The sequence below is a fragment of the Dipteris shenzhenensis genome, chromosome 13 (genome assembly GCF_047967505.1).
Source record: "Dipteris shenzhenensis isolate YYH24624 ecotype China chromosome 13, Dip_SZ_1.0, whole genome shotgun sequence".
Taxonomy (NCBI): domain Eukaryota; kingdom Viridiplantae; phylum Streptophyta; class Polypodiopsida; order Gleicheniales; family Dipteridaceae; genus Dipteris; species Dipteris shenzhenensis.
Window position 1 is genome coordinate 54960862 of NC_141608.1, and position 144179 is coordinate 55105040.

At 45.0% G+C, this 144179-nt stretch overlaps 1 protein-coding gene and 1 pseudogene across 5 annotated transcripts; both read left to right on the forward strand.

The window, feature by feature from the left end:
- Positions 1-575: 575 nt before the first annotated feature.
- LOC147895606 (uncharacterized) lies at positions 576-105013 on the forward strand. 5 transcript variants are annotated; one of them, XM_087383543.1, is made up of 4 exons: positions 576-817; positions 1381-1591; positions 24447-24526; positions 104672-105013. In XM_087383543.1, exons 2-4 carry the CDS (start codon positions 1451-1453, stop codon positions 104778-104780), a joined length of 330 nt encoding a protein of 109 aa, XP_087239669.1. In that variant the 5' UTR covers positions 576-817; positions 1381-1450; the 3' UTR covers positions 104781-105013. The 5 variants fall into 5 exon arrangements, with proteins under 5 accessions (XP_087239669.1, XP_087239668.1, XP_087239672.1 ...); XM_087383542.1 differs by lacking the exon at positions 104672-105013 and adding an exon at positions 63017-63358; XM_087383546.1 differs by lacking the exon at positions 1381-1591.
- A 23069-nt stretch (positions 105014-128082) lies between these two features.
- LOC147895607 (uncharacterized) lies at positions 128083-130206 on the forward strand (annotated as a pseudogene).
- Positions 130207-144179: the final 13973 nt, after the last annotated feature.

The window sequence follows — 144179 nt, forward strand, 5'->3', positions numbered from 1 at the left end:
TACATCAACTTTGAGCTTCGTATCAAGTAGGTTGTCGAGCTCCTAAACATGGGATCGAAGAAAGGAGCATGGTCCATCACCCAAAAATTCATGTCCATTACTGCCTCTTTTCCTTAACGAATCAAGCTAGAATCGGAATCCAACACAATTTGGCAATGATATCAACGTGCGGGTGTCTAGCAAAAATTAGTGATGAGAGCCCTGAAAAATCACAAAAATTATTTTTGTTTCTTAAAACCACTATGGCCATGCATAATGCCATGTGTGGCATCTAGAATGACAACAATCAGAGAAGTTATTTTCATTTCTTTAACACTAAGGTGGCTAAAGCACTATGGCCATGCTTTTAACAAACGTCCATAAATATTATATAAATTTCAAGGGAAGGAAAAGAGCAAGTGAAAGTGAATAAAGATGGGCCAAAGCTTAAATATGTATGGGGACTTAAATCTCACATAAAAAGAAAATACTTCACTACACCTTAAATGTAAGGCATGTTTCACAAATGTTCAGACTTCACACCCATCCGACGACCAAGGCTAAAAAAACGAGGTGGATGTTAACTCACGCCATTTTTGCAGGCGAGTAGGAAGCGCGCGCGCGAGAGAGAGAGAGATGGTTGTCTTGAGATCACTGAGGATGACCGGCACTGATAACGCATTCCTTCCTTACAAGACCCGGCCACCCACTCAGCATGGGAGCCTCTGGTCCTTCTACTTCATGTGCGTGATGAGCTTGGAGCAGCAGCACGAGGAAGAAAAGAAAGAAGACCAGTGGCCTCCGTTTATGGCCCTTATCGATACCTTTAACTTTTCTGGTAAGTTTTCGTAACATGGATTGTGCTTGAAAAAGAACAGACGAGCGACGAGAATCATCCAGGCCACCGTCCATAAACATCATACGCATGCCAAAATTAGATCATATTGAACATCGCTTCATGAATCCTGGTCCGGAAACGTGTGGAATAAGCATAGGAGTGAATCCTGCCTATGCAAGTCAAAGCCAAAGGTCACGCATGATTACTCTTAATTCTCGGAGGCATAGATCACAGAGTAGTTTTTTCACACACAACATGCACATAACTGACGTTACATACGGCAGATCTCATAAGACCCTGTATATGCGAATTAGTTTGGATTATAAAAAAAACGAGCTGCACCTATTGCCACTTACAGGGCATGCCAACCATGAACTTTGATCTGTAGATCTTGGCCTGCAGGAGGCAAGAACCAGGACAACCGAGGACCAGGAGCAAGGAGCTGAAATCAGGACCAACTGGGCCTGGAACAGGTCGCCTGGGCAGCACGGGAGGCTGAACCTGGAAGCAGGAAGATTGGAGCGTTGAGAACTTAGGGCCTTCGCCTTTTAGTCCAGTGACAGTGCCAGGGAAGCGATTGAAACAGCTTGCAAGCAGTTGTGGTCTTGTATCATCTTGGAGTTCCAGAGGGGCATGAGGTGTATCGGGCCGAGATGTGGAGCTAGTGAGATTGAGATGGTCAGGATGCTGGACAAGATACGGGCTGAATATTCATCCTTCAAGCCAATGGACATTCATTTGTATCATGTCTTTGCAGAGTTTGACCCTGCACATGTAAATTTTCTCTGCACATGTAAATTTTCTTTTATATATATATATATATATATAGAGAGAGAGAGAGAGAGAGAGAGAAAATGATTTAGTAACATCTACAAAAGGCCAAAATGACCTATGAGACCTAGAAACATAAGAAAGTCTAGTTACAATCCACTTTGTATGAATGTATGCTCTTGTGCGCTTGTGTGTCTGAGAGTATATATTGATACAAAGTTCTCCCTCTACGCCTTTTCAGTTCTCTCTCTACCTCTATCTCCTACCCCTTTCTCTATACCTTTCCTCTTCTCCCTCTTCTTTCTTCTCTATGTTCCCCTCTCCCTCAGCCATCCTTGGCTTTCCTCCCCTTTCCCTTGCACTCTTCATTGCACCTTGTGGAGGCATTCAACCACCCATTTGCTTGAATATTGGCCTTGATAAGATCTCAGTTCAGTTGCAGCTTTGCTTGCATTTAGAGTTATTTCTTTCTCTTTTGCTTGCTCTGGGGATCTTCTTTTCAGGTTGCCTGTGTCGATCAGGGAAGAGTAAGAAAGATCCTTATGCATGTATTCCCTATGAGAAGGAACTATTGTGATGCGTAAGAACACAAAAGTGCAAACGATCCCGATTCTGCAAGAGAGAAAAGGATCCTGATATGCCCGCAGTTGCACGACATAGTTTTGGGTACGGCTGTTCCAATCTGCCGATTAGCCAAAAAGAAATAAATTCAGTGGTGTATGGGGTCTGCGATGTGATTTCCGGCCAGATATGTTGACTGAAGACGGAATGTTTACGGAGCTATTGAATTCCACCCTCTAAAGAGAATCATTGATAATCCTCACAGACGACATATGAAATTGGTACAAAGCAAAGATGGATTCGACTTGGGGCAAATAACCTCGTCATTGTTGGTTTTAACGGATTTTCCCATTAGATAAGGCAAGTTCACAAATTTGTGACGTTTGGGATAATTGTCAGCATATGCGATTGTGTACGCAGCTGAAGATGATGTCGTCTGTAATTGGCATGTGGAATCATCTGTTTGATAATCACGTTACTCTTGCTGCATAGAAATCAATAGAGTGGCACCCATGATGTCAAGATTGAGATATTCATAAAAGAACAAAACTAAATTGAGAACTTTTTGGAAAAGAGCTACAGGCTTCAGATCCATAGGCATATCAAGTTCACATTTTTTTTTCTTGACTTCTGCCTACAACAGTTTGTTGAATACGCTGGGGAATTTAAGCCAATGTAAGCGAGAACGGAATAGTCCATGTCGACAAGCAGTTTGTGCAAGTATGCCTTATATAGTACAGTTGGATCTCAGACTGAAAGAGGAGACAAAATGAGTTCCATAAGAGACAAGAGGTAATTGCAAGCCACAAATTTTAGAGAGCAACCAAGAATTAGCATTTTGGAGATCAAAAGACGCGATTTGGGTATCGCCCCTATAAATCAGCTAAAGCCGTAAATACTACATGAAATTGCTGAAGGGAGCATTACTATATGAATTAACGAATACAGAAGGGTAGCTGCACCAAAAAGAAAGAAAAAAGAAAATTTTGCTTGAGAGTAGCATAGGTGGTTCCTTGATCTATCATGTTAGAACATAAACAAAGACAATTTCTGGACAGATCAAATTGTGCATACGTTCCTACAATATTGAGAAAGGTGTAGACAATTACCAAGTTGTAAAGCACAGTTTATGCCTCTAATGGTGGACAGAGAAGTCTACACTAATGCATGCTAATGCAAACAACAACAGGGGTAGTTGAAGAAATAAAAATCTAAAATAGAATGCATATGTTGATGGGATAGATGCAACTAGTATCCCTATATAGTATATTGTTGAAAATTTGCAGACACAGTTTATGCGTAACTTGGGCGAAAATTTCACAAATGGAAATTTGAATGTCCGCTAATACGGCAAAAATATATCCCTAGATGAATTCAAGAACATGCCCAAACTCATCACATGAAAATTAAAAATTTTAAACAAGAAGTGCAATTTATAACTTCATGGTAGTCATCAAATCAATTATAAACCATCAACTCCATCATGCATAGTAGGGACTAGTTACCATGACATCCCCACTAACGTCATTAGCGCCCAGTAGTGGGTGTAGAACTCTGTATCAATATATGCTCTAACACACACACACGAGCATACATTCATACAAAAGTCTACATACTGAGTTTTTGACAAAGCTACGGAGGTTCTGGTCAGACTCAGCCATAATGAAGGCTAGCACTGAAGGGAGAAGGCTAATCAAACCATAGTCCAAACTTATTATTTCATTTTAGTCTCAACACGCCAATGTAAGCTCAATAAGTAAGGCATGGAAAAAGGCGCAATTAAATCATCATTGCATGATTTATGTTGCATCCTTGGACAAGCATCACTTGTGTCTACTATCTCCCAAAGGCTTGGTCTTACTTCCAATTTGTAGTGCTTATCTGAATTGAGAAGCTCTTAGTAATGGACCACACCACCTTTATGTTGGTTAGACCTCAACCAAAAGTAACAATTTCATTCTATGAAAGAGACTAAATTCATCTATTGTCGAACATTTAACCCTCTTCTATGGCTCAACCATTGCTTGTTCATACAAAGAAGAGGGACTGCACATTTCATAAAACATACTTTAATGTAGTAGTAGCACATGCAAATCTTTTGTTTACACCAATAATTATCTTAGATACCTCGAGCAAATTTGTCCACTGATCTTCGTCCCCATTGCACTCCTCATTCCTTTTCCAAATCATCAAGCCATCAATAACATTTTTCTAGTATATTTGGTATTTGGAAGTTTTATGTTAAGGAGAGTGGTTGTGTGTAGTTGGCTTGTAGACAATGAAAATCTGGCTATTGTTTGCTTGTGGCTATTCTGGAGTTGCTCTAGCCTCCAGCCCGTGACATTGCTTAGGAAGATGATGATGTTGCCTTGCCCACGCCAAAGCTCTCACATCAATGTGACATACACGGAGGTCAAACAAGAGCGGTGAACAAGAGCAGTTTGAGAATGGAGATGTGAAAGATGATCTAGTTCCACCTTTGAAAATAAGTATACTTTCAAAACAAGATGTGTTCATTTCTCCGACATCTATTGATGCTTCACAATACAATCCTACAAATCAGCAATCCCATAGGCATTGATAATGGGAAATGAGAAACAAGCTGGCTTTAAAAAAAACCAGCATGTTTCAAGAGAACTCAGCTCACATCCCAGGGAACTCCCCATTGCCCACATGCGTGCACACAACATAAACATATACTGGTGGGTCATTCCAATTCCATTGAACAAGGTCAAATCCCTTTGACCAAGATCAATGTCTCTTGACCGAAGTCAATACTGGGTTCTCAGGTGACCGAAGCCAATCACACAACTATCTTGAGGGCACTTTTGAGACTACAACGTTACGTGTTGGTGGGTGAGATTTTGAACTTAAGATGGGTGTGCACTCGTGTCGGATTTTTTTTGGGCGTAATGATTGCCACACTTGTGCAATAATGGCATACAATTTGTTAAAATTCTTAGTTCTAAACACGACCGAGCTCGACACATGTCATTAGATGCATTTACTCGATGAGCATCCATGTCACAACCACTATGTATTTTGTCAAAAGCCTCCTTGTTCTGAACTCCACAGAGCTCTTCACCTATTAATACATGAACACCAGAGAGGTTGACACACGTCGCTACATGCATTTTGTTATTCTCATGCCAACTCTTTAAGCACCATCACCTAGTCTAACCCTTGGGCCGGTTCCCGTATTCTCCCGAGTTTTTGGAATTGCTACTGCCAATCCACTGGGCCGGTAGTCTCGTTTAATATAATCTGGTTCCTTGGACTTAATCCACTGGGGTCCGATTCCCCTTCACTTGGATTCCTCCAAGTTCCTTTAGGACAAAGTCAGTGCTTTGACTAAGTCCTTTCACAAAATCTTTGGTTGATTAATTAAATTCTTAATTAACAACTACCTGGGTCTCTAATCCTGAGTCAAGTCCCTGACTGGAATCTGCCCATCTTTGACCATTAAATAATGCATTGATTCAAATCAAACTTTGATCAACTTTATTAATCCAATGATTAATTATAAGTGGTGACATCCCCTCGGCTTCTAATCTGTTGTCCTCAACAAGCTTCCTTATAGATGTCCAAGATCTCTAGATGGTCAGACAACATGTCTGCATCCATCCACTTGGCATGTAATGCCGAATAGTTCTAAAATTTTACAAGGTATCTGTAAAATTTCGTGCCTTGGGGGCCCTTATGTACAGTATGGTACACAATTTGTTTTGGTTGGACGATCTCCTCCAAATCTTCCACCACTGGTGGGTCTTCCAAAACTGGTTCCATTGGTTTTGGTCCTGGTACTTCTTGAGAAGACTCACATGAAAGGCATTGTGAATCCTCCAGCGATCTAGCAACTCCAATCAGAAGGATACTGGATTTATCTCATGTATGACTTTGAATGGCCCATAGTACCCGGGGAATAGTTTAGCATACGCCTTTTCTTTACCCTTCCATCTTGCGGAGCCTTGTCTTCTCAAACCTTAGAAGTACCCACTCTCCAACTTTGAGGTCAAGCTGCCTTCTATGTTTATCTGCAGCTTCCTTTTGCTTTAACTGAGACCTCTCTATGGCTGTCCGTACCTAGCTGAAAGCTGTCTCGAGATCTCTGACATACTCATCAGCTGCAAAAATCTCATCCTTTGTCCGAAGGATTGGGGGTAAAATTACTTTTCCTTAGATGACCTCAAATGGAGCTTTTCTTGTGGAGCTAGGCATTGTATTATTATAGGCAAACTCCACCAATGGGAGATACTTTTCCCACTTAGTTTTTGCTCAGCCACGTAACATTTAAGCAAATCCAATATAGTGGAATTTGCTATCTCACTTTGACCATCTGTTTGAGGATGAAATGAAGAAGAAGAATTCAACTTCGTCCCCAAGTTGTCAAACAAAACTCTCTAGAATAGGCTGGTCATTTTGGGATCACGGTCACTTACAATGGACTTAGGCATCCCATGGTGCTGAAATATCTGTGCAATAAACACCCTTACCATATGATCTACCTTAATTGTCTTTTTATCTAGAATGAAATGAGCTTGCTTACTAAAGCGCTCAATAACAGTCCATATCCCATCATTCCCGTTTTTCAATCTTGGCAGATCAAACACGAAGTCCATTGCTATACTTTCCCACAGTGCCTTCTAGTACTGGGAGTGGCATCAAAAGACTAGGTGTCTTATGCCTATATACTTGACCTTTTGACAAGTTAGGCATTCTGTGACAAACTAATACAAATCTTTTCGCATTCTTGGCCAAAAGAAGTATCTTTCCAAAGCTTGGGTGGTTGAGGCAATCCCTCTGTGTCTTGCATAGGGTGGTGCATGACATTCTTCCATGATTTTCTGCCTTAACCCTCGGGTGATGCATAGGCAATCAGCTTTCATGAGATATCCATCTTTCATGGAGTACTGACTAGAGGACTGTCCCTCAAGCATTTGCTGGAAAATTTCCCCAAAGTTTGGATCCTTTGCATATTGGGACTGCATATCTTGTAAGTCTTGATGATAGGCAATAGTGACATTATGCACTTGAGGTCTCCTAGACAGAGCATCTGTTGGAGCCAAGTAAGAGGTCCAAACCCGTCGCGGAAGAGGCAGTGGTATTGACCTCGGATGGCATAGTAGATGAGGCATATGGTAGTGAAATGCTCCTTGGACTCAATCTCGTGTAGATCACAAAAGGTACAAATGCGACTCTCTCGTGGAATGCCCTCTGCTCGTCTGCTCTCGATGCGTAGTCGATGTGAGGAGACCCTGAACTGACCAAGAGAAATCCAAAGTGCATGAGGGAAATGTAGTTGTATGTATCCTGGCGGAATGATGAATCCCTCTGGTAAGATCTGGAGACAAGGTGTGCGGTAAAACTCGAGCTTCACTGGAAGCTTAGGGGGGGCCAACCATGTCCTAAACCAATTGGAACCAATGCGGACACGTCTTGTCACCCTCTCATATAAAGCCACCACAGCCCTTATAACCTCCTGTCCATAACCCAAATCCTGGAGTTCTCTGATGAGTCGGGCGCGTGGTATTGTGTCAAATGCCTTGTGGAAGTCCACAAAACAGCAATAGACTCTCTGTCTCGTGTGTCTAGCCTCCTCCATGATGTATTAACGTCGTCAAAAGCCCTCGCGGGGCTATGCGACAAAGAGCGCGACAAGAGATCTCATACAAGCTACATGGGGCTGAAACTGAAAATTTTTTAAAAAAGGGGTAACAATAAGAGAGCAGTACCATAAGCATCTACTGTTTGCGTGGGTACAGAGAGCAATATACAAGATATCATTAGGATGTATCGTGTCGATCGGGTGCCAAAGTAGCTTGATGAGTAGAGAGGATTTCCTGTATCAATAGCTATCGAGTAGAGCTATGACGTGGGGGTGGACGAGGTCTATGTGTATGGCGGATTTGGAGAGACATATCAGCAGTGACACCATGGCTAGAGCGATGCTCTCCAAAAAGGGAGGGGATCAGGCGAGCTCGGATAGTGTAGGCAGCAGGCTTGTGATGTCGTCTCCAATCGGCATGGAGCTCAGAGATCACCTCATCAGCTGAGTCAGAGTGACCCAGTACAATCTCAAGTGTGAAGAAGTCAGTAACATGTCGCTGTCTCCTATCTATCTAATCTGCTATGGTCTCTCGCTGCTGCTGTCTCGTTTGTCGTATGAGCATGTCTCTGTGTCTCCTCATCTCTAGGAGATAAAGACCAACGCAAACTTGGTCATAGAAATGGATCAGTCATGTGAGTGGACCAAAACCAGAGTCCTCTAGGAAGAGTCAATGGTATCGTCCACGTATCTCGTAGTAGATTGGGCAAAAAACATAAGAAGTGCTCCTTTGTCTCGATCATCCCTGTGGTGCATAGTCTACAGAGTCGTCTCTCTCTAGGGATCCCTGTTGCTCGCCCTGCCTCAATCTCAAGTTGATGTGACGAGACCCGCATCTGTCCGATGGCAATCCTCAAGGCGTGTGATACACGACGGAAGCAATACATGACTGAAGAGTGCCAAACCTCAACCTCGACTCACCATGGTCAAAGTCAATCAGAGGGAAGTATTGGCGCAATGGTACGCGGGATACACCTGTTGGTGCACATGGGAAGGAGTCCAACAGTTAAGAGGCATAGGTGGTGCACCAACCCTCTCAACCAACTAGTGTCAGGAGCGCAGGAGAACACATGGAGCACGGGATTCACTGACCCAGGACAGGCTGGAGTGTTGCGGAAGCCATCAAGGACAGAGCGGGCCACAAACGGTGGAATGGCTAAGGATGGCTAAGGGTGCAAGAAGACATCCAATAGGAAGAAGGAGAGGAGATTGGCAGCGGGGGGTGGAGCAGAGGAGGAGAAGGTGAAGAGGGGGAAAGGGAAAGGGGAGAGGACATTCTGGCAGGGGCGAGAGGCGGGAGTGAAGGAGTGAGAGGCTAGAGTCAAGAGCTCGCCTCGTGTGTATCTTCGGGGAGTGTATCAGTCATCTTGCTTTCTAATGAGTTATGCTACTTCCCATCTCTGCTCGCTACTCTAAAATCTCTTTTCGTTGTGTTCTCCTCCCCTCCTCTCCCTTCACCTGGTACAACGGACCTGTGTCATGTGGTTGAAGTTCCTTGCTGTTCATGTCGAGGGATGGCTTTCATGATGTTGTTCCGCTTTGGTCTTCTTCTTGCTCACATCACTTCAGCACTTGTACCGCTTGCACATAGTTGACACCATCTACCGCTTGCACATAGTTGACACCATCGACAAGCACTCACCTACGTACCACCAGTGACACTTATGGCACGTCTTACTCGCTTCTCGCACCAGTGGCCCTAGGCCTCCGGTAATACTTCCGGAAGTGTTAGGAAACCCCCCCCCCTCAGACAGTTTATGGCGATCACGGTGGGACACTGCTGGTGTTGAGTAGCACGAGTGAAGTGGTGATCTAGGGTCCTAGAGAGAGGTCTTATGCCGAGTAGTTCTGAAACATTTGAAGGAGCTAGTGAGAGAACTCGGAGGTACTTGAGGAGAGTGGAGAAAAGACTTCCGGCAGACCAAACTAGGTACAAGAAGCATTACGTGCGACGTAAGTTTGCGAAGTCCTCAACTCGAGCACAAAGTGAGCCCATTGGAGCAGTAGCCAGAGCAAGTACATCGACACTCTCATTGACTTGGACCAACAGGAACCCTGGTGGTCAGATCCGGACTCCGGAGAAGAAGAAGTGCAAAGCGGAGAACAGGTGAAAGAAGAGGGTACTAAGGACGAGGACTCCTCAGGGACTCATCAAGGTCAAGGCAGCCCCTCTCCTCCTCCTGCAACGATGTCTTCATCAACCACCTCTTCTACCGGAGTGGTGACTCCATCTGCTCCCGCCTCAACCTCTTGTGGACAAGCTGCTACCTCATCTGTTATGCATAGCTCCGGGCTCCTAGCTAATCCTTCTTCTACATCTATTCCATTGGGGGGTACTTTTGCTCCGGCCATGCCTTTACCTGCCATGATGGTTTCATCTCCCTTTCCATCCACACCGGTGTTGCCTTTTCCACCACCTTCTTCCTTCCCTTCTGCTTACTCATCCATGACTTCAACTCCGTCCCTCTCTTTCCCAAATGCTCTCCCATCCTCTTTCACCCCCACATCTTCCATGTTCTCACCCTTTCCCTCTGCAACACCGAGACCCCCCACTTACGCCCTACCATCTGGGTACACTTCCTCTATGACTACATCAGTAGTGACTTCTCCATTGTGGTCCTCCACAGGAGGAGTTGTCGGGGTGGTCTCCTCCTCGGGAGCGCCAACACTCATTACAGCCCAAACGGGACTCCCTCCAACTCTTGCATCCTCTCCAACCTCTCGGGTGGGGATGGCCGTTCTCAGTCCTCCAGACAGAGCTAGACTTCTCGAGCTACTGAACAAGGTCCACGTGAAGACTCAAAAGTTCAAAGGCCACCTCCATGAGGATGCGGAAGCTCATGTGAGGAAGTTCCTCACAGCATGTAGAGCTAAAGGTGTGGAGAATGAGCATGCGTTCCTTCACATCTTTCCCTCGTCATTGGAGGATGCCGCGGATGTATGGTACAGTCAATTTCCTCCGGACCACTTCCAGACGTGGACAGACCTAAGGGAGGAATTCTTACGCACTTTCAAGTTGGAAAAATCGAACACATGATTGTCCAAGAGTTATCCACTGACACCATGAAGCCTGGAGAGAGCATCTCTGAGATGTACACAAGGATGAGGGTCTTGGCGGCAAAGATGTCGGTGCCACCCAATGACGCCGTCATGAAGGGGTGGTTTTTGACGGCTTTACCCTCCACCATTGCTATAAGGCTGGTTGACAAACTTCCTGAGCATGCCTCACTACAAGATATTCTGAGGGAAGCGGTGAAGATGGAACGGTCCCAGTTAAGTTTCGCCTCAACACCCGCTCAGACCGCCCAACTTCCGAGAGAAGAGGGCTCACAGGCATGGCAGCAACTCAAGAAGGAATTAGAAGAAATCAAAGAAGGTCTGAAAGACAGAACAAAAGTGGATGGACCGTCATCCTTTGAAGCTCAGATAAGAAGTGGTCTCTGGTGCACCGACTGCAAGGGTTCTGGCCATGGCTACTGGGAATGTCCATCGAAGCGTAAGGTACCCACCCCAACCTCCTTTTGCACATTTTGTGAAATTCATGGACATGATGCCTCCGAGTGTAGGTATCTTAAGGGGTTGAGGAAGCTTCTGCCGGAGTATCCAATTGGGGAACCACTGGTGGCTACAATCAACAGAGCTGCACCGACCACTTCAGGGCCAGTACCCCTAGCTTCAGCCCCTGTGAAGGCACCTGAACCACCCACCCACCCAATCATTCCACCTCCACTACTTCCTAATCCTCCTAATTCTCCTTTGCTCCAAGCTCCTACTCCTAGTGAATTTGGGGCTCCATACTTCTACCCTCCGCCCTACTATGCACAGTATCAACCACCTATGTCAGGGGATGGTTATGGACCCCCTTATATTCGCGGTCGACGGGGTGGGTTCCGAGGTGGACGTGGAGGCAGAGGTACCAACTTTCGCAGGCCCATCATGTGCTATAGATGTGGCGAGTACGGCCATTACCAAGATGATTGTACACAACCATTCGGGGGACCCTCTTGTACACAGTGCAACACAAATGACCACTATACCAGAGATTGTCCCAATGGCAGAAGGGAATTAACATCGCAAGTCAACATGGTTGACCTAGTAGTGGCGGGGGAGGGTGACAAACCCCATTTGATTGGTGCAGTGTTGGGAGCTGTGACTAGGTCACAAATGAAGGGTGACAGTAGTAAGGATGATTCAACATCAATATCGGAGGCCTCATCACCAACTAATACCAGCTCAGTCACTAGAAGAGCATCCCCACCTCCTTCCTCCAAGGTGGACAGTGGGCACAAGACTACATCACCCTTGTCCTCTCCTGTAACTGGATTAGAAAGGACCCGAAGGGCCCCACAGCCATCAAGACCTATCAATAGCTCTAAAACTACCTCAGCTCCAAGTGAGCAATCTATGCCTTCAAGGTATCAGGAGGTGATCAGGAGTGTCACCAAAGATCTTCAATCTAGTTCTGAAGATGAAGGCGTCACACCTCAGTTTCCTTCCCGCAAGTCCAAAATAGTGAGGTTTGCAACAGAAGTGATAACTTCAGGGCAAAAACGTGAAGAGTCGCAGGCAGGCCCATCCACCTTCCACTCAGGAAGCACAATGAAGCAAGAGAAGGAAAAAGGGGTGAAGCCTAGTAGTGCCAAAGAAAAGGGGAAATGGGTGATGGGAGAGTCACCACAGGAAATATTGACTGAGAATCCAGAGGCACCTCCTCTCCCTCGCGTAAGCTTCGACCCTCGGCCAGAAGCTCGGCGGATGAAGGCACAAAAGGTTGCTGCTACTGTCCAGCCCTATTCTTTGATGGATGACTTGATGGATTTTAGGCCCAATATCACCTTACGACAACTCTGTCAATTGTCTCCACATATCAAGCATCAGACTATTGCATTTTTGAATCGCATGCCAGGAGGGCGCCAAAGGGGATTTGTTCAGGGCGGACCCACACCAGAGACAGTAACAGTTCAAGATGGAGTAACACTAGACAATTGCTCAGCCTATGCTGCCCTCACATGTGAACAAAGTCCCAAGCTCGCAGTGGAGATCAATGGGGTGGAGCTGAAAGATGTTTTCTTGGATGGTGGGGCAGCAGTAAACATCATGCCGAGAGGTACTCTTCAACAACTGGGTTTGAAATTGACAACTGACGTACATTTCCAAGTACGCATGGCGGATCAACGCAAGGTGAAGCCTATGGGGGCTGTAAAAGGTGTTCACATGAAGATTGGGGGAGTTACATTCCTGTCCAATTTTGTTGTACTTAATATGACAGAGGGTGAGCAGACTTATCCTCTACTTCTTGGTAGACCATGGTTACGCTCAGCAAAGGCCATTCAAGATTGGTCAAGTGATGAAGTTCGACTACCTTTGGGATCCACATCCTTAGAAATAGACATGGTTACTGGAAGGGCCCGCCACCGACCTGTGGAACTTGGGGAAGAGGATTTTGAAGAAGAAGAAGGGGTGGAAGAGGAGCGATGGGCACTTGGGGATGGGCACTTGGGGATTGGCCCCTACAGGAAGAAGAGTTGGCCTATGTGGAGGACTCACCCTTCCAAGGTGAAACCGATGTAACAGCGGCACGAGATGTTGGTGAGAGCTTGACGTACTTGTTGGAACATGCTAGACCAGATGAGGAAGAAGCTGTCATCTTGGATTGGATGGGGGCCCTGGGATCCTTAGCCATCAACATGGTGGAGTTGTGTCCAGAAGAGGATCCTGAAGCCCATTTTGGTACTTCACAGAATGCGCAAGAGGTGAGCCAGGAAGCCTCTTCCCCACCTGGTTTGGCTGATCTCATGTATGAACGGATGCCTTTTGGCCTTCTTAATAATCCCCACATGTATCAGCGAATGATGTCCGCAAGTACCAGACCAAGTGGTGGGGAGGCCACCAGGGTGACTCAAAGACAAGACCATGAAGCAGCAATGGAAGCAATGGATGCACACGACATGGATGCCTCACACCAAGAAAATGACCATGGGGTCACAACAGAGGAGGAAGAGGATCCTATGCAAGAAGATGATGAGCGAGCGGAGCATAATGATGGACCTGAAGAGAACACTTATGAATCTATGGAAGAAGAAGATGACCACATAGATCATAGGCTGGCTGAGCACAATGATGGTATTGGAGAATACACTCATGGATCTGCAGAAGAAGAGGATGATCACCTACTTACTGATGTCACTCAAAGGCAGGAGGTACCGGAAATGACTCTTGGAAGGGTTATTGAATCCATTATGCAATCTGACCAACCTAGGAGGGGTCAAGAGGCCGGACAATTTGAAGGAGCCGTCCACATTCACACTGGAGTCTGGAACTTCAGACCTTCGAGGCAAGCCCACAGCATACAGGGAGAAGAAGATGTCACGGACCTTGTTCTACTCGACTTATATATGTCAGAAGCTGACTCCCCAGTGACACAGGAGGTTCATGACACTACATACGAGGTGGTTGGACTACCATATAGAGGAATGCTCAAGCAAGCACAAAAAGGAAAGAAGAGAATGGGCCCAACTGTTGCCTCTACATTTCAACCATTTCCAGAACACACCCAACCGTCCTATCCGAGCTCTTGGATGGAAGTAGTGGGGAATTTTTCTCTAGATGATTCTCCTGCGCACCCAGCAGTGGGAGTAGAAGAACCGAACAACTCCGCATCAGGAAGCATACCTCAGGTTGACCATGCCAGGGATTGGAGGTATCTGAACATAGGGACAGAAGACCAACCGCGACATCTTAAGGTAGCCAGTTGGGTCTGGGAACATGACTATCTCTTGCTGCATTGTCTGATTTTTTTCAAGAGTATGTTGATGTCTTTGCCTGGTCATATAAGGATTTAAAGGGAGTACCCACTGAGTTCATGGAACATCGCGTCGATCTATATCCGGAAGCAGAGCCGGTGATCAGGGGACCATATCGCATGAATCCTAACTATGGCAAGGCTGTCCATGCTGATATTCAAAAGATGGAGCAAGCAGGGTTGATCTACCCTGTTGACTACTCCGAATGGCTTAGTGGCATCGTAGTGGTACCCAAAAGAGAGACTGGAAAACTCCGAGTTTGTGTCGACTATAGGAGTTTGAATACCGCCACACGTCGGGATAGGTTTCCTCTCCCCTTCACTAACAGGGTGCTAGAAACCGTAGCTGGTCATGCTCTCTACTCCTTCATGGATGGATACAGTGGGTATAACCAGGCTCGGGTGCGAGAGCAAGATCAGTTAAAGACTACCTTCGTGACCCAATGGGGAACTTATGCTTACCGGATGATGCCTTTTGGTCTATGCAATGCACCGGCCACGTTTCAACGTCTTGTCACCAAACTCTTCCAAGAGAACATCGGAAAGTTCCTTGAGGTATTCTTGGATGACTTCTCTGTGTTCAATGGTAAGAATGCTTCTCACCTCGAACCTGCTATTCAGACTGATCACATGAGTAAGTTGAGGTGGGTTTTTGATAAGTGCAGAGAAGCTAGGTTGTGCTTGAATCCGGACAAATGCTTCTTCCTCGCCTTGCGAGGGGTCCTCCTTGGCCACATCGTCTCAGCTAAGGGAATGACCACGGACCCAGCAAAGGTGGAAGTGATATTGACCTTGCCTATTCCTCGCACACCTAGAGAAGTCAAGTCTTTTTTGGGACATGTGGGTTATTATAGAAGATTCATCAGGTCCTATGCCGACATAGCGGTGGCGTTGACGGAACTCCTTCGGCAGGAGCAGTCCTTCAACTGGTCGGCACCTCAACAACTGGCGTTTGACAACCTCAAGGATCGTCTAGTAAAGGCACCCATCTTGCGGCAACCTCAATGGGATGTCATTTTTCATGTGCATGTAGATGCAAGTGGGCTGGCCATTGGGGCGATATTGGCCCAACCAGATGAAGAGCACAAACTCGACCTACCTGTGTACTTTGCAAGCAGACAACTCAATGGAGCAGAAAGAAACTATAGCACCACTGAACGCGAAGGCTTGGGCATGGTCTATGCCATGACAAAGTATCGGCACTATCTCTTGGGTAGTAAGTTTATCATCATTACTGATCATCAAGCTCTCAAGTACTTACTGAACAAACCAACGCTTGGGGGGAGAGTGAGTAGGTGGATTCTTCTATTTCAAGAGTTTGACTTTGACATCCTAGTGAGAGCAGGCCGATTACATCAACCAGCAGACCACTTGTCAAGGATCTCTTCAGGTGAAGCAGCCATAGGAGTTGATGATGACCTTCCAGATGCGGGCCTCTTCCGTGTCGACGCCACAGTACCAAAAGATGACTGCCTGTTTGCTGTGGATAGCTTTCCCCCATGGTATGCAAACATTGTACAATTGTTGTCTACAGGGGAGTTCTCCAAAGGGTTAACTCCAGCACAAAAGCGGAGGCAGATTCTTCAGGCTGCTCCTTTCAAACTGATCGCGGGTCAGCTGTACAAGTTGGGGAAGGACCACATTTTGAGGAGGTGTGTGCTCCCTCATGAAACACAAGACATCCTTCAGGAGGCTCACTCAGGAATGGGGGGAGGTCATATGGCACCAGAGGCCACTGCTAGAAAGATAATGCGCTCTGGGTTGTGGTGGCCAAAGCTATTCCAAGACTGCTATGCTTATGTGCGCCACTGTGACTCATGTCAAAGAGGGGGGCCGAAGCCTACCCGACGGGAGTACCTTCCCCTTCAGCCATCCAGCCCTGTACCCCCCTTCTATAGATGGGGATTGGATTTTGTTGGACCCATCTCTCCTGCAACTCGAAGAGGGAACAAGTATGCTCTGATTGCTACTGATTATGGCACTAAATGGGTGGAGGCTAAGGCCGCGAAGACCTGCACTGCTCAAGTTGTGGCCTCATTCTTGTATGATCAAATCATTTCTAGGTTTGGATGTCCTGTGGAATTGATGAGTGACAGAGGTACCCACTTTCTCAATGATGTCATCGCTGACCTCATCACCCAACTGCAAATTGTTCACAAGACCTCTAGTTCATACTACCCTCGAGCCAATGGTTTGGCCGAGAGCTCCAATCAGACCATGTCTCATATTGTGGCTCGGTTATGCCTTCATTCCTTGGCAGATTGGGATATTCTACTACCAGCTGCTCTTTTTGCTTACAGAACCGCATACAAGGCTAGCACTGGATATTCACCCTTCCAGCTAGTTTACGGCTTGGAGGCGGTTATGCCCTATGAGTTCCACATGAAGACCACTAGGGTCATGGCAGAGATGGATGATGACTTGGAGGCATGCACACTTGAGAGATTATGGGATCTTGAAGCCTTGGATGAACATCGTCGTGAAGCGATCCTGGCTCAGGAAGTCTGGCAAAGAAGGCAGAAGGCATGGCATGACAGAAATCTCAGGAAGAGGGAATTCCAAGTTGGCAGCTTAGTCTTGTTATATTCCAGTAAGTTCCTGAAGCATAAACCCAAATTTGTCAGTGGTTGGACAGGGCCCTTCTTTATCACAAGGATTATTCCCAGTGGAGGGGTTTATTTGGCCACCTTGGCGGGCAAGAAGTTACCAGCACGTGTAAATGGCTCACGGGTAAAGAAGTATCATCCACATTGACTCTCTCTTTGGATAAGGATTTCCATTCCTATTAGTTGAATTTCTATTTATTCAAACCACAACAATGTATTCCCTTTCCTAACCCTGTCAAGCTTCTACTCTCTACCCCGTTGCACTCTTTGGTGAGAGACCAATAAAAAACTGAGTTTTCCTTCTCTGGCAAGACGGAGATAGCCCTTGCCTTCTCTGACACACCCTCCTCCTTAATCCTTCTTCACCTCTCTGTCACTCAGGTTCACCTCTCTGTCACCCATGTTCACCTCCAGGTCACCCCTGTTCACCTCCAGGTCACCCCTGTTCACTCCTATGTCAACTCCCCATGTTCACCTCTCTGTCACCCATGTTCACTCCTAGGTCACCCATGTTCACCTCCAGGTCACCCTTGTTCACTCCTAGGTCACCCCTGTTCACCTCCAGGTCACCCCTGTTCACTCCTATGTCAACTCCCCATGTTCACCTCTCTGTCACCCATGTTCACTCCTAGGTCACCCATGTTCACCTCCAGGTCACCCTTGTTCACCTCTAGGTCACCCCTGTTCACCTCTAGGTCACCCCTGTTCACTCCTCTGTCAACTCCCCATGTTCACCTCTCTGTCACCCATGTTCACCTCCAGGTCACCCCTGTTCACTCCTATGTCAACTCCCCATGTTCACCTCTCTGTCACCCATGTTCACTCCTAGGTCACCCATGTTCACTCCCAGGTCACCCCTGTTCACTCCTATGTCAACTCCCCATGTTCACCTCTCTGTCACCCATGTTCACTCCCAGGTCACCCCTGTTCACTCCTATGTCAACTCCTGTTCACTCCTATGTCAACTCCCCATGTTGACCTCTCTGTCACCCCTGTTCACTCCTAGGTCACCCCTGTTTACCTCCAGGTCACCCCTGTTCACTCCTATGTCAATTCCCCATGTTCACTTCTCTGTCACCCATGTTCACTCCCAGGTCACCCCTGTTCACTCCTATGTCAACTCCTGTTCACTCCTATGTCAACTCCCCATGTTGACCTCTCTGTCACCCATGTTCACTCCTAGGTCACCCCTGTTCACCTCCAGGTCACCCCTATTCACTCCTATGTGAACTCCCCATGTTAATGTTTACGGAGCTATTGAATTCCACCCTCTAAAGAGAATCGTTGATAATCCTCACAGACGACATATGAAATTGGTACAGAGCAAAGATGGATTCGACTTGGGGCAAATAACCTCGTCATTGTTGGTTTTAACGGATTTTCCCATTAGATAAGGCAAGTTCACAAATTTGTGACGTTTGGGATAATTGTCAGCATATGCGATTGTGTACGCAGCTGAAGATGATGTCGTCTGTAATTGGCATGTGGAATCATCTCTTTGATAATCACGTTACTCTTGCTGCATAGAAACTAATAGAGTGGCACCCATGATGTCAAGATTGAGATATTCATAAAAGAACAAAACTAAATTGAGAACTTTTTGGAAAAGAGCTACAGGCTTCGAATCCATAGGCATATCAAGTTCACATTTTTTTTTCTTGACTTCTGCCTACAACAGTTTGTTGAATACGCTGGGGAATTTAAGCCAATGTAAGCGAGAACGGAATAGTCCATGTCGACAAGCAGTTTGTGCAAGTATGCCTTATATAGTAAAGTTGGATCTCAGACTGAAAGAGGAGACAAAATGAGTTCCATAAGAGACAAGAGGTAATTGCAAGCCACAAATTTTAGAGAGCAACCAAGAATTAGCATTTTGGAGATCAAAAGACGCGATTTGGGTATCGCCCCTATAAATCAGCTAAAGCCGTAAATACTACATGAAATTGCTGAAGGGAGCATTACTATATGAATTAACGAATACAGAAGGGTAGCTGCACCAAAAAGAAAGAAAAAAGAAAATTTTGCTTGAGAGTAGCATAGGTGGTTCCTTGATCTATCATGTTAGAACATAAACAAAGACAATTTCTGGACAGATCAAATTGTGCATACGTTCCTACAATATTGAGAAAGGTGTAGACAATTACCAAGTTGTAAAGCACAGTTTATGCCTCTAATGGTGGACAGAGAAGTCTACACTAATGCATGCTAATGCAAACAACAACAGGGGTAGTTGAAGAAATAAAAATCTAAAATAGAATGCATATGTTGATGGGATAGATGCAACTAGTATCCCTATATAGTATATTGTTGAAAATTTGCAGACACAGTTTATGCGTAACTTGGGCGAAAATTTCACAAATGGAAATTTGAATGTCCGCTAATACGGCAAAAATATATCCCTAGATGAATTCAGGAACATGCCCAAACTCATCACATGAAAATTAAAAATTTTAAACAAGAAGTGCAATTTATAACTTCATGGTAGTCATCAAATCAATTATAAACCATCAACTCCATCATGCATAGTAGGGACTAGTTACCATGACATCCCCACTAACGTCATTAGCGCCCAGTAGTGGGTGTAGAACTCTGTATCAATATATGCTCTAACACACACACACGAGCATACATTCATACAAAAGTCTACATACTGAGTTTTTGACAAAGCTACGGAGGTTCTGGTCAGACTCAGCCATAATGAAGGCTAGCACTGAAGGGAGAAGGCTAATCAAACCATAGTCCAAACTTATTATTTCATTTTAGTCTCAACACGCCAATGTAAGCTCAATAAGTAAGGCATGGAAAAAGGCGCAATTAAATCATCATTGCATGATTTATGTTGCATCCTTGGACAAGCATCACTTGTGTCTACTATCTCCCAAAGGCTTGGTCTTACTTCCAATTTGCAGTGCTTATCTGAATTGAGAAGCTCTTAGTAATGGACCACGCCACCTTTATGTTGGTTAGACCTCAACCAAAAGTAACAATTTCATTCTATGAAAGAGACTAAATTCATCTATTGTCGAACATTTAACCCTCTTCTATGGCTCAACCATTGCTTGTTCATACAAAGAAGAGGGACTCCACATTTCATAAAACATACTTTAATGTAGTAGTAGCACATGCAAATCTTTTGTTTACACCAATAATTATCTTAGATACCTCGAGCAAATTTGTCCACTGATCTTCGTCCCCATTGCACTCCTCATTCCTTTTCCAAATCATCAAGCCATCAATAACATTTTTCTAGTATATTTGGTATTTGGAAGTTTTATGTTAAGGAGAGTGGTTGTGTGTAGTTGGCTTGTAGACAATGAAAATCTGGCTATTGTTTGCTTGTGGCTATTCTGGAGTTGCTCTAGCCTCCAGCCCGTGACATTGCTTAGGAAGATGATGACGTTGCCTTGCCCACGCCAAAGCTCTCACATCAATGTGACATACACGGAGGTCAAACAAGAGAGGTGAACAAGAGCAGTTTGAGAATGGAGATGTGAAAGATGATCTAGTTCCACCTTTGAAAATAAGTATACTTTCAAAACAAGATGTGTTCATTTCTCCGACATCTATTGATGCCTCACAATACAATCCTACAAATCAGCAATCCCATAGGCACTGATAATGGGAAAAGAGAAACAAGCTGGCTTTAAAAAAAACCAGCATGTTCCAAGAGAACTCAGCTCACATCCCAGGGAACTCCCCATTGCCCACATGCGTGCACACAACATAAACATATACTGGTGGGTCATTCCAATTCCATTGAACAAGGTCAAATCCCTTTGACCAAGATCAATGTCTCTTGACCGAAGTCAATACTGGGTTCTCAGGTGACCGAAGCCAATCACACAACTATCTTGAGGGCACTTTTGAGACTACAACGTTACGTGTTGGTGGGTGAGATTTTGAACTTAAGACGGGTGTGCACTCGTGTCGGATTTTTTTTGGGCATAATGATTGCCACACTTGTGCAATAATGGCATACAATTTGTTAAAATTCTTAGTTCTAAACACGACCGAGCTCGACACATGTCATTAGATGCATTTACTCCATGAGCATCCATGTCACAACCACTATGTATTTTGTCAAAAGCCTCCTTGTTCTGAACTCCACAGAGCTCTTCACCTATTAATACATGAACACCAGAGAGGTTGACACACGTCGCTACATGCATTTTGTTATTCTCATGCCAACTCTTTAAGCACCATCACCTAGTCTAACCCTTGGGCCGGTTCCCGTATTCTCCCGAGTTTTTGGAATTGCTACTGCCAATCCACTGGGCCGGTAGTCTCGTTTAATATAATCTGGTTCCTTGGACTTAATCCACTGGGGTCCGATTCCCCTTCACTTGGATTCCTCCAAGTTCCTTTAGGACAAAGTCAGTGCTTTGACTAAGTCCTTTCACAAAATCTTTGGTTGATTAATTAAATTCTTAATTAACAACTACCTGGGTCTCTAATCCTGAGTCAAGTCCCTGACTGGAATCTGCCCATCTTTGACCATTAAATAATGCATTGATTCAAATCAAACTTTGATCAACTTTATTAATCCAATGATTAATTATAAGTGGTGACATCCCCTCGGCTTCTAATCTGTTGTCCTCAACAAGCTTCCTTATAGATGTCCAAGATCTCTAGATGGTCAGACAACATGTCTGCATCCATCCACTTGGCATGTAATGCCGAATAGTTCTAAAATTTTACAAGGTATCTGTAAAATTTCGTGCCTTGGGGGCCCTTATGTACAGTATGGTACACAATTTGTTTTGGTTGGAGGATCTCCTCTAAATCTTCCACCACTGGTGGGTCTTCCAGAACTGGTTCCATTGGTTTTGGTCCTGGTACTTCTTGAGAAGACTCACATGAAAGGCATTGTGAATCCTCCAGCAATCTAGCAACTCCAATCGGAAGGATACTGGATTTATCTCATGTATGACTTTGAATGGCCCATAGTACCCGGGGAATAGTTTAGCATACGCCTTTTCTTTACCCTTCATCTTGCGGAGCCTTGTCTTCTCAAACCTTAGAAGTACCCACTCTCCAACTTTGAGGTCAAGCTGCCTTCTATGTTTATCTGCAGCTTCCTTTTGCTTTAACTGAGACCTCTCTATGGCTGTCCGTACCTGGCTGAAAGCTGTCTCGAGATCTCTGACATACTCATCAGCTGCAAAAATCTCATCCTTTGTCCGAAGGATTGGGGGTGAAATTACTTTTCCTTAGATGACCTCAAATGGAGCTTTTCTTGTTGAGCTAGGCATTGTATTATTATAGGCAGACTCCACCAATGGGAGATACTTTTCCCACTTAGTTTTTGCTCAGCCATGTAACATTTAAGCAAATCCAATATAGTGGAATTTGCTATCTCACTTTGACCATCTGTTTGAGGATGAAATGAAGAAGAAGAATTCAACTTCGTCCCCAAGTTGTCAAACAAAACTCTCTAGAATAGGCTGGTCATTTTGGGATCACGGTCACTTACAATGGACTTAGGCATCCCATGGTGCTTAAATATCTGTGCAATAAACACCCTTACCATATGATCTACCTTAATTGTCTTTTTATCTAGAATGAAATGAGCTTGCTTACTAAAGCGCTCAATAACAGTCCATATCCCATCATTCCCGTTTTTCAATCTTGGCAGATCAAACACGAAGTCTATTGCTATACTTTCCCACAGTGCCTTCTAGTACTGGGAGTGGCATCAAAAGACTAGGTGTCTTATGCCTATATACTTGACCTTTTGACAAGTTAGGCATTCTGTGACAAACTAATACAAATCTTTTCGCATTCTTGGCCAAAAGAAGTATCTTTCCAAAGCTTGGGTGGTTGAGGCAATCCCTCTGTGTCTTGCATAGGGTGGTGCATGACATTCTTCCATGATTTTCTGCCTTAACCCTCGAGTGATGCATAGGCAATCAGCTTTCATGAGATATCCATCTTTCATGGAGTACTGACTAGAGGACTGTCCCTCAAGCATTTGCTGGAAAATTTCCCCAAAGTTTGGATCCTTTGCATATTGGGACTGCATATCTTGTAAGTCTTGATGATAGGCAATAGTGACATTATGCACTTGAGGTCTCCTAGACAGAGCATCTGTTGCCTTGTTCTCTACTCTTGGTACATACACAATCTGAAATGAAACATGGATAACAAATTTTCCCATTTAAAGTGCTTTTCAGATAGCTTTGTTTGTGTCAGAAAGTACGAGAGACTTTGGTGATCCGTCTTAACAACAAAATCAGCTCCCAAAAGGTCACGTTTCCAATTGGTGAGACCATGCACTGCTCCAATGCTGTCTCCGCATGCATCACATTCAACAACAAAGGCCTTGTATAGATCAGGAACCACTAAAATGGACATCCTGAGCTATAATTGGGGCCTCCTCTTGGGCAAATAGATGCTGCAACCGAGGATCTTTCCTGAAGGCCTCCATTTGTTGCATCATTTCCCTGATAGTTTATGTCTAAAGCACCAATCCAAGATTGGCCTTCGAGTGCCAGTTCCAAGAAGGGGGCTTTACACTCGGAGAGAGAGAGACCACTTCAAGAGGGAGGAAAGGGGGATTGGGAAATGGGGCAATGCTGCATGAGAGGACTCCAATGGGGAAGAAGGGAGGTGGGGATATGGGTGATGTATGCACAAGGGAGGAGAGACAAAGCGGGAGAGTATAACCACACTAATAGGTCCCCTGCATTAAGTTTATGGTGTGGTATAGATAGAGCATATGTCGCTTAAGTGTTGAATGGGACGTAGCAAGTTGGTTTAATTGAGGCATGGAATTAATTTCAAGCCTGTCATTATAGTGTTGTTTTCTTAGAGATCTCCAATGACTGCTCTAGGTTTGATATAGGTCGTGCAATTCAAAAACTTAGCGATGTTGTAAAGAGCCAACTTTACTTTTTTTTTTTATTCATGCTTAGCTGTATCTGTTACGATTAGTACATGTTCTTGTCAATGTCATATTCGATTGGCTTCTTTGAAGTAAGTAGAAAGTCTTCTATTTCCAACGATTCCAGCTATCATGCTTTCACATTGCAAAACTGATTGATCAGTCGTAAACTAAGCATTCTCTATTGTTGATTAATGCAATATATGGTGCATTGAATTTGTGAATCTCAAACATCCTATGTGTAATTTGGTTTCTCCAAGTAAAGGTGATTGGTAGTAGTAAAGAGAAAGTTCTTTGTGCACTTTTTGTTTTATTAGCATTAATACTTAGTAAGTCGATCATAAACTTTAGTGAAAATTATTAAGAGTATGTGATTAAAAGTTGATTATTTTGCTTAACAGGCACAGATAATTCAAGTTGGCTGGTTCGACAAAGAGAAGGGGTTTTGGTACCTGCTAAGAGAACCCAAGTTCTTGTCTTTGTGTGTACCTTCTATCCCAACGCCTCAGGATGACACACACACACACACGCAAAGAAGTAGACGTATATTATTGTCCATAGGGGGCAACAGACCCATGGGACTAGAGAGAGAGAGAGAGAGAGAGAGAGAGAGAGAGAGAGAGAGATTACTAAAATTTTAGGAGACCGTGAAGGTCTATAAGATTAAAGGTGACTGATACAATGGACATGACGGTGGTGGTCTCAAAATGGACTATCGAGACCGTGTCTACCCAATATATATATATATATATATATATATATATATATATATATATATATATATATATATATATATATATATATATATTTTTTTTGTATATATGTATGTATGTATGTATGTATGATGGACGCTGGGTCTAGTCCTGATACTGATACTGATCTTGATGCAAAATACAAAATACAAAAAGTGTCTAGCAATCTCCAGATTGATCCGCAGATGATGTGGAAAAAAATGGTGCACCAGATTGATGGTACAAAAAAGGGGGGAGGGTAGGGCGCAAAGGCCAATCACAGTGGGGCCGTCGGGTGGGTCGAAAAGAATCTTGCGATGGCTGGTTGGTCTCTGACATCGTGCTGCCTGGTGGCGGTAGCACATCTGGGGCGATGGGGGGCCCTATGACGAATGTATGCAACGGTGACCCCAGTTGGGCGATCTGATATGAGAGAGAGAGAGAGAGAGAGAGAGAGAGAGAGAGAGAGAGAGAGAGAGAGAGTTTATCAAAGTCTACGGGAGACAAAGCCTATGAGACAATCTTGTACAATGCACTAGGCGGGTGTGGTCTCAAGATGGACCCACAATCCCGTAGCAAAAAAAAACAAGTAATATCACGAAGGATAGAACTATCCATGTACATCCATATGTCTATAAATCTATAAAAATATATCAATAGATAGCTAGATATCAATGATTCTCTGGTGTTGAACAGGGGTGCATAAAAGCCATGATGGAGGGCTGTCCTCTAGAAGTCTGTCGTCGCTAAAGTAGGCGGGAGATGACTCAGCGTCGAACTAGTGCCACAAAGACATTGGTCGGTCAGGTGTCGGAACTAGAGAAGAAAGCGTATGTTAGTGTGCAGAAAAGTAAATCAGTCCGCTGTCTCATCTAGTGAGGCTTTGGCTCTTGATCCCGTGTATGACGTCGAGTCAGTTGGGGTGTTGGATTTGGTAGTCGGAAGAAGTTGGTGATGGGCCTCTAAGCAGGATCTGGCTGCCCCGACTGGTCACGCAATTGAGCACGCATGAGTGTGGCTCGATATTGAGTCATCTCATGTAGGAAGGCGGCGAGACATCGCTGGTCTGGGTAAAGTAGGAGCCAAGTAAGAGGTCCAAACCCGTCGCGGAAGAGGCAGTGGTATTGACCTCGGATGGCATAGTAGATGAGGCATATGGTAGTGAAATGCTCCTTGGAATCAATCTCGTGTAGATCACAAAAGGTACAAATGCGACTCTCTTGTGGAATGCCCTCTGCTCGTCTGCTCTCGATGCGTAGTCGATGTGAGGAGACCCTGAACTGACCAAGAGAAATCCAAAGTGCATGAGGGAAATGTAGTTGTATGTATCCTGGCGGAATGATGAATCCCTCTGGTGAGATCTGGAGACAAGGTGTGCGGTAAAACTCGAGCTTCACTGGAAGCTTAGGGGGGGCTAACCATGTCCTAAACCAATTGGAACCAATGCGGACACGTCTTGTCACCCTCTCATATAAAGCCACCACAGCCCTTATAACCTCCTGTCCATAACCCAAATCCTGGAGTTCTCTGATGAGTCGGGCACGTGGTATTGTGTCAAATGCCTTGTGGAAGTCCACAAAACAGCAATAGACTCTCTGTCTCGTGTGTCTAGCCTCCTCAATGATGTATTAACGTCGTCAAAATCCCTCGCGGGGCTATGCAACAAAGAGCGCGACAAGAGATCTCATACAAGCTACATGGGGCTGAAACTGAATTTTTTTTTAAAAAAGAGGTAACAATAAGAGAGCAGTACCATAAGCATCTACTGTTTGCGTGGGTACACAGAGCAAAGAGCAATATACAAGATATCATTAGGATGTATCGTGTCGATCGGGTGCCAAAGTAGCTTGATGAGTAGAGAGGATTTCCTGTATCAATAGCTATCGAGTAGAGCTATGATGTGGGGGTGGATGAGGTCTATGTGTATGGCGGATTTTGAGAGACATATCAGCAGTGACACCATGGCTAGAGTGATGCTCTCCAAAAAGGGAGGGGATCAGGCGAGCTCGGATAGTGTAGGTAGCAGGCTTGTGATGTCGTCTCCAATCGGCATGGAGCTCAGAGATCACCTCATCAGCTGAGTCAGAGTGACCCAGTACAATCTCAAGTGTGAAGAAGTCAGTAACAAGTGGTTGAAGTTCCTTGCTGTTCATGTCGAGGGATGGCTTTCATGATGTTGTTCCGCTTTGGTCTTCTTCTTGCTAAAATCACTTCAGCACTTGTACCGCTTGCACATAGTTGACACCATCTACCGCTTGCACATAGTTGACACCATCGACAAGCACTCACCTACGTACCACCAGTGACACTTATGGCACGTCTTACTCGCTTCTCGCACCAGTGGCCCTAGGCCTCCGGTAATACTTCCGGAAGTGTTAGGAAACCCCCCCCCCTCAGACAGAGACCGTGTCTACCCAATATATATATATATATTTGTATATATGTATGTATGTAGATCTCATACAAGCTACATGGGGCTGAAACTGAAAATTTTTTAAAAAAGGGGTAACAATAAGAGAGCAGTACCATAAGCATCTACTGTTTGCGTGGGTACAGAGAGCAATATACAAGATATCATCAGGATGTATCGTGTCGATCGGGTGCCAAAGTAGCTTGATGAGTAGAGAGGATTTCCTGTATCAATAGCTATCGAGTAGAGCTATGACGTGGGGGTGGACAAGGTCTATGTGTATGGCGGATTTGGAGAGACATATCAGCAGTGACACCATGGCTAGAGCGATGCTCTCCAAAAAGGGAGGGGATCAGGCGAGCTCGGATAGTGTAGGCAGCAAGCTTGTGATGTCGTCTCCAATCGGCATGGAGCTCAGAGATCACCTCATCAGCTGAGTCAGAGTGACCCAGTACAATCTCAAGTGTGAAGAAGTCAGTAACATGTCGCTATCTCCTATCTATCTAATCTGCTATGGTCTCTCGCTGCTGCTGTCTCGTTTGTCGTATGAGCATGTCTCTGTGTCTCCTCATCTCTAGGAGATAAAGACCAACACAAACTTGGTCATAGAAATGGATCAGTCATGTGAGTGGACCAAAACCAGAGTCCTCTAGGAAGAGTCAATGGTATCGTCCACGTATCTCGTAGTAGATTGGGCAAAAAACATAAGAAGTGCTCCTTTGTCTCGATCATCCCTGTGGTGCATAGTCTACAGAGTCGTCTCTCTCTAGGGATCCCTGTTGCTCGCCCTGCCTCAATCTCAAGCTAATGTGACGAGACCCGCATCTGTCCGATGGCAATCCTCAAGGCGTGTGATACCCGCCGGTCCTCAAGGTACTGTGGTCTAGTGATGAAGCCCTCCTCACATATCTTCGAGAATTGATCACGATAGAAGCGAGTTTTGGTAGGAAGCTCATGGGCTTCGATCTAAACTCTGGATGTATGTAGCTGGAGGAGATCTAACCGAATGATAAGGTTAATCTCATCTCGTGAGGGGAGTAGTGGGGGAGGGGCATCCACAATGTACTGAAAAGGAGGCAGCCGATCAATATGTATACCATGTCTAGTAAGCCAAAGGGAGACACGTGCATACCACCCTGTGGTGTCGCCACTCTCTGCTAGCCGCATGGAGGAGACTAGTGCTGTCACCAACTTGTAATCAAATCGGACTGACAATGGTCATGCCTGAAACGCGGAAGAACATGGGACTACCGGCCCACAGGATTGACATTGGTCATGCCTCAAATGGGGAAGAACATGTAACTACCGTCCCACAGGATTGACATTGCTCATGCCTGAAACGCGGAAGAATATGGGAACCGGCCCAAGGGTTGTACTTCGGTCAACCAGGAATCCGGCTTTGACTTCGGTCAAAGGACATTGATCATGAGGATTCAGATCAATGAGGGTTGGATTGACCCAGCAGTATATGTTTTATGTTGTGTGTACACACATGTGGTCAGTGGGGATGCCCACACGTGACTAGGATTAGTCAAAGAAAAGAACTGTTTTATTTGCATGCAAATGAATGGCTAACATTCAACGAGTGCCATGATTGGTGCTAGCTTAAATGTGCAGGTACCAGGTAGGGTTGGATTACCCTCTTGTACATGGAAGTTGCTGGCGATATTTAGGTGCTAGCGATGGCACCTAGCTAGGGGCCGCGCACCCCTAGGATCGAGACTAGTTAGAGACGGCTTTAATTTTTAAAGCCTAGCTAGCCTTTGAGGATAGACTTTGACTAAAGTTGAGCAATAGAGAATTGCCATGTAATATCATTCTAATTGTAATGTCTATTGTGACTTATTCTCACATAGAGAACTCTACCTGTGCATTATGGATGATCTAACTCTCCCACAGGCTACTTTGTAACTGAACTGAGTTTTCAAGTGGAATAAAAACCTTCGGGGGGCCCCAGCCAGCGTGTTGCTCTGGGCCTCAGTCGGGTGTTGAGAGAGGGAGAGAAAAATCTACATTTCAACGGTACTTTCAATTCAGCAGACTGTTTCTCTAGCATGCAACTATGGATGCTTGTGCTCACAATGATGTTGCAGAGATTTCACAGGTGCAGGTATAATGGGGGCAATGATGGTGGTAGATTAGAAAGCAGGTAATACAAGGGAAAGCCCCGTCCCTCGTCTTACAGTGGTATCAGAGCAAGGTCTGCACCTTCTCTGAAAGGTGCATAGATCAAGTGTAAAATACCTGCACAAGAGATGCCTGCAAATGCTGTGGGAAAAGGGGTAAGCAATAGATGCTATCTGTGAAGCAGTAATTGCTGGGAACAAATTTCAGTAAGGCAGAAAGACTGTGAACAGTCAGCTGCACTTGAGAAAATACCCAGAGTCAAAAGGCATGAAGTACTAATTGCATAAGAGCTGCCCAGAAATCAATTGCATCAGCCTGTAAATACAGAGACTGTGGAAGATGCTTGGAAAGCAGTCGATGTGATTTCCTGTGAGGGGCAGATCAGTATGCCTGGAAGGGTTTGAGCTAAGATCAGTAAATGATTACTGTTGGAAGTGTTCTGACAGATGCTTGAGCAAGTCTGAATTCAGGTGAGGCAGACTGGGAGAGAACCTGCCGTGAGCTTGTGTCCTGAATTGATAATGTAAATTGGATCTGGGATAATTCGCGAGTTGATAAAATTGGGTACCCCTAGAAGAAGACTGAATACCCACGCCAGATGGAATGAAGGGAATATTGAAAAGCTTGTCGCGATGCAATAATAAATTTATGCTCGCGATTTGTAGACAGTTGGAAGGAGTTTCTAAAGAAGTGCCCACAAAGTGAAAAACTCGTCGCGACTGTCAAACAGAGATAGTGGTATCCAAGAATTGATCATCGCGATGGAGACGACAAGCGGAAATTGCTTAAATGAATAGTGCGAGCTGAAAACTCAGGCAGAAATTTGATTTGGAGTAGAATCTATCGTTCGCGACACCGATTATGTGTTGAGAATTCAGAACCCTTAACCTTTCACAAAGGGGAAAAGTGACTGTCACGATACACATACGATATTGAAACAGCTTTGCGCTGTTGTCTTGCTTATAAAAATGCTCTTGTGATTGATTAGTTTGCGCCGGAATTCCCAACGTGGAACAGGCTGACTACTTGACGACCGAGTTTCCCCCTGTTAGAAGTTATGAAATGAAGAACTCTACTAATAGATGCTCGCGTCAGGCATGAATATCCACCGGAACGATTTGTGAAGTGGCCCGTGTTAAACTGTGACAGTCGCGAAGAAAGAAATTTGATCACGGCTTTTGGGCAGAGCAAGACTGATTCTAATTAATGATTCATTAGTAGAGAGTCGATCACACTCTTTCACTCTGTTGGAAGAAATCTAAATTGGCCGCGTGCTGGAATTCGGTCACGAAGGAACGTCAGCTTCTATTTTAGATTTGTACCATCTTCTCCAAAGAAATCAAAATCAAAATCGTGGAACTGTCACGATCCAACCAAGTCCAAGACTGATAGAAAATTCTTGGAGGAGAAAAGATGAGGCGAAAAGCCCCTGGTGATCGAATTACCTATCTACGCAACTACCCGCCTAAGCTATACAGTATATTCTGATTACAAAAAAAAAAAGAAGCAGAGAAAAGCTCCTCTTTGAAAGGGTGATCATAATAATCACAATCAGAAATTACTGTTAAAAAGATACCTTTGGCCAACTTAGTCCTTACCTGAATGTACCTGCTGGTACTGTGTACAGCCTGCATAGAGACACAGGGAAGACAAATAATTGTGAAATCCATAAAAGAAAACCAGTAACTGCACTACTACTGTCAGGGGTATTATCCTTGTGTTACAGCCTGCATATGCCTGTACTCAGTGGATAAACAAAGAAAGTATAGTTTATCAAAAAGAGGGAAAAAGAATCATCGTTGAGAATGGTTAGCCTACATCTTACAGGGATAGCCAGTGCGTGGTGGGAAGCCCAGACGCAGGATGGTACTGCACCCAAGCACTGGAAGGGGTTTAAAAAGGCCTTCTGCAAGCAGTTCCTGCCCAAGGAATTCAAAAGCCATGTAATGAATGCTTGGGACAGTCTGCACATGGAAGCAGGGGAGTCCGTGGATGACTACAACCAGAGGTTTTGGGACTATTACCTGCAGGTCTTGCCATTTAGGAAAATATCCCACAAGACTCAGATGGAGAAGTACAAGGCCGGTCTGACCCCGAAAATTCAGACCCAAGTGAATACCCAACGCATAAAGGGTATTCAAAATCTGATGCATGTTGCTACAGTGGCTAGTCTAATGTACATGCAAGACCCCTCCACTTTGATGTCACGGCAAGCAGGTATGCCGACAAGAAGGAAGCCTAAATCCTACAGGCAAGAAAGAAGGGAATTTCCTGAACGGAGAGAATTCCCTAGAGGGGCAAAGAAAGGGTTTCAACCTCAGAAGCCGAGGGAAAACCGTCACAGCCCAGGGGATTAAAGTTTCAATCCAAATTCAGTCTTGAACAAATTGATATCTTCAGGAAAGAGGGCAAGTGTTTCCGGTGCGGGGAACTAGGACATGTGGCTGCCAGATGCCCAGACAGGCCTCCGACATCGAAGGGGAAAGAGGCAAAGAAGCCACAACAGCCACCTAGGCCACGAGCTGCAGGGATCCCTGATGTTTTGGGATGCAGCCAGGATCCAGAGGAACGGGAGATGTGTCTGGCTTGGGGAAAGATTCGTGACCAGCCAGCACTGATGGGTGTTTCTTGTACAGTAGGTTGCAGAAAATCATTGCTAAAAGTAGAGGGGAAACTATCCCCGTTGTATCAGATAAATCTTTCAGCAAAGAAATAAAATCAGCAATTTCTGCGTACATGGTTTTTGTCAGGGACACAATCCTAGATATGTCTGCTGATTTTAATGTACACAATGAAAGCAATTTTCAATTTTTAAATAAATTCAAAGATTGTTTTTCGGAGGCACTACCAGAACAGCTACCCCCAGAGAGGCCAGAGGATCACATGATAGATCTAGTGCCAGGGAGTGAGCCGCCTAATAGGCCACCATACAGGGTCAGTGCCACGCAGAGGAAGGAGATAATGAACCAGGTTCAGGACTTGCTGTCCGAAGGGTTAATACAGCCCAGCTCCTCACCTTTTTGCTCACCTGTATTGCTAGTACAGAAGAAAGATGGTTCGTTCAGGATGTGCGTGGATTATCACGCCCTGAACAAGATGACCATCAAGAACAGGTTCCCCATTCCACGCATTGATGATGTCTTGGACAAATTGGGTGGAGCCACTATTTTTAGCAGGATAGATTTGAAAAAAGTGGTTATCATCAGATAAGGATAGAGCCACAGGATGTGTATAAGACAGCCTTCAGGACTACCTTTGGACTGTATGAATATCTAGTGATGCCATTTGGGTTGACAAATGCCCTTGCCACTTTCAATAGGATGATGGATCGAATATTCAGGCCGTATAGACATTTTACTGGTACCTTCTTTGATGACATCATTATCTTCTCTACATCACTGGAGGAACATAAACAACATCTGGCCTTGGTATTCGAAGAGCTGCGTAAAAATCAGCTCTTCATCAATGGAAAGAAGAGTGAATTCTTCTTGGACGAGTTTCATTATCTGGGACACATTATTTCTAGGGAGGGAGTCAGAATGGACCCTGCTAAAATACAGGCCATCAGAGATTGGACAGAGCTGCGTTCATTGCACGAGGTACGGAGCTTCTTGGACTTATGCTCCTACTATCACAGATTCATACGGCATTTCGCAGCCTTAGCTGCTCCTCTTCATGATCTGACAAAGAAGAATGCCACTTTTGTTTGGGGAGACAGCCAGAAAGCTACTTTCAAGCAACTGAAAGAGAAGCCTATGACAGGACCAGTACTTGTGGTTCCTGATTTATATAAGCCCTTCGTGGTCGAGTGTGATGCATGTGGGGACAGCATTGGAGCAGTGCTCCAACAGGATGGGCATGTGGTTGCATATGAGAGCAGAAGGCTCCGTGATGCAGAGCTTCATTTGGTGGTCTATGAGAAAGAACTATTAGCTGTGATCCATGCTCTCACCAACTGGAAACATTATTTGTTGGTAGCTGATTTTATTGTGAAGACGGATCACCAGAGCTTACGTTACTTCTTGACGCAGACAAAGTTATCTGAGAAGCACTTCAAGTGGGCAAATTTGATGTCCATGTTTCACTTCCAGATTGTCTATGTGCCAGGAGTACAGAATAGGTCAGCAGATGCTCTATCTAGGAGACCCCAAGTGCATAATGTCACTATTGCCTATCACCAGGATTTATAGGACATGTAGTCCCAGTATGCACAAGATCCAGACTTTGGAGTAGTTTATCAGCAAATGCTTGATGGGCAGTCTAGCAGTCAGTATTTAATGAAAGATGGGTATTTGATGAAGGACGATTGCCTACGCATAACTAGAGGCATGAGATAGAAAATAATGAATGAATGTCATGCACCACCGTATGTAGGACATAGGGGTATTGCCTCAACTACCCAAGCTCTGGAAAGATATTTTTATTGGCCAGGAATGCAGAAAGACTTACATTTGTTTGTCACAGAATGCCTTACTTGCCAGAAAGTCAAATATGACAGGCATCAAACACCTGGTCTTTTAATGCCTCTACCCGTGCCAAAAGCACCATGGGAGAGTATAGCAATGGAGTTCATATTTGAGTTGCCAAGGTCAAGAACTTGAAATGATGGGATATGGACTACCATTGACCGCTTCAGTAAGCAGGCTCATTTCATTCCAGTCAGGAAGACGATAAAGGTAGACCACATGGTAAAGGTGTTTATTGCTCAGATATTCAAGCACCATGGTATGCCGAAGTCCATTGTGAGTGACCGTGACCCCAGAATGACCAGTCTATTTTGGAGGGCCTGATGTCACCAACTTGTAATCAAATCATTGATTAATAAAGTTTGACCAAGTTTGACTTTAGTCAATGCATGAAATATATGGTCAAAGTGGGTTGATTCCAGTCAAGGATTTGACTTGGGAATCTGAGAGTCCAGTCGGTTGTTTAATTATGGATTTAATTATCAACTGGAAGAGAAACATATGGACAGGGTCAAAGTACTGGCCTAGTCAAGCAGGACTTGGAGGATTCCGAGTCAAGGGGAACCGGAACCCCTGTGGATTAAGTCCAAAGAACCGGAAGAATGGGACTACCGGCCCAAGGGACTGACAATGGTCATGCCTGAAACGCGGAAGAACATGGGACTACCAGCCCACAGGATTGACATTCGGTCATGCCTGAAACGCGGGAGAACATGGGACCACCGGCCCACAGGATTGACATCGGTCATGCTTGAAACGCGGAAGAATATGGGAACCGGCCCAAGGGTTGTACTTCGGTCAACCAGGAATCCGGCGTTGACTTCGGTCAAAGGACATTGATCATGAGGATTCAGATCAATGAGGGTTGGATTTGTGCCTCCTATGTCAACATGTGGCCCAATGCTCATTGGTGTATCAAGTGAGACCTGAGTTCTCTGCATTCATCCTCAAACCAGGGGTGCTGCGGCGTAGTCCCAGTAGGAGCGTGTGTAGAAGACTTGGTGGTGGGAAAGGAGCTAGTGGCAGCCTCGTGTATCACTGTGACAAGGGCATCTGATGCACGGCCAAGGTCTGTCTTTGTGCTGAGCATATCAATCTCTTGGGTGAGGTGGCTGTCATAGACATGGTCAAGTGCATGATCAAAGTGGACATGTGTACGGGGCTGCATGCGGAGGGCTGCCTGTGGGGTTGGTGTAGTAAAAGATAGATAGGAATGATCAGCTCCAATACGGGGAGGGGGCACATAAAAATCTTGAAGTCGTGACATAAATGAGAGGGGACCCATCAAGTAATCCACTGTACTACTCCCTCCACCATGTGGAAAGCATGTAAGTCCACCAGATTGTGGCCAACGGGTGATCCCATTATAAATGATGTGATCATGTATAGCCTCCATTCCCAACAGGCGATGACCATATCCTGTGACATGTGCATGTGTATCATCTGATAGTCTCAGGGGACCAAGTTCAGCCATGTCAAGTTCAGGTACAATGACACTGTCATTGTCAAAGTCCAACAGTCCCACTTGTCTGTCACTGGTGCGGGCATTGAAATCCCCCAAGAGTAGGATATCACCCTGTGTGGAAAACTCCACGATATCGACATATAGTGTCTCGTATGGGCTATGGCCCTCTATAGTAACCTGACGTGCATATAACGATGTATCTGGTGGGAAATAGCATACCACAATTTAAAGCTGGCAGGTGTCTTGAAGGCTGATTTTGATCCACATATGATGGGCATATTTCTTGGTTCTAACAATGGAAACGTTAGGTCTGAGGTGTGTCCGGAAAAGGACAGCCACTCCTTCTGAGCCTCGAATACCAGTATCTCTTCCGGTTTCTTTTTTGTGGGCTGATTCCCATGTGTACCCATTTATGATGGGCAGTCGTATCTCTGGGCTCTCATGTGTCTCTGTGTAAAAGATCAAATCTGTCACCATTTATTGATATCCCAAGATTAATAAAGCATTGACCAAGGTTGACTTCGGTCAAAGGATGTTTTTAATGGTCAAAGTTATGTTGACTTTTAATTAATGATTTAATTAAAGTCAAAGAGTTCGGAGGATACGGAAAGACTTAGAGGATTCTAAGTATAAAAGGGGAGGATTCCCAAGAAGCACTCTTTAATGTGCTAGTGACCTGGTCAAAGTCAAAAATAACTTGGAGGATTCCAAGATGTGGGGCACTAGACCCAAGTGGTTTAAATTCCAGGAAATCCAGAGAATAAGGAATGCGACCTGGACCCAAGTGGTTTGATTCCAGAAATCCGGAGAGAAAATGTTAAAAAGGGGCACTGGACCCAAGTGGTTTAAATTCCAAGAAATCCAGAGAAAAATTAGTGGGACCCGGCCCAAGTGGTTTAATCCAAAAATTCGGAGAGTTTTAATGGGGAACCGGCCCAAGGGATTGATATTTAATCATCCAGAAACTCGGTGTGACTTTGGTCAAAGTGGGTTGACTTTGGATCAACCTAGTATTATATATTATTATGTGCACATATATGTGTGTAGGGACGCCCACTGTGACTAGGATTAGTCAAGTTTATTATTTTTAAAGATGCATGCAAGGCTAACAATTAATGTGTGCTTGTTATGGTGCCATTAGTATTGTTACAGGTACACGGGTGAACAAAAGGGATTTTAATGAGTGGGACCCACGCACGAGCTTGCTAAGGCTCATGTGACTGAGCGCGTGCAAGAGGATTCTAGAGTGTGTGAGTCAAGCTAGCTAGGTACCTAGCCTTAGAGGCCTATGCTTAGGCATATGGCCAGTTACTATTTTTGGAGGTCTTTAGATAAGCCTCAACTTTTGTAAAGAAAGGAGTCTAGTTTTTGTGGATTGCTACAGATTGGTACAGCAGGAAGGGGGGATCCAGAGATGCAGTTGCCCTGGATCCTAGTCGGGGTGTGGTGTACCTTTCACATGTATGCTTGAGCAGGAAACAGAGGAAATGAAACAGTAAAGAAAAAAAAATGGTCGTGCTGCAGATTGTGATGATTCCTGTCTGTAATTGATGAAATGAAGCTGACTGTGTTGTTATAATATCCCTGTTAGTAAAAGTCTCATTGAAACCACCTGGATCAGACCATAGAGTGCCATTACAATTCCACACAGCAATTCTGAATTTGTTACATGCATTTATCCCCGTGTTCTGACACCGTCATAATTCAACATTCTCTTTCTCCTCAATTATTCACTCTTGTCAATTTTTTCTCGAATGATAACTCTACCATCTCGATAAATGGCCCATTTTCCAGCTTCTCTAGCTGCCATCACTTTCTTTAGGCCTTTCCGCTTATGTTCCTGTTGTAGTAGGGTGAGGTCATCATTGAGATAGATCTTTGTGCCCTTCAGTACAGCCCGCATTCTGAGGAGAGTAGATCTATCTGTGGCTGTCCGTAATTTCAGTACTAGTGGACGGTTGGGAAGCTCTACTTTGCCCACTCTCCATGCGGATTCACACGTGAGGTTGACGCCCATTTTAGTGAAAAGGGTTTCAGTATCTGACATTGGTGTGTCTTCCATTTCCAAACCTCGTACGAGGAAATTTAGTGCCTTACTATTCCGTCTTTTATCTTCTTCCAATGATTTATGGAATAATCAAATTTGTGCTTCACACCCTCGTGTGTATGAACTTTCTGTGTGTAGCAGTTGTAGAGTTGGTTTGTAGAAGGTTGCTATGTTGAAACCGGTGTTTGTGTTTGCACAGTGAAATCTGGGAATGTCAACTCTTGAAGTCGGTGCAGTGTGGAGTTCTTGCAGGCATAATATTGTTGCGCCAAGCATACTATTGCATTGAATAATGTCTTCTGGTGGCATGGAAAAGACCTTGTGTTAAGGCTTTGTATCGTTGTAGTGCTTGGGTAGGTTTTTGCCAAGTTGGGCTGGTCGAGCAGCCATTTGCGAGAGAGAGGGGAGGTAGATGGAAGGGGGAGCGGGAGCGAGCTCACAATAGCAGCTCATGTTAACATTATGAAGTATTGAAACTAGGTATGATAATCAAAATTTGCACTGGAAATCTCGTCACCTCTGAGGGAATAGTCAATGGTGCGGATGGAATTTTTAAAGGATCTAACATGATTGCAAAGCCTCCCTTCACCTGGATTGAGTTCAAAGACATTCAAGTGAGTGCTCAATCTCGAGCAGCAATTCGCCCTTATACAATGCCAGCATACCGAACACATGGACACCAATTTCCCAATTTGTGTGAGCTTTTAGTTTGTCCCTTCGATATGGTGGCTTCAAGCTAAGAGCCCGTGGCCCGATAGGATCCCCTCCTCTTCCAAAGCCTATCAAGTTACTTTGACAAAGCAACAGGTTATCATGTTGAGGAGAGGCGCCACAGACTCCGTAGGTACTTCGGTGTATGGGCGTGTCATTGGATACAGGGGATTCAGTGCCGATGACTTCGATTCTTGTTTCCACAAATCACCCTCCATTTTCCTGGCTTGGCGGCCGAGCTTCGCCCCATTGTTAGGGATTGGGGGGCACACTTTGGGTGGGTCATGTAGGATACTTTCGCAGATGTAGTGGCTGCCGCAAGTGTCCGTTGAGTTCGCTGCTTGATCCCTCTAGTTTGCCTTCAGAGCTAGAGATAGTGAATGCTGCGAGGGCTATTTCTCAGAGTCTTCTCGTCATAGGACTTCTCGATCAGTGCTTGAGGTGCCATGGATTTGGGCGCTAGGCGCGATCATACCCTCGCTTCATTAGAACAGAGCCCCCTCTTCCTAGCCATTCGAAGTCGACAGCGCAGGGCGTAACCCGCCAAAAGAGTGCCCCACCAGATGGCGAGGGATGGATGAAGGTTGTAGGAAAAAAGTAAAAGAAGAACAAATAGAAAAGCAAGCCTTTAGAGGTTGATGAGGAGGTGGAGTGCAGTAGACGTAGTAGGAGCTTCTCTCCCCGCTCCCCTTAGCCCCCTCCCCAACCACCCCCACCCCCACCCCCTCCCAACCCAACCCCCCTGTAGAGGAGCCAGTGATTGCAACCCTACAAGATGTGCAAAGTACCCCCTCCACCCTACGAGTTGTCAGCACCCAAGCAGGAGAGGAGGTACCTGTCACCATTTATTGATATCCCAAGATTAATAAAGTGTTTTGACCAAGTTTGACTTTCGTCAAAGAATATTTTTAATGATCAAAGTTATGTTGACTTTTAATTAATGATTTAATTAAAGTCAGAGAACTCGGAGGATTCCGAAAGACTTAAAGGATTCTAAGTATAAAAGGGGAGGATTTCCAAGAAGCACATTTAATGTGCTAGTGACCCGATCAAAGTTAAAAATGACTTGGAGGATCCCAAGAAGTGGGGCACTGGACCCAAGTGGTTTAAATTCCAGGAAATCCAGAAGAAAAAGGAATGGAACCCGGACCCAAGTGGTTTGATTCCAGAAATCCGGAGAGGAAAATAAAAAGGGGCACTGGACCCTAGTGGTTGAAATTTCAGGAAATCTAGAAGAATAAAGAATGGGACCCAGCCCAAGTGGTTTAATCCAAAAATTCGGAAAAGTTAATGGGAACCGGCCCAAGGGATTGGTATTACATCATCCAGAAACTCGGTGTGACTTTGGTCAAAGGGATTGACCTCGGTCAAAGAGGTTTGACCTCGATCAAAGTGGGTTGACTTTGGGTCAACCAAGTAATTAATAATAATATGTGCACATATATGTGTGTGGGGACGCCCACTATGACTAGGATTAGTCAAGTTTATTATTTTTAATGATGCATGCAAGGCTAACGATTAATGTGCACTCGTTGTGGTGCCATTAGAATTATTACAGGTACCCGGATGTATTAAAAAGGATTTTAAAGAGCGGGACACACGCATCGGCTTGCCAAGGCTCATGTGATCGAGCGCGCACAAGTAGCTTCGAGTGTGTGTGCGGTAGCTAGCTAGGTGGCTTGTACCTAGCAGTTAGCGGCTAATGTGAAGGCACATGACCAGTTACTATTTTTAGAGGTTTGAGATAAGTCTCACCTCTTGTAATGATTCTAGACTAGTTCTTAGTTCTGGGATTTTTGAAGACAGGCTGCTTCTGCAGTTACTTGTAATAAAACTTTCTTGCAATAAGACCAAACCCGCAAGGGGGGATCCAGGAAAGCAGTTGCCCTCGATCCTAGTGGGGGTGTGGACTAGCTTTCAAATGTATGTTGTGTATGAAGAAAAAGAGCAGAGAAAAGAAACAAAATTTTAGACGTGCTGCAGTTTTGTGAATCTCTATGTGTGTAATCTTGAAAAGGAATAGCCTGTTTATGTTATAGTATCTCAGGTGGTTCGTCCCTAGCCTACACCTTAGATCCGCGCATCCCCTAGTTAGGCCACTCCGCGCATCCCCTAGTTAGGCCGCTCCACTTCCTTTTCTTCCTCACTCGGTTCTCAAGAGTTGCCATTGGAGTTGTACCGCTCTGGCCCTTGGGACTATCTAGATGTGCTTGTTTGGGCATCAATATTTTCTTTCTCTGCAAGGGGGTAAATGGGAAGATCACTGCTCTTGCCCCATCAGATGGACCGAGTTACTCTTTCACGCTTCTCAATGATGGGACCAAGGAGTGGTCAGATGACCTTGCTTGGGAGGCCGTTTGTGCGCAGACTCAGGAGCAAGTACAGGGATGGATTGGCACCATGGCTGGAGAGTTACTTAGGCAACAGTTTCAGGCAGGTGATGTTCGCTTGAGGTGGCACCGCAACGCCAAGTGGTTATGCCTTGCAGTGATCGTTAGGCCTTCGCTTCATTGAATATATCTACAGTATTTTTGGCCTTGTACAGGAGCGAAGCTCAGGGGCTTCAATGGCATATCCTTGGGTGAGATCTCGAGTTGGCTTGAGAAGGCGTACACTCATGGCACGAAGGGGCTTACTCCACTGCTGAAGGTTTTAGGGAACGATTTGGATGAGTCAGACCCTCCCCTCTAAACCTTCACAAAAGCGTCTTCGTTTGTTTGCAGGGATTCCATCGACGATGTCGACATGGTACCTTGGTTCCTGGGTGCGCGCTTTGGGTCGGCATAGAGACAAAGGGTTCCAGGATTGGGATCCTCATTATCTACGCACCTACAGATCTTCGGCGGAGGACTTCCTTCTGGCAGACATTGGCAGATTCGGCCCCTGAGGTGGATTCATGGATTATTGGAGGTGACTTCAGCAATCTCTAGACATTGGAGGATCAGCAAGGCAGGGGTTCAGAGTTAGCTGGCATTGCGCACGTGGAGTAGACTACGTGGGAGTCCTTCCTCTTTGCAGTAGGAGGGAGGGACAATTGGAGAGAGCCTTCTTTTAGCATATGGCCAGGGAGTGTAGATTTCTCTTGGGGCTTGCGGCGGGAAGGGGGTAGATTGTTGGAGTAGTTGGATCGTTACTAAGTCAACAAGTGGAGAGTTGGCAAAGGTGGATAGTCCGGGGTGGTGCCTGGGACGAGAGTGTCAGATCATAGTCGTGTGATCATGACTCTAGACGAGGCGGCTCATTCCATAGCCTCGGTTCTTGCAGGATCCTGGATTCTTTCTCTTTTGGAGTGGAGGTTCATAGCCATATAGTGGATCTGTGGGATAGGGAGTGGGATGTTTGTGGTGACTTGGCGGAGCAGGTGACACAGGCTTCAGCAGATTCAAGCAGCATTTGTCAGGAGGCAGGCCCAGCCAGAGTAATGGGCCAGGGGGAGGGGTCTCCGCAAAGACCTCCCTTCCATTCAACGTATGCAGCAGGCAGCTCGAGGTTCGGAGGAGATCCGGCTTCAGGAGATCCGTGCACGTTCCATGCTGGAGGAGTCAATGCAACAACAATCAGATTTCTCCTTCCATGCTTCCACATCCTTTTGGGCAAGGAAAGGTGATAGGATGAGGTGTGAGTTCTTTTAGACACATGGTCAGAGATCTTCAGGGGAGCAAATTCGCAGTTTCAAGGCCCAGGATGGTAGCCTTGGGATGGCCCTGAGGAGGTCATGGAGATTGCCACAGGGTACCATTGGACACTGTTTCTGTAGGAACAGTGCATGCCAAGGATATTGTGTGCTAAGTCTCATAGACCATGTTTCCCTATTTGGGAGGGGGATTTGCATGTTCTCCTATGGTATCTATAGGAGCTGGACAACGTGGGCCAACCCGTAACCGTCCATCTCGGGACCACGGCCCACTTTCCCTCCTGACGGGCTGTATCCCTCTGTTGTAGGAGAGCACGCCGCTCCTCCACTTGTAAGGTGTGAGGTCCTCATCCATAAAGACAGTGGGGTGGTCTCGTAAAGAGGAACACTGTCTGAGAGTTGCAAGTCAAGCCAAAGTATCCCGAAATCTAATAATCACGGGCTGTGGGTGCATGAGGTCTCGTCTCGTGCGCCATGCATGCTCAATCCCATGCTCTACAATCCCCAGTGTGGAGGTCACAAAAGCGGTCGCATCTACCAAGGGTATGGATGAATTTGTCCGAGGGATCCCCCGTACTCAGATATTGAGAGCCTTATTGGCTCTCTGCTGTTGCTCGGCAATAGTAGCTGACACGGCCGCCTTTGGTGCACGTTTCGCAATGTCCACCCATCTTGTGGTCTCCTCAATAGCTGTCTGAATGGTGGTGATTTGATCCTCTACCTCAGGTGTGGTACGTGGAGTGGCTGTGACTGTAACTGTAACTGTGAGAGCGACAACCTCCTGTCGTAGGTGTAGAATCTCTGACCCATACTCTGAATAGTGCGAGCATGCTCCACCTCTCTATCCCGTAAGTGATGAATCTCCATCAAGATGTAGTTGATGGTATCCTTTGAAATCATGGGGGGTGAGAATTGTGACATGGTGTAAGTCTGGAGTGACTGATGGAACATAGATCCAATGCTAGCTGTATAGGATGAAGGGGTGGGAAAGGGCTGCTGTGTAAGGGGTAGGGGTGACATATAACTCATTTGCAGTGGGGAGGGTTGCAAATGGAGTGTTGGATTGAAGGCGTCTCCTATAGAAACTGGCACATTGAGAGTGGAGGTGATAGCTGAAGTGGTGGCTGCGGTGGTACCCATGAAGGAAGAAGGAGATTCTTGAGCTGATTCAGTTCAGCCCTAAGTGTGAGGGCATTCCTCCAAGCTCTAAGTTAGCATCAATGGAGAGTAATTTTCGAAAGGATTCCAGGCAGGCCACTTGGTGTCGACCAGCAAAGCCACGGGCCAGCCAATGGGCAGATGTAGCAGGCAGGAACATACGCGCGCAGGAGAGGTACGGGCTGATTGTTTATGGCGGGGGGTTGATGTTTGTCGAACTGAGGCTGGTAGTTCTGAAGCGAGCTTGGCAATGGCAAGGCCCAAGGTATAGGCTTTGCTTGCTAGCCTTGCTACCCTTGCTAGGTAGCACAGTTGCGGGTATTTCCAGTCAAGGCAGCGCAGGCACCTCCAGGCCAGAAACGTGGGCAGTTGCAGGAGCGCAAACAGGCCCAGGAATCAGGGCTGTGGGCAGATGCTCATGAGAGCAAGTGAGTGGGCGTGATGCTGATGCGTGACCTGGAGTTGATGCAGCAGGTTTGGGGCAGTGTGTCAAGCAGCAGGCGCAGGCGTAGACCAAATGGTGCGGGTATAAACAGCAGGTCGCAGCAGGAGGCAACAGGTTGTGGATGAGGCAACAGGTCAGGGGTAAAAAACAGGAGGCAAGTATATCAGGGTGGAGGTGATCATCTATGGCACGTGGGCCAGGGCGGAAGTAAGCAGCTATGGCGTGAGGGTGCAGGACAGAAGTGAGCAGCAATGGAGGAAGAAGGAAGGAGGCAAGGAGGAAGAGAAAGAAAGAAGAAAGAAAGTTTATTAAAATCTTTGGGAGACCATGAAGGTCTACGAGACTAAAGATAATTGATACAGTGGGCATTACGGTGGCGGTCTCAAAACGAACCAGCCGAGCCGTGTCTACCAAAAAATATATAGAGGATGGTGTGTCTAGTCGTGACACAAAAAATGTCTATCTCTATCTCCAGATAATACAAAAATGTTACAAAATGGTGATACAAAAAAAGGAGAGCATGGCAGTCATCAGAGGCCAATCACAAAGTGGCCATTGGGTGGGAGGCTGAAAAAAATCCTGCAATGAATGATTGGCCTCTGACGTCTCGCTGCTTGATGGAGGTCGAGGTCAGTTGTTGGGGGCGGCAAGCGGCCCTGTGGCGAATGAGTGTGATTGTGACTCCGGTAGGGCATGCTGAGAGCATGGACGTGAGGTCATGGACCCAGATGTGTGTGTGAGAGACATAGAGAGAGAGAGAGAGAGAGAGAGAGAGAGAGAGAGAGAGAGATTACTATTGTCCACAGGAGACTTGAAAATGTCTATGGGACAATAGAAAACCTGTTCATACATCAGTACAAGGAGGCCCTGAGGCAGCTCCTTGGGAGTATCAACAGATATCTTCACAAAAAGGAGAAAAAAGAAAACGATATGAGCATACCAACATCTTTGTTCACCCGCGTAGGCTAAAGACATAGAGAGTCGAAGTCAGCCAGTAGATGAGGAGCCGTACTCTTGGATCCTGTGTAGATATGTGATCACTTGGAAGCTTGCATCAAGCTGTATTGGAGGTGCTCCAAACATGGCTAGAACAAAACGATGCGGAAGTGATGGCTTGCTACAAATCCCGTGCAAGCATGAGAATCTTTCATCGCTCTACTCTTGCCCAATTTGCATTTGAAGGCCAGTGCGGGATATAAAATCCGGTAATATACATAGGGGGCCCATCCCTTTGCATTTTTAGCCATAAAAAGTGCTTATATACATCCACTTTGTGTAGCTCAATTGTGCTCTATGGATGCTCCTTATAATAGCAGGCAATTGCCCTCCATCCTCTTTTACCAGAATGAGGTTGCGCATCACATATCCGGGCCAGGGGGCTCTGGAGCAATGATGGCGAGACCTCCTGCGCTCTAGGGCTGAATAATGGTCTGCCAAGCCACTCAAGCTAAAACCACACAGGCAGCTCCATTTCGTGCCATAGAAAACTCGGCCTGAATGAATTGGTGGGGAACTGACGGATTACTACAAATCATCCTAGAGCCCATGATGACCTGAAGCCGCTCGAATCTGGCCCATACTGCCACTGAAATATCACATGCCCAGAAAGGTGCTGCGTACATGGCAGTCGGTCTGACTAGGGTATCAAAAAGCCAGCCCTTCGTAGGTGGATTCTGGAAATGTGCCTGGAAATATCATCTTTCTAGTCGTGCTAGAGCTTCCTATCCTCAAGTGAGGCGAGCTCTAGCTGCCTGAGTCATCCTGAAGATTCCTGTCCTCAAGTGAGCCGAGCTCTAGCTGTCTGAGTCATCCTGAAAAGTGGCCCTGTGAACACTGCTCCCAGGTATGTGTAGGATTGTACAATCTCAACTGGTTGGCCTCGGTATAGGAAGGGGCTGGTGGGCTGTGATAATCTCAATAGTGCAGCAGGGGAAGTATTGAAGACCATAATCTTGGTCTTCTCAAGATTAACAAACAGATCCCGATCGAGGCAAAACTCCTCCAAGTGTCTCTGTAAGCCCTCTGCTGAAGATGATAGGAGAATAATGTCATCTGCATATAGTAGCATCTGTATCATCACATTAGTCAAAAGTGATCCCTCGCCGCCAAGCCGGTCAATGAAAGAGGTAATCTCGTCGATGTAGAGGCCAAAGAGAGTCGGTGAGAGTGGGCAGCCATGCTTAACTCCAATAGTGCTCTCTATCTAGCCTGACAGGCCTCCTGGGGCACGGACTCTGCCTCAAACAGACTCATATAGGCACATGACTCCCCAAATAATACTGTATGGTATATGCATCTCTTGCAGACGTCTGATCAAGCGAGAGCGTGGGACAGTGTCGAAAGCCTTCGTGAAATCCACAAAGCAAGCATAGACCTTTTGACGTCGCGACCTCGCCTCCTCAATGACTGCTCTGAGAGTGAAAATGTGGTCGAGGGTGGAATGTTGTCTGTGAAAGCTAGCTTGTCCAATGGCCCGTAAACCGTGTGCCTCAGTGTAGGTGCTGAGCTGCCTCTCTAGAACTGATCCATATATCTTGGCCAAGGTATGACCAATTATTAGTGTGTGGGAGTTCTCTGGGGCCATTTAGTCACCAGCCTTGTATATGGGTATAATGGTGGAGGTATCTGTCACCATTTATTGATATCCCAAGGTTAATAAAGTGTTTCGACCAAGTTTGACTTTTGTCAAAGAATATTTTTAATGATCAAAGTTATATTGACTTTCAAGGGATTGACCTCGGTCAAAGAGGTTTGACCTGGATCAAAGTGGGTTGACTTTGGGTCAACCAAGTAATTAATAATAATATGTGCACATATATGTGTGTGGGGACGTCCGCTATGACTGGGATTAGTCAAGTTTATTATTTTTAATGATGCATGCAAGGCTAACTATTAATGTGCGCTCGTTGTGGTGCCATTAGAATTGTTACAGGTACCCGGATGTATTAAAAAGGAATTTAAAGAGCGGGACACACGCATCGGCTTGCCAAGGCTCATGTGACCGAGTGTGCATAAGTAGCTTCGAGTGTGTGCAGCAGCTAGCTAGGTGGCTTGTACCTAGCAACTAGCGGCTAATGTGAAGGCACATGACCGGTTACTATTTTTAGAGGTTTGAGATAAGTCTCACCTCTTGTAATGATTCTAGACTAGTTCTTAGTTCTGGGATTTTGGAAGACAGGCTGCTTCTGCAGTTACTTGTAATAAAACTTTCTTGCAATAATACCAAACCCGCAAGGGGGGATCCAGGAAAGCAGTTGCCCTCGATCCTAGTGGGGGTGTAGACTAGCTTTCAAATGTATGTTGTGTATGAAGAAAAAGAGCAGGGAAAAGAAACAAAATTTTAGACGTGCTGCAGTTTTGTGAATCTCTATGTGTGTAATCTTGAAAAGGAATAGCCTGTTTATGTTATAGTACCTCAGGTGGTTCGTCCCTAGCCTACACCTTAGATCCGCTTAGTTAGGCCGCTCCACTTCCTTTTCTTCCTCACTCGGTTCTCAAGAGTTGCCATTGGAGTTGTACCGCTCTGGCCCTTGGGACTATCTAGATGTGCTTGTTTGGGCATCAATATTTTCTTTCTCTGCAAGGGGATAAATGGGCAGATCACTGCTCTTGCCCCATCAGATGGACCGAGTTACTCTTTCACGCTTCTCAATGATGGGACCAAGGAGTGGTCAGATGACCTTGCTTGGGAGGCCGTTTGTGCACAGACTCAGGAGCAAGTACAAGGATGGATTGGCACCGTGGCTAGAGAGTTACTTAGGCAACAGTTTCAGGCAGGTGATGTTCGCTTGAGGTGGCACTGCAACGCCAAGTGGTTTTGCCTTATGGTGATCGTTTGGCCTTCGCTTCATTGAATATATCTACAGTATTTTTGGCCTTGTACGGGAGCGAAGCAAAGGTGGATAGTCCGGGGTGGTGCCTAGGACGATAGTGTCAGATCATAGTCGTGTGATCATGACTCTAGACGAGGCGGCTCATTCCATAGCCTCGGTTCTTGCAGGATCTGGGATTCTTTCTCTTTTGGAGTGGAGGTTCATAGCCATATTGTGGATCTGTGGGATAGGGAGTGGGATGTTTGTGGTGACTTGGCGGAGCAGGTGACACAGGCTTCAGCAGATTCGAGCATCATTTGTTAGGAGGCAGGCCCAGCCAGAGTAATGGGCCAGGGGGAGGGGTCTCCGCAAAGACCTCGCTTCCATTCAGCGTATGCAGCAGGCAGCTCGAGGTTCTGAGGAGCTCCGGCTTCAGGAGATCCGTGCACGTTCCATGCTGGAGGAGTCAATGCAACGACAATCAGATTTCTCCTTCCATGCTTCCACATCCTTTTGGGCGAGGGAAGGTGATAGGATGAGGTGTGAGTTCTTTCAGACACATGGTCAGAGATTATCAGGGGAGCAAATTCGCAGTTTCAAGGCCCAGGATGGTAGCCTTGGGATGGCCCTAAGGAGGTCATGGAGATTGCCACAGGGTACCATTGGACACTGTTTCTGTAGGAACAATGCATGCCAAGGATATTGTGTGCTAAGTCTCATAGACCATGTTTCCCTATTTGGGAGGGGGATTTGCATGTTCTGCTATGGTATCTATAGGAGCTGGACAACGTGGGCCAACCCGTAACCGGGCGTGGGCAGATGCTCATGAGAGCAAGTGACTGGGCGTGATGCTGATGCGTGACCTGGAGTTGATGCAGCAGGTTTGGGGCAGTGTGTCAAGCAGCAGGCGCAGGCGTAGACGAAATGGTGTGGGTATAAACAGCAGGTCGCAGCAGGAGGCAACAGGTTGTGGATGAGGCAACAGGTCAGGGGTAAAAAACAGGAGGCAAGTATATCAGGGTGGAGGTGATCATCTATGGCACGTGGGCCAGGGCGGAAGTAAGCAGCTATAGCGCGAGGGTGCAGGACAGAAGTGAGCAGCAATGGAGGAAGAAGGAAGGAGGCAAGGAGGAAGAGAAAGAAAGAAGAAAGAAAGTTTATTAAAATCTTTGGGAGACCGTGAAGGTCTACGAGACTAAAGATAATTGATACAGTGGGCATTATGGTGGCGGTCTCAAAACGAACCAGCCGAGCCGTGTCTACCAAAAAATATATAGAGGATGGTGTGTCTAGTCGTGACACAAAAAATGTTTATCTCTATCTCCGGATAATACAAAAATGTTACAAAATGGTGATACAAAAAAAGGAGAGCATGGCAGTCATCAGAGGCCAATCACAAAGTGGCCATTGGGTGGGAGGCTGAAAAAAATCCTGCAATGAATGATTGGCCTCTGACGTCTCGCTGCTTGATGGAGGTCGAGGTCAGTTGTTGGGGGCGGCAAGCGGCCCTGTGGCGGATGAGTGTATTTTTAGCCATAAAAAGTGCTTATATACATCCACTTTGTGTAGCTCAATTGTGCTCTATGGATGCTCCTTATAATAGCAGGCAATTGCCCTCCATCCTCTTTTACCAGAATGCGGTTGCACATCACATATCCGGGCCTGGGGGCTCTGGAGCAATGATGGCGAGACCTCCTGCGCTCTAGGGCTGAATAATGGTCTGCCAAGCCACTCAAGCTAAAACCACACAGGCAGCTCCATTTCAAGATTACAGACAGAAAATTAGACAAACTCCAGCACGATCATTTTTTTTCTTTTTCTTTCGTGTTGCTTTTCTCTACTTCCTGCTCAGCATGCATTTGAAAGTACACAACACCCCGACTAGGATCCAGGGCAACTGCATCATTGGATCTCCTCTTGCGGGTTTGTATTAATTGCAAGAAAGATCAATTACAAAGAAATCCTGCTGTAGCAGCCTGTAGCAGTCCAAAAGCTAGACTAGATTCTTTACAAGAGGTGAGGCTTATCTCAAAACCTCCAAAAATAGTAACTGGCCACATGCTTAAACCTTGGCCTTTAACTGCTAGGTACAAGCCACCTAGCTAGCCACACACACCCACTCTAGAATTCTTTTGCACGCCCTCGGTCACATGGGCCTTGGCAAACTGGTGCGTGGGTCTCGCTCTTTAAGAATCTCTTTTAATTCACCCGGGTACCTGTAACAATACTAATGGCACCATAACAAGCGCACCTTAATTGTTAGCCTTGCATGCATCTTTAAAAATAATAAGCTGTACTAATCCTAGTCACAATGGGCGTCCCCACACACATATATGTGCACATAATAATATATATACTTGGTTGACTCAAAGTCAACCCACTTTGACCATGGTCAAACCTCTTTGACTGAGGTCAAAGACCTTTGACCGAGGTCAATCCTTTTGACCAAAGTCACACCGAGTTTTTGGATGATTTAATATCAATCCCTTGGGCCGGTTCCCCATTAAAACTTTCAGGATTTCTGGATTAAACCACTTGGGTCGGTTCCCATTCTTTGTTCTCTGGATTTCCTGGAATTTTAACCACTTGGGTTCAGTGCCCCTTTTTTATTTTTCTCTCCGGATCTCTGGAATCAAACCACTTGGATCCGGGTTCGATTCCTTGTTCTCTGGATTTCGTGGAATTTAAACCACTTGGGTCCAGTGCCCTACTCTTGGAATCCAAGTCATTTTTAACTTTGACCGGGTCACTTTGACTTTGACCGGGTCACTAGCACATTAAATAGTGCTTCTTGGGAATCCTCCCCTTTTTATACTTAGAATCCTCTAAGTCTTTCGGAATCCTTTGAACTCTTTGACTTTAATTAAATCATTAATTAAAAGTCAACATGACTTTGACCATTAAAAAGATCCTATGATTGAAGCGGTCAAAACTTGGTCAATGCTTTATTAATCTTGGGATATCAATAAATGGTGACATCCCCTCGGCTTCTAATCAGTTTTCCTCAACTGAAAAGCCTCCTTATATACATCCAGTAGCTGCAGATGAGTAGACAACATGTCCTCATCCATCCACTTGGCATTCAGAGCATAATAATTTTTAAAATTTACAAGAAATCTAAATTTCTTTTCGCCCTTGGGGCCCTTATGTACGGTATGGTACACAATCTGCTCAGGTTGGAGGATCTCCTCCAACTCTTCTACCTCTGGTGGGTCTTCTAGAACTAAATCCACTGGTTCTGGTCCTTGGTACTTCTTCAGAAGGCTAATGTGAAATGCATTATGTATTTGCCAATGCGCAGGCAGCTCCAACCTGAAGGCAACTTCATTGATCACCTCAGAAATCTTGAAAGGACCATAGTTTCTGAGTGACAACTTAACATACACTTTTTCCTTGCCTTTCTTCTTGCGGAGTCTAGCCTTTTCAAACTTTAGAAGTACCCAATCTCCCTGCTTGAGATCCATGTGTCTTCTATGTTTATCTGCAGCCTTCGTATGCTTCTCTAGAGACCTTTCAAAGGCTGTCGGCACCTGAGTAAATGCTGTCTCAAGATCTCTAACATACTCATATGCTGCAAATATCTCATCTTTTGTCCTGAGGATAGGTGGCAGAATCACCTTCCCATAGATGATCTCAAAGGGTGCTTTTCTTGTGGACGAATGCACTATATTATTATATGCAAATTCCACTAGTAGAAGATACTTTTCCCACTCTGCTTTCCGCTCAGCCACATAGCATTTCAACATGTCCAATATTGTTGAGTTTGCTATCTCACTCTGACCGTCTGTCTGGGGATGGAATGCAGAGGAAAAATCCAGCTTCGTCCCCATGTTGTCAAACAACGCTCTCCAGAATAGGCTGGTCATTCTGGGGTCACGGTCATTTACAATGGACTTTGGCATCCCATGGTGCTTGAAGATCTATGCCAAAAAGACTTTTGCCATATGATATACCTTGATTGTCTTCTTGACAGGCAGGTAATGGGCTTGCTTACTGAATCTGTCAATGATGGTCGAGATACCATCATTCCCATTTCTCGTGGTTGGCAATTCAAAAATAAAGTCCATTGCAACACTTTCCCACGGTGCCTGTGGGATCGGTAGAGGCATCAACAGGCCAGGTGTCTTGTGTCTGTCATACTTCACTTTCCGACAGATTAGGCATTCAGTTACATACTAAGTATGTCTTTCCGCATGGCTGGCCAAAAGAAGTACCTCTCTATTGCCTTAGTGGTGGCTGCAATTCCTCGGTGCCCAGCATAAGGTGGTGCATGGCACTCATCCAAAATCTTTTGCCTCATCTCTTGGGTCACACATAAACAGTCATCTTTCATCAAATATCCTTCTTTGACTGAATATTGACTTGAGGACAGTCCTTCCTGCATTTGCTGCCATATTTTCTTAAAATCAGAATTAGTGGCATACTGTTCTCTCATCTTTGCTAAGTCCTGATGATGCGCAATTGTAACATTGCTGATCTGTGGCCTCCTGGACAAAGCATCTGCCACTTTATTCTGAGTCCCTCGGGTGGGTATGATCTGAAAATGATACATAGACAGCATATTTGCCCACCTCATATGCTTCTCAGATATCTTGGTCTGAGTAAGGAAATATCTCTCATACCATCGCGCAGGAGCTCCTTCCCTTCCGCTGGCAGCTCGTTGCACCTGCTCGGGGATTACCCACCTGCGTAGCTGGTGTAGCCCCGCACCTCAACTCGCACCTCAGCAGCTCATCAGCCATCGCACAAAAGCAACGCCGCTCAGTTATACCATCGCACAGGGGCTGGCAGCTCGTTGCACCTGCTCAAGGATTACCCACCTGCGCAGCTGGTGTAGCTCGTAGCCCCGCACCTCAGCTCGCACCTCAGCAGCTCATCAGCCATCGCACAAAAGCAACGCCGCTCAGTTTGGTCAGCTCGCACCTCAACAGCCCGTCATACCATCGCACAGGAGCTGGCAGCTCGTTGCACCTGCTCGAGGATTACCCACCTGCACAGCATGACCATGCTATGTGAGCTGCCCATGTGACTCAGCTGTCCACGTGACTCACTTGCTACTGCATGCCCTGCCCCATGTGCGACCTGCCTGCTTGGGACCTTTGCCCCCTGAGATTGCCCCCTGCGTAACTCTCTCTCCCCCTCGCTGCCTCCAGTCCGCCACCTGCCTTCCACGCTGCCTGCCTCCAGCTCCTTGCCTCCAGCCGCCTACGCTTCCTCCTGCCTCGCTACCTGCTGCTGCTGCTGCTTCTGGTCTCCCGATTGTGACCTGCTGCTATCTATCGGACGGGAACTGCTGCCCCATGGTCTGAGGGCCCTGGTAAGCTGCAGCCTTGACTTGCCACTGGCCACTACAGCAATGATGAACAAGATTTACCTCTGCAGGAAACTGTGCACCTAAACAAATCCTACCATGGCCCACAAACCCAAACAGTCTCCTAAACCAATTGTGGGAGACATCGCAAAGCGCATCTCCAGGAGTGGATTAGCAATTGACAGCCAACTAGTCCTGAAAACATCGGGTGCAATGGGCACCAACGCAGTTCTTTCCCCCGCAGCCATCATCTCTACTCCGACCACTGCCTCCCCCACCAGTGTACCCAATACCCCCGTTACCACCGCCCTCGGCCTGCCTCCCACAGGAGAGGGTCACAGTCCCTCACTCCCCACCCAGCTCCCTTTTGTCTCCACCACTCTTATGTCCCGCCTTCCCCTCACTCAGCAGCCTTTCTCCACTCCCCTGCCATATACATCCAGCCTATCCCCCGCGCCCCCCCAGCCGTATGCCATGTCCCAGTTTGCACCCCCCCGGGCCCCCTCCTGAGACAATTGATTACATCTTTATGGAGCTACATCGACTACGGGATCATACCGTAGCACAAGATCAGCTTATTCAGAGCATGCGCCAGGAGATCACTCACCTCCGTTAGGAGGTTGTCTCTCTCACTGCTACAGTCACAGCGACCCCGCGCACTATACCTCAGGTGGAGGAGCGGATCGCTACTATCCAAACTGCTATCGCGGAGACTACTAGATGGGTGGATGTTGCGAGACGGGCACCCAAAGCAGCCGTTTCAGCCACCATCGCCGAGCAGGAGTAGAGGGCCAGTAAGGCTCTCAACATCCGAGTACGAGGTATCCCCCGCGCAGATTCCCTCACCTCCTTAGCGGACGCGACTGCTTTCGTGACCTCTACCCTCGGCATCGCCGAGCATGGGATCGAGCATGCATGGCGCACGGGACGGGACCCCACACGCCCACAGCCACTCATCATTCGATTCAGAGATACTCAGGCTCGGCTTGCAGCACTCAGGCAGCGTGCTACACTACGGGACCACCCTACTATTTTCATGGATGAGGATCTCACACCTATGCAGGTGGAAGAGCGGCGCACCTTGCTTCAGCAGCGAGATGTAGCCCGTCAGGAGGGGAAGTGGGGTGTCGTCCGAGATGGCCGCCTACTAGTTGGCCCCCGCCGCCGAGCCCCACCAAGTACTCCAGACACGGTAGCAGGCTCCCCCCCACCAAAATAAGAATACATGGTCTATGAGACTCAGACTCAACACACAGTACCCTTGGCATGCATCATATGGAACTGTAATGGTACCCTATGGTCTGACCCTGGGAATTTCTCAGAGTCATACACTGGTCGAGACATCGTTTTCTATACAGAGACACATCAGAGCCCCGAGCGCCCTCTCCCCTTGGTCAGTGGCTACTCCTGGGAGTCAGTATTCCGTGACGATACTGGGGGGGTCCGTTGATCAGGCGGAGTTGCAGTACTCTTCCGTTCAGCGCTCACGAGCTTGATATCCGTGGTCAGACGAGATGTTCATGCCCGTTACCTCTGGCTCCGCTTTCGACGTCCCTCCACATGCGACCTCTTTATTGCAATCTGTTACTTTCCCCCTGAGACGTCACATTTCGCACAGAGGCTACGCGAGGATACAGGGGTATCCCCCTACTTAGACCTTTACTCAGACATTGTGGAGTTTTCCAGACGCGGAGAGGTCCTCCTTGTTGGGGATTTCAACGCAAGGACAAGTGCACATCAGACATCACTCCTGGATTTCCACTTTGATCCGGTCCTTTTACCTGAGATGGACACAGGGGACTCGGGCTTCCCCCGCTCCTCGGCAGACAGTCACGCTCCCGTTACTGCGTATGGGCAGGCTCTTCTGGACCTTGGACGTATACATGATTTGGTCATCTACAATGGGCTAGATCGGTGGCCTGCCTCCTCTGGTTTCACATGTTTCCCGCATGGCGGAGAAGCCAGCATCGTCGACTACATTTTGGGATCTCCTGCTTTAGCCACACAGATCACTGACTTCCATACTGCACCCTTGCCTCCAGGAGCCGACCACACTTACCTTTTCTTTCACATCCTTGCGCCTCGAGCCCCTCCCAGCCACACTCCGCAGTACACTACCTATCATGATATACACTTTGATCATAACCTTTCACCTGATTACTCAGCCCACCTAGCCTCCCTCCTCAGACACATAGACAACGTACCCTCTCTAGATCATCGAGTTGCCCTCATCACCCACTCCCTCCATGATGCAGCACGCCACATATTCCCTTCCACTACTCAGTCCACCCGCCCTCCACCCGTTGGCTCCACCCCTTGCAATAGCTGGTATGATGACGAGTGTAAAGCATTACGCCGCACACTCCGACTCACGACCCAGCGAAACGCTAGGGCCGACCCACATCTCACCAGGACTTATCATCGACTAGTCCGCCGCAAGAAGCTAGCCTTCCTTCGCCGGAATGAGGATATGCTACTGAACATTCTGTTTAGTAGCAACTCCAAGGATTTCTGGAGGAAATTTCTAGAACGCCGATCTCCTTCCCCCCTCACAGACACTTCCCTCTGGTACTCCTACGCACGTACATTATATGATATCCTTGATCAGCCTCCTCCCGACCTCTCAGACACCCCCCGCCCCACCTCTTGCACCCTCTTCACAACCCAGGGAGTCACCCACGCAGCGCTTAAGCTTCATAATGGCCGAGCTAAGGATCATGAGGGCCTATGCACAGAGTTTGTTGCCTATGGCATCAAAACTCTAGCCCCAATCTTGGCAACGCTGTTCAATGAAGCTGTCTGCCACGGGTTCCCCAGAGCCTGGACCCTGAACACAATCACCCCCATCCACAAAGCAGCAGATCCCATGGATCCAGGGAATTACAGGACCATCATGATTGGACATGTTATGTCCAAGATCTATGCATCAGTGTTAGATGGCGAGGTCAGTGCTCGCGCAGAGATACAGGGGCTCAGGACATTTGGACAGGCCGGTTTTAGGACGGATCACTCGACTTACGATCACATTTTTACACTTCGAGGAATCATTGAGGAGGCCAGACACAGGAGACAGAGAGTATACTGCTGCTTTGTGGATTTTCGCAAGGCATTCGACACCGTTCCCCGTGCTCGACTCGTCAGACGCCTGCAGGAGTTAGGTTACGACTCATAGGTTATCTAGGCAGTAGTAGCTCTCTATGAGCGGGTGATGGGCCAGGTCAGGATTGGCACCAGCTGGACCTTAGAGATCACGAGCACTATCGGAGTCAAACAAGGATGTTCTTTTTCACCGACTCTCTTTGGTCTCTACATCGACGAGCTCGAGACCACCATCAGGACACTCGGAGGTGCAGGTTGCTCTCTTGCGGAGGCTGTCATCTAGATTCTCCTATACGCAGACGATGTAGTACTACTATCCTCTTCTGCTACTGGTCTTCAGCGACATCTGGATGGACTTCAGGTCTTCTGTGATACCCATGACTTGAAGGTCAACCTTGGGAAAACCAAGGTGATGATCTTGAACACTTCCAGACCGGCTATGCACCGACAGCAGTTCCTCTTCACCGGAGACCCTGTTGAGATAGTTGACTCTTATACATACTTGGGCGTTGTCTTCTCCGGCCCGATCCTCACGATGCGCCCGGCCATGCATGCCAGGATCAGTCGAGGCTATGCCGCTCTTGCCAGGCTGGAGCGACAATGCTACCACTCCCACTTCCAGGACCCGCGGACCAAGTCTCTTCTTTTTTATTCTTTGGTCCGCCCAGCAGGCATGTACGGTAGTCCGTGTTGGGGAGCCGATCTTTCAGATACAGAGTGGGCTCGAGTCGAGCGGCTACAGATACTGATGTTTGCTCGGATGATCCGTAGCAAACCATCGGTACCCCACCAGATCATTCTAGCAGAGTTCGACGCTTCACCCCTACAGCTCGATGCGGCCTTCCAGACTATCACCTACACAGAGTCAGGGATTTCAGCTCCTCCGACGGTCGCCTCCGCCTACCTTGGCTAGCCCTATCCTCCTCTATGGCCTTATCCGCTGATGGGGACCAGCGATGCTGGTATAGTCGTCTTTCCAGTTGGTTCACCCGACTGGGCCTTGACTTGGATCGATTGCCTCCTTTTCAGTATAGCCTCGACGCTCCACCATCTCCCTTCTCCCCCACTGACCAGGAGGTCAACCGGCTCATTCGAGCGGATCTGCTCCAGCTCCACACTTGGCGGAGATGGTTTCTTCACCCCGAGCTTCTTGTGAAGCTCGACTTTTATCGCCGACACTGCCTCCAGATTTCACAGGAGGGCTTCATCACACCTCTGGGTTACACACAGCTTCATCTACCGCATGCACTCCAGATCTCCCTCGGTCAGTTTAGGGTCTCGTCACACCGATTACGGATTGAGAGCGGACGCGCAGAGGGTATCCCACGAGAGGGCCGTATCTGCTCGCTTTGCGACCTATAGGAGATCTAGTCAGAGGAGCACTTTGCTTTCAGATGCCCCATCTACTATGCCATTCGAGGCCGGTACCACTGCCTCTTCCGCGACGGATTCGGCCCCCTCTCACACATGCTGCAGTTCCCGGACCAGCGATGCCTAGCCGCTTTCCCACATCGGATGACTCGCCACCGAGATGCCTCTCTCCGAGCACGGCGACACCCTTAGCACACACAGCGTGAGGACAGCCAGCGACCCATCAATGATTTCTTCCAGTCACAGGATACCTCTTCTCGGTCTAGCCGACGACGCGGACGTGAGCGAGAGCCAGAGCCACGGCAGTTGCACCAGCGGACCGACTCACACATCCGCATCCATGACATCTCGTCTCTGCTCTCTGCCCGCCCCATCGGGGTTACCATTGCCCTTATACCCAAGGTCACCCGCCGCCCTCGACGACCGAGCTCGACTAGGCTGTGTGACGTTAGAGGCCAATCATCCATTGCAGGGTTTTTTCCGGCCTCCCATTTGACGGCCCCTCTGTGATTGGCCTCTGACGATCACCACGTGCACATATATATATTGTATCTCCCCCCCTTGGCTTATTTTTGGTTTTTTGTATCATCTCGAGGTAGACACATATTTTTTGTATCAGGACTAGACACACCGTCCTTCATAACCCCCTTTTTGGAAACGGTTGGCTGGCCTGTTTTGAGACCGCCACCGTTCTGCCCATTGTATCAGTTATCTTTAGTCTCATAGACCTTCACGGTCTCCCGAAGACTTTAATAAACTTTCTTTCTTTCTGCTGCGTCCTGCTCTCCTGTGAGTGTGACCTTCAAGAGACCTGCTAGGAGAATTGGAGTATGACTCCCCACTAGCTGTAGAAGACAAGCTACGTGTTCTCCTGCAAGAGCGACGGGACCGTCTACTGCCTTCATGGCGTGACGAGGAAGACCTGCGGGAATGCGTGTGATGACTGCATTCACGGTTTCATCTCCCTCTTTCTTCCACTGACCTGTCCCTTTCCAAGGGCAAAGCAGGTCCTTCGACAGGAGGATTGACTAAACTTTGGAACAGGGGATCTTGCCTAGCCTCTGCCAGTTCAGCAAGTAATTTCTTGTACCGTTCTTCTTTACTTCCCTTCTGTCCTACTGGCACGGGTTCTTGTGAAGCCATTGTGCATATATAGTGAAGTGCATCTGCTGCCTCTTTGTCCACTGCTCTTTTACCTGGATGGTTTCTCAGCAATCTGCAGGCATAAGAATCCTCAGATTCAGAAGTGTACAGGCATACCTTGACTTTGGATTTACTGTTGTCCTTGCATGTCAAATACCCTTGCACAGGCTGTCCCTACAGCTTCAGATCTTCTGACTGAACTGTCCTGGCATTACTTTTTTTTTTCTCACTCAGATGTTTATCCACAAAGCATATGCGCCTAGTATACCCAATAGCCAAGTGCTGAGTGACTGTCACTTTCTCAACAGAGCAAAAAAAAATTAAATGTCCTGTTGAAACTGCACCTTCAAGGTTGCATCATTTAATTCTTACAGGTCTTGCTGTACCGAAGGAGTGCAATAGTGCTTCTTCAACAATTCACTTTAGTTAATCACTTGCATGCAACTTCAATAGCACACAGTTGAATGCTAAAATCAATCAGTGCATTTGAACAGATTTCTTGCACAGTTCGACCGACAAGACATTCACACTTCTTCTTTGCATCGTTTTCTGTCAATAGACACGTTCTGTGTATATGTTATTGTCGTCAAGCTGTTCACACTGCTATAACTTATCCAACGACCAAGTGGTTGACACTATTGAATATTATAAGATGTACCATGCAGGCCTGTATCGGGTAGTTCCCCTGTTCACCCTTGATATACACGATCACCTCAGAAGCACAACGTCAGATTATCGCGATTTTAATTCCCTTTATCGCGATTGATATCTGGTCGCTTTTTCTTCCGTTATCTGAATCAACTTTTGTAATCACTTCGTAGGTTCTGATCACAAGTTTTTTTTTTCTACTTAGACACTCCTGTGCGTCGCGCTTTCTATTTCTTCACAGGGATTATCTGATATCTGAATTGCAACACGACTATCTTTGCATATGCCCCTTCGCGATAGTCTGTTCTTCTCGATTTGGGGAAGAATTCTGTTGCACGTGCCTTGAGCAATGGCACCTAGTCGACTTCGCTCGGTACAGACGTATAATCTATTTTCTTCCTTAGGAAGGTGTCGCATCTTCAGGGACTCGTCCCCAATTTCTATCGGGGCCTAAATTTTTCTAAGATTCCTCAATTCACAGTCGCGGCACATTTACATCCGTCACACAGAGAATTGTTCCCCACTTTTAATTCGGCAGTTTTTTGCACGCTCTATTTTTGAATGAGTCCAGAGCATCTCAAACTTCTCCAAAAGGAATTCTTAGAGAAGACGTCGTGGTGATATTCGCCTTAAAGAATTACTCACACACTGTCGCGATTGAGTGTTATGTCAGAATTTTTCGTTTCTGACTGTCGCGATGCTATTTCCTTCTGGGAATTGCTCCTTTTAATATGTCGCGATGCTTCTTTTTTTCCATGCATCTTCAAACCTCTTCGCTCTCAACTTTGTGTGTCAAGCATCTACCCCCTTCACTTGCACGTTGATTATTGCTGTTCTAGGCATCTTCCCCCACAATCACTTCATGATTTTTGACGAAGGCATCCTGCTGAACAACATTTCTGCTCCAATTTCTGTCGATTCCCAAAAAGGGGCTTTTTCTCAGAAATGCTTCTGCACGATAATTGTTCTCAGAGTACTTCCCAAAACCATTGTGATTCGAGAGAAGCACAGAACTGAGCTCTGATACCACTAAAACCACACAGGCAGCTCCATTTCAAGATTACAGACACAAAATTACACAAATTGCAGCACGACCTTTTTTTTTTTTCTTTCGTGTTGCTTTTCTCTACTTCCTGCTCAGCATGCATTTGAAAGTACACGACACCCCGACTAGGATCTAGGGCAACTGCATCACTGGATCCCCCCTTGCGGGTTTGTATTAATTGCAAGAAAGATCAATTGCAAAGAAATCGTGCTGTAGCAGCCTGTAGCAGTCCAAAAGCTAGACTAGATTCTTTACAAGAGGTGAGGCTTATCTCAAAACCTCCAAAAATAGTAACTGGTCACATGCTTAAACCTTGGTCTCTAATTGCTAGGTACAAGCCACCCAGCTAGCCACACACACCGACTCTAGAATTCTTTTGCACGCCCTCGGTCACATGGGCCTAGGCAAACTGGTGCGTGGGTCCCGCTCTTTAAGAATCTCTTTTAATTCACCCGGGTACCTGTAACAATACTAATGGCACCATAACAAGCGCACATTAATTGTTAGCCTTGCATGCATCTTTAAAAATAATAAACTTGACTAATCCTAGTCACAGTGGGCGTCCCCACACACATATATGTGCACATAATAATATATATACTTGGTTGACTCAAAGTCAATCCACTTTGACCATGGTCAAACTTCTTTGACTGAGGTCAAAGACCTTTGACCGAGGTCAATCCTTTTGACCGAAGTCACATCGAGTTTTTGGATGATTTAATATCAATCCCTTGGGCTGGTTCCCCATTAAAACTTTCAGGATTTCTGGATTAAACCACTTGGGTCCAGTGCCCCTTTTTATTTTTCTCTCCGGATTTCTGGAATCAAACCACTTGGGTCCGGGTCCCATTCCTTGTTCTCTGGATTTTCTGGAATTTAAACCACTTGGGTCCAGTGTCCCACTCTTGGAATCCTCCAAGTCATTTTTAACTTTGACCGGGTCACTTTGACTTTGACCGGGTCACTAGCACATTAAATAGTGCTTCTTGGAAATCCTCCCCTTTTTATACTTAGAATCCTCTAAGTCTTTCGGAATCCTCCGAACTCTTTGACTTTAATTAAATCATTAATTAAAAGTCAACTTGACTTTGATCATTAAAAAGATCCTTTGACTGAAGTCAAACTTAGTCAAAACTTGGTCAATGCTTTATTAATCTTGGGATATCAATAAATGGTGACACAAGCCCTAGTATCAGTTGTGTCGTCTATACCCGCCCAAAAAAAGTTGTGGATCAGCCTCCGCAACTGCACCACGCAAGCCCACAAAAAATACCAGTAGGAGGCCACGTACCAGGCCATAGCCAGAATGACCTAGTTCACCACTAGGGCACATCCTGTTAGAGAAAGCTTGGCACTACTCCAGAATGCACGCTTCCTACGGATGGAGTCAAGGATCGGAAGGAATTGCTAAGCTGGGGTAATGCCAAGGCCCGCCTAGAACCCTAACTACCGGAGAGTTCGCCCCCTGGGGATACACCTTAAGTCCCGCTGAGCTTGAGGCTAGGCCAGCACCCAGCTTACATCCTCGCCCAAGCATTTGTCTCCATAACAGTTATTGACCAGATTTGACTGCCACAACAAGTGGCCTCTTCGCTCAGGTAGAATCTCTTTTCACAAAGTCGTGTAGCCCCAGGGCCCTATGATACTTGAATAAAAGACATCACCTTGCTTCTCAATTCACTCTACAAGGTGCTGCAAGTAGGAGGGGTAGCACTGCTCCTCGCACTTTGCTACAAAGAGCTGCAATCAAAACATGGCTGCTCTAGGTACCATGATAGAAAAACATAAAACTTGAGGTGGTTCTGCTGCAGACCACTTGAAGAAATATGCGGAAGCTTATTGCCCAGATTGTGAGAGAAGCAAGAGATTCAAGTCATAGAGAGAACAATATACTGACAACCAGAAACATATTCCTTGAAGGAAGATCTATAGCAAAACAACAAATAATGTATCCACGAGTGTACACCAATTGCCTCCAAGGCTGACCCTATGTCTGTCGTAGATCTGTCCGCAAGGACTTAATGATCCTGCTTAGGTCTGCCCTGAGTGTCTGCAACAAAGAGTGCTGCTACTCACGAGTATGCGCCGAGTGCTCCACTAGGTCTGACCCTGTTTCTGTCCACCGAACCTTCCAACAAGTGGCAAGGACACACGTGAAATCGGCCTTCAACACATTTTGGAATGAGGCTGCTGCAGCAGCACTGTGAAGGAAACATGGCAGGAGTGGCAGCAGATGAACTCTGTCAGATGATGTGTTTAAAATGAGGATGGGCAGCAAAGGCCCCTCTTATAGGGCTTAAGGGAGTGGCCAATCAGCCCCTTGGTTGGCCAAGTACTGACCAGTCATGGTTGGTGAATAGGGCAGACCTGACCAGCCCTGGGCTTGACTTGGCTATCAACCAGTTTTGGCTGGTTTGCCAGCCTGCTTTGGCTGGCCTTTAGCTGGGGTTATAGGCCTACCTCCTATCCCCCTTTTTCTTCCTTTATGCAGGTCACTTAGGCATCTTTTCTGCCAGCCTATTTCCTGGCCCCTGTGGCCTTTTTGCCCCCATCCTCCTGGTCACGTGGAACGGTAAACTCAATCACGGTCTTACACCTGGTGAGCAGAGCCTCCACCTGATCCCTTGTACAAGTTTCGAGATTGAATTCAGCGGTTTTTCTGAAGTCATTAAAGAAGCAAAGCAACAGAGTATCTTTCTCTAGAGGACCTTCTGAAGTTGCACTATTAAGAGCTGCTTATTGCCTGTGAAGTATTTGGGCATAAAGCCTGTTTTAAACCCAGGTGGAGATTTTCCTCCATTGAAGTTGTGTACTTTTTCTGTAAGGTTAATTTCTTTGCATATTAGCTGATTCTTTTGTTTAATTTTACACAAATTTTTTTTGGGTTGGAATCCATTTGCTATCATATTACAAGAGGCATTTGTCAGTAAAGGGAGATGTAGTTACAAAATCAGAAAATTTTCATTGTATGACAAGTAAGTAGGATACTCCAGAGGCTGGACCTTCAAAACAATCGAACAACAATTGGCATAAAGATGCCCCTGAAGAAAGGATATTTGGCAATGGGGGGATCACCAAAGACTCTATGTGGGTGCATGTACACAAATATACATGTATGCACTTAGAGATAGAGATGTATATAATAAGGTCTGCAGGGAGGGAGATGTATATAGATTCAACTCGACCTTCATGCCACTGAAAACGAAAAACGAACTCAATACGCGATGCTGAAGGTTTATATAGTATAATGATCTTTGAGGAAGAAAGAGCCATGCGTAATATTTTGGGATGAGCTCAGGAAGATGGTATCCTTAGTATCATTGACAAAATCATATTTTCTTGCTTCAGGGGTAAACAAAAGCGTGGTCGGACACAATCCAGGGATGGAAAGAGGATTAAACAAGCGAATGAGCAAGACCTTGCTGATGATGCTGTTGATGGCGGGTCACGATTATGAGTAATCTTCAGCATAGAGACCAATATTAACTGAAGAGTTCCCCCTCTTACATCTTGGGACTAATAAAATGTTAATTTAGGTTGTGCAAGCTAGCTCATAAGTAGTAAGTTGAGTAAAGTTTCTCTTTTACTGTATCAAAGTAACCCAAAAGTAGACATTTCGAGCCCATTTATGTTGCTTATTATAGGCACATCCACCTGATGCAAAGTGCTCGGTGTTCCATTCCACCTGAACCTGGTTCATTTCTGTTTGCATCAGCAGCTGCACAAGAAGGGGGAGTATGTTTTTTGCTTTGATAACAATCTGCTTGACGTTTGTACATCTGTTTTGGCAATAGAAGGTCCTGGAGAACTTTATACAGGTGCATGCAAAGGGTGATAGAAGAATGGTTTTTATTATGAAGTAAGTAAAGGTACACTGCATAATCTTTACTGTGTGTTGATCATGTGAATTTATTTGTACCATATTCTGCTCATTGTTATTGCACGGTTTCAAATGTTATGGGAATTACCAATCTTCAAGTCTATTCACAAAGAGAGGCTGACAATCATACGAGCGACAGCGATTATATCCTAACATGCATCACGAGATGTGGCTCATGGAGAGTAAGATCTTATATATATATATATATATAGAGAGAGAGAGAGAGAGAGAGAGAGAGGATATGATATATTAAGAGTCTTTCAGGATCTATGGGACTGGTGACCGCTATCAACAAATAGTGATCTATAACTAGTACTTGTTGAGCCAGCTTGTGTGCTAGTTCAAGTACTCGGTTGTGGATTAGCTTGTTGCTCTAATAGATTTTTCAGGTTTCCTTTTTTTTCATCACAGCTTCCTTTGATGTGTGCATATGCTCAGCATCTTAGGATGCTCATTTTCCACCTCCCCTGTGGGGCAGAATCTGCATATTCTTTCTTCTCTTGGGACCCTAGGTCTTGCCCACCTTCCCTTCTCCACCTCTAGATCATGTGAGTTAGTTCTCATTTTACATGTTAGATGTCTCTTAAACATTGATATGTCTTCTCCAAGATATTTGTGTATTAGATTAATTTCTAATTTGTAAAACTGCATGCTTTTCCCTGGGTCTTGCAATAATTTTAGTAGCATCTTCCGTATCACTAACTCTTGATCCCACATGCATCCTCTAGTATATCCACAGCTGTTATGCCCCACAATTCCATCCCATCTGGGTGCCATAGTGGTTTGTGTAGCTTCCAATGCCTCGTGAGTTTTCCCAACTTTGTTGAGGTAAGCCATGTAACCCCCAATTCCCCTATGAGAAATCTTCTATGTAGAGTTTCTATTCTTTTCCAATAGGCCCTAGAGGGCCTAGGAGCCCATGCTTGGACATCCATAAAGGGTCATTGTTTGTAAATGCTTAGTGTATAGTAATTTTCTCATTTCCCGTTCCATAGGTGTGGCTTCTTGCACTTCTTTTGGAAGCTGTACAAAGCTTTCAAACCCCAAGATTCTTCTTTCTACACATGCATTCCACTCGTAGTTATCAGAAAATTCCAGCCCTAGATATTTGTACAAGTTGGTTGTTCCAAAAGGCTCCCCTTCAAAAGTCACATCAATCTGTTTATTGTGAGTTCCAATTACCATGAATTTGTCTTGGCTATGTTGACCAGCAATGCTGAATGATTGTAGAAGACCCCCAGTGCATACAAATGTGCTTGCATTTTTTGCTGAGCTTTTGTGCAGAACATCATCTACGTAAGGCATAACATGCCACATGGACTCCCTTTCCTCTGTTTATCTTCATCTATAAAGAGGCCGAATATAGTTTGTGAGAGGGGGCAACCCTGTTTGACCCCTATGTCATGGCTTATTATAACCTTTTTTTTGGAACATGATTCATCTACTAGTGCTCTGCTAACAACTAGCACTTTCTTGTAGAGCTTGGATGTGGCTTCTTTGACTTCCAAAGGGTCTTGAACTCTTTCAAGTCTTGCCCATAATTTCTTACAAGGTAGTATCTCAAAGGCTTTCTTGAAGTCTACAAAGCAACAATAGATGTCCCCTTTCCTGTCCTCCATTGCTTCTCTTATGGCTACTTGAAGGTCTATTGTTGAATGCTTGAGACAGAAACGTGCCTGCCTTATTCCTTATTCCTTCTGCCTTTGCCCATCCACCGATTTATTATTTGAGTATGGTTCCATATAGGTTTGTCCATCATGTTACTTACCATGATGGTTCGGTAGTTTTTAGCCATCTTGCTGTCCCCTCCATTTTGGATTGATATGATCTTGCTAGTTCTCCTTTCCTTTCAAATGCTTATTCTTAAGCTTGGTAAGCATTTTCTTCATACCCCAATGTGGGAGGACAATAGGTACTCTCCATGACTTCTTAGGTGCTTGAGCTAGAACATATCCACCCCATTTTAGTATTTCAGCGACTATACCTCGTGTTTTTGGGGCCTTTCCATTTGATAGCTTTTCTTCTGTTATGACATTATGTGTTGACTTGGTAGAGAAGTCGTGAGTGACCCTCTTCTTCGTCCCTCTTGAAGAGGTCTTTGATATATTGGGTCATGTCCCTCTCATGTTGATTGTTGCCATATAATTTCTAAAAGAACTTTCGGGGGTTCCGTTTTAGCCTCTCGAAACTCTCAAGTTGCTTTCTCTTGTGAAAATTCTTGTTTTGGTCCTCACTATCTGTTTGTAGACCTTGGCTTTACCCTCCCTCTCATTTGCGTTTGCTGGTTTCCATTCTCTGTGTGTTCTTAGTCATACCAGTGGTCGTAGGGCATGCCTTTGGTCCTCCTCGTTGCAAAATATGCATGGGGTTTTCAATAGTATTTATGTGATACATTTATCCATTGCTTTGCATGTAGAGCGCATCTTACGTTGATAGAGACAAAATGAAATGGGGAAAACAAAAAACAGGAAAAGCTCTGGACCTTGGTAACTGAAAACATTGTACCACCTCTACTCACAAGATATCTTCCTCACCGCAAAATTCAAAATGGTAAATACATTCAGGAAGATCCTCCTCCTCAGGTAGTGTAATATCAGCCCACTCTTCATCTCTAACTCTCAATAACAAAGACCAGGTGTCACCATGGACTTCCGAGAATAAAACTTTAATATAGAAATCATCACTGAAGAAAATTTCTCTAACTTCATTGTCAAGCTCAAGTGATAAAATCATATCCAAACATAAGAGAATAAGAAAACCTTTTTTTTGTAGCCATTGATGTCGGAAATCTTTGAGGGATCAGCTTCAGTGTAGGTTAATAAGGCATGAGCACATGCTCCTGACCGGGGCAGGGTATCCAGACCATAACATAAATAACTGTGACGCTGACTCCCATGATCAAGACTGATAGAGAATCATAAAATAATAGCCTCATAAGTCACCTTCGTATTAGTACAAAAAAACCACAGCAACAAAAGACCAAAACAGAGATGGCTTGATAGAATCAACCACACCATGCACCAAGAAGCCTTGTCATGAGCAGACCCAATGAAACTCCAATGAGACACCCTCAACGCTGGACTTCCTCAATGTTTCCACCAAAATGCTCAATAATTTACTGACGATTCAGTAGCACAATTAAAGATAGCACGAGCTTTAGCAAACAACTTCCTCATTTCAGAAAACACCTTTCAGCTCCACGATGGTCCCTTCTCTTCATGATCGACAGAAACGTTCAGTCACCTTCATCTTGTGTACACCAATAAGCATTTCCCTCAACTATCTTCATGCGTGGATAAAATTTTTACTCCTCAAACAAGATCAACAATCATTGCTTGTCTTTAATCTACATGTGATCATCTTCGTTGATATGAAACATGGATGAAGTCTTCTCTGCGCAATCACATCATCACGTCTCTTTCCTCTCGATCGTTCTTGCAGGAGACTCTCCTCTCTGTCACCCATGTTCACTCCTAGGTCACCCCTGTTCACCTCCAGGTCACCCCTGTTCACTCCTATGTCAATTCCCCATGTTCACTTCTCTGTCACCCATGTTCACTCCCAGGTCACCCCTGTTCACTCCTATGTCAACTCCTGTTCACTCCTATGTCGACTCCCCATGTTGACCTCTCTGTCACCCATGTTCACTCCTAGGTCACCCCTGTTCACCTCCAGGTCACCCCTGTTCACTCCTATGTCAATTCCCCATGTTCACTTCTCTGTCACCCATGTTCACCTCCAGGTCACCCTTGTTCACTCCTAGGTCACCCCTGTTCACTCCTCTGTCAACTCCCCATGTTCACCTCTCTGTCACCCATGTTCACTCCCAGGTCACCCCTGTTCACTCCTATGTCAACTCCCCATGTTCACCTCTCTGTCACCCATGTTCACTCCCAGGTCACCCCTGTTCACTCCTATGTCAACTCCTGTTCACTCCTATGTCAACTCCCCATGTTAACCTCTCTGTCACCCATGTTCACTCCTAGGTCACCCCTGTTCACCTCTAGGTCACCCCTGTTCACTCCTCTGTCAAATCCCCATGTTCACCTCTCTGTCACCCATGTTCACCTCCAGGTCACCCCTCTTCACTCTTAGGTCACCCATGTTCACTCCTATGTCAACTCCCCATGTTCACCTCTCTGTCACCCATGGTTCACCTCTCTGTCACCCATGTTCACTCCCAGGTCACCCCTGTTCACTCCTATGTCAACTCCTGTTCACTCCTATGTCAACTCCCCATGTTGACCTCTCTGTCACCCATGTTCACTCCTAGGTCACCCCTGTTCACCTCTAGGTCACCCCTGTTCACTCCTCTGTCAAATCCCCATGTTCACCTCTCTGTCACCCATGTTCACCTCCAGGTCACCCCTCTTCACTCTTAGGTCACCCCTGTTCACTCCTATGTCAACTCCCCATGTTCACCTCTCTGTCACCCATGTTCACTCCCAGGTCACCCCTGTTCACTCCTATGTCAACTCCTGTTCACTCCTATGTCAACTCCCCATGTTGACCTCTCTATCACCCATGTTCACTCCTAGGTCACCCCTGTTCACCTCCAGGTCACCCCTGTTCTCTCCCATGTCAACCCCCATGTTGACCTCTCTGTCACCCATGTTCAACTCCTCGGTCACCTATGTTCACTCCTAGGTCACCTCTGTGCACTCCTAGTTCACCCTTGTTCATTCCTATGTCACCCCCCAAGCTCACTCTCTGTCACCTATGCTCCTCCTTATGTCACCCCTTGTTCCTCCCCTGTTCACCCTAGGTCACCTCTTGCCGCTTTCACCCTCAGTCACCTATGGGCACACCAATGTCACCCCTGGTTCATCCTTGGTTCACCCTTGGTTCATCCCTCCTTCAGCCTCATTCAGCCTCATTCACCTCTATAACACCCTGATCCAATATCCTATACAAGAGAGAGTAAAATTCAAACTCCAATTTTCCCACCGTGTTCATTCAAATATTTCCTCTTGCCCACACCGCTTTTTCTCTCACCTACCCCCTCCCACCAAGGCTATATTTAGCCACCAAATTCAGCGTCTGTCCTTTATCTCCCAATTCCAACCAGTGCTATATTTAGCATCTGGCTAAACTCTCCCAATTCCAACCAGTGCTATATTTAGCATCTGGCTAAACTCAGCGTGGATCCTTGGGATCAGCTCATCCACCTCCTCCACCGCATCTTGCAGCCCACTCATGCTATTTTTGGCTTACTTTTCTAAATTTGGATCTCTTGGTTATGTATTTATGGCTGTCCCCCCTCCAAACAACGAAACCATACGCAGCCTCCCTCCATCGCAGTTCTCCTGCAGCCCGCTCCTGCAGGCTCTCCCTCCATCGCCACCCTACAGCTCTCCCTCCATCGCCATCCTGCTGCAGCCTGCAGCCTCCCCTCCAGCGCCTTCTCCTGCAGCCTCCCTCCATCGCATATCTCCTACAGCCTTCTCCTGCAGCCTCCCTCCTTCTCCTGCAGCCTCCCCTCCAGCGCCTTCTCCTGCAGCCTCCCTCCTTCTCCTGCAGCCTCCCCTCCAGCGCCTTCTCCTGCAGCCTCCCTCCTTCTCCTGCAGCCTCCCTCCATCGCAGTTCTCCTGCAGCCCGCTCCTGCAGGCTCTCCCTCCATCGCCACCCTACAGCTCTCCCTCCATCGCCATCCTGCTGCAGCCTGCAGCCTCCCCTCCAGCGCCTTCTCCTGCAGCCTCCCTCCATCGCATATCTCCTACAGCCTTCTCCTGCAGCCTCCCTCCTTCTCCTGCAGCCTCCCCTCCAGCGCCTTCTCCTGCAGACTCTCCCTCCATCGCAATTCTGCTGCAGCAGCCTGCAGCCCCTTCAATCAAGATCGCAGCCCCTCTCCCTCCCTCCGTGATTTCTCCTACAGCTCCTCCACCAGCGATAGCAGCCCTCCCTCCATCAACGAATTTCCTGGCAGCTTCCTCCATCAACGAAATCTACAACGAAAGTTGCAACGCATCCTCTTGGCAGCCCTTGGCCTTGGATCGCATCTCCACCTCCTGGCAGCCCCTCTTCTAGTGAATTGTGCCAGCTTCTTGCTCCCTGCCCACCTCCAGACCCTGCCCCATCTCCCCTACTCTGCTGGGTTAGGCCACCCCCCACTGCTGGGCTGGGCCACGCCCCACTCCCTCTCTCTTGCCAGCTTCCTACTCCCTGCCCACCTCCACATCCTCCGCCATCTCCACTCTGCGCCACCCTAGGCCAACTCCAACCCACTACGCCACCTCTCTCCTTCTACTTTGTGCCACCTCTCCATTGTGTCTTATCTTTTCCAGCTCCATCTCTCTCCTCTTGCGTTCTCCTCGACTCCATCACCTTGCAGTACTCTGGTTGCTAATTCCCTTCTCAGCAGACCTCGTCATCAGCTCCCCTCCTCACTATCACCTCGCCAGCTTCCTCTCTGGACCTCGTCATCGACTCCCCTTCTCGTTATCACCTGGCCAGCTCCCCTCCTCACTATCACCTCGCCAGCTTCCTCTTTGGACCTCGTCATCGACTCCCCTTCTCGTTATCACCTGGCCAACTTCCTTCTTGCCTCGTCATCAGCGCCCCTTCCTTTCCTGCTTCCTTTCTAGCCTCCGTGCTTCTCCATCAGCTTCCCTTCTCATCACCATCAGCTCCCCCTCTTGTCACCACCTGCCCCACTATCTCGTTCTATCTCAGCAAGCTTGCCAACACCTCGACAACAGCTCCCCTACCTCGTCACCAGCTCCCCTTCCCTTCCTGCTTCAAGCCCTCGACAACAGCTCCCCTACCTCGTCACCAGCTCCCCTTCCCTTCAACAGCTCCCCTACCTCGTCACCAGCTCCCCTTCCCTTCCTGCTTCAAGCCCTCGACAACAGCTCCCCTACCTCGTCACCAGCTCCCCTTCCCTTCCTGCTTCCTTTCTTGCCTTGTCATCACTCACCTTCCTGCTTCGTCATCAGCTTCCTTTCCTGCTTTGTCATTAGCTTTTACTTTACCTCTTGTTCTTCTTCATGCTCGAGAAAAAGTCCAAGTATAAGCCACGGTTGCCCAGAGATAAGCTCTTCATCCCTTTCTATACCGCAATGACGTCTCAGGCAGCCTCTGCAGTGCACATGACCTCACCCATGCCTACAGCCTCAGCAGGGCCGACTACATCAGCTAGGCCGACTTCATCAGCAGAGCTACTTTCATCAGCAAGGCCAACTTCATCGGTAGGGCCGACTTCATTAGCAGGACCGACTTCATCAGTGATGCATTCCCATCTTGGTCCGGAGATCACTATCATCTCGGATGGAGAGCCACCGCAATCAAGACAGCAGCGGGGGGTTCTTTTCCACTCTCAGAGCTCCAGTGCCTCCTCTTCCGACCATGGGGGCTCAGATTACACCCCCTCTGCACGGAGACCACATTCAGAAGGGTCAAGTGGGCCAACGGAGATACAGAGCCCTTCGATAACCACCCCTCCCCTCTCCCACGTTCGCGTTATGTTTAAACCTCTTCTTGATCCGAACCTCAAACTATCCTCGGTATTGACATCTTTCGAGATCCAGACCCTCAGTCTAACTGAGTTCGACAAGGTCATCTTCCCTCCTGTGGATGTGGAACTGTGTACAGGATTCATCAGATCTTATGACTATGTCACAGACACTTTTGAGTTCATGGGCTCCAGGCAGCTTCTCACACCCAATTTGGTCTCACAGTACATGGGGCTCCCTGCTCTCCCTATTCAGCCTCCTTCCGACGATTCACCACATCTCCTTTCATTCCTTTCACAGTGCAAACCCAACAGGAGGGGATATGATTGCAAAAAGGTTTTGGAAGGTGGAAGCAGAGAAGCAGTGATCACACGCTACTTCTTCACTCGCTTCTATTCAGCACCCGGGCATTACTACATCACGAAAGGTATCCGTCCTGCTCTCAATGCTCTCTTCACCATCACTCAGTATGATTTTGCATCCCTCTTTTATTCAACATTCCGGGCCACTGTTCGAAATCGCACACGCCGAAGCACACACACCTATACTTGTGGACCTCACCTCACCTACCTCTTGCACCAGTGGCGGGCTGCAACGCCTGCACTTTTTCCTCCACCTTCACATACTTCATCTTCTCCTCACCGCCCACCCTCCGCTCCTATGATCCCCCACTTGAGATCAGCTCCACTAGCCCTTCGTGCGGCCCCAGCATCCTCGGCCTCTACTGCATCAGTCTCTGTCCTCTCTTCCTCTCCAGTCCCCATTCCCACTCTTGCTCCCCCCACATCTGCATCTCCAGTCCCCATTCCCACTCTTGCTCCCCCCACATCTGCATCTCCAGTCCCCATTCCCACTCTTGCTCCACCCACATCTGCAGCACAGGTTTCTGAGCCATTCCCTCTTGGGCCAGCCTCTGGAGCTTTGCCATCAGTTGCTCATGCAGGAGTCGCCTCTCCATCCATCCCCTTCGAGGCAGATTTTGATTTCCCTGATGATGTTCTTCCGGTCACTCCCCTGCCCTCCTCAGGTCTCACCTACCATGGCAGGACATTACCACTTACCTCACCCGCAGTCATGACCATTTCCCCTCCGATCATCTCATCAGGGTCAGTAGGGTGCAAAGATATGCACATTAACCCCCCAACTCAGGGGGATCCCTCGACAGAAGTTACGGCAGCAGGCACCTCTGCCTTGGAATCTCTTGATGGAGAGGCATCAGAACGACACAGGTTATTGAACTTGAATCTTACTTTGGGAGCCATTGGTGATGCGAAGACACCACCCCGGGTGTCTCGACGACTGACCCCTGAACCAAGTATGGAGGCTGCTGAAGAGGACTTACTGGAAACTCGACCTGGCGAGGTTATTTTTGCTGGGGGTAAGATACCTTTTCTAGCGGATTGTCCTCCACTTCCTCAAAATGATATGTTGGATACCTACTTCGCAACCTCCTCAGGAGATCTATTCACCCATGAGGCCCAGATAGCGGAACAGAGCCAGGAACACAAACGGCTGCTGTATGCATTAAAGCGGAAGCGGTCTCCTGTTTGCATGGAGGAGGAGGACCTGGACCAAATTTTCACACTTCCCTTGCAAGAGACAATCGCTTCCAACAAGAAGGTATCCCAAGCTCCAAGCTGTTACCTAGACATCGACACACTGGCTCCAGTGGCAGCTCTCGAGGACCCAGAGCAAGAGGGGATGAAAGCGGCCTTCGAGGAATATAGCGAACTTATTGACATGGCTGACCGAATGACCTATCGGGACAGGTATGCATGGGTTAAAAGGTCCCTTCATATGGCTCAGCGCATTATAGATGACAGCTTCATTCAAATGGGTGCCTCTCTCTTTAATACTACGGGTCAGGTTTGCAAGCTTCTGTCACAGAAGCAACACCTCCGCTTGGAACATGAGAAGAAGGTAGCCAGCATGCATAAAGAATGGGATACAACATTGCAAATGAAAAAAAACGGAGTGGGGAGCAATTCTATAGGCAAGGGAGGCTGCGTGGAAAACTCAGCAAGACGAGTTTCAGCAAAGTCTTGTAGCAAAGGAGGCAGAGTGGACAGCCACCAAGAAAGTTTTGGCGGACCACCATTCAGCCCAACAGGCTCAAAGCCAGCGGGAGCTTGCCGCCCTACAGGACAGATACACCTCACTGGCTGCGGATAAGCTTACTGTGGATCAACAGGTGGAGGTGGTGCGGAGTCAAATGAAGCAGATTCGCGAGGCGGAAGACCATCTCCAAGTTTCACATTCCAAGTTGCAGGACAACTTCCATGGGCTGCAAGATGAAAATGCTGCTCTCAAATCTCGATGTGAACAGTACAGGTCTGGCTACCACAGGTATAAATCCAAATACGAGGACATCCGCAACCTCATGGACACAGTCGAGGAAGAGGCAAGGACCAGCCCCGGAACATCAGCACACCCACCACACCCACCCCCTCCCCCTCCCTGACTTTCATCCCGCAAGCAGTAGCTCCTGGATCTTTTAGTTCGTTATATCTTTTTGTGAACTCTGTACATTTGGATTCTCATGTAAATAAGGAATTTGGAGTTGTATGGCCATGAGCCAGTTTCTCTTTTTTTCAGTTTTACAGTTGTAAGGCCATGAGCCCTTTCTTTTCAGTTTTGGGATGTCAACCCCAAGGTCACTTTCTTATTTCTAATCTACACTTAACTTTCTCTCACAAGATCCTAGGTCATTCACCGGGACAGTGAATGATAGTGGCGGGGGATCTGTTGTACTCAAAGTTTATGGCGACCCGCCAAGAGTCACACTTGGGTCACGTCATGGTCACCTCAACAACATGCCAAGTTGTTAGACCTTGGTCATACCTAGTCGCAGCGTGTTCACATGTGTTCACATCTTGGACTTGACTTGGACATGACATGACTTGACATGGACATGACTTGGACATGACATGACTTGGACATGACATGGACTTGACATGGACATGACGGAAGCAATACATGACTGAAGAGTGCCAAACCTCAACCTCGACTCACCATGGTCAAAGTCAATCAGAGGGAAGTATTGGCGCAATGGTACACGGGATACACCTGTTGGTGCACATGGGAAGGAGTCCAACAGTTAAGAGGCATAGGTGGTGCACCAACCCTCTCAACCAACTAGTGTCAGGAGCGCAGGAGAACACATGGAGCACGGGATTCACTGACCCAGGACAGGCTGGAGTGTTGCGGAAGCCATCAAGGACAGAGCGGGCCACAAACGGTGGAATGGCTAAGGATGGCTAAGGGTGCAAGAAGACATCCAATAGGAAGAAGGAGAGGAGATTGGCAGCGGGGGGTGGAGCAGAGGAGGAGAAGGTGAAGAGGGGGAAAGGGAAAGGGGAGAGGACATTCTGGCAGGGGCGAGAGGCGAGAGTGAAGGAGTGAGAGGCTAGAGTCAAGAGCTCGCCTCGTGTGTATCTTCGGGGAGTGTATCAGTCATCTTGCTTTCTAATGAGTTATGCTACTTCCCATCTCTGCTCGCTACTCTAAAATCTCTTTTCGTTGTGTTCTCCTCCCCTCCTCTCCCTTCACCTGGTACAACGGACCTGTGTCATGTGGTTGAAGTTCCTTGCTGTTCATGTCGAGGGATGGCTTTCATGATGTTGTTCCGCTTTGGTCTTCTTCTTGCTCACATCACTTCAGCACTTGTACCGCTTGCACATAGTTGACACCATCTACCGCTTGCACATAGTTGACACCATCGACAAGCACTCACCTACGTACCACCAGTGACACTTATGGCACGTCTTACTCGCTTCTCGCACCAGTGGCCCTAGGCCTCCGGTAATACTTCCGGAAGTGTTAGGAAACCCCCCCCCCCTCAGACAGAGACCGTGTCTACCCACCAATATATATATATATATTTGTATATATGTATGTATGTAGATCTCATACAAGCTACATGGGGCTGAAACTGAAATTTTTTTAAAAAAGGGATAACAATAAGAGAGCAGTACCATAAGCATCTACTGTTTGCGTGGGTACAGAGAGCAATATACAAGATATCATCAGGATGTATCGTGTCGATCGGGTGCCAAAGTAGCTTGATGAGTAGAGAGGATTTCCTGTATCAATAGCTATCGAGTAGAGCTATGACGTGGGGGTGGACAAGGTCTATGTGTATGGCGGATTTTGAGAGACATATCAGCAGTGACACCATGGCTAGAGCGATGCTCTCCAAAAAGGGAGGGGATCAGGCGAGCTCGGATAGTGTAGGCAGCAGGCTTGTGATGTCGTCTCCAATCGGCATGGAGCTCATGCCTGAAACGCGGAAGAACATGGGACTACCGGCCCACAGGATTGACATTGGTCATGCCTGAAATGGGGAAGAACATGTAACTACCGTCCCACAGGATTGACATTGGTCATGCCTGAAACACGGAAGAATATGGGAACCGGCCCAAGGGTTGTACTTCGGTCAACCAGGAATCCGGCTTTGACTTCGGTCAAAGGACATTGATCATGAGGATTCAGATCAATGAGGGTTGGATTGACCCAGCAGTATATGTTTTATGTTGTGTGTACACACATGTGGTCAGTGGGGACGCCCACACGTGACGAGGATTAGTCAAAGAAAAGAACTGTTTTATTTGCATGCAAATGAATGGCTAACATTCAACGAGTGCCATGATTGGTGCTAGCTTAAATGTGCAGGTACCAGGTAGGGTTGGATTACCCTCTTGCACATGGAAGTTGCTGGCGATATTTAGGTGCTAGCGATGGCACCTAGCTAGGGGCCGCGCACCCCTAGGATCGAGACTAGTTAGAGACGGCTTTAATTTTTAAAGCCTAGCTAGCCTTTGAGGATAGACTTTGACTAAAGTTGAGCAATAGAGAATTGCCATGTAATATCATTCTAATTGTAATGTCTATTGTGACTTATCCTCACATAGAGAACTCTACCTGTGCATTATGGGTGATCTAACTCTCCCACAGGCTACTTTGTAACTGAACTCAGTTTTCAAGTGGAATAAAAACCTTCGGGGGGGTCCAGCCAACGTGTTGCTCTGGGCCTCAGTCGCGGGTGTTGAGAGAGGGAGAGAAAAATCTACATTTCAACGGTACTTTCAATTCAGCAGACTGTTTCTCTAGCATGCAACTATGGATGCTTGTGCTCACAATGATGTTGCAGAGATTTCACAGGTGCAGGTATAATGGGGGCAATGTTGGTGGTAGATTAGAAAGCAGGTAATACAGGGGAAAGCCTCGTCCCTCGTCTTACAGTGGTATCAGAGCAAGGTCTGCACCTTCTCTGAAAGGTGCATAGATCAAGTGTAAAATACCTGCACAAGAGATGCCTGCAAATGCTGTGGGAAAAGGGGTAAGCAATAGATGCTATCTGTGAAGCAGTAATTGCTGGGAACAAATTTCAGTAAGGCAGAAAGACTGTGAACAGTCAGCTGCACTTGAGAAAATACCCAGAGTCAAAAGGCATGAAGTACTAATTGCATAAGAGCTGCCCAGAAATCAATTGCATCAGCCTGTAAATACAGAGACTGTGGAAGATGCTTGGAAAGCAGTCGATGTGATTTCCTGTGAGGGGCAGATCAGTATGCCTGGAAGGGTTTGAGCTAAGATCAGTAAATGATTACTGTTGGAAGTGTTCTGACAGATGCTTGAGCAAGTCTGAATTCAGGTGAGGCAGACTGGGAGAGAACCTGCCGTGAGCTTGTGTCCTGAATTGATAACGTAAATTGGATCTGGGATAATTCGCGAGTTGATAAAATTGGATACCCCTAGAAGAAGACTGAATACCCACGCCGGATGGAACGAAGGGAATATTGAAAAGCTTGTCGCGATGCAATAATAAATTTATGCTCGCGATTTGTAGACAGTTGGAAGGAGTTTCTAAAGAAGTGCCCACAAAGTGAAAAACTCGTCGCGACTGTCAAACAGAGATAGTGGTATCCAAGAATTGATCATCGCGATGGAGACGACAAGCGGAAATTGCTTAAATGAATAGTGCGAGCTGAAAACTCAGGCAGAAATTTGATTTGGAGTAGAATCTATCGTTCGCGACACCGATTATGTGTTGAGAATTCAGAACCCTTAACCTTTCACAAAGGGGAAAAGTGACTGTCACGATACACATACGATATTGAAACAGCTTTGCGCTGTTGTCTTGCTTATAAAAATGCTCTTGTGATTGATTAGTTTGCGCCGGAATTCCCAACGTGGAACAGGCTGACTACTTGACGACCGAGTTTCCCCCTGTTAGAAGTTATGAAATGAAGAACTCTACTAATAGATGCTCGCGTCAGGCATGAATATCCACCGGAACGATTTGTGAAGTGGCCCGTGTTAAACTGTGACAGTCGTGAAGAAAGAAATTTGATCACGGCTTTTGGGCAGGGCAAGACTGATTCTAATTAATGATTCATTAGTAGAGAGTCGATCAAAGTCTTTCACTCTGTTGGAAGAAATCTAAATTGGCCGCGTGCTGGAATTCGGTCACGAAGGAACGTCAGCTTCTATTTTAGATTTGTACCATCTTCTCCACAAAAATCAAACTCAAAATCGTGGAACTGTCACGATCCAACCAAGTCCAAGACTGATAGAAAATTCTTGGAGGAGAAAAGATGAGGCGAAAAGCCCCTGGTGATCGAATTACCTATCTACACAACTACCCGCCTAAGCTATACAGTATATTCTGATTACAAAAAAAAAAAGAAGCAGAGAAAAGCTCCTCTTTGAAAGGGTGATCATAATAATCACAATCAGAAATTACTGTTAAAAAGATACCTTTGGCCAACTTAGTCCTTACCTGAATGTACCTGCTGGTACTGTGTACAGCCTGCATAGAGACACAGGGAAGACAAATAATTGTGAAATCCATAAAAGAAAACCAGTAACTGCACTACTACTGTCAGGGGTATTATCCTTGTGTTACAGCCTGCATATGCCTGTACTCAGTGGATAAACAAAGAAAGTATAGTTTATCAAAGAGAGGGAAAAAGAAACAGTTTTGTGAAATCTACACAAAAAGGTATAGTCCTTCAAAAGTAGAGTCAGAAACTATAGTTACAGTAAAAAGGATGGCTGGGAAAGACAAGGGTAAACAAATGCCTAGTTAGGGTGCTCCTGCTGCACCAGAGGTGGACCCACAGATGCCAATGGAGTTGGAACAAATAGTGAAAGAAATGATGTACGCTCTAGCCGAGGTAGCATGACCTCGGAAGAATCAGTCGACATTTCCCTTATAGGATCTATCTTTGTAATATATGTGTTTGCGCTTTATGTAAATGATCGGGAGGGATTAATGTCAAGGTCCTAGGTGAGGGCTGATAGCACCAGACTAGATAGATCTGAGACCAAGGGCCTAGTGCAAAGATTGTGCCTAGGGGCAAGGAATTAAATGCATCCCAAGAGAGGGGTGAAATGTTGCATTAGGAAGGCCCTATATGGATGACATGTGGCATCTAGATCTATCTAGGGATTTGGGGTCTGTCAAGGCTAGTGAGAGAAGATAAGGATTGGGATTTTTACGTGATTTTGTGTACAGCTCTCTCTCTCTTTGAAGTCTTGGCAGAATTGGCTGGGTGGAAGATCAAGGTGCTACTCCCGTGATCTGCATCAGAGACTAGGATAGTAAAATCTGGTTACATTTTGGTATCAGAGCCCAAGGTTGGGAAGGAGAGAATGAATTGACGCTGGTCAGCGGAAAGTCCTAGGATAGAGAAGGCTGGCTGGTCGACGAGCAGTGACGGGTTGATGGCGCATGTAAGAGCTCACAAGCGGGATGTTCGATAATTCCCCAAGGATTAGTGTTGGCCGTCGCGTGGGCAGGGATTCACCTGAAGGGTCGCGTGAGCTCGTGAAGGACCTGTGTGCACGTAGTCCGGGGGAGTGGTCAGAACTGTCGATGCACGGATTGGTGGTTTGGAAGAGCGTAGCGGGAGTGCTGGTAGCGAATCACCCGAGGGTGACGACTAGAAGACTGCCGACGAGGTCCGTGAGTGGTGGCGCTCACGTGGAAGGTTTTGACGTGCTGCAGTGATTCGACGCAGATGGTCCGTGGGCTGGGCGATATATACGTCGACAGTTCGTAGGTTGGCGTGGACAGCCCAATCTGAAGGATACGCGACATCAGAGAAGGCTTTTTATTCGCAAGCAGACAGAGCGTGGAGGCTGCAGGAATTGGAGACTCGAACTGCATGGAACAAAAAGGGGGTGTGGCTGTTCGTGGATGACCAGGAAGCTCTCTTCAACCTCCATTAGTTTCGTGTTGTTTTTTTTCCTCCTTGATTTAGTCTGGTGAGGCTATATTTTTTGTAGATAGGACCTCGTGAATAATCAGCCTGTGTGAGGCTTTAATGCTGTAGCAAGGACAGAGTATGCTTGAGGATATGCCTGTGGGTTTCAGTCAGAGTAAAATGCAGTAGCTTCCCTAGTATAGGGGAAAAGCGCTATTGGGTTATGCATGTATCTGATGCCCAGTCAGTGCGCAGGGGGGATTGCAGGAATTCCCTAGTATAGGGAATTGTGTCAGACTATTGGACGCTGAATTGTGTCAGCTTGTAAATACAGTTTTCTAGTAGTGTTTTTAATATTTTTTTTTAAAAAAAAAAAACCAAAACAAAACACCTATTGAATTAAATGGAAGCAGAAGAAGGGGCTTCCAGGAGGGACCCTGGTGGATCAGGAGTCCGGCCGACCCAGCAGGGATCGCGCCCAGTAGCTCATACGTTATCTAGCAGGATTGCATTGCTGGAAGATGCCTTGCAACAGTTGTTAGCACAGCAGTTACAAGCCAATGCAGGGCAGTCCGAACTTAGGAGAGTACTACAGAGTATGTCTGCCAGACCTTCTCGAGAGGAGAAGGGAAAGGCTCCAATGGAACTGGAGTCTAGCGTTCATACGGTCGAGCCTAGGAAGGCTAAAGTGCCAAATATTGCAAATTACAGACCGGAAAAGTATTCTGGTCGGATGAACGACCGTAGCTCCGATGTCATTGAGACCTGGCTACACAAATGGGACGAGGCGTTCGCCATTTGTGAGATCAGAAATGACATCAAAAAGATCCGCGAGGCCACCCACATGTTCAGTGAGGCAGCGGATCGGTGGTGGATTAAACAACAAAAAGATGGCATAGCATCCACTACCTGGGAGGGGTTTAAAAGAGAGTTCAGGAAACACTTCTTACCTCCTGACGAAGCATCCCGAGCTTGGGATCAATATAGGAACCTTCGTCAGAGAAATTTATCAGTGGCAGAATACACTGATAAGTTTCGAGAGAGTGTAATGAAGGTTGATGAACCCCTGCCTCAATCAATCCAAGTGAAAGATTTCATATTTGGATTGAATGATCGAATAAAAATGGAAGTTCGGGCTAAGTACGCGAACACGCTAGATGATGCAATAGCTATAGCCCTGAACTACGAGGATGCCAAGGGCAGCAAGCCAAGTGGGTTTGCACAGGTTGGAACCCAGTATGGGTATCCAAAGAAATCTGGGTTTAAGAAGAAGTGGGCTAGTAGAGGGAGTGGTTTGCAGCCGAGTGGTCAAGCCAAGCAGGCGAGACCGGCTGAAACTTCTAAACCAAGTACCACCATTGGAGTGAAGAGGAAAGTAACTCCAATGGCAGCCCGGGCTTGGTCTAAGTCTCCCTTGAACCCAGAACAAAGGGAAAAAGCGAGGAGAGAAGGCTTATGCTTTGGTTGCCTTCAACCTCATCAGTGGAGAGATTGTCCACGTAATAAAGATCGTCGGATGGCTGAGATGGTGATCTCAGAGTGCGACGTGGAGATGCAGGGAAGTCCCAGAGCGGAAGAGATGCAGATTCAGCTAGCGGGATCTTCTCAGAGGTTAGTACCTTGTTTGTTCTGTGTGTCTGTTACTAAGTTAGTGACGAGTGCACCTGATAACATCCTATCTAAGCCCGTAGCAACGGGGTATACAGCCTTCAATGATACGGAGTTAATCAAAATGAAAGGGCAAGTGGCCAGTCATGATGTCATTGTGTTGTTTGACTCAGCGTCAACTCACAATGTGATTAACTCCAAGCTCGTGAAGAGGCTGAAATTAAAGACAAGTCCATCTGACTACGCGTATACAGTCAGGATGGCCGATGGAAGTTCAACTGAAGTATGGGACCAAAGGGTTACCCAGTTGGAGCTTCGGATTCAGGACTATGCTGAGAAGCTTGATTTTGAAATAACCAAGCTTGCTCATGCGGATATAGCCCTGGGAATGGCGTGGCATTCTAGGAAGAATCCAGCCATTGATTGAAAAAAGCACGTATATCAATTCAAGATGAATGATGTGCTTTATGTCTTGCGAGGTGAAAGAGATATACCTCAGGGACCGTTGGTTTCCGTGATGGAAATCAGAAAGGCTCAAGTAGAGTCTTTATACCTTTGCACAGCATCGGTAGAGTCGGTGGATGAGTCTTCGGCTAGCACTGATGTTATGCAAAGTGATGAGATGGCCAAGCTGGCTAATCTTATAACAGAGGAGTTCTCTGAATGTTTTAGGGATGAACTACCTTATGGGTTACCTCCAGAACGGAAAGTTCAGCATAAGATTGAGCTGATCCCGGGGGCAGAACCTGTAAATAGACCTCCCTATAGAATGAGCTTTACTGAAGAAGCGGAGGTGCGTAGGCAACTAGAAGAATACCTCAAGTTGGGGCAGATTCAACCAAGTTTCTCACCTTTTGCTTCACCAGTGATATTAAAGAAGAAAAAGGATGATACGTTTCGCCTCTGTATAGATTACAGAGCATTAAATAATATCACTGTTAAGCACAGGTATCCGATGGCTCGGATTGATGATTTGCTAGATGCATTACATGGAGCCGTGATTTTCAGCAAGATAGATCTTAAGTGCGGCTATCATCAGATCCGGATTAGAGCCGAGGATGTGCATAAAACTGCTTTCAGGAGCAGGTTTGGTCATTATGAGTTTTTGGTAATGCCCTTCGGACTTACCAATGCTCCAGCGACCTTCGTCATGCTTATGAACGACTTACTACGACCGTATATCGGAAAGTTCGTAGTACATTTTATTGACGACATTTTGATATTCAGTAAAAGTGTTACTGAGCATTGTGAACACTTAAGGATAGTGTTCAGTACTTTGAGGAAAGCCAGTCTTTACGTGAATAAAAAGAAAACTATACTGTGTATGGTTAGGCTTGAGTACTTAGGGTTCATAATTACTCCACAGGGGGTAGAAATGGATCCGAAGAAGGTGGCTGCGATACTAACTTGGCCAATCCCTCAGAGTCTGACCGCGTTGCGATCATTCTTGGGATTTGTCCAGTTTTATAGAAGGCATATCAAAGGATATTCCGGAATAGTATCGCCATTGACTGATCTGACCTCAGATAAAGTACCTTTTGTTTGGGGACAGAATCAACAGGAAAGTTTTAACACCATAAAACAAGCTGTGGTCACAGGACCTGTGTTAAAAATAGTTGATCCCCAGAAACCGTTGTTCCTGGAAACCGATGCAAGTGGCATTGCGGTAGGAGCAGTCCTCCTTCAAGAGGGAAGGCCAGTAGCCTTTGAAAGCAAGAAGCTTTCTCCCTCTCAAAGGAATTGGCCAACTCATGAATTGGAGTTGTATGCTGTTATCCATGCTTTGAAAACATGGAGGCATTATCTGTATGGTTCAGAGTTTTATGTGGATGTGGATCATGATACTCTGAAACATTTTTGTAAACAGCCTGACTTGAGGGGCCGCCAAGCTAGGTGGGCAGAGCTCATGCAGGAGTTTAATCTAACGATTCGGTACCGAAGAGGAAAAGACAATAAGGTAGCTGATGCGTTGTCTTGCATTATGCACAACCTGAGTTTCACGGTATTAGAGAGTGCTCTAATGACCGAGATCAGAGAAACTCAAAAGGTGGACGAGTTTGTCCAGAGCTTATGGCCTAAGGCTCATGTGTTAAAACTCGGGGAAAATGAAAAGGATGACCTGGCATCCAGAAAAGGCCAAACTTATGCAAGATATACCATAAGGGATGGTATGCTAGTTAGAAATGGCAAGGTTGTAGTACCTGGTCAGAATGATCTCAGGCAGAGAGTCATTCGACAGTGCCATGATAGCCCGTGTGCGGGACATCCAGGAGTCGAGAAGACATATGATCTCGTGAAGCGAGATTTCTTTTGGCCAAAGATGAAAAAGCATATTCATGAATATGTGACACGGTGTTTCTCGTGTCAGGTAAGTAAGGCCGAGCGGGTGAAGCCACCTGGACTTTTACAGCCCTTGGAAATACCACTAAGTAAGTGGGAGAGCATTTCCATGGATTTTATTGTAGGACTACCTGCAACGCAAGGAGGGTATAACTCTATCCTTGTGGTGGTTGATCGTCTAACCAAGATGGCTCACTTCATTCCGACTAGAGAGTCTATTAGTGCCCCGCAAGTAGCGGAGTTGTTTATTAGACATATATTTCGTCTGCATGGATTGCCTAGATCCATAGTGTCAGACAGAGATGTCAGGTTTACCGGTCACTTTTGGACAGCGGTATTTGAGACACTAAGGACTGAGTTGGGAATGAGTAGTGGGGATCATCCTGAGACGGATGGTCAGACGGAGAGAGTCAACCAGACCTGGCCTTTTCTGGATGACCTGGCATCCAGAAAAGGCCAAACTTATGCAAGATATACCATAAGGGATGGTATGCTAGTTAGAAATGGCAAGGTTGTAGTACCTGGTCAGAATGATCTCAGGCAGAGAGTCATTCGACAGTGCCATGATAGCCCGTGTGCGGGACATCCAGGAGTCGAGAAGACATATGATCTCGTGAAGCGAGATTTCTTTTGGCCAAAGATGAAAAAGCATATTCATGAATATGTGACACGGTGTTTCTCGTGTCAGGTAAGTAAGGCCGAGCGGGTGAAGCCACCCGGACTTTTACAGCCCTTGGAAATACCACTAAGTAAGTGGGAGAGTATTTCCATGGATTTTATTGTAGGACTACCTGCAACGCAAGGAGGGTATAACTCTATCCTTGTGGTGGTTGATCGTCTAACCAAGATGGCTCACTTCATTCCGACTAGAGAGTCTATTAGTGCCCCGCAAGTAGCGGAGTTGTTTATTAGACATATATTTCGTCTGCATGGATTGCCTAGATCCATAGTGTCAGACAGAGATGTCAGGTTTACCGGTCACTTTTGGACAGCGGTATTTGAGACACTAAGGACTGAGTTGGGAATGAGTAGTGGGGATCATCCTGAGACGGATGGTTAGACGGAGAGAGTCAACCAGACTTTAGAGGATATGCTGAGAGCATATGTGTCATTGAGGCAACATACATGGGACAAGTGGTTGCCATTGTTGGAGTTTGCCTACAATGATCGAAAACATTCGTCTACTGGGTTCAGTCCGTTTGAACTGAACTATGGTTATAGGCCAGCCAATCCAACTATAGTTGGAGTACCTCAGAAAGTGCCTAGTGCCGCGAACTTTGTAGTTCAGATGCGGGAGATGCTAGCACTTGCGAGAGCTAATATCCGTCAGGCTATGGATAGAGCCAAGGTGTATGCGGATGAAAATCGGTCTATAAGAGTATTTGAAGAAGGAGAAAAAGTTTTTCTCAGAATTCCTTCGCACTCGAAGTCGTTGACTTCAGGAGAGTGTGCTAAGTTATCACCTCGATACTGTGGGCCGTGGTTAATTCTAAAGAGAATAGGCAGTGTAGCCTATAAATTAGAATTGCCACAGGGGTGTAAGGTGCACCCGGTTTTTCATGTTTCACGTTTAAAGAAATTTTTACATACTGGTGACTCACTAATCGAAGGTGTGGTTTTGTTTCAGGAGATAGAGGATATTGCAAGGCGCAAACCAACAAGAATCCTGGACCGAGGAACAATGCAAATACGAAATCGGAAGATACCCACGGTGTTGGTTGCATGGCATGGTCAGCCTCTATCCGAAGCTACCTGGGAATCTGTATATCAGTTGCGGAGAGTGTTCCCAGACTTTATCATCGAGGACGCTGATGTCTGAAGAGGGAAGGAATGTTACGCTCTAGCAGAGGTAGCATGACCTCGGAAGAATCAGTCGACATTTCCCTTATAGGATCTATCTTTGTAATATATGTGTTTGCGCTTTATGTAAATGATCGGGAGGGATTAATGTCAAGGTCCTAGGTGAGGGCTGATAGCACCAGACTAGATAGATCTGAGACCAAGGGCCTAGTGCAAAGATTGTGCCTAGGGGCAAGGAATTAAATGCATCCCAAGAGAGGGGTGAAATGTTGCATTAGGAAGGCCCTATATGGATGACATGTGGCATCTAGATCTATCTAGGGATTTGGGGTCTGTCAAGGCTAGTGAGAGAAGATAAGGATTGGGATTTTTACGTGATTTTGTGTACAGCTCTCTCTCTCTTTGAAGTCTTGGCAGAATTGGCTGGGTGGAAGATCAAGGTGCTACTCCCGTGATCTGCATTAGAGACTAGGATAGTAAAATCTGGTTACAAATGATGCAACAAATGGAAACCTTCAGGAGGGATCCGAGGTTACAACACCTGTTTGTCCAAGGAGAGGCTTCAAGTACCGCCTATGATGTGCCTAGGCCACCTGTGCAAGTGGAAGCACAGCCTGAGTCCAGCAGAAAAAAGGAAAAGAGGGTCCCGTGCTCAGACCAAGAAGAGGAGGCAACAACAGGAACCATCCAGTACCTCTTCATCCTCTACATCCAGCTCATAGTCTTCTTCTTATGATACCTCTCCGGAGCCATCGAGAAGAGAGAAGATAGTTAAAAAGAAAAAGTGTGACAAGCCCAGAGAATTCAAGGAGGGTGGAAAATCCGTGAGATTCATCACCTTCAATGGCAGATATGGGCAAGCAGAGAAAGCTGTTCAATTTGTCAGACAGTTTGATGTAGCGTTTGGAAGTGAGAACTTCTTGGAATCATCGTTGAGAATGGTTAGCCTACATCTTACAGGGATAGCCAGTGCGTGGTGGGAAGCCCAGACGCAGGATGGTACTGCACCCAAGCACTGGAAGGGGTTTAAAAAGGCCTTCTGCAAGCAGTTCCTGCCCAAGGAATTCAAAAGCCATGTAATGAATGCTTGGGACAGTCTCCACATGGAAGCAGGGGAGTCCGTGGATGACTACAACCAGAGGTTTTGGGACTATTACCTGCAGGTCTTGCCATTTAGGAAAATATCCCACGAGACTCAGATGGAGAAGTACAAGGCCGGTCTCTGACCCCGAAAATTCAGACCCAAGTGAATACCCAACGATTAAAGGGTATTCAAAATCTGATGCATGTTGCTACAGTGGCTAGTCTAATGTACATGCAAGACCCCTCCACTTTGATGTCACGGCAAGCAGGTATGCCGACAAGAAGGAAGCCTAAATCCTACAGGCAAGAAAGAAGGGAATTTCCTGAACGGAAAGAATTCCCTAGAGGGGCAAAGAAAGGGTTTCAACCTCAGAAGCCGAGGGAAAACCGTCACAGCCCAGAGGATTAAAGTTTCAATCCAAATTCAGTCTTGAACAAATTGATATCTTCAGGAAAGAGGGCAAGTGTTTCCGGTGCAGGGAACTAGGACATGTGGCTGCCAGATGCCCAGACAGGCCTCCGACATCGAAGGGGAAAGAGGCAAAGAAGCCACAACAGCCACCTAGGCCACGAGCTGCAGGGATCCCTGATGTTTTGGGATGCAGCCAGGATCCAGAGGAACGGGAGATGTGTCTGGCTTGGGGAAAGATTCGTGACCAGCCAGCACTGATGGGTGTTTCTTGTACAGTAGGTTGCAGAAAATCATTGCTAAAAGTAGAGGGGAAACTATCCCCGTTGTATCAAATAAATCTTTCAGCAAAGAAATAAAATCAGCAATTTCTGCGTACATGGTTTTTGTCAGGGACACAATCCTAGATATGTCTGCTGATTTTAATGTACACAATGAAAGCAATTTTCAATTTTTAAATAAATTCAAAGATTGTTTTTCGGAGGCACTACCAGAACAGCTACCCCCAGAGAGGCCAGAGGATCACATGATAGATCTAGTGCCAGGGAGTGAGCCGCCTAATAGGCCACCATACAGGGTCAGTGCCACGCAGAGGAAGGAGATAATGAACCAGGTTCAGGACTTGCTGTCCAAAGGGTTAATACAGCCCAGCTCCTCACCTTTTTGCTCACCTGTACTGTTAGTACAGAAGAAAGATGGTTCGTTCAGGATGTGCGTGGATTATCGCGCCCTGAACAAGATGACCATCAAGAACAGGTTCCCCATTCCATGCATTGATGATGTCTTGGACAAATTGGGTGGTGCCACTATTTTTAGCAGGATAGATTCGAAAAGTGGTTATCATCAGATAAGGATACAGCCACAGGATGTGTATAAGACAGCCTTCAGGACTACCTTTGGACTGTATGAATATCTAGTGATGCCATTTGGGTTGACAAATGCCCTTGCCACTTTCAATAGGATGATGGATCGAATATTCAGGCCGTATAGACATTTTACTGGTACCTTCTTTGATGACATCATTATCTTCTCTACATCACTGGAGGAACATAAACAACATCTAGCCTTGGTATTCGAAGAGCTGCGTAAAAATCAGCTCTTCATCAATGGAAAGAAGAGTGAATTCTTCTTGGACGAGTTTCATTATCTGGGACACATTATTTCTAGGGAGGGAGTCAGAATGGGGACCCTGCTAAAATACAGGCCATCAGAGATTGGCCAGAGCTGCGTTCATTGCACGAGGTACGGAGCTTCTTGGGCTTATGCTCCTACTATCGCAGATTCATACGGCATTTCGCAGCCTTAGCCGCTCCTCTTCATGATCTGACAAAGAAGAATGCCACTTTTGTTTGGGGAGACAGCCAGAAAGCTACTTTCAAGCAACTGAAAGAGAAGCTTATGACAGGACCAGTACTTGTGGTTCCTGATTTATATAAGCCCTTCGTGGTCGAGTGTGATGCATGTGGGGACAGCATTGGAGCATTGCTCCAACAGGATGGGCATGTGGTTGCATATGAGAGCAGAAGGCTCCGTGATGCAGAGCTTCATTTGGTGGTCTATGAGAAAGAACTATTAGCTGTGATCCACGCTCTCACCAACTGGAAACATTATTTGTTGGTAGCTGATTTTATTGTGAAGACGGATCACCAGAGCTTACGTTACTTCTTGACGCAGACAAAGTTATCTGAGAAGCACTCCAAGTGGGCAAATTTGCTGTCCATGTTTCACTTCCAGATTATCTATGTGCCAGGAGTACAGAATATGTCAGCAGATGCTCTATCTAGGAGACCCCAAGTGCATAATGTCACTATTGCCTATCACCAGGATTTATAGGACATGTAGTCCCAGTATGCACAAGATCCAGACTTTGGAGTAGTTTATCAGCAAATGCTTGATGGGCAGTCTAGCAGTCAGTATTTAATGAAAGATGGGTATTTGATGAAGGACGATTGCCTACGCATAACTAGAGGCATGAGATAGAAAATAATGGATGAATGTCATGCACCACCGTATGCAGGACATAGGGGTATCTTCAACTACCCAAGCTCTGGAAAGATATTTTTATTGGCCAGGAATGCAGAAAGACTTACATTTGTTTGTCACAGAATGCCTTACTTGCCAGAAAGTCAAATATGACAGCCATCAAACACCTGGTCTTTTAATGCCTCTACCCGTGCCAAAAGCACCATGGGAGAGTATAGCAATGGAGTTCATATTTGAGTTGCCAAGGTCAAGAACTTGAAATGATGGGATATGGACTATCATTGACCGCTTCAGTAAGCAGGCTCATTTCATTCCAGTCAGGAAGACGATAAAGGTAGACCACATGGCAAAGGTGTTTATTGCTCAGATATTCAAGCACCATGGTATGCCTAAGTCCATTGTGAGTGACCGTGACCCCAGAATGACCAGTCTATTTTGGAGGGCCTGATGTCACCAACTTGTAATCAAATCATTGATTAATAAAGTTTGACCAAGTTTGACTTTTAGTCAATGCATGAAATATATGGTCAAAGTGGGTTGATTCCAGTCAAGGATTTGACTTGGGAATCTGAGAGTCCAGTCGGTTGTTTAATTATGGATTTAATTAATCAACTGGAAGAGAAACATATGGACAGGGTCAAAGTACTGGCCTAGTCAAGCAGGACTTGGAGGATTCCGAGTCAAGGGGAACCGGAACCCCTGTGGACTAAGTCCAAAGAATCGGAAGAATGGAACTACCGGCCCAAGGGACTGACAATGGTCATGCCTGAAACGCGGAAGAACATGGGACTACCAGCCCACGGGATTGACATTGGTCATGCCTGAAACGCAGGAGAACATGGGACTACCGGCCCACAGGATTGACATCGGTCATGCTTGAAACGCGGAAGAATATGGGAACCGGCCCAAGGGTTGTACTTCGGTCAACCAGGAATCTGGCATTGACTTCGGTCAAAGGACATTGATCATGAGGATTCAGATCAATGAGGGTTGGACATTGATCAATGAGGATTCAGATCAATGAGGCTTGGCTTTCCGCCTGGCTGGATTCAGGGTATTTCAGCTTTGTACAGGACAGCCTCCAGCAGAGTCATCATCGGTGGCAGGATGGGGGAGCGGTTTCGGCTGGAGAGATTAGTGCGACAGGGCTGCCCGCTCGCACCATACTTGTTCCTTTTCTTCGCTGAGGCGATGGCACACTACCTCCGAGCCAGGTCGACATGGATTCGTGGAGTCCGCCTCCCCATCAGGGAGGACTCTGAACTCCTTGACTCAGAGTATGCCGACGACACAGCTCTTTATGTTCAGGACGATGAGATGACGTTGGAGAGGGTGAGGCTGGCCTTAGAGGTCTTCTGCTCCGCTGCTGGTGCGAAAATCAACTAGAATAAGTCAGTCGGTTTTCTCACCGACCCTGGGGCCTACTCGCAGTGGGGGAGATTTCTCGGCTTTAGATGGATTCCCCGGGGTCAGACTACCAGATACCTTGGCTTTCAGGTGGGTCTGGACATCTCTCCTGCTCAGCAGTTCCTCCCGGTGCTAGATTCCATTCGACGGAAGCTAGCTTTCTGGAGCACGGCTAAGCTCTCTCTAGCAAGATGGGCATTGGTGGTCAACCAGGTTCTTTTGGCCACGGCCTGGTATGTGGCCTCCTGCTGGTGTTTTTCGCGGACGTGTGTGGCCCAGCTGAGGCGGATGGTCCGGAACTTCCTGTGGTCCGGAGGGGATGGGGTCAGAGATACCAGAGCCAGGGTAGCCTGGCAGACAGTCATCCTCCCGCAGGCGGAGGGAGGCCTTGGCATTATAGACCCAGATCTCCAGAGTCAGGCCCTCCTGGGCGAGCTTGTTATCCGCGGTTTGACCCCTGGGGGGCAAACGTTTAAATTGTTACTTCAGCAGGGGATCAGCTCTTGTACCCCGAGCCGAGGCGTAGAGTGGACACCTTCTTTCAGATGGATTTTTACTTCGGCCCCGCTGACCCGACCCCGCTCCCCGTTCATTCGCAGCCTGCTCACTGTGTGGAGACGTCTTTGACTTGGCCTGCACCAGATTCCGCCGAGCTGTCAGGAGGAGATTGACCGCCAGCCTCTTGTATGGAACGGCCACGTTAGAGATACCTCTGGTCTTCAGCTGGGCGAGAGGTCGCACATTTCCTGGGTTGGTTGGTCGAGGGGGCCCGCTCGATCCCTGAGAGTGTGGAGGGACGCTTTCAGACACTTAGAGCCAGCAGCCTTAGCAGCAGCAGCAGGTGGTGTCCGAGGTGCTCAGGCGCGACGCACAGAGATAGACGGGGCGATCCCTGCCCATTGGCTACTTCCCCTGGGGGCCCAGACCCTCTTGCTCGGAGATGCTCGCTGGCTGGGTCAGTTCACCCCCCTCGGCATCCCCCTAGTTGTCGTAGGACGCTTGGTAGATACATCGGTCACCTTTTTCTGTGTCCTGGGAGACGGTCGTCTCAGGAGAGGGCGCTTTGATTGATCCCCTTCTTCCTTGGCAGAGGATCCGCGTTGTAGGCCTCATGGGGAAGGCCTGGCAGATCGACCCGCGCATCGAGCAGGATCAGCTTCAATTTTGGCATCTCTGGATCTGGGAGGGGCGGGCCCTCTCAGAACTTGACTGGGACCTAGGAGAGTGGAGATGGCCAGAGGTCGTGACAGGCCAGGGGCCGACCCCTTTCTTCGCTTACAGCGCGAGGCTTGGCCGGAGCATTCTCGAGAGGATGCAGAGCAGACCGCCCACCCAGCGCCCCAGATGGTATGCTCAGGGGATCTCCAGGTTATTTCTTCAGGCCTTCTGGAAGGCCTTGTGGGAGAGCTGGCGGCCACGGAAGATCTCTTACTTCCTTTGGCTTCTCGCCCACAAGGGGCTTCCAGTGGGGAGCTGGCTTCATCAGATCGGCCAGGAGGATCTTTGTCAGTTATGTCACGAGGCTGAGGAGTCACCAAAACATTGCCTGTGGAGTTGTACACGAGCCCAGGAAGTGTGGAGGTGGACTTTCGGGATCCTCACTAGAGCAGTGCCGGAGCTTGGCCTAATCACTTGGGGCGCGTTTTGCTGGTGCAGCACTGCACCAGGTCACCACCAGATGTTCGAGGCAGGACCTCAGGACCCTGTTTTCCTCATCACTCAGGGGACCTGGGGCCCTCTCGAGGGCATTCCACAACATATGGCCGAGGTGGACACAGACTCTCGGGAGAGGCAGCCTATTTGGGAGATTATTGGCAGCATCACCGGATGGCACATTTGGACCTCGCGCTGCGCCCAGATCCTAGGAGACACCTCCCCGTCGACCGCCTAGGTCATGGCCAACATTTGGAGCGAGGTCATCCACACACTCAGCGGCCAATGGGACCAGATCCAAGGAGATTCTCGGGCCGGCCGGGAGAAGCGGAGATGCTTTCTTCGCGACTGGGATGTCTAGGACCTCTTCTTCGAGCACACTTCGCAGGGCATACAGTGGCGTTACTCCCCGCCCCTCTGGTTATTCCCCCATACCCGGTTGATTCCTCCGTGAGAGGTCACTTTTGATTCTGTATAGGGCTACGTCCGATTTGTGACAACAGCCCCCCTTTTTTCAGCCGTCAGGCTGCCCTTGTATTCTTGTTCTCGAAGTAATATAATCAGCACTGTTTTTCGCGAAAAAAATCAGCAATTTCTGCGTACATGGTTTTTGTCAGGGACACAATCCTAGATATGTCTGCTGATTTTAATGTACACAATGAAAGCAATTTTCAATTTTTAAATAAATTCAAAGATTGTTTTTCGGAGGCACTACCAGAACAGCTACCCCTAGAGAGGCCAGAGGATCACATGATAGATCTAGTGCTAGGGAGTGAGCCGCCTAATAGGCCACCATACAGGGTCAGTGCCACGCAGAGGAAGGAGATAATGAACCAGGTTCAGGACTTGCTGTCCAAAGGGTTAATACAGCCCAGCTCCTCACCTTTTTGCTCACCTGTACTGTTAGTACAGAAGAAAGATGGTTCGTTCAGGATGTGCGTGGATTATCGCACCCTGAACAAGATGACCATCAAGAACAGGTTCCCCATTCCATGCATTGATGATGTCTTGGACAAATTGGGTGGTGCCACTATTTTTAGCAGGATAGATTCGAAAAGTGGTTATCATCAGATAAGGATACAGCCACAGGATGTGTATAAGACAGCCTTCAGGACTACCTTTGGACTGTATAAATATATAGTGATGCCATTTGGGTTGACAAATGCCCTTGCCACTTTCAATAGGATGATGGATCGAATATTCAGGCCGTATAGACATTTTACTGGTACCTTCTTTGACGACATCATTGTCTTCTCTACGTCACTGGAGGAACATAAACAACATCTGGCCTTGGTATTCGAAGAGCTGCATAAAAATCAGCTCTTCATCAATGGAAAGAAGAGTGAATTCTTCTTGGACGAGTTTCATTATCTGGGACACATTATTTCTAGGGAGGGAGTCAGAATGAACCCTGCTAAAATACAGGCCATCAGAGATTGGCCAGAGCTGCGTTCATTGCACGAGGTACAAAGCTTCTTGGGCTTATGCTCCTACTATCGCAGATTCATACGGCATTTCGCAGCCTTAGCTGCTCCTCTTCATGATCTGACAAAGAAGAATGCCACTTTTGTTTGGGGAGAGAGCCAGAAAGCTACTTTCAAGCAACTGAAAGAGAAGCTTATGACAGGACCAGTACTTGTGGTTCCTGATTTATATAAGCCCTTCGTGGTCGAGTGTGATGCATGTGGGGACAGCATTGGAGCAGTGCTCCAACAGGATGGGCATGTGGTTGCATATGAGAGCAGAAGGCTCCGTGATGCAGAGCTTCATTTGGTGGTCTATGAGAAAGAACTATTAGCTGTGATCCACACTCTCACCAACTGGAAACATTATTTGTTGGGAACTGATTTTATTGTGAAGACGGATCACCAGAGCTTACGTTACTTCTTGACACAGACAAAGTTATCTGAGAAGCACTTCAAGTGGGCAAATTTGCTGTCCATGTTTCACTTCCAGATTATCTATGTGCCAGGAGTGCAGAATAGGGCAGCAGATGCTCTATCTAGGAGAGCCCAAGTGCATAATGTCACTATTGCCTATCACCAGGATTTATAGGACATGCAGTCCCAGTATGCACAAGATCCAGACTTTGGAGTAGTTTATCAGCAAATGCTTGATGGGCAGTCTAGCAGTCAGTATTCAATGAAAGATGGGTATCTAATGAAGGATGATTGCCTACGCATAACTAGAGGCATGAGATAGAAAATAATGGATGAATGTCATGCACCACCGTATGCAGGACATAGGGGTATTGCCTCAACTACCCAAGCTCTGGAAAGATATTTTTATTAGCCAGGAATGCGGAAAGACTTACATCAGTTTGTCACAGAATGCCTTACTTGCCAGAAAGTCAAATATGACATGCATCAAACACCTGGTCTTTTAATGCCTCTACCCGTGCCAGAAGCACCATGGGAGAGTATAGCAATGGAGTTCATTGCCAAGGTCAAGAACTGGAAATGATGGGATATGGACTATCATTGACTGCTTCAGTAAGCAGGCTCATTTCATTCCAGTCAGGAAGATGATAAAGGTAGACCACATGGCAAAGGTGTTTATTGCTCATATATTCAAGCACCATGGTATGCCTAAGTCCATTGTGAGTGACCGTGACCCAAGAATGACCAGTCTATTCTGGAGGGCCTTGTTTGACAATTTGGGGACGAAGTTGAATTTCTTTTCTTCATTTCATCCTCAGACAGACGGTCAGAGCGAGATAGCAAATTCCACAGTATTGGATTTGCTAAAATGTTATGTGGCTGAGCAGAAAACTGAGTGGGAAAGGTATCTCCCACTAGTGGAGTTTGCATACAACAATACGATGCATAGCTCCACAGGAAAAGCTCCTTTTGAGGTTATATACGGAAAGGTCATTGTACCGCCAATCCTTCGAACAAAGGATGAGATTTTTGCAGCTGATGAATATGTCAGAGATCTTGAGACAGCGTTCAGCCAGGTGCGGACAGCAATAGAAAGATCTCAGCTGAAGCAAAAGCAAGCTGCAAATAAACACAGAAGGCAATTGGACCTCAAAATTGGAGAGTGGGTACTTCTGAAATTTGAAAAGACAAGACTCCGCAAGCTGAAGGGTAAGGAAAAGATTTATGTTAAACTATCTCCGAGGTACTATGGACCATTCAAAGTCATAGAGGAGATAAATCCAGTATCCTTCAGATTGGATTTGCCAGGTCATTGGACTATTCACAATGCATTCCATGTGAGTCTTCTGAAGAAGTACTAGGGACTAGAAGCAACAGAACCAGTTCTAGAGGATCTGCCAGAGGTGGAAGTGTTAGAGGAGGTTCTCCAACTAGAATAGATTGTGTATCATAGTGTACATAAGGGCCGCCAGGGCAAACAGATGTACAGATACCTTGTAAAATTCAAAAATTATTCGGCATTGCCTGCCAAGTGGATGGATGAAGACATGTTGTCTGATCATCCAGAGATTTTGGACATCTACAAGCAGGCTTTTCAGTTGAGGTCAACTGATTAGAAGCCGAGGAGATGTCACCAACTTGTAATCAAATCATTGATTAATAAAGTTTGACCAAGTTTGACTTTAGTCAATGCATGAAATGTATGGTCAAAGTGGGCTGATTCCAAACAAGGATTTAACTTGGGAATCCGAGAGTCCAGTGGGTTGTTTAATTATGGATTTAATTAATCAACTGGAAGAGAAACATATGGACAGGGTCAAAGTATTGGCCTAGTCAAGCAGGACTTGGAGGATTCCGAGTCAAGAGGAACCGAAACCCCTGTGGACTAAGTCCAAAGAACCGGAAGAATGGGACTACCGGCCCAGGGGACTGACAATGGTCATGCCTGAAACGCGGAAGAACATTGGACTACCGGCCCACAGGATTGACATTGGTCATGCTTGAAACGCGGGAGAACATGGGACTACCGGCCCACAGGATTGACATTGGTCATGCTTGAAACGCGGTAGAAGATGGGAACCGGCCCAAGGGTTGTACTTCGGTCAACCAGGAATCCGGCGTTGACTTCGGTGAAAGGACATTGATCATGAGGATTCAGATCAATGAGGGTTGGATTGACCCAGCAGTATATGTTTTATGTTGTGTGTACACACATGTGGTCAGTGGGGACGCCCACACGTGACTAGGATTAGTCAAACAAAAGAATTGTTTTATTTGCATGCAAATGAATGGCTAACATTTAACGGGTGCCATGATTGGTGCTAGCTTAAATGTGCAGGTACCAGGTAGGGTTGGATTACCCTCTTGTACATGAAAGCTGCCGGCAATATTTAGGTGCCAAGCGACGGCGCCTAGCTAGGGGCCGCGCATCCCTAGGGTCGAGACTAGTTAGAGACGGCTTTAATTTTAAAAGCCTAGCTAGCCTTTAAGGATAGACTTTGACTAAAGTTGAGCAATAGAGAATTGCCATGTAATATCATTCTAATTGTAATGTCTATTGTGACTTATCCTCACATAGAGAACTCTACTTGTGCATTATGGATGATCTAGCTCTCCCACAGGCTACTTTGTAATTGAACTGAGTTTTCGAGTGGAATAAAAACCTTCGGGGGGGTCCAGCCAGCGCGTTGCTCTGGGCCTCAGTCGGGTGTTGAGAGAGGGAGAGAAAAATCTACATTTCAACGGTACTTTCAATTCAGCAGACTGTTTCTCTAGCATGCAACTATGGATGCTTGTGCTTACAACGATGTTGCAGAGATTTCACAGGTGCAGGTATAATGGGGGCAATGATGGTGGTAGATTAGAAAGCAACAATACAGGGGAAAGCCCCGTCCCTCGTCTTACAAGTGCTATGTTCGGGAGCCGCCATGTAGGTAGGCTGTGGACTCTGTGAAGGAAGGTAACAGTCTGAAAGAGGGCATCTATCTATAGCGGTGCCATAGCAAACTCGGCCTGAATGAATTGGTGGGGAACTGAGGGCTTACTACGAATCATCCTAGAGCCCATGATGACTTGAAGCCGCTCGAATCTGGCCCATACTGTCACTGAAATATCACATGCCCAGAAAGGTGCTGCGTACGTCTGACTAGGGTATCAAAAAGCCAGCCCTTCGTAGGTGGATCCTGGAAATGTGCCTGGAAACATCGTCTCTCTAGTCGTGCTAGAGCTTCCTGTCCTCAAGTGAGGCGAGCCCTAGCTGCCTGAGTCATCTTGAAGATTCCTGTCCTCAAGTGAGCCGAGCTCTAGCTGCCTGAGTCATGCTGAAAAGTGGCCCTGTGAACACTACTCCCAGGTATGTGTAGGATTGTACAATCTCAACTGGTTGGCCTCGGTATAGGAAGGGACTGGTGGGCTGTGATAATCTCAATAGTGTAGCAGGGGAAGTATTGAAGACCATAATCTTGGTCTTCCCAAGATTAACAGACAGATCCCGATCGAGGCAAAACTCCTCCAAGTGTCTCTGTAAGCCCTCTGCTGAAGATGATAGGAGAATAATGTCATCTGCATATAGTAGGATCTGTATCATCACATTAGTCAAAAGTGATCCCTCACCGCCAAGCCGGTCAATGAAAGAGGTAATCTCGTCGATGTAGAGGCCAAAGAGAGTCGGTGAGAGTGGGCAGCCATGCTTAACTCCAATAGTGCTCTCTATCTAGCCTGACAGGCCTCCTGGGGCACGGACTCTACCTCAAACAGACTCATATAGGCACATGACTCCCCAAATAATACTGTATGGTATATGCATCTCTTGCAGACGTCTGATCAAGCGAGAGCGTGGGACAGTGTCGAAAGCCTTTGTGAAATCCACAAAGCAAGCATAGACCTTTTGACGTCGCGACCTCGCCTCCTCAATGACTGCTCTGAGAGTGAAAATGTGGTCGAGGGTGGAATGTTGTCTGTGAAAGCTAGCTTGTCCAATGGCCCGTAAACCGTGTGCCTTAGTGTAGGTGCTGAGCTGCCTCTCTAGAACCGATCCATATATCTTGGCCAATGTATGACCAATTATTAGTGTGTGGGAGTTCTCTGGGGCCATGGAGTCACTTGCCTTGTATATGGGTATAATGGTGGAGGTACTCCAACTGGGTGGGAAGCCATGGCATACAGCATGATTAAACATCAGTGCTAGTATTGCATGTCCATGTGCAAAATGCTGTGTACGCAGTCCTTCATGATCCTGTGCTCTCTGGTTATGAAGCCGGCCAAGTGCTTCACAAACATTCTGTGTAGTGAGTAACTGACAGGTGGTGGGGCGGGGAATGGATGACATATCAGGTGGAGTCTGATTTGGTACATCGTATAGTGAACATGCATATCTATACCAAACCTCTGGATCTGTGATAGGGATAGGTAGCTTTCCCTCTGACAATAGGCTCCACCCAAACGTGGGATCTCCTCCACGAAAAGAACGGATCACCTCTTCTACTCTGTGTGCTGTAAAGGTTCCTCGCTTATAGCGGGTCATGTGTCGTAATCTTTTGTGCCTCCTATGTCAACATGTGGCCCAATGCTCATTGGCGTATCAAGTGAGACCTCAGTTCTCTGCATTCATCATCAAACCAGGGGTGCTGCAGCATAGTCCCAGTACGAGCGTGTGTAGAAGACTTGGTGGTGGGAAAGGAGCTAGTGGCAGCCTCGTGTATCACTGTGACAAGGGCATCTGATGCACGGCCAAGGTCTGTCTTTGTGCTGAGCATATCAATCCCTTGGGTGAGGTGGCTGTCATAGACATGGTCAAGTGCATGATCAAAGTGGACATGTGTACGGGGCTGCATGTGGAGGGCTGCGTGTGGGGTTGGTGTAGTAAAAGATAGATAGGAATGATCAGCTCCGATAGGGGGAAGGGGGCACATAAAAATCTTGAACTCGTGACATAAATGAGAGGGGACCCATCAAGTAATCCACTGTACTACTCCCTCCACCATGTGGAAAGCATGTAAGTCCAACTTTTGTAAAGAAAGGAGTCTAGTTTTTGTGGATTGCTACAGATTGGTACAGCAGGAACTTTGTACTTGAACTTCCTTGCAATTAATACAAACCCGAAAGGGGGGATCCAGAGATGCAGTTGCCCTGGATCCTAATCGGGGTGTGGTGTACCTTTCACATGTATGCTTGAGCAGGAAACTGAGGAAATGAAACAGTAAAGAAAAAGAAATGGTCGTGCTGCAGATTGTGATGATTCCTGTCTGTAATTGATGAAATGAAGCTGACCGTGTTGTTATAATATCCCTGTTAGTAAAAGTCTCATTGAAACCACCTGGATCAGACCATAGAGTGCCATTACAATTCCACACAGCAATTCTGAATTTGCTACATGCATTTATCCCCGTGTTCTGACACTGTCATAATTCAACATTCTCTTTCTCCTCAATTATTCACTCTTGTCAATTTTTTCTGGAATGATAACTCTACCATCTCGATAAATGGCCCATTTTCCAGCTTCTCTAGCTGCCATCTTTTTCTTTAGGCCTTTCCGCTTATGTTCCTGTTGTAGTAGGGTGAGGTCATCATTGAGATAGATCTTTGTGCCCTTCAGTACAGCCCGCATGCTGAGGAGAGTAGATCTATCTGTGGCTGTCCGTAATTTCATTACTAGTGGACGGTTGGGAAGCTCTACTTTGCCCACTCTCCATGCGGATTCACACGTGAGGTTGACGCCCATTTTAGTGAAAAGGGTTTCAGTATCTGACATTGGTGTGTCTTCCATTTCCAAACCTCGTACGAGGAAATTTAGTGCCTTACTATTCCATCTTTTATCTTCTTCCAATGATTTATGGAATAATCAAATTTGCGCTTCACACCCTCGTGTGTATGAACTTTCTGTGTGTAGCAGTTGTAGAGTTGGTTTGTCGAAGGTTGCTATGTTGAAACCAGTGTTTGTGTTTGCACAGTGAAATCTGGGAATGTCAACTCTTGAAGTCGGTGCAGTGTGGAGTTCTTGCAGGCATAATATTGTTGCGCCAAGCATACTATTGCATTGAATAATGTCTTCTGGTGGCATGGAAAAGACCTTGTGTTAAGGCTTTGTATCATTGTAGTGCTTCGGTAGGTTTTTTCCAAGTTGGACTGGTCGAGCAGCCATTGGTAGGTTGTGGTCAGTTGTGCAATTTCTTGGTGTCAATTTTAATATTATTTTGTTGTATTGGTGCTAAGTGTAGAGGTTTATTGGATCGCAAATGCGTGATAGTGCAGTGTAAAGAAGTCCATGAGTTCTAATACCTTTAGTGTCAAATGCAAGAGAGTCCATTGAGAGTCCTTGTGATCTGTGCACCGTTCGTGCAACGGTCAGTTGTGGTGGGAATTGTTGATGGCTGATAGTCTTCAAGTGATTCTTCCCAATTTGAAATTCAGGGGTCGAAGCCGTGAGGAGAGGGAACAAAGATGCAGATGGCTCAACCCAGGGAGGAGGCGATGGCGGAAGGAAAGGGGATGCTGCCCACGCTCAAGAGCCAAGTGAGACACAACTCACACTCACGATGCCCATAAAGCTACTCAAGAATGCACAGGCTCACGAGCAGGTCACGCACGAAAGCAAGGCAAAGGCGAGGCGCGAACAAGCTGTGGGTGAGCATAGGGACGAGTCGCAGAAAATGTGAGCAGGTCATGTGGCTGTGTACAGGTTGCGGAGCAAGCCGCGCTATAGGCGCAACAAGGAGGAAGCAAGGGGGGAAGGCGACAATGAGGAAGGCGAGGCTCTGGTGAGGTGAGCTCATGCGAGAGAGAGGGGAGGTAGATGGAAGGGGGAGCGGGAGCGAGCTCACAATAGCAGCTCATGTTAACATTATGAAGTATTGAAACTAGGTATGATAATCAAAATTTGCACTGGAAATCTCGTCACCTTTGAGGGAATAGTCAACGGTGCGGATGGAATTTTTAAAGGATCTAACATGATTGCAAAGCCTCCCTTCACCTGGATTGAGTTCAAAGACATTCAAGTCAGTGCTCAAGCTCGAGCAGCAATTCGCCCCTTATACAATGTCAGCATACCGAACACATGGACACCAATTTCCCAATTTGTGTGAGCTTTTAGTTTGTCCCTTCGATATGGTGGCTTCAAGCTGGGAGCCCGTGGCCCGATAGGATCCCCTCCTCTTCCAAAGCCTATCAAGTTACTTTGACAAAGCAACAGGTTATCATGTTGAGGAGAGGCGCCACAGACTCCATAGGTACTTCGGTGTATGGGCGTGTCATTGGATACAGGGGATTCAGTGCCGATGACTTCGATTCTTGTTTCCACAAATCACCCTCCATTTTCCTGGCTTGGCGGCCGAGCTTCGCCCCATTGTTAGGAATTGGGGGGCACACTTTGGGTGGGTCATGTAGGATACTTTGGCAGATGTAGTGGCTGCCGCAAGTGTCCGTTGAGTTCGTTGCTTGATCCCTCTAGTTTGCCTTCGGAGCTAGAGATAGTGAATGCTGCGAGGGCTATTTCTCAGAGTCTTCTCGTCATAAGACTTCTCGATCAGTGCTTGAGGTGCCATGGATTTGGGCGCTAGGCACGATCATATCCTCGCTTCATTAGAACAGAGCCCCCTCTTCCTAGCCATTCGAAGTCGACAGCACAGGGCGCAACCCGCCAAAAGACTGCCCCACCCGGATGGCGAGGGATGGATGAAGGTTTTAGGAAAAAAGTAAAAGAAGAACAAATAGAAAAGCAAGCCTTTAGAGGTTGATGAGGAGGTGGAGTGTAGTAGACGTAGTCGGAGCTTCTCTCCCCGCTCCCCTCAGCCCCCTCCCCAACCACCCCCACCCCCTCCCCACCCAGCTCCCCTGTAGAGGAGCCAGTGATTGCAACCCTACAAGATGTGCAAAGTACCCCCTCCACCCCACTAGTTGTCAGCACCTAAGCAGGAGAGGAGGTACCTGTCACCATTTATTGATATCCCAAGGTTAATAAAGTGGTTTAACCAAGTTTTGACTAAATTTGACTTTCGTCAAAGAATATTTTTAATGGTCAAAGTTATATTGACTTTTAATTAACGATTTAATTAAAGTCAGAGAACTCGGAGGATTCCGAAAGACTTAGAGGATTCTAAGTATAAAAGGGGAGGATTCCCAAGAAGCACATTTAATGTGCTAGTGACCCGGTCAAAGTTAATGACTTGGAGGATTCCAAGAAGTGGGGCACTGGACCCAAGTGGTTTAAATTCCAGAAAATCCAGAAGAAAAAGGAATGGAACCCGGACCCAAGTAGTTTGATTCCAGAAATCCGGAGAGGAAAATAAAAAGGGGCACTGGACCCTAGTGGTTGAAATTTCAGGAAATCCAGAAGAATAAAGAATGGGACCCGGCCCAAGTGGTTTAATCCAAAAATCCGGAAAAGTTAATGGGAACCGGCCCAAGGGATTGATATTACATCATCCAAAAACTCGGTGTGACTTCGGTCAAAGGGATTGACCTCGGTCAAAGAGGTTTGACCTCGGTCAAAGTGGGTTGACTTTGGGTCAACCAAGTAATTAATAATAATATGTGCACATATATGTGTGTGGGGACGCCCACTATGACTAGGATTATTCAAGTTTATTATTTTTAATGATGCATGCAAGGCTAACAATTAATGTGCGCTCGTTGTGGTGCCATTAGAATTGTTTAGGAGCAAGTACAGGGATGGATTGGCACCATGGCTGGAGAGTTACTTAGGCAACAGTTTCAGGCAGGTGATGTTCGCTTGAGGTGGCACCGCAACGCCAAGTGGTTTTGCCTTACGGTGATCGTTTGGCCTTCGCTTCATTGAATATATCTACAGTATGTTTGGCCTTGTACGGGAGCGAAGCTCAGGGGCTTCAATGGCATATCCTTGGGTGAGATCTCGAGTTGGCTTGAGAAGGCGTACACTCATGGCATGAAGGGGCTTACTCCACTGCTGAAGGTTTTAGGGAACGATTTGGATGAGTCAGACCCTCCCCTCTAAACCTTCACAAAAGCGTCTTTGTTTGTTTGCAGGGATTCCATCGACGATGTCGACATGGTACCTTGGTTCCTGGGTGAGCGCTTTGGGTCGGCATAGAGACAAAGGGTTCCAGGATTGGGATCCTCATTATATACGCACCTACAGATCTTCGGCGGAGGACTTCCTTCTGGCAGACATTGGCAGATTCGGCCCCTGAGGTGGATTCATGGATTATTGGAGGTGACTTCAACAATCTCTAGACATTGGAGGATCAGCAAGGCAGGGGTTCAGAGTTAGCTGGCATTGCGCACGTGGAGCAGACTACGTGGGAGTCCTTCCTCTTTGCAGTAGGAGGGAGGGACAGTTGGAGAGAGCCTTCTTTTAGCATATGGCCAGGGAGTGTAGATTTTTCTTGGGGCTTGTGGCGGGAAGGGGGTAGATTGTTGGAGCAGTTGGATCGTTACTAAGTCAACAAGTGGGCAGTTGGCAAAGGTGGATAGTCCGGGGTGGTGCCTGGGACGATAGTGTCAGATCATAGTCGTGTGATCATGACTCTAGACGAGGCAGCTCATTCCATAGCCTCGGTTCTTGCAGGATCCTGGATTCTTTCTCTTTTGGAGTGGAGGTTCATAGCCATATAGTGGATCTGTGGGATAGGGAGTGGGATGTTTGTGGTGACTTGGCGGAGCAGGTGACACAGGCTTCAGCAGATTCGAGCAGCATTTGTCAGGAGGCAGGCCCATCCAGAGTAATGGGCCAGGGGGAGGGGTCTTTGCAAAGACTAAAATCATGTGCAAGAGTTCTGTTCAAATGCACTAATTGGACCCCCCACTTTGGGGTAACACCCAGGTCTGTGAGAAAACAAACTAACTTATGTTAGCTGCTTTTTGCGCTTGATGCGCAACAAAAGGTATCCAAGGCCAATCGTGCCCTCTCGAGCATGCTGTCATCATCTTGCATGTAGAGAGTTGTGTCGTCTGCATACTACAAGTCAAGGAGTTCTGTCACATCTCAAACCAGAAGATGAACTCCTTGTAAACATGTAGTAGGGGCACGGAGGGAGTAGGCCATCGCCTCCGCAAAGAACAAGAAGAGGGTGCTCCACTAGGTCTGACCCTGTTTCTGTCCACCAAACCTTCCAACAAGTGGCAAGGACACACGTGAAATTGGCCTTCAACACATTTTGGAATGAGGCTGCTGCAGCAGCACTGTGAAGGAAACATGGCAGGAGTGGCAGCAGATGAACTCTGTCAGATGATGTGTTTAAAATGACGATGGGCAGCAAAGGCCCCTCTTATAGGGCTTAAGGGAGTGGCCAATCAGCCCCTTGGTTGGCCAAGTACTACCTGGGCTGACCAGTCATGGTTTGTGAATAGGGCAGACCTGACCAGCCCTGGGCTTGACTTGGCTATCAACCAGTTTTGGCTGGCCTTTAGCTGGGGTTATAGGCCTACCTTCTATCCCCCTTTTTCTTCCTTTATGCAGGTCACTTAGGCATCTTTTCTGCCAGCCTATTTCCTGGCCCCTGTGGCCTTTTTTCCCCATCCTCCTGGTCACGTGGAACGGTAAACTCAATCACGGTCTTACACCTGGTGAGCAGAGCCTCCACCTGATCCCTTGTACAAGTTTCGAGAGTTTCAATCTTGTTCTTTCAGCGGTTTTTCTGAAGTCATTAAAGAAGCAAAGCAACAGAGTATCTTTCTCTAGAGGACCTTCTGAAGTTGCACTATTAAGAGCTGCTTATTGCCTGTGAAGTATTTGGGCATAAAGCCTGTTTTAAACCCAGGTGGAGATTTTCCTCAATTGAAGTTGTGTACTTTTTCTGTAAGGTTAATTTCTTTGCATATTAGCTGATTCTTTTGTTTAATTTTACACAATTTTTTTTTGGGTTGGAATCCATTTGCTATCATATTACAAGAGGCATTTGTCAGTAAAGGGAGATGTAGTTACAAAATCAGAAAATTTTCGTTGTATGACAAGTAAGTAGGATACTCCAGAGGCTGGACCTTCAAAACAATCGAACAACAATTGGCATAAAGATGCCCTTGAAGAAAGGATATTTGGCAATGGGGGGATCACCAAAGACTCTATGTGGGTGCATGTACACAAATATACATGTATGCACTTAGAGATAGAGATGTATATAATAAGGTCTGCAGGGAGGGAGATGTATATAGATTCAACTGGACCTTCATGCCACTGAAAACGAAAAACGAACTCAATACGAGATGCTGAAGGTTTATATAGTATAATGATCTTTGAGGAAGAAAGAGACATGCGTAATATTTTGGGATGAGCTCAGGAAGATGGTATACTTAGTATCATTGACGAAATCATATTTTCTTGCTTCAGGGGTAAACAAAAGCGTGGTCGGACACAATCCAGGGATGGAAAGAGGATTAAACAAGCGAACGAGCAAGACCTTGCTGATGATGATGTTGATGGCGGGTCACGATTATGAGTAATCTTCAGCATAGAGACCAATATTTACTGAAGAGTTCCCCCTCTTACATCTTGGGACTAATAAAATGTTAATTTAGGTTGTGCAAGCTAGCTCATAAGTAGTAAGTTGAGTAAAGTTTCTCTTTTACTGTATCAAAGTAACCCAAAAGTAGACATTTCGAGCCCATTTATGTTGCTTATTATAGGCACATCCACCTGATGCAAAGTGTTGGGTGTTCCATTCCACCTGAACCTGGTTCATTTCTGTTTGTGTCAGCAGCTGCACAAGAAGGGGGAGTATGTTTTTTGCTTTGATAACAATCTGCTTGACGTTTGTACATCTGTTTTGGCAATAGAAGGTCCTGGAGAACTTTATACAGGTGCATGCAAAGGGTGATAGAAGAATGGTTTTTATTATGAAGTGAGTAAAGGTACACTGCATAATCTTTACTGTGTGTTGATCATGTGAATTTATTTGTACCATATTCTGCTCATTGTTATTGCATGGTTTCAAATGTTATGGGAATTACCAATCTTCAAGTCTATTCAGAAAGAGAGGCTGACAATCATACGAGCGACAGCGATTATATCCTAGCATGCATCACGAGATATGTGGCGCATGGAGAGTAAGATCTTATATATATATATATATATATATAGAGAGAGAGAGAGAGAGAGAGGATATGATATTATATGATATATTAAGAGTCTTTCAGGATCTATGGGACTGGCGACCGCTATCAACAAATAGTGATCTATAACTAGTACTTGTTGAGCCAGCTTGTGTGCTAGTTCAAGTACTCGGTTGTGGAGTAGCTTGTTGCTCTAATAGATTTTTCAGGTTTCCTTTTTTTCATCACAGCTTCCTTTGATGTGTGCATATGGTCAGCATCTTAGGCATTTTCCACCTCCCCTGTGGGGCAGAATTTGCATATGAAGTAAGTAAAGGTACACTGCATAATCTTTACTGTGTGTTGATCATGTGAATTTATTTGTACCATATTCTGCTCATTGTTATTGCATGGTTTCAAATGTTATGGGAATTACCAATCTTCAAGTCTATTCAGAAAGAGAGGCTGACAATCATACGAGCGACAGCGATTATATCCATAGTAGAATTACTCATGCATGGGAGAGGAAGCAACACGAGCTCAAGGCAAGGAGATTGAGCATCAAGCTTCCCTTCACCTATGTCTCTTGCTTTGTAGATGTGCTCTTGTTGTTATCTACTCCCTTCTACATGTGCCACATCTACGATCTATTCATGATTCACCATGCTCATGCTATGGTCCTCTCTCTTCTCCTCTTCTTTCCATTCAACCTCATCTCATGGAAGTCTAGATGAGTAAGAACTAGGAGCAAGTTTAACGCTCTTGACCATTGATTGGTGTCGTTACTCTCAACAAGAGAGTTGATGCAAAGGGACCTCTTTGCAAGCCCATTGCTCATGTTCCCCATGATAATTGAGTCCCAACTTAACATTTTTGGTATCGTTGCCGGGAACCAAGGCATGTAGCTTACTATGCATTGTAATCTACCCATTGCCCACCATTAATTTGTCTAGAAAATGATGGCTAGTTGTGGAGTTCTAGGAGCCATTTTGAGTGGATTTGTGGCTATTTTTTGTTATTTTTGTGTTGGAAACGATTGTATAGTCAGTTGGTGTGATTGCTAAGTGAATTGTACTAATTTTGTTTCATACAAATCTCCAAATATTGAACATGGAAGGTATTCAAGAGAAATGTTTGTGACATATTTGGAAAATTCATTTTGGGTTTTCTTTTTGTATTTTCTCGCTCTAGGCACTTAGTTTAGGTAGTGTAGTTGTTGAAAAAAACATTACAGATTTAAAATTTGTAAGAAAATTTGAATTTTAGTCGATTCTCGAGTTGAAAGTCTGTCAAAGAAAGAGTCACAAAGATCTTGCCAAGATCTTTGGAAAGACCTTGAAGATCATGATGTGGATCCTATGTTCATGTACAACCTTACACCTATGTTCACATACAAGCTAACACAATGACCTATAACTTGTTCCATCCTGGCATCCACCTACCTCTCTGACATTAGCCAAAAATAGTCTGGAATTCAAGATATTTTGATAGCTTTTGATTGTATCTGAATTGTCACCAAGTTTCAATTGTGGATTTCCTAAGGCATTTTTTCATCTTTGTACTCTTTTCAGTTAAGCATCAGGCCAAGTTAAGATCCTCATGTGGATCATGACCACCAAACTACCCGTTTTGTATCTTTTCTACCTCTTAACAGTGTTGAGACTTTTTTTATCACTTCTAGAGCTCATCTCAAGGTCCTTACACGGATTCTAACCTAATGTTATAGCACCATGTTGATCAATTTTAGGTTTTTGCCCACGCTCCTTTACACCTGAAACTGATTAAGGAACCAACTAATTGGGTTGAAAACAAATTTCAAGGATCTTTAACTGAGAGTCAACACATCACCCGCACACAACAACAAACCCAATGACCATTCCACTTCAGTATCAGTTTGGATCATTTCTAGGATAGTCACAAAGATCATGAATCCAAGGCAAACTGATACCAGAGAAACCCAAGTGACCCAAAAGTGCTCCTCATTATTGCCTTAACACTAAAACTGATAAATTTCATCAAACAAGTCCCCTCCAAGATCCTCGAGTGGATCATGAGGGTGGTCAACGAGTGCTACTTTGAATCGGAACCATGACATAAAATCATCACAAGGTTCATCTTAGGATTATCCCACGGATCCTAAGAACAGGATGAAAAGGAAGACCAAGAGCATCAAGAGGAAGAACACCAGAATCTAAGCATGGAAGTGAAGATGAAGGGGGGCTCTAAATCTCCTTCAACTTCTTTTTATGATGAACGTTTATTTTGAATAAAGATGTAACCCTGGCACATTAAACTTGTCTTGATATTTTCTATCAATCCCAAAGGTAACTCAATGTAATTCAGGGCTAAACCTCTGACCCAAGTGTTCTACAGCTTCCATACCTCTGAGAAACCAAGTCCGTGTGTTGGTCATGGATACCAAGTCACATCATGCCTAAACTATTGTACATCCTGAGTTTGAGAGGGGGTGTTTGTAAATCAAACTCAAGAGGACTAAATGTAAAGGGGGATAGCATCAATTCACATGGTGAATATAGGACTAGAAGTGTGCTTGAGAGTGTGTAAGTGTGAGTGACCTAATCTATGATGTAAGGCAGTATGCCCATGTGTGTGTAAGCTAGAATCTAGGAGAGTGCGATGTGTGGCGTGGAGAGAATCACGAGAGAAATTATAGGATCTAGATTCCACTCTATGGAGTCATCGATGATGCCAAATTGTATTGCTTACCACCCCACAAGTAACCATCATCACCCTCTTCGTGAATATCACCCATTATATTAATTTCAGAAAGAATGGATTCCATGGTTGCTTTGTGTGCAACTTCATCATCCTCATCTCCACTCTCATCCATATCTAACTTTTCTCATGCTTCCAACTGCGTCAATTGTGGGTTGACCCTCGGCCTCTTTTATCCTCTCTTTGGAATAGGAGTGGGACCTTCAACACTTGTTTCTCTATCTCGTTGCCTCTTCATATTTGGTTCCACTACTCCTTGCTGTCCTTTTCCTGATTGTCTTCCCATACCTGCATGCCCTCCTCTACCTATGTGCACTCGTGGCTTGGTTGGATGATCCCCTTGACACGTGAGTCTCTGCTTGGAGCTTAACAACAACAATTGAAGGATTGGAACTACAAGTACCAAAATGTTCCGGATCCAGTATTTATTGCTACATGCCATTTTGATTGGCTTGTAATTTTACTCCTAAACACTATGCCTCGCCAATCACCAATCCAGGAAGAGCAGGAACTTCAACTCCGACATGAAATCACATTCAACTCGGACATAGGACTAGATTTAAAGTAAATTTGCCGCTTGTACATACGAGTCCACAATTTGCATGCTTGCCATATCCGCACATTTGAGGATATGGTCGACACTCATTTTATACTCCTAAGAACATGCCAATACCACCTAAGCCCTCAAAGTATTGCAGCAACTGCAATATGACTAATCACGACACAAATCAATGTCGAAGAAAGGCTTACAATCCACCTGCTCAACCACCATTACTTCAAACACCTCCTATACCTGTGCAAATGGTTGCTTATCGACCACCATTACAAGAATATCAAACATTATTTATGATGGCACCAATGGGAAATACTAGCTCAAAAATTCACTCAAATCAACCTCAAGTGATGGTAGTGATACCACAATCCACCTCTCAACCTGTGCACAACAACAACAAGAACAACAATAACTATCGACCACCTCGCAGAACTGTAACCTACTACCGATATGGAGAAGTGGGTCATATATCCACCAATTGTTCAAATCCTAGAAAGCAAACGGGGTATGTGCCTATGTGTGGTACATGCAAAGAGCAGGGCCATGTTGGTGAAGAGTGTCCCCGAAGGATGATGCCACCCATTCGTGACTTGGGATCAAATATAGCATCATCATCGAAACAAGTCAACCTGATTGAAACTGAAATGATTGGCTTGGGTTGTTCTTACCCAATGGTTGGTGTAGTCACCCGATCTAAAGGGCTAAGTGGTGGACTAATAATACAACAATCTGACACTGAATCATCAGGTGATATCAGTGATTCTAGTGATGGCTCTGAACCAGCTAGGGACAGTTACTCCTGTGCTAGTACCACCGAAGAAGGGTTACAAGAAAGTGTCTTTCCAAGAGGTTCATCCCAATGCTCTTAGAGGCACTGACGAGACCTTCAAGGAAGCAGCAGCATCAAAAGTGGAAAAATTGCACAAAGACACAGACAAGCCTAAGAGGTAGAGAAAGAGACATAAAAGAGTATCCAAATTGGCAAAACAAACAAAAGCATATGTTTTGCTGGGTGATCTAGGCAATGTAAAGCCTAATATTACTCTTAATCAGTTGCTCATGCTATCACATGAATGTAGGAGGGTACTATCTTCTACTCTAGTGGCTCACAAAGAAATTGAACATCAATCAGTTGCAACTATAAAAACGCAAACCGTGGACATGAGTGCACCTATAGTTGAAGTAGAAATAAATGATTATTTTATTCCAGAGGTGTTGATTGACGGAGGGTCTGGTGTTAACATCATGACATATGACACTATGCAGAAGTTAGGATTGACTCATCTAGAACCAATTCCTTTTGTCATTAGGCTCGCGGATCAACGATGTATTAAGCCAGTGGGTATCCTACGAGGAGTTAAAATAGTGATGTCGGGATTGACCTTTTCAATAGATTATGTTGTCTTGCGTATCTTGGCAACTGCCAATGCGTGCCCATTGTTGCTAGGTAGACCTTGGCTATTTCAAGCTGAGGTGGTGTATAATTGGCACAAAGGGACCTTGACTGTCTCGGATGGTGCCATTCAATTCAAACTAGTAGTTCACAACTTATCTTACAATCAAAACCACTTAGACACTTATTCGGATATCACGAGTACTCAAGATGATACCTCTAGAGAGAGAGAATTTGAAAGTATGGGTGTCAATGTTATCAATGAGAATGCAGAGATCAACCCTGGTGCACTAGCAACTAGCCAACCAACCAAGCAAGAAAAGGTGGCAATGAAGAAGGAAACCAAGGGACAATTCAGTCGAAAGCTGTCACGAGTACCCACAACAATATGTCAACCGCGGATGCTACCGAACTTCTGTCACTCCAATGCGGCACAATGGCATGCCCCGTGCAATCCCAAATCGGATCATAATTGTCCCACATGGGCTCGGATCGAGATCCCGTAAAAATAAAAATGTAGCCCACATCCCATCTGACAACATCGTACCAAATATCTCCACATCGGAACTGATTTGGTGCCCATAACGATGACATCGGCTAAAAATAATCGCATCAAATGCTCGCATAAATCCTTACAAATCTCGGCACCTCAACTCGGATCCAGATGCAGTAAAAAGGAAAAGTGTACACCTCAATGAGACCCACCTAAAATTTGTAAGAAAATTTGAATTTTAGTCGATTCTCGAGTTGAAAGTCTGTCAAAGAAAGAGTCACAAAGATCTTGCCAAGATCTTTGGAAAGACCTTGAAGATCATGGTGTGGATCCTATGTTCATGTACAACCTTACACCTATGTTCACATACAAGCTAACACAATGACCTATAACTTGTTCCATCCTGGCATCCACCTACCTCTCTGACATTAGTCAAAAATAGTCTGGAATTCAAGATATTCTGATAGCTTTTGATTGTATCTGAATTGTCACCAAGTTTCAATTGTGGATTTCCTAAGGCATTTTTTCATCTTTGTACTCTTTTCAGTTAAGCATCAGGCCAAGTCAAGATGCTCATGTGGATCATGACCTTGTACCAAACTACCCATTTTGTATCTTTTCTACCTCTTAACAATGTTGAGACTTTTTTTATCACTTCTAAAGCTCATCTCAAGGTCCTTGCACGGATCCTAACATAATGTTATAGCACCATTTTGATGAATTTTAGGTTTGTGCCCTCGCTCCTTTACACCTGAAAGTGATTAAGGAACCAACTAATTGGGTTGAAAACAAATTTCAAGGATCTTTCACTGAGAGTCAAAACATCACCCGCATACAACAACAAACCCAATGACCATTCCAATTCAGTATCGGTTTGGATCATTTCTAGGATCCTCACAACCAAGGCAAACTGATACCAGAGAAACCCAAGTGACCCAAAAGTGCTCCTCATTATTGCCTTAATACTAAAATTGCAAAATTTCATCAAACAAGTCTTCTCCAAGATCCTCGAGTGGGTCATGAGGGTGGTCAACCAGTGCTTGAATTTATTCTCATAGTCAATAGAATACTACTTTGAATCGGAACCATCACATAAAATCATCACAAGGTTCATCTTAGGATTATCTCGCGGATCCTAAAAGGCGCTTCCAAGCAAATGAATTTTCACCCAGATTAGTTTGGCTAGAAACCCTCAAAAAACTAATTTTAGGATCCTCATGAGGATCCTGAGCAGGTCCAGTCAAGAACCAAACAATTACGAGAGCAGTAAAACTACCTATAGGGTAATAGAGTAGCACTTAAAATACACTTGAAATATTACATGCAACTGAGGTACATATGGGTATTAGGGGCTAATCTTGATCCTAAAGAAAATGATTCAAATAATGGATTGTCTAGTTAACTGCTGATTTTTACATCCTTAAGGTTGGGAGCTCGCATTGTAAGTTCTTCTGTTCTAGGGCCAAGACTACTAGAGCATCGACAACTCCATGAGTCCAGAGCAATATGGACAATCCTCATGAGATAAGAGTCTCAGTAGCCCTCAATTCCATGTCAGTGGAAGGGCAAACACCTACACCATCAATGGCCACTGGATTGTATTAAGGATTGTCTAACATGATGGGTTGGGATTTTCAGATTCCCAGGAGGTGGTTAACCCATTTGTAGGAAAAATGACAAATGCGATAGAACCTCCTGTAGTAACTCATCCCCTCGTCATCATAGAACTAATGACTAGGGACACAATTATATGGCTGTTGAATGGAGGACACTAAAGCTAATCCAAATCCATAATCCAATTATGATTTTTCAATGGTCCAAATTTCAATAGTTTGGGTGATGACTGGCTAAGTAAAAATAATTTTGAAAGCTAGAAGCATTTGAACAGTTTACGCAATCAATAATATTTTTATGATCCTATTTTTCAATGTTGAATGTTCTCTTTTGACACATGGATAATGATTTGGCAAGGATAATCCAAGTGATGAAAATGATATGGGTGTTACTAAGTGCCAATCGAAGGGGTTCTTTGAACGAGTATTTTCAACCTAATTCATGATTCATGGCTATTTTTTGAATTTGTTTCAAGTGCATTGTCAAGCCAATCTTATCTTGGCAAAAAAATGAAGCAAATATGCACTTTCCATTGAATCAAAGGTATTTTCTAGATCTATTTCTAATTCGGATCATCGTGGGAAAATTTTAGAAGAATTGGACCAAGCATTGTTCTATTAGGAAAATTTTGGAGTAAAAAAGGGCCTCATAAGGAATTGATTAAGGAAGTGCATTAGGACTAATTAGGCCTTGGAGAAGGTAGAACTTTTGCTTCAAACTCTGGAAAAAGAGAAGAGTGATTTGCTAAAAGAAAGAGAATTATTTCAACAATAGATTGAAGCTTTGAATACAAAGCTTAACAATATGAAAGAAACATCTCTTGGTTTCAAATATAGGCATAGGGCTCTCCAACCAATGGAGAGCTTGGTGGTTGCTGGTGGTGCGAGGAAATGTAGAGTATAAGCCACACGGTATACATGTAAGAAAATAGTACGCAGTGGAAGATAACAACAAAACGCAAGTGCACGATGGAAAGCTGGAGAGAATACAAAAATTCTAATACACCAAACTGCTGATACAACTGATGGCTGGCTGTTCACCCGTGTGCTCTACAGACAGAGCTTCGATGGCGATATAGACAGATGCTAGACGGAGGACTATGAGCGTGAAGAACTGGTGATCTGATGATACTGGACAGGGGGTGCCCACTATTATATAGTGCATGTCGGTTGACAGTCGGCCTTGTAATAGGCAGTCGGCCTAATAGACAGTCGGCCTGGAAGACCAGCTGACCCTTCAGAAAACATGCCGGCGGGTAGATGAAGGACCCTGCCGCTGGGGGCTTTGCCCCCAGACCCCCACCGGGGGGGCGCACCCCCCGGACCCCCTACTATCCAGGGGGCTATCGCCCCCCCGAACCCCCCCTTCGCGAATGGGTATCTATGCTTGGCTCCTAAGCCGTCTCATAACCATCTGGTCTACTCTAAGACCCCTTCCAATGTCTAAACTGGGGATCCCTCTCAGCATCCGATACCCATTATGGCTTCTCCTCATATGGGGGCCTTACAACATTGGGTACACGGAATATTGGTGGGTTACATGAGAGGTGGACATTTGAGCTAACTCTAACAATACACCTAATAAGTTTGGTGTTTTTAATTTGTGCTTTTCTTTGTAAATTCATTTTGCAATATTTTCTAGGACTTGATGGATGTTCATGTAAATTGTTGGAAGTTTATTGGAGATGTTGTTGGAAAGAACGCATATAAAAAACTTATTGTGATCAAACATATCATTAAGAAAAGAGACTTCATTTCAATCTTAAGGGATCCAAGGTGGCGTGCATTACGTCTTGCTGTTTTGCAAGAGGTGATCAACGATTTGATAAGAAACTGAATGAGATCGCCACTAAGCCTAGGGCAATGCAAGATTAGTGCAATGCTACGGAGGATCAAACCAAACTAAATAATCCATGAGAGAGATACACCAAATAAGCAACACTCAACAATGTATTCCAATGCTTTATGAACAATACAATAATAGACCTCTTATATACAGAGTCTCAAGGCATAAGCCTACTATGTGGCATCCTCTGATCCACATCCAACTTGTGTGACCAATGTCCCACATCCATTCATGTAGTCCACATCCTCTTGTGTGGCTACCATAATTCCCACAATGATCCCCCTCTAGGGTACCAATACAATATCCAAAACAATTGGACATTGCACATTTCAACACCCCTCCTCAATGTACAATCATATGTGATCATCTCACCTCTCACCCCTAATGATTTGGCATTGCCAAACTCACTCTCTTAACACTCCTCCTCAATGACAAATTGGAGTGTTCAACAAATGTGTGTGCGTGTCTACCAATCTAGACACCTAACATCCACTTTGCACACCATGCTGTGCGGGCGGGACACCCAAATGCTTTTTAGACACCCCATGTGTCAGGGAGAAGGAACCAACCCAAGTAGTGCATCATCAATGTACACTACTCCTGCACACCACAATTAAATATCTTTTTGAGCACCCGTGGGCTCGGGCAAAGGGACCCTCATAAACATGGGTGAGAGAAAATTACATCTCTTTTCATGCTCTTAAGGAAAGAACAAGACATCCACAAACAAGTGGTAGCCCCATAAACCTTTTTGTGGCATACCCTATGCAGATATCTATCCTCTATTTCAGAGCTAAGAAGAGTGGTGATTAATCAACTGTGTGATACATCAAGGCGTAAGGATTTTTCATGGCATATAAGAGAAAGAGATAAGGAGTGAATCTATGACCACAAAAAATAAGCAGCTAAGGTGGCCTCACAAAGTAGGGTTTCCACCCTAAAACATGTGGAAAAAACTGGATCTTCATCTCCTTATTCTTGACAGTGGATCCAAGGAAGAATTCGACGATCTGGTGTTCCTTGATGGGCAAGGAGAAGAGATAGATCTATTCTAGGGATCGGATTTTGCCATCTTTGACGAGGCGACCGAGCTTGGTGACAGGTACCCATTTCTCCTCCTCGTCACGACGAGCTCCACGACAAGGTCCTTGACGGTCTCTTCGACCTCCCCGGTCTCCTCGCGAGCATCCAAAGCCTCTCCTGAAGCCTCCTCGATCCCCTCCTGCTGCTCCTCTATCTGCCATAGCTGCCCTCCTCAAGTAGAGCTTGAATGCTTTTGATTGCATAGAAAACTCTTCTGCTTCTATGAAGAATTCAAAGAGAAGTCACAAAAACTCAGCAACCATGATTGATCTTTTCTATGCAGTAATTTCTTGCATTCTTTGAACCAGCATCTTTAGTAGCAACAAGTCTTTGGCTTTCTTGAGAAGTAACTTACATAAGTATCATTTGCACACACAGCTCCTTTGTAGCAGGAGCATCTTTCCTCAGCAATAGTTCCTTCCTTGCAGCATCATCTTTGATTAGCAACTAGGGAATTTTTTTCTGCAGCAGCAATTCTTTGATACCACCTCTTCCATGGGTAGCTCCAAAACATAATCTCTCCCTAATCAAATGATAAAGAGTGTTGCCATTTTTTTTTTCTATACAAAAGACATGAAAGAAAACACACTAATCTACCTAAGCTTGTGGACTACTAGCTCTGATACCATGATAAGAAACTGAATGAGACCGCCACTAAGCCTAGGGCAATGCAAGATTAGTGCAATGCTACGGAGGATCAAACCAAACTAAATAATCCATGAGAGAGATACACCAAATAAGCAACACTCAACAATGTATTCCAATGCTTTATGAACAATACAATAATAGACCTCTTATATAGAGAGTCTCAAGGCATAAGCCTACTATGTGGCATCCTCTGATCCACATCCAACTTGTGTGACCAATGTCCCACATCCATTCATGTGGTCCACATCCTCTTGTGTGGCTACCATAATTCCCACAATGATACCCCTCTAGGGTACCAATACCATATCCCAACAATTGGACATTGCACATTTCAACACGATTTGAAGTCCATAGTCGATCCTTTCGAGGTAGTGCAAGCTTGTGACACATTGGAGATTAACAAGCAAGGATACATGGCAATGTATAGTGTCTTTCTAAATGCACTTCGTATTCGTGGTTTAAAGAATCCATTGTTACCGAGACTATATCATGTTAAAGAATTAAGGAAAAGCTCAAATTCTGATGTGCAAGACTTGTTGGGGGGTCTTATTCATATAATGGATACAATGGAGATATGCAGAGCTCCACTTCCAAAGAGCATAGGATGACAAAAAAAGTATAAGAATAAACATGCCAATATATTTCAATACATAGAGTACAATAATGTTTTCTTAGATGTGCGAAAGGTTCAAAATGTCATCGTCAACTTCTATAGAATGAAAGTAGGAGGTGTGCAACGTATTTGATAATGTGTTTTCACAAGAAATCTTGTTGATTTTCATATTTATACATAGAATTGATGGCTGTTTATTGTCTCTTTAGATTGCAATGGAAAATTAGTGTTTGTCATTAAGTTGGATGAGTGTGAAGTAGTGAAAGGTCATAAGTTGGAGAGAGTAAGCATCTTAACTTTTGCCTCAGCCTTTTATAGTGCTTACTAGTTGCACTTTGCTTCCACAGTTATTGAATAATACTAATCTTTCTAGATGCATGGTTAAATGGGTAACTGAATTACAGGAGCATTCATTTACCTTCTTTATTGAGGACTCTACCAGGGCATCACTAGCTGATTTGCTTACATATAAAGATGGTCCGATTTTAGTAAAGGAGATTGAAGAACATACAGCTAGGGAGGAAGAGATACTGCAAGATTCTCATGTTTTATTTTTTGATGGTTCTTTCTGGAAGAGTATAAATCAAGCAATAGGCGGCATTGTTATCTATGACCCTGGGCGTAAGCAAATTCAGAAAAGAAGTATTCAGCTAAGGGTGGGCAGCAACAATGAAGCAAAGTACTCAGCTTTGTATGAAGGACTAAGGACCTGTATTAGCTTGGGCATTAAGAGATTAGTAATCAAAGGTAATGCTTTATTAATTGTCAAGCAAATCTTAGGTGTTTGGAAGACAAAACATTTACATCTTAAGAAATGAATGAATATTATAAAAAGATTGTTGGGTCAACTTGATGCTTGGACATTGCAACATGTGATGAGGAGTCAGAATGCGGAGACTCATGATGTTGCCCAAGGATTAGAAGAGAAACATGTGAATGCAATCAAAGTGCCAAAGCCACTTTACAGAGGAAAAGACTTCTTTCTTACTCTTCCCTGATCGACACAGGCAACCTGAAAAGAAGATCCCCAGAGCAAGCAAAAGAGAAAGAAATAACTCTAAATGCAAGCAAAGCTGCAACTGAACTGAGATCTTATCAAGGCCAATATTCAAGCAAATGGGTGGTTGAATGCCTCCACAAGGTGCAATGAAGAGTGCAAGGGAAAGGGGAGGAAAGCCAAGGATGGCTGAGGGAGAGGGGAACATAGAGAAGAAAGAAGAGGGAGAAGAGGAAAGGTATAGAGAAAGGGGTAGGAGATAGAGGTAGAGAGAGAACTGAAAAGGCGTAGAGGGAGAACTTTGTATCAATATATACTCTCAGACACACAAGCGCACAAGAGCATACATTCATACAAAGGTCTGCATATTGAATTTATGTCAAATCTCTGAAGGTTCTAGGCAGACTCGGCCACAATCGAACACTCCGACTTAGCTCAAACAAAGAAACATGGAACTCAGCAAAGTCAAAGAAGCCAGAAAAGCAGGAAAATGGGCTGCCTACCAGACTGTAGAAGCAATGATTAGGGATTTTATATCCAAGCCTAAAGACTGTCCATCTTAAACTGATGTAATGAAGGCCACCCTACAATAGGATCTAGAATGTAGATGGTGTTTTGCTATGTGATAAATAATCTCCAATTGAGTTGCCATGGGCACTCCTTGATTTTTTGGTTGTGCTTTTTGCCTCCTAGTCCCGCAACGGCTTTTGAAGTCATTAATCAGAGATTGTAAAGCTAAGCCTCACTGATATACAAAAGGCCACTCACTGATGAGCATAGATCATAGATTTTTTTTTTTAGTAAGCTGGAGAGGAGATGCAGTGGGCACCCCTATCACCTGAAAGTAGTTTAGTTTAGTGATGCTGTTTTTGTGCCTAGTAAAGTCTTGTGGAAAAGTTTTTAATGTCCCAAATCTTTGTCGTGCCCTTGATCTTTGATTCTTAGCCTTTATATCCCTGAATCCACTTTTGCATTCCATTGCTCTTGAGAATAAAAGTGAGCTCATGATATTCTCCTTTAATGACACACTCATTTTATTTTGAATCCCTTTTCCTTGGGCAAGCTCCTCCATAATATGCTCATCATACTTGTTATGCCATTGTAGTGGCATACCATGATCTACCTCCCATGACTTGATGCCTCCAGATCCGAAATGCGAAGATCCAATGGTCTCCATCTAGATGCATCGTGTCTCCACATGTTGCCTGCTCTTCATACCACCCTCTACTCCTTTATTTACCTCCTTCCACTTGTGTTTATGGGCAGTGGTAGGTTTCTCCATGGGATAGCCACCCGCCTCCTGATTTCCCGATCATCATACACGAGTTTCTTAAGGTGAGATCTTTTATTACTTAAGATCTCCCTTATTCGCGTCCTTTCCCATACATTTGAGAATGTCACATGTGGGGGATTGGGGTACGGACTATGTACAACCTCTATCACCTCTCCAACTAATCGACTATTTTGATATTTAAATTTAATAAAACAATTTATGTGCAAATTTCACACTACCCCATGCATGAACTCCATTACCTCTTTCCCCCTTGCATCCATCAATATCTTGCCCCTATCCATCACATCATAGTATATTCCCACTGCATCCTCCACTCCCACTCTCTTTACTATGGCATCTACTCTGCTCTGTATTGTGGGTGGAGTCACGACTGGGGGATTGTACACATGACTGTGGACGTGACACAGTTCATGACGGTGGCTATGAGGGAGTACATGATGGTGGTTGTGAGTTCTGATGTGATGATACTTGGGAGGGGGTGCATGAGTGTGTTTGGTAAGGGGTATGTCTCCTCAATGCACGTGGGAGAGGAGAAGCATGCCGTCTTGTTGGACTCGCAGGCACAGATGGCAGTGGAGTGACATTGGCACTCGAGAAGGGGGGTGGACCATACTAGGGATTCTAGGAGGGCGATGGGCATACATGTACTCTGTCAGCTCTACTAGGCCCAGTTGGTGCCCAAAATGAGCTAGCATCCCCACGAACCAAATGCCGTACACAAATGGATTGGATGAAGGACCTAGATTCATGAAGAATTCACACAAAAAAAACATAGCATATAAATTTGATTCCACTCTCACATGTCAAAAAAAAAGCATAGCATGGAATCCCTCCTCCTCAATCTCACATATCAACACTACTTCTATTGAATTTTGTTTGTCAGATAGGTGTATGCTAGCACATTAGTCTCATTGATTCATTTACTTTTACTTACTCCCTTACCTTCTATTTCCCTCTTCCTTACCTCCTCTTACTTCTTTCCTTCTCTTCCTTATCTCCTCCTCTTACTTCTTACCTTCTCTTTCCCTTACTCCCTTACCTTCTCTTCCCCTCTTACTTCCTACCTTCTCTTCCCCTCTTAATTCTTACCTTCTCTTCCCCTTACTCCCTTACCTTCTCTTGCCCTCTTCTTCCTACCTTCTCTTCCCCTCTTACTTCCTATCTTCTCTTCCCTTTGTTTCTCCCCTTAGCTTCCCCTTAACTTCTCTTCTTTATCTTCCCTTACCTTCCCCTTTCTTTCCTTACCTCCTCTACCTTTCTCCTTTTATAACAAATCTAATTTGTGACTAACAAAGAACAAAAACGAAATCGAAATCAAAACATATATAGGCAAGCAGCAAAAAACGAAGATAGAAACAAATGCATAGTTGCCTGTATGCATCTGTCAAGGAACTCGTCAAGAAACGAGTGTATGCATCTATCAAAAAATGCGTATATCTGCAAGAGACTGTGTAGACAGACTACACACAGAAATACACACGTTGCTACATGCGACCTACCGAAAACATTTTTTAAAAACCGCTGACCTTTGACAAATGTCCTTAAAACATCACACCAAACTGACATTTTCATATGCAAAAGTACACAAACAATTACTCAAAGTGTAGAGAAGGAAAGATGACAAAGGATAGAGACAATTGCATGAGAAAAAAAAGACATTTGCATAAAGAAAAGGAAGGAAAGAGACAAGACAAAGGACAAACTGACTCACCTCTAGAAAAGTGAGTCTTCTTTTTGGCTTTTGTGCTGAGGTTTCCTCCCCTGTGATCCTCCTTGCACTTGCCTTTCTTTGTCTGTTGGATGAGGGAAGATTTGGCGGTGATGAAGAAGAGGAAAGAAGTGAAAATGAAAGGTATTTGGGGTACCCTCTTCACTATGGACTCTACAAGGGCTGCCTTCCATGAGTTCCTCTCTCGAACCCCACTCAGCCATAGGGAGGATGAACTCTTTGTAATCTTTGACAAGACCTTAGATGTTCTCAGCACATACATGGGAGCTAGGGAGGACTTTGAGGAACTCATCTTGTACATTGCATACCAGCTTGATGAGTCCGCAAAAAGATGGGTTCCCATTGATTACCTTATGCTCATTCATGATTATGACTCTAGGTTTGATGAGCAGTTGCAACATTTCTGTGTGCAACTTCTTGAAGATGGGTTCAGGAATGTGGACCCAGATGTCCTCATTGATTTAGGCATTGTTGGAAACATAGGCACAAAGTTCCTTTCTTGGGAGATGACATTCATTTTCTTGCTCCATGAGAGACACTTGGATGAGGACAATTCATCCTCAAAATCTCCTTCCACTACCTCTACTACACTACATGTTCCTACAAAGGGCTCTAACTTCTATGAGGAGTTGCTTGTTGATTTGCAAAGAGAGGAGGAGGATGCATCCTAAGTGCTACAGCTACTCCTGCATGTTTCAGAGGACCGGCTAGTGTCACCAACGAGGCTTCCACATTGGGAACCCCCCCTGAGGTCCCTTCAATGGACATATGGTCCCTCTCTCCCCTCATTGTTGAAGGGCAACAATACCTCTTCCTCCATGACATTGAGACTCTTTTTAACTTATGGGAGGATGAGGCACTTAGGGTGCTATGTGGGTTTGATGTGGACACTAGCGTGGAAGAGCCTGCATTAGGGGAGAAGTGAGGTCTCAAAAGGGCCTCCAATTAGTGTTCCTAATTTCATGGGATTAGGGAGGATTTGAGGTGTACCAATGAGAGTGCTCCTTTTAGTGGGGCAATGCCATGTTGAGGTGGAAGGTGCAGGCAGCCTCTATTGGCTAGACCTCTTACACATCGGACCCTCTCCTTCTCCCCATTGGTCGTGTCTCTTACACAATGGCCCACTAGAACCCAACCCACTCCCCTCTAACCCATGTTTAACCCTCCTCCCATGTGTACCTTCCTCTGTTGATACCCACTTAGCATTCAAGAGGTTGCAAGTGCTAGCCTTTCCCTCCCTCCACATTTTGAACTTGTGGACCCCTTTCCACATCTCCCCTCCCTCCTGCTGCAGTTCTGCCTCCATTCCTGCACCTCTGTCCCTCTCCTGGGCGTCCCTCTTCCTGCTCTTCCCACTGCAGCTGCTTTTACTCCTCCCCTCATCCACGCCCCTCTTGCATGCCCCTCTCTTGCTGCTATTGCTGCTTCTGCTCCTCATCATCACTCCTCAACCATCTCTTTGCTAGACTTGTTTCTCCACAGGATCACCCCTCTGTTGCTGTTGCTCTTCCTTCTAACGTCTGCAATCATGGTGAGGGGAAACTCCACTAGGCCATCCAACATGGTGGCCTCATTTGTGCTCCACAACACCAAAGATGCAGGCAATGACTAGCTCCCTTGCACATACAGCTTGAACGACTGGATAATCATGAAAGGATCTGCCAAAGGTCCACATAGGCTTCCAAAGAACAAGAGAGGTGACATCTTACATGAGTGGAAGGGACGCATCTTGAAATTCAAGTTGGGGAAGAAGGGATGGCTTGCAAAGATGCAACATGTGTACATGGCAAAGGACATGTTATTGCCCCCATCAACAAATCAAAGACAGATACCTTTGCATTGTAAGTATGTTTTTATTAGTTTGATCTTTTGTCTCTTCCATATTCACATTGGATGGCTTGTTTTCCCATGACAGATATATTCCCTTTAGACTACGAAGAATGGGAACCACTTGAGTCATTCATTGGAAAGTTTGATGCGGTTCATGAAGATATAGGCAAGCTCTTGCATGATGGAGAGTCCTCCTCATCTTTGCAACAAAGAAATATGTACTGGTACAATGCATGTTACATTACTCCCAAAAGAAAAGCATCGTTTGGCCATCTTGAATCCATTGCAGCACCACAGCTGGACGAGATTCACTGTGGCATGGAGGATGCCAAGACATTGACATCTTTCAAGGAAAAGATCAGAAAAGATATGGCCATGGCAATGAAGTTCACATTTGGATCCAAATGGTCCAAGTTATCTTGGTTTATGCCTTTGCACATTTTCGCTCAATGTTTTAAAACTGTTCGAATGCATAGAAGTGCTACTATGTGGACTTGTAAGAATGTTGATGAAAATGTGCTTGAGGGTTGCTTGGTAAGAATTGAGATTTACGGACAGGTCAATAGAATGGTGATCTGTTTCGGTGTTATGCATGCAAAGACAGTGTTGTGGCAAGATACCACATCGCACAGCAAGTATTCTATTTGGCATTCCAATATAGGCGTTGGAAAAAGATAGGGGACTCTTGGTTACCCCTTGATTCTAATGCAAAAGACACCAATGTGACTTTATCTATTGAACTTCATCGTGAAGATTTGAAGTATGTGAATGTCACCTCACAATGGACACTCAAGGATGTGCGGGAACACCTTCTGGTCATGCAAGGCCTTCTGGAGTCTTTTGTCTTTTTGTTGGATGGTAGAAGGGTGCCTAAGCGCCAAGAGAAGTGCTTGCGTAGTGAGAAATTTATCCCTCCTACAAAATTGCAGATCACAAGTCATTTTGTGGGGAGATAATGTATCAATATTCAATTGAACAATGGATTTACTCTCTTGAAAGTCAATTCAAATTGTCTCTTTCCACTTTGTTCTTTGCATTGGTTATGAGAATTAATTTTTATAATAGTTTTTTTAAATTCTTTTTTAAGAAACGGCATACATATAAGCGAGCCTTCATACTATTGATCCTCACTTTACCTTTTCACCTTACACAGCCTCCACTCATCTTCATCCAACCACTCACTTTCTTAACACATTCTATTGTTTTTGCACATTCTTGTTTGAACTATTTAGAACATGAACCATTGCATCACAAAGCCATGTACAAACACTTAGTTCAATGCAAGAGCATGTAAGAAAATCCATTTTACTCATGAGAGCACCAAATACAATTCATCCTCAAGGACATCGAGGGATCCATTTCAAGCCTTGCCTAGACCTACTTTGCAACCACCGTGAAACTCCAATAGTGCCAGTAGATGCCTTCCAAGCACATTGTCTTTTGTTCTTGGACACCTCCTGAACTGCTCGAACAAGTTCGAATTCCCTTTCTTTTCTAATGTTCAAAGTCCTTCCTATTATAGTTCTGTAGAACCAATCAAACATCTCGTGCAATGCATTGCTATGAGTGAATCCACCTCCATGCCTCGTATTCCTAAAGTACGCAGCCCTGGCACGATAATGTGACTTCTCCATACCTTGTGTGTTCCAAATAGATAAAGGCCCCCATCTTTTCAAGGACCATGGACCATGTGCGAAAACAATGTGCTGCAAACATGAAAACATATTAAAACCAGAATTCACACATAACATCAACAAAATATGTCAATAAAAAGATGATTACCATGTAATGTGTTATATGTGTCTCTCCCCATGCTTTTACCATTAGCTGTGTAAATTCTATCACTGCCATCCTGAACTTTTCATAATACATTTCATCCGATTGACTCTGGCGAAGTAGTTTCACAAAAGCATTGAGTTTGGGCCACACTTTTGCTCTCAAGGTCATTGTTGAAGGGTGTGAAGCATTATTGGTGGTGCACTCACACAGAGTTTCCAACACTCCCAACTTGAGGGACTATGAGGCAATGTATGCTTTTCTTTTCCAAGATTATGGTTGGACAAGAATCGCCTTGCCTTTGCTCCACCCATGGATACTTTGGCAGGAAGATTTTGTGTTTTTCTTGACATTTTCTTGTCCTCCTTAAGTCTCACATGTCCACCATGGAATCCCATATCAGAAAGTAACTTCTCGGCCTGGGAAATACAATGTGCCGACAATTTTGCAGGGATCAAAGTCCAAGCATAAACAAGATGCAAGTATAACAACTTGTCAAGTATGCGTAGTTCTGCATGTAGGGTACATATATGTACTCTCTCTAGCAGGATGGGCAAGATTGGATACCACTTTGAATCTTTCTTGTCACGATCAGGGGCTAGACATTGGTCACAAGAGAGAATGCCATTCTCCCATTGCAAACTTCCCTTTTGGGCCTTCTGGGAAGACATGTAATAAAGGCATGTGAGTTTGGCAGAGGCTCCTATGTCACAACCAAACAAGCACTTCAATGTCTTCAAGTCACCGGCAAGATGCCACTCGACTTGAAATGTGCCATGGCCATCCACCACCAATGTTTGCCCTTCCTCTTGCCTTTTAATAATCTCTGCTATGCCAGCTCTTTGAAAAAACCACTTCAATGTCTCATGGCACTCTTTTGGAGTTTCAAAAGCTGCGAGCCACCATATGTCTCTCTCCGATTGCACTGAGAATTCTTGTACTACTTCCTCATCCCCTTGAGCAAACTGCAAGGCTTTGTTCATGAGGCAAATGCTCACCCGCTCAAGCTTGTGTTCTTTAACCAATTGAGCTTCATCCATTTTGATAACGAACACCAACTTGCCAAGACAATCTATGCAAATGAGAGAACTAATGAGGGCAACGAAAAATGCTAATGGTACAAGAGAAGCACAATTAAAAAACCTTGGTATATCCAATGCATTATGGAGATCAACATACCATTTTGCTTTTGTCCATAGAATCTGACCATCGCCTTTTGGAGTTGCTCAAGATCCACAAAAACATTGTTGAAAGAATCCATTTCAAAGGATTGATTGCCAGCTTTCTTTTGATTCTTCCAAGTCATTGTGCCAGTTACACAATGATATCCTCCTACCATTTCCCTAGCACATATGTTGCTTTCTGTCCGTGCAAGCTTCAGAGACCAAAGTGTTGGTAATGGCATGGCTGGATTCTTATACCGTTGTGCAACCGAGGATTTAAAAATCTTGAAAATCGATGAGTAGGCTTCACGACTCACACCAACAGCATCACATGCCATCTCCTTCGCATCCACAATGGCCTTGAAGTCCTTCAACACTTCTCGAGTGACTCGTGCACGTAAATTCTTATGTCTTGGGTCCTTCAGCAATTGAATGACATCAGTTGGCTTCATCAAACTTTTAACTATGTATGAGTAGTTGGTGTCTTCTGTGGTTGGTGTTCCCATCACCTCGTTCATGAAGTTCCTAAACATGGGGCAATAGAATATCAAAAATAAGAAACATGAATGAACAAAAAAAAAACTCACGAGAGATTTTGGAGACCAATCTTGTGGCAAGGATTCTCCTCTTCTTTGCACCACCTTTGGGTGCTAATGAATCCAATGAATGCAATTTCCTTTTTCTCTCCTTTTTTCCCAACGGAGTGTCTTTTAGCTTCTGCACTTGATCTTTTGCAATTTGTAGAGACCTTTGCATGACTAATTACTTTCCACTTGCTGCTTGATAGATTCTTGCAAATCTTGTCTCTCCTTGTTAAAAGCAATCGATTTCTTGAGTAGTTCCTTTTTCTACATCTCAAGATCTTCAATGGTCCTCTGCATTGCAACAATGGTGCTATTGGCTGAACAAGCCAGTTGCTCTAATTGTGCTCTTCGAAACTCACATGCTTGCAAATTTGCACTTTGGAAATGGATTAGTCGATTGCGATAACCGAGTAAACCATCCATTCCATCACCAACATGCTGAACAAGATCATGCATTGTACGGAAAGGGGGATTCTTTTGGGTTGCAGGATCTAAGGGATACAAGTTTCCATCAACCCAAAGATCAATGTGTCTCTTCCCTTATGCACAAAGATTGTGCATCATATTCTCACAACTTCCTCGATTTCCCAAGCTGCGTGTGCTTGCATATTGAGCATCCAATAGTAAGTTCACATGGTACTTATTGGAGACATCCCCAAGTGGTGCCATGACTGGTTACACTACCTTTCACAAAAGTAGGGGGGCCTTGATGAAGATCTACGAAGGAGGATAAGCTCCCAGCAATAGGAAGGAGGAGGGAAAAGTGGTAGAATGCAGGTAGAGTGGGAGGAGGAGGAGCAGGCACAGGAATAGAGAAGGGAGGTAGGAGGAGTACGCATGGAGGTGGAGGAGAAGAAGGAGGAGGAATCTATGAGGAGGGGAGGGACTGGGGAGGAGGAGGAGTGGGTGTCCAAGAGGAGGACGAGGAGGAGGACAAGGGGGTGGGCATCCAGTAAGAGGAGGAGGAGGAGGAGGAGGAGCAATAGCAGAAAGGGTGAAAGTGGGGGAGGAGAAGCATGTGGATGGAGGGAGGGGAGAAGGAGGGAGATTCAAATTTCAAAATTTGAAATAGTGGCCCCCTCCTTTGATGGGCTGAAAAGTGAAAGGTGGTGGGCACCCATGTGGGCTAAATTGTGGGCTTAACCCACACTGGGTTAGGGGGTTAGGCCCCTTTTGGAGCCCACCATGGGCTTTGCATTAGCCCACTAATCCATTTCCTTACAAGGCCCTTTTGAGACGTCACTACCACATTGGCAACCATGAAATCAGTAGACACAACTATCTATGATGTGTTGCTGGATGCAATCCCCACCCCCCCTCCTCCATCAACTAAACCCCATGACAGATTCCAAGGTTCCATCAACATCGCCTAAGAGCAGCCTATGGATTGCGACCAAGCTAATATGGTGAGTAAATTTGAATCATTCTTGTAGAAACTTCTAGCTTCCACCATTTGTATTGGTTTGCTAATTGTATGTTGTTACATTATTGCAGGAAGTGGTGGAAGTGGATGAGTTCTCCACTTGGAGAGGCCAAACACGAACTATGTTTGGTCATGATGTAGCACTAGCACACTATCTTGGCCAAGCACTTGTCCTGATAGTTGTATTTCATAGCAAGTTTTCTCCTAGAGGGCAATCAGAGCTATTGAAATGCAAGGCCCTTTCATGGGTGGGTTATAGCGCATTCCAGTATTAATTGGAATGCATACAAGGTCATTTTGGTGCACCGTGCAGCTGCTCTCAATGATTTTGGTGCAATATACATGGGATGGCATTGACAACTACTGCAAAAGTGCTCGGTAAAGATGGAAGTTTTGAAGCACTTACTAGTAATATCTAAGGCAATAGTAGCTAGCATCATGAAACACAAGCAAGACAAAATCTAGTCTAATGTATCTCTTGTGTTATGGATACTCTTTTGTATTAGATACTTTTGTGTAATGGATACACTCTTGTAATGTATATTCTTGTGTAGTGGATACTCTTTTGTATTGGGTACTTTGTTTCAATGGATACACTTTTGTGCTATAAATCCCGTATAATTTTTGTATCTCTACCCATGAATATTACTTATCTCTACATGTAGTTGGTTGTAAAATGCACTTGCATATTCATTTTTCAATCTTGCATTGGTCACCTATCTTGAAATTTTGCAAGTGTACGAGTAGGATAACTACGTGTATACATGCATTTTCACGTAGCATAGCTGCATTCATACACACGATTTCACACAGTGTAGCTATGCTGGTACATGCAATTTCACACAGTCTAAACGCATCCATACACGCAATATAGAGACTTTTTGTACTTTAATTAAAAATTGATCATGATTTTATGTTTATTGATTTGTACACAAGATGTCACCAACCTCCTCAAGCAGTTCTGGTGAATATGAGACAATGCATCACCATAATCGTGATGTGTGGTTTGCACAAAGGATCAAGTATATGTGTAATCGATGTCAAGGATGCATTGTGTGAGCCCGTCGAATTACCTTGAATCACATCCTCATGTATGGAGAATGGAATCAAATAGGTTTAGAGGTGAGTAGATGTAAATTGATAGTATCCAAATGACTCATGGTGTCCAAATTAATGGAGTTGTAATATATATACTCTAATTGGAGTAGGATGCAGTACCACACAATAACATGGTGCCTTACACTCGACATGAGCATCGAAGCATCGACAAGATGATGCTAGAGCTTTGGGATCTATTGTCAGAGATGAGTGGGAAAGGGAAGACAATAGCCCTACACCCATGAAGTTGTGGAAGAGGAAGCGTTCGATGATATGATGCAAAATCTTTTTAGGGATGATCCCAAAGGTATGGACAAGGATGATATGGAACAAGAGCATCTTTACAAGGCTTCGTCGACACCGGTATTTGAAGGGTGCACATTCTCTATTTTACATGCTTCACTTGAACTACTAAATCTATAGACAATTTATAGATGGAGCAATGCAAGTCTTGATGCATTATTGAACCAAGCATTGTAATTTGAATTAGTGGTTAAGGGTTTCACAATGAATAAATCTCAATATGTTTTAATTGTTAATTGATGATATGGAATGCAGGCTCTTATCAAACATGCTTCTAAAGGGAATAGACTACCCACCTCAAGAGACATAGCGAGGCGCTATGTGGCATCTCTTGGAGGATTGGATTATGATCACATACATGCATGAGTCAATGATTGCATTCTCTTTTGTGGGACGCATAAGGAGGCTCAACATTGTCCCACTTGTGGCAAAGCAAGGTATAGAACAAATGTGAAGAGTTTTGATGTACCTCGTAAAGTCTTGCGACACTTTCCTATAATTCCTCGCATAAAACACATGTTCAAGTGCAAATCCATAGCTGAGCTCATGTCATGGAATTCATGATATCGATCGAATGATGGCATGTGGAGGATTCCCTTAGACACTCTTGCTTGGAAGCATATTGAAAACGAGTGGCCCAGCTTTAAAACAGAGCCCAGAAACTTGAGACTTGGCCTAGGTATGGATGGAGTGAATCCATTTGGTTTCAAAAGTACCACATATAGTGTGTGGCCAGTTGTATTGGTGAATTACAACCTTCCACCATCAATGGTGATCAAGAAGGGACATCTTATGTTATCCCTTCTAATTTCAGAGAAACATAAACTAAAGCATATGGACGTTTACCTCGAATTGCTGATTGATGAGTTGGAGGAACTATGGAGAGGTGTTACAGTGGTGGACGTTAGTAGGCCTCCCTCCTCTCGACACTTTGACTTGAAAGCAGTGTTGATGTGGACAATGCATGACTTTTGAGGATACAACGATTGTTCTGGTAAGAATTCAAATCAGCTCTCTACTCTAATACTATTGGTTATATTAATTATAACTATCGGATTTATTATTCTAACTTTTATTTATATTTTAATAGGTTTGAAAACATTGGGTAAACATGCATGTCCTGTTTGTGGCCTTTCATTAGTACATGGGTATGCCGATGGTTTATGTAAGACTGTATTTGATAATTGAAGGGAGCCTTCACAACCACTAAGAAAAGAAGTGTTGAGCAACTATACGGGTTGAAGTCCCACGATTGGCACAAGATGCTCCAAGTAAGTGTTTTCCAATTCTTGTACATTGAAATTAAACTTTGTAATGCCATCAACCATATATACATGTGCTCTTATGTGTGCAATTCATACTACCTACTAGCATCGACCATTGTGCAAACAAGAGTTTGAAAAAATGTATTTATAAGATGGGCGAGCTTGTGAGGTATGTAAAACCCATGTCAAATCGCCCTTTATTATACCTTGCACTTTGATTTGATAGTTTTTAAAAATGAATGTGCATGAGGTATAACATACTATTCATTTGTTTTTCAGATATGTTAGCTCCAAGGCAATTGATCCAGCCATGTTGGATGATGCACGCATTATGGCAGTGGAGGTGATTTTTTTGGTAGAGAAAACTTTTTCGCGAACCATTTTCACAAGCTAGCTACATCTCATTGTGCATTTGGTGGACAAAATTGCTTTATGCATCACTGTGCATGCACGTTGGATGTTCTTTCTAGAGCACTTCATGAAGACCTTAAAAGACTTTGTGAGACAAAGTGCAAGGCCTGAAGGAAGCATGGCCGAGGGTTGGTTGATACAAGAATCTCTTGTATATATTTTAGAATTCCTTGGTCAAGTGGACAACTCTTTACTACGACTATGGAGCAATGAACAGGACTTGAGGATGACCTCTATTATGCCTCAAGGAAAAGGACAGAGTAAAGTAATTAACAAAGCATTGATTGATGATCTTAATTTCACTTGCATCCTTAATAATGATGTGACGAGCAGATTGGTTATCACCATGAAGGTACATGACGAATACCATAATTCGATGATACCAAACCATCACAATAACATCACAAAATAGGCCACTTACATAGGCTGAGACAATTGATGTCTTGCATATTAGAAGAATCAAAGGCACTTGTGGTACACTAGTAGCTTGTTCTTCTCAGTAGCCACACCAACACAAGTGTCACCTAATTGTTCAAAGTTTATAGAGTCATTAGGGAAGACATACAAGATGACACCCTCCCCAATGGACGACTATGTCATGCCCTCATCCCATAGGACAACTTTTTTCTCCTTTTAAGATCCACGAACATGATTCTCAATCTCTAATGAAGAAATTGGCATTGCATGAAGATAGGGTTGCTTGGGCTAATTGTTACAAACCTTGAGCCATTGGCTCATCAAAACCAACATTTTCACAACACTCCAAAGTGCTTCACCAATTTGTGTTGCATATATTTTGGGAAATGGAATGATTTTCCACTCACAGACACATTATTCACACCACTACGATAGCCATGTCAGTCGATTACACAAACTGCACCAAATGCAACCACTTTCCCATCAACATCTTGACCTCATCCCCACTTCTAGAAGCCATCCTTGCCATTTCAATCAAAGAAAATAAAATCATGCCCAAACTTTAGCAAATTAACTTTAACATAATATTAGAAATTTTTGGACTTTCCAATCAATTTTGGACTTTGTTTCTTGATTAAATATGCCCATATTCACATACTTTTCACTAAAACAAGTCATTTTTGATCCACATCTGCATTTTTTACACCAAAACAAGAGTTATTTTTCATTTGCAATACCTTATTTCTTAAGTTGCATACATGAAAGCATCATCATATATTTTAGAATACTTATTTTTACTCTCCATCAATTTAATTGTTCATTAAGATTTAGATTGTTAAATGGTCACAAACTAATTGAATCAATCAAATAATATAATTTTTTGATGTTATAAAATTGTTTGAAATTAATTGAATAAATAAAGAATATATTTCTTACTTAATATATTAAATAAAAATCATTACTTAAGTAATTTTAATTTATTTTAATTTAAAAGTATCCAAATTACTTATATTGTCAATATACTACTAGTTAAATAAAAATTATAAAGTCATCTCAACCAAAATTCAAGAGTTGTTGCTATCAACAAATGGGTGGTGTAGAGATACACCAGTTGTGAATAAACAATATTCTTTCATGCTTCAGAATCCTTCGAATCTAAAATATCAAAAGAACTGACCATGCGTAAATGATGCTTGATGTGCTTTCAGCTACTCTCAGGGATTGTGATGCATTTCTCCACACTATATCCATGCTTTTTCTTTTGACTTCGTTTCCTTGACTACCAACAATGCACAATGCTGTTCACTTCCATTGAATGACTTAGATTGTTGTTGTTTGGAACCCATTCACATTTTGTTTGCAAGCAACTCTCATACAATTGTTTTAGCGTGAACTTTCTCAATAGACTTTTCATTGGCTTTGGTTCATACCATTATGCTATAAATGTGCTATGTGATTGTTCATTATGTGTTACCTCAACAGCTTTTCCCACCCAAATTGGTCCTCCTTGATCATCATTCTCCGATTCTAGACCTGGTGCCAAAACTACAACAGAAAGTCCCTCTTCGATTTCAACAGCTAGACCCACTGCAGTTGTCCATGGCATGATGTCTGAAAAAAAGTATATGCGTAGAAAACCAGATATTTCACACTTGAAAGTATTTGGTTGCATAGCTTATGTTCATGTTTCTATTGAGAGGAGAACTAAGCTAGATCCAAAGGCAGAAAAATGCATCTTCATCAGGTATTCTCTGCAACAAAAAGGGTACTGTTGTTATAACCCTTCCACTAGTAGGATACAAGTAAGCAAAGATGTAGTTTTTGATGAAATGAGTTATTGGTATGGAATGGACCAATAATAGAAGATGCAGATGCAAGAAATGATAGTGCTATTATAAGTGTAGAGCAGCAATCACAAAGTCTGAGTGGAACTGGTGAGTCCTCAAAAAATGGATCAAAAACATGGATAGGGAGACTACGATCTAGTGGCTCTTCACATGGCAGTCCAGCTAGTGGTATACACGTATCAACTAAAGGGAAGGAGAAGTTGGACCCTACAACTGTCTTTGATGTCTCATGTGGTCACTCTCATATCTCAATATGCACCTAGCCGCATCCAAATGTGGCTTCCTTAGCACCTCCATAAACTGACACATAAACCCCATAGTGCTAGCTTAAATATGGTTTGGTGTTAGTCATGTATATCAAACTACCAACTATGCATCTGTACATAGTGACATCTTCAAGAAACTTCTCTTTTTCTACACTGAGCTTCACATTCTACTCCAATGGAACAGAAATGGGCTTATAACCTGTCATGCCATATTTGAATACACATTTTCATAGATTTTCAGCCCTCTAGCCACTCTTTCACTCCTACTCTCCTTTGCAACCAACTAACGGTTTTCGCAGGGTAATAGCAAGGAAAACAACGGCAAAGAATCAAGCAAGGCTGCTTACCTCCCCAGCAACGGCACCAAATTCATTAAGCCTTCGATGGAGACTAACATGTCGTGGGGATCTTTAGCCAAGCCGCTTTGGAGAGCTTGTCCTCCAAACAACTTCCTATGGGAGCTCATTTGTATGCAGTTGTGCGATGTTGTCACGGACACCATCCTTGGATTCAATCCGAGTAGCTAGACGATCCTAAGGGGGAAGGGAATGAGAAGAAAAGAGAAGAGAGAAGAATGAGCGTGGTGAAGGGGGAATTGATCGTAGTCGTAGCAACAAGAAAAGAGTAAAAGAAAAATGAAGCAATGGACATCAACACAAGGATGAAGGGAACTTGCTCTCTATTCCATAAGCATAGGAAAGAATGATGACCAAGTCAACCATCTTGGCTTTTATACATGGACCTTTTGAAGGGAAGTTTAACCCTAATTTCCTACCTTAGCTTTTCTAGCCCTTATCTGACACTCTTGGCCCACAATCTATAATAGATAGCTCCATGACAGGTTCAGAGGGTGCAAAATCATTCGATTCCTGTATACATCGGTACCATGAACGAAAATTAAGGACTATGGGATGAAGAGGTAATTGGTATATCTTCGTTTGATCCTCGAGGCATAGATCGCCTCGAAAAAATGACATAGCAAAAATTGGATGGATGTAATATGTATGCTTTTCGAGGAGGGTGGTGAATTGAAGAGGGGAGAGAGGCTGAGTGAGGTCTATAGCCCATAAAAAGAGGAGAAGGGCACGAAGACCCTAGTGAAGGCACCCTCCCACCCACATCAAGAGGAGAACAGCAAGTCGATGACCTACTACCTTAAAATCAATACGCAGATAACAAAGACGTGCATCAAGGTGGAATCTCGACCAACAAAGGAGAAACATAGGGCATACAAGAGACCCTGAAAAACACAGGTCTGCTCCCACCCAAGAGAGAAGATGTTGGGGATAAAAAATTTCCCACAAACAGTGGACATCAAGTTCTACAACATCAGGCCCAAAATGTAGGGCGAATTTGTGATGACAAGCAAAGAAATGGATGAAAAGCCAACCGCATCAAAATAAATGTTTTGTGGTTGCATACTGCATGCCACAAAAAAAGGAGGCGGCATCCTTGATCTTTATAATCAAAATGCATTCTACAATCGTGCTCATAGATTTACAATGGAAACACTATTCAAACCCCATACGAGGGTGAAAAAGAAATCCCTTCTTTTGTGCACGACTATACAAACATCCTTTCATCCAGGAGAGAAAGACAAAGCAGTCATTGAAGAAGCAATAGCGAATGCCAAATAGAAGGCAGATAATTGTTGTGATCCCGGTGATAAACATGCCAATGCTAATAATGAAGCTATCCCTACCCACAAAGGAGACAATGCAGTTTCTCTAAATCCCGTTCTCGATGCCAATGTCGAGGCCCATGCTGATGCTAATCAACCCTCACAAAGGAAACAATGAATGGGACAAAGATGATGAGCTTGAACAAGATGATAATCGTTCAACAACTCTTGCAAATAGCTATGATTTTTGCCTTGCATCCATCGATGACATCAAGCAATGTGAAAATGTAGTAGATGGCACTGTTCCAAAGATGGGTAATTTAGAAGCAAAAAGAGGGGCGGAAGATCCTACAAGCAAACTAGATTACCATGGTATAGTCTACAGTTATGATTATCATGATGAAAATGGTTCTTTAACTATGCCTGTGATACTACATATGGAGGAGAAAGTTGGTAATACGCTTCCAATTCAGGCAATCCAACCACTTGCAAACGATACATGTTGTTGCCATGAAATAGACCGATGTAGAAATGATCAAGAACATGAACAAAATCTGGCTGCACCCAAGATCAAGGGAAATGCTGAAGATAGAGATCAAAATTCACAGCCTTATGAAGATCAACAAGAACATGATAAAACAAACGATGCAGCTAAAGACACAGATGTCACAATTGGTACAACCTTTCACTTGCTTTTACACATCTTGAGGGGGAATGTCCTAATACAAGCTTGTGGAAAGTATTTGCAAGTTCAAGTTCATGAGATGATAAACAATCTACTACACAAGGCTTAGTTCAAAATGAAATCAGAGTTACAAGTGTTCTTCCTCATGCAGTCTATCCTAGATTCTAGATAAACATTCTTTGTATCGCATATTTGTATATACATTATAGCATATAGAATAACTTTGCAAAGCATCACAAAAGGGGATGCATCTCTTATTTTTCTTTGCAAAAGAACAGTCAAGCATCCTCACTCTATTACTCATAAGACTTTTCGTCTTAAGGGGGAGTGTAGAAATGTAAGACTCAAAGTCATATTTACATATGCACTTAGCATGTGATGTGAAGAGGTGCAACTCCTCTAACCATTACGAGCTATCATCTATGTATTCAACTATTCTGATCAATACATATAACCAATTATGCGTGACTCTAAATTCCAACATCCTTTTCTTGACCATTGCTTGGTTCTTCATCTTCAGGCTCTTTGTTGAGCAGTTTTGCTCTGTCTGGCTTGGTGTTGCATGGCTCTAAGGATTGATTTTGTTGTTGCAGATCTTGGCCGAGATTAGGAATTTGGGGCTCAAAGGATTGCATTTGGTGCATATCTTGGCCGAAATTAGGAGTTTGGGGCTCAGAGGATGCTACTGCAGGCTTCACATCTTGGCCGAAAAATTTGCCACACTTAGAGGAGGGCCATTGTGTCATCTTGTCAGGCTGGTTGCATATCATTGTCGCTTTTGAGAATTTGGTAGAGGGGTAGGCATCTAAATAGTGAGCCCACATAGGCACACCAGGAAGGGTGGCTTGATACCATGTTGGAATCAAGAATACACACAGAGAGAGTTCACGCGGAAGCCATAATCGGAATACACTTATTGAATGAAGTAGTTACAACTATGTAGTACAACTTGTGACTATTACGAATGGCTATAGCTCTTCGTATTTGATTGTTTGTTTGTCTCTTTAGACTTTAGTGTCTTATTTCCAATAAGGGATGCAATGGAACTAAATGCTACTTTCAGTCAAAATGAGTCTATTGTCCTCAGTGGTTAATTTAAGGGAAAACATCATAATCTTTCCAAGTGTAGTCTCTTGGAGCAAAGGATACGGTTATAACTACATGATTCAAGGTTCTAGTTTGTATTCTTTGGACTCTTTGGAAAATGAGTTATGTAAGAAAGCACAACAAAAATTGTAAGCTCAAACAATACGCATCTCTTCTAGAAGGTTATCAAACATTGTGGATTCTACAGGGCATCAATTTACAAGAGGAATCATGAGAAATTCTCTCGATAAGTCCTTCGAATCTGCAAATAACTCCTCCATCTCCTAGGTCAATCAGACGTACTTCTCCTTTCCATAGGCTTTGCAAATATTAGCAAAACAAGAACATTGCAACTTATATTTCTTCCCCATCTATCTCTACATGGGTTCTAGGGCAATGTGGCACGCCTCTTGAGTCTCATGTTGGATATTGTGCATAAAATTTGGAAACGCCTCAGCCAACACGACATCCATAAGGGTATTTGGAAGTTTTAAGGGATCCTATCAATGTTAAAGGGTTGTGCCGTGCAATTTAAAGCCCTTTGTCCATGGATAAAGATGCACCACCAGCCTATAGATGGAAATCACAGTAACGCTTCTTTGTGCATTAGTTAGAGGGACGGACTTAAAAATGGAAACATAACATTTCTGGAAAAGATTAGAAAGTTGTTCAGTCAATGGCTTCGAATTCCCAATGTGAAATTTCCACCCTCTGTGTTTCCTCCCCCACCTTCAGAAAGATCAATCAATAGTTCCTACCGTGTGCCCATTTGAGCATGTAAATCCAACAATGTGCTTGGGGTACACGTGAAATAATAATCGGAGGCTAATCTAAACTCAAGATGACGAACCAGCCCAGCAAGAATGACGTAAGTGATGATGGTACTCTATCGCATTGAGTTCTATCTATAATTTAAATTTTTAGAACTATTCATAGTGTCTTTTAACACAGGCAGTTTTTCCAACGGTGCAGGAGGTCTGTGGTGCTCTTGGATGCATATAAGAGATGGGAGTGTCACCTCTTGAGCAACCCGACTCCGGAACTTTTAAAAGTTAAAATGACGTTGTTATTGCACTCAAACAAATCAAGTTCCAGCCATATTTCTAAACTCCAGGGAGATAAAAGTTACAAAATCCTCAAGTGCAGCCCATGGGTTCCAAACTAATTCTAATTACGTACGCCCACCCTGGCCTGCGGGAGCAGGAGCTGGGGCTGGTGACGGGGGCGGGGGGTGAGTGCAACGCTCCTGGCATGATCGAATATTTCGCTTCATAAAGTGAGGAAGTGCATCCCCACTATAGTACTTCTTCCAGTGTTGCGAGCCATGATCCGTGACAGTGCACTTAGACCCAACTGGCAAACCGCAAACATCAAGCTCGAATTGAGCGTGTTGTTGTCCGATTGAAAGGCCAACGTATGTGAAACCTTCGGCTTGCATGAGGTCCTTTAAATTTTCAAGAGCTCGAGCCATGATCTGTAAGGAAAAACAAAGGTCAAGATAAGAAATACAAGACAAGTTGCCATACTCAACTTTTAACAATTCAAGCTGTTCGGATTGATATAATACAAACAAAGATGGATCAGAGCGGTGTTCAAACGGCCAAAAACAAAGATGCAGGGCGATGCAATGCCTTCTTGCTGCAAAATGTTAGGAGAGACGTAGAGATGGTGGTTGAAGAGAGGAGTGCACCAGCAGCGATGAAGATCAGAGCCTTGGTGGAGGAGAGAAGTGACTGGCATGCGCGCTGGCTGCAGGAGGATGAGGAGGCCGCTATTACAAGTTCACATAATCTACTACTCGTACTTACCACACAAAAGAGATGGAAGCCCATAGACACACTTACCTACCTACACCTTTTTGACCATCGCGTGGACACATCAAACTAGTGTGGCATAGCTTGTGCAAGCCTGCGGGAAAGACGATCTCGTCTAATGGGATCAATGCATATTTTAAGTGGAAAACACATTGACGATGTCGACGGCGGAAAGCATTTTGCTACTATTGTGAGTATGCTTATGCATGCCACACCACAGCTACTGTATCAAGAGAAGGGGAGCGTTCGTGGCTTTCCTTGCAGTTTTGCTTGCGTGGACGAGTGTTCAAGTGGTGGTGTATTGGCAAAGTGATGACCAGAAGAGGACAAGGGCAAGAAAATTCTGAGAGATGTGAGATTGATGGAGGTCGTGAACAAACTTGGAACGGAAAATTAGACTCAAGAAGAGTCGACACTCCACTTGATCACCACACTTTAGAATCGATTAATTTTGTGAAAGAGCTCCGTTAATCCATAACTTTGGGAATGTACGTTGAAGTATTGATTCTCCTCCATAATTACGCGTGTGCTTATCACTGCTCTCTGAGCTGAACTCAACTACCATGTTACCGTGTTGCATTTCTTGTGTTATCATGAGTCGCGGAGAACAGTTGTAGCAATAGGCCCATATGCTATCCATGAGTCATGACTTTAAAAATGGCGATGTTGCCTTATGAACATCATAAATGGGTCGCTACATTGTGGCTATTGATGGATATGCTATCTCATCTCATGTACTACCTCATTTCACACGTTGGCAAGTTATGTCTTGATTGTTGCCTCTCTCAAACCGAGGGTTTAGATCTTATCTTTCACCCCCTCCATGTGTTGCTCGCTCCAAGAAACAAGGGACAGCAGGTAAAACCATTACAAATCCATGAATCGATCTTCTTCTCCATTACGTAGTCTCCGTTCATGAACATTCATAGAAAAGCTTGCATTTCTTTTATTTTTACAGCTTTGCTTAATGCCTCTTCTAAGGTTCATGTCCTAAGCTTGTGTGTGAAGGCACTTTAGCCTCTAGGCATGGAAATATGGCATTCTTGTGGTGGTTTTCAGGCTCTTGTTGGCATGGTAATGCACCCCATCTGGTGCTGGTTGGAATATAGAATTGGTGCACAATTTTAAGTGTAACTTTCAGCCTCTTTTAGTCTTGGATCTGTGCCCCGGGTTTGTCATGTATGGGAGGTTGAATCATGTTTTGTTTTTTTTACGGAATACTCATTTGCTTTGGTAATTGTCACGAAAAGGACGTGAAAGCATGCTTACTATGGATCTCTATGCCATGGTTATGCTGAAATTTTTGACATGAATGGATGACTACTTTGATATGCAATTGAGAGCTCGTATTTCTTTGGATGGATACAATGTGCACTTGCTTGGTAATCATGTTATGAAAGGTTTCCAAGATTTATGTATGTATGCATGTGAACTCTTTTCATCACTAAACTAATCACCATGACTCTACATGTGGTTAGAAGCACCTAAGTCAACAAACCATACATTTTTGCAATCTACAACATTTTTTGTCATGTTCACCATGTGTTGCATAACAAAAAGGCACTCATTTCTATCATCACCATGCCTATTGGATGATGCATAGTTGCTTTGATGCAACTTTTCATTTCTGATATCATTCTGCTTTTTATAACAGGCTTTCTCTTTATGTCCAAGCTTCCCACATTAATAGCACTCTATATTGCTATCTACTTGTTAACTCCTTTGCCATGAACTACATCCTCTTTGGCTCCCCCGGCCTCTAGACTTACCACGTCCTCCTCCAAAGAACTGGCTCTTCTATTATTGCTATTGGTTTTGATTTCGTGAATGGCCACCAAAACGGCCTCTTCCTCTACCTCTACCTTTATTCTGATTTGAGTAGAATGCAGACTCTTCAGAACTTCCTATGGCTGAACCTCCATTCCTTTGCTCTTCACTCAACAAGAGAGCAACAAGTTTCTAAAAATCAAGAAACGTCTCGCAGACTCCAATGGATGTCCAAGATTGTGCATTTTCTTTCCCAAGACCATTCAAGGTCACAGACACTAAGTCCTCATCATCAATAGGTGCTCCAATTGAGCCAAGAGAATCTGCAAGGCCTTTAACCTTCATGGAATACTCATTTATGTCAGCTTATTCCTCTACACATTATGTAACTCCTATTTGAGCTGCATCTTTTACACAATGGTATTGGTGCTATACATGTTCATTTATGCATCCCATGCCTCCTTCGGCATCTCTGCATCCTATATATAAACAATCATGGAGTTTGAAACATTCAAAGACAACCACCACATGACCATCCTGGACTTTTCATGCCACTATTTAAATTTCTTCAAATATGCAGCAATAGGAGCAGCACCCAAAATTGGTTGTTTCTCATCATTCATCAAATATGTAGCAGTAGGAGTAGCACCCAAAATTGGTTGTTTCTCATCACCATTGATGAATGGCCATACTCCCTTTCCCATAAGGAAGTCTCTCATCTTGAACTTCCATTCTTGGAAGTTGTCTTCTCAAGCTTCTCTAACAATAGTGGACATATTCTCAGATATTTTGCAAAGTCAAAATTTATGATTGCAATCTTGAAGAATAGAGTTCTGCCTCACAAGGGCAAACAACAAGAATTCTACATCACCAAAAATTCTACCTAACAAGACTAGTGGTAAGCAACCATGAGTCACACCAAGTGAGAAGAATACATAGATACAACAACCCAAAATTGGCCTACGTTTCTCAGAATCGCTTTAATGGGACACACAACAACCTTTATGTTGCAACTTCGCTCAATGGCAAAAAATGGGCATACACAATCAAAAATGGCCACTTCTTCGAGTGCCTACTGAAACTTCGCGATGCCAAATGCAGGCCAAAATTGTCTTAGAATGGAATTTTTTGCGACAATATAAACTACAAAGCAATTTAAATTTTCCAAGTAATGCTTTCGTGCTTCACAATGAAGTGTGCCTCAATCTGAGGTTGTGCACTTTGCACTCATGATGATGTACCTACACCAGTATGCTCCCAAAAGCTTGGAAGAAAGGAGATGCCGATCCTCTTACCAAGGTTTCACGATCTCTGCTTGCCTCTTCTTGCTGCTTGAGCTCCTCACCAATGAACCAAGCTTTGATACCATGTAAAGAAGTAGGGAGAGAGAGGGAGGAGACTCGACTGCAACTTTCTTCCAACTCACAAAAGAGAGAGGACATAAGGTTGGAGGCTGAAGCCTATCTTCACTTTAGCGCACGACAACAATACAATGAGAGATGGGTATTCACTATATGTATAACCCTAGAATACATAGTTTATATGTGAAGCCAATCCAAACATCTAACTATGCCACAATGCACCCAAGAAAAGATAGTGACATAAATGAGTCACCTAGGAAAGACATCAGGGGTGGAGCTTGATATCTCAACACACTTGAATTAGGCTAACTTAAAAGGTTAATGGAATTCCCATGATGAATTTGTTGGCTAAGTTCATGACATAGATGGACATGGCACATATCATGTAATCGTTTTGATTTTGACACAATTTTATTTCGTTGGTTTAGCAAAAAATATAACATGTCTTTTCAATGCATGTTACCTCTACTGAGCAAGGATGAACATAAAAATATAAATAAAGTCTAACATCACATTGTACTGAAATAATAGTTGTGTGAAGATAGCTATTGCTCTCATCAATTAGATTTTTCCGTAAATGCTTATTTTTCTTATGTGATTAGACATATTATCTTTTCATGGAAGATAACTTAAGTAAGAGCCCCTCACAATGTGTCCCTTTTGCAAGTTAAGGCTTCTTGAAGTAAACAGCCACTATGGAATAAAAAGTATTTTTCTCAAGTTCCATGTAATCTCTTAGGTCCATTTTTTTGAACACCCCTACCTCAGATTCTCAACTATTCAATGCTTTCTAAGCCCATGGAACAATGTACAATATGAGAGAATATGTATTATGTTCCTTGCTGGCTAAGTGGCCATAATTGAAGGCTATGACTTTGATCCTCCTATTTGGTTTGTCTAGTTGCATGGGATGGTGCCCTTATTGTGACAATGAAACTAAGAGTTTCACTTTGTTATTTACGAAAAATAAGTCCTCTACTAAATGCATGTGTTCATATGGTGCACTCCAAGTGATTCCTCCTACACATACACCATCAAAGCATATTTTGTGATACATGTGAAGTGCATTGAAAGACCATTGGCTTGATACTACCAAAATTTTGGGTTGGCATGGTCAACAACTTTTGGGTTGGCAAATTTTTTGGGCTCCTCAATGTTGATGCATTCTCCATCTCTCTCTGTGTGTACTTGTGATATTAGACTTGAATAAAACAATTCTATGCTTTTGTTGAAGCAAAAAAGGCACTAGTGATTGAACTAAACATGGTACTCATTTATAAGTTAGTAGAATCAGCCCCTACAAGGTGAGTACAATTGCTTTTCAGTGCCAAATCCTATCAACCTCCAATACAATGATATCATATTTAGAAGGATATCAACTTGGAATCATTTGGATAGCAATCATGAGGTAGCCATATAATTGTGTCCCTATTCATTAGTTATATGATGACGAGGGGATGAGTTACTACATGAGGTTCCATCGCATTTGTCATTTTCCCTACAAATGGGTTAACCACCTCTTGGAAATCTGAAAATCCCAACCCATCATGTTAGAAAATCCTTAATACAATCCAGTGGCTATTGATGGTGTAGGTGTTTGCCCTTCCACTGACATGGAATTGAGGGCTACCGAGACTCTTATCTCATGAGGATTGTCCATATTGCTATCTGGACTCATGGAGTTGTCGATGCTCTAGTAGACGAAGAACTTACAATGGGAGCTCCCAACCTTAAGGATGCAAAAATCAGTAGTTATCTAGACAATCCATTATTTGAATCATTTTCTTTAGGATCAAGATCAGCCCCTAACACCCATCTGTACCTCAATTGCATGTAATATTCCAAGTGTATTTTAAGTGCTTTTCTATTACCCCATAGGTAGTTCTACTACTCTTGTAATTGTTTGGTTCTTGGCTGGGGACCTGCTCAAGATCCTCATGAGGATCCTAAAATTAGTTTTTTAAGGGTTTCTACCCAAACTACTAATTTGGGTGAAAATTCCTTTGCTTGAAGGTGCCTTTCAGGATCCACAAGATAATCCTAAAATAAACCTTGTGATGATTTTATGTGATGGTTTCGATTCAAAGTAGTATTCTATTGACCATGAGAATAAATTCAGGCACTGGTTGACCACCATCATGATCCACTCGAGGATCTTGGAGGGGACTTGTTTGATGAAATTTTGCAATTTTAGTGCTAAGGCAATAATTAGGAGCACTTTAGTAGATTATAATGCATAGTAAGCTACATGCCTTGGTTCCCGGCAACGACACCAAAAATGTTAAGTTGGGAATCAATTATCATTGGGGAACATGAGCAATGGGCTTGCAAAGAGGTCCCTTTGCATCAACTCTCTTTTGAGAGTAACGACTCCAATTCTTGCTCCTAGTTCTTACTCATCTAGACTTCCACGAGATGAGGTTGAATAGAGAGAAGAGGAGAGAGAGAGGACCATAGCATGAGCATGGTGAATCATGAATAGATCATAGATGTGGCACATGTAGAAGGGAGTAGATAACAACAAGAGCACATCTACAAAGCAAGAGACATAGGTGAAGGGAAGCTTGATGCTCAATCTCCTTGCCTTGAGCTCGTGTTGCTTCCTCTCCCATGCATGAGTAATTCTACTATGGTATCAGAGCTGCAGCTAGCTTAAGATCCTGGAGGAAGGCAAATTGTGTGCATTGATAGAATTCACTCTTCTGAACACTTGGGAATCAATGGGTCTTGTATCCACGTGATGGGCTTTGTGGTCTTGTAGTAGTAGACTACACTAGTTGCCGACTCGTATAGATGATAACACATTGGAGAGATCTGTTGCACGGAGTTAGGGCCATTGAAGAGCAAATCAAGGCCATGTCCCTATTAAAAAACTAGTGCTTCAGCATAAGGAGGCCTTGGATACTGGAAGGTTGCAGATTTTGCAAGTTTGGTCGAGGAAAGGTTAGCAAGATGATAGACATAAAGGTCAAGATGGTTGTCAAACTGATGTTACTATTGTTCAGTTGTCTTGAATGGTGAGAATCTATAGTTCATTCACACTAAAGGAAGGATCTTTCATGCTATAAGATCCACCTCAAGCCAATTTTGGA

Coding starts and splice junctions, on each gene's coding strand:
- LOC147895606 (XM_087383543.1), top strand. CDS start 1,451: ATGAGGTGTATCGGGCCGAGATGTGGAGCTAGTGAGATTGAGATGGTC. Junction 1,592..24,446: donor CAGAGTTTGACCCTGCACAT/GTAAATTTTCTC, acceptor TTTGCTTAACAG/GCACAGATAATTCAAGTTGG. Junction 24,527..104,671: donor GAACCCAAGTTCTTGTCTTT/GTGTGTACCTTC, acceptor TTCTTGCTTCAG/GGGTAAACAAAAGCGTGGTC.